Genomic DNA, 144,179 nt, shown 5'->3' on the forward strand with positions numbered 1-144,179 from the left:
ATTATTACCCCATTATTACCCCCCCATCCTTTGTCCAGCCCCATTATTACCCAATTATTACCCCTCCATCCATTGTCCAGCCCCATTATTCCTCCTCCATCCTTTGTCTAGCTCCATTATTACCCCTCCATCCTCTGTCCAGCCCCATTATTACCCCTCCATCCTTTGTCCAGCTCCATTATTACCCCTCCATCCTTTGTCCAGCTCCATTATTACCCCTCCATCCTCTGTCCAGCCCCATTATTACCCCTCCATCCTTTGTCCAGCCCCATTATTACCCCTCCATCCTCTGTCCATCCCCATTATTACCCCTCCATCCTTTGTCCAGCCCCATTATTACCCCTCCATCCTCTGTCCAGCCCCATTATTACCCCTCCATCCTTTGTCCAGCCCCATTATTAACCCTCCTTCCTCTGTCCAGCCCCATTATTACCCCTCCATCCTTTGTCCAGCCCCATTATTACCCCTCCATCCTTTGTCCAGCCCCATTATTACCCCTCCTTCCTCTGTCCAGCCCCATTATTACCCCTCCATCCTCTGTCCAGCTCCATTATTACCCCTCCATCCTTTGTCCAGCTCCATTATTACCCCTCCATCCTTTGTCCAGCCCCATTATTACCCCTCCTTCCTCTGTCCAGACCCATTATTACCCCTCCATCCTCTGTCCAGCCCCATTATTACCCCTCCATCCTTTGTCCAGCTCCATTATTACCCCTCCATCCTTTGTCCAGCCCCATTATTACCCCTCCATCCTCTGTCCAGCCCCATTATTACCCCTCCATCCTTTGTCCAGCCCCATTATTACCCCTCCATCCTTTGTCCAGCCCCATTATTACCCCTCCTTCCTCTGTCCAGCTCCATTATTACCCCTCCATCCTCTGTCCAGCCCCATTATTACCCCTCCATCCTTTGTCCAGCTCCATTATTACCCCTCCATCCTTTGTCCAGCTCCATTATTACCCCTCCATCCTCTGTCCAGCCCCATTATTACCCCTCCATCCTTTGTCCAGCCCCATTATTACCCCTCCATCCTCTGTCCAGCCCCATTATTACCCCTCCATCATTTGTCCAGCCCCATTATTACCCCTCCATCCTCTGTCCAGACCCATTATTACCCCTCCATCCTTTGTCCAGCCCCATTATTAACCCTCCTTCCTCTGTCCAGCCCCATTATTACCCCTCCATCCTTTGTCCAGCCCCATTATTACCCCTCCATCCTTTGTCCAGCCCCATTATTACCCCTCCTTCCTCTGTCCAGCCCCATTATTACCCCTCCATCCTCTGTCCAGACCCATTATTACCCCTCCATCCTCTGTCCAGCCCCATTATTACCCCTCCATCCTTTGTCCAGCCCCATTATTACCCCATTATTACCCCTCCATCCTTTGTCCAGCCCCATTATTATCAAAAACTGCAAAGCTCAAAGGAATGTTTTTCTAGAAATCAAATAGGGCAAGCCAACTAAATGTGTTGCCCATCCACATCTCTCAAGACAACTGGAGCACATGGCCAACCACTCTTAAATAGCAGCTGGGCCAGTACAGGTGAAACACCTTCCCACTAACGAGGTGGCAACTAGCACAGGTGTAACACATCCTGACTAATGAGGTGACACATATCTGTGCACCCTACGTGCTAAAGTGCTATAGGTGCTAAAGTCCAACCTCAAAACATACATGTAAAAATCTAAGTCTGTAACAGCTCCTAGCTGCTGAGTTAAAATGTATTTGTTTTATGTTGTCAGTTGATAAACGACATCAAAACACTAGTTAAATCAGTATTGTGTTCTAGGCTACTTATTTAATCTTCCCATTGTGTTCCGAATGAATGCACTGTAAATGCATAAAGAATGGTCTAGGTAATCCTTGGGTGGACTGATTTAATAATGGTATGGTGTCATGTGACGCCTCTGGAAAAACTATCGCTGCTGAACTTCATGGAATCAATATGGCCGGCGTTAGCTGAATTGCTAAATGTACAATTTATATGAGATGGAGTAGTTTTTTATACAACCAAACACCACATGATATGTATACAGGTCACAAAATATACAGTCAGCTCGACTTCCACTACACTTGTGACAGGGTTCCGTTTGTGTTTCGATAAATCTAAGGAGTAGGCCTGAACAGTGACCAGTCACTCAAGCAAATGTCAGCGTCTGTGACAGGCAGCAGCGAAGTACTGTGACTGTATCCGTCCGGTATAGTGGGAGTGTAGTGCATTAATTCTAAGCCTCTGGTTATAGCCTACTCCCCTGCCTATTCGTCGCTCTTCGTTGACCGTAACACAACACCGTCCGTTTCCCCACCGTTTTATCTCGTTTTAGGGGATGCACCTGATATGCGTTCTGGGCCAAGAAGCGTTGTAATCAATGTGTCCATCAATATGCTACACATCCCATTGAACCTCACTCTATGGAACGGTTCTCAACTGTGCACAAACCACTCCATCACACTTCTCTAATGGAAAGTTGTTAACGGATATGGATGATTAGTAGGCTATGACAATTACAACTATAATGTATAATTAATATTATAAACCGGAGAGTTTGGGTCTTGGATGCTGATTGGCTTTCGGCTGAAAGCCGTGGTATATCAGACAATATACCAGGGGTATGATGCAAACTACTTGTTTACTGTTATAATTATGTCAGTAACTAGATTATAATAGCAATGAGGCACCTCGGGGGTTTGTAGTATATGGCCAATATACCACGGCATAAGAACAGCCCTCAGTAGTGTAATATTGTAATATAGCCTAATTATTTATTGAGGGCACGAACAATAATGGGCAAATAATACTACTAATATTTCTAATTATTATTTTTATTTGGGCGTCTTTTAGTCCGTGTGAAAGGACAATTGTATGTGGCCTGGAAATTTTGGGGCATTAGAATCTTCTTCAGTTGTCTTGAATATAATGTTGTACTACTTCCTTGTCAACAGAAGTCCTATCTATGCGACTTTATAGATAAAAAAATATAGGAAAAACGAGTGAAACAAAACCAAACGGTTGTAATTACATCGGTGTGCCTTGTGCTATTCAGCTGACTCCGATGACTGCTGAGTAGGCTGTCAGCATGCATAAACATGAGTGAGTTTGGTATCAAAACACTGAATACATTTTATAGGTGTAGGTCATGTAACATCTGTATCACAGAATAAAATGAAAGGCTGCACCTTAAAATAACTTCCGTCAAGGTTTCAGTGACGACGGTAAAAATGTTCTAAATTAGTTTACAGGTAATATATTGCCTTTGATCCGTTAATATCTGCATATTATGGAATGTGGCTTTATTGACAGTTTATCGATTAGATCAGGTCCAGCAGCTGATAATTTATACGGTTATTGATTACTGTCAAGGGTACGGTTTTATTGATCACAAATAGTATTACCTTTCATCCACAATAACGTTTAGTCTACTGACGAAACGAAACATTATTTCTTTTTTTATTTTACCTTTATTTAACTAGGCAAGTCAGTTAAGAACAAATTCTTATTTTCAATGACGGCCTAGGAACAGTGGGTTAACTGCCTGTTCAGGGGTAGAACAGCACCAATTACCTTATACAGGCCTAGAAATAAATGTGTCTTTCTCATATCCTTATATCCATGTCCTTTAAAGCTAGATATGGGTATTATGTCAACATGTCCGCAAAGGTTTTAATTTAACATGTTGCTTGGTTAGGAGACTAGCCCAATCATAAAACAATAGCCTACATTCGTGGAATTGTATAATTAAAAATATATATCTAAATGTCTTTTAGAAAACAACAGCATTGAGTATAAAATTTGGTCCTTAGTTTGTTCTTCATAATTTGCTCAAATCTAAATTTAACAGGAAAACATTATCAGATTAAATAACAAAGAATGTAAACCCATGACAAAACAATGAATAAATAACATTATGAGGCGAATTATATTGTCTAGAATTACATTTCAATTTAATACTTAATTTTTTAAGTAATCTTGCATTTAAATACCTATCTGACATATACTATATATAGTAATATTTGACAATTATTTATAGAACAATGCAAATGTAAATCAGTCCTACATATGCGTAATTTGACGCATGGGCATGAACTGAATGAAGATTTATTAGTACAGAATAATCACATATTCCAATGATTTCTAGTTTAAAGGTCAGGCGAAATCCATAGATAAAGTGTAAGGGCCCACACAATATGTTACCTGGTGGATTGTCTAACAACAGGCTACTCCAGTGCTTGGATGAGAGAGGTCTCCATTTGCGTAGTCTCACTTTGTATATACTGTTATACAATATTGTAAACCGGATGCATTGAGAAAAACCGTGCAAAAATATTACATTGCGTAAAGCTTGCATTGGGCTCGGTGAAAGATATGCCCGGAAGTTTTTCAGGCACATCTCAAGTTAAAATTCAGCCTTGAACTGAATAGTCAGTATGACTGCTTAGAGGACTTATTAGTTTATGTATTTGAGGTAAGCTCAAGTGACCTATTCGGCTTTCTGTCTACTGGACACTTGTTTACATGTCGAAAACATTGCACAAGTCCATTGGTATATTGTTCTAAGAATTAAACAGCATGACTATACTTGTACAATTACAAGTACTGCAAGGATGTTATCTGCACCGAAGCCTAAAGTCAGCAGCAATTGTTACAGTCAGTATAATACCACTCATATAACCAAAGAGAAAATTGGATATAACCACAGAAATTACACCTGCAACGTCTTTAGCTCCTTTGTAAAAGTCGATAGGGAAGTGTGAAAGACAGAGAGAGAGAGAGCGAGAGGGAGAGAAAAAGTGGAATGCAGTGCAGAAATCCACTATTGTTTAGTTTGTTTCCATTGCAGTTTGCAGTAATGTTCCCATAAACTGTCTTTCCAGCATTAAATCAACACATTGCATTGTATTTATAACCACATGTTCTGTTTCGCCCAGCTAATGCCGACAGAGATTTGTAACATCTTATGCCCAAAACATTAACAACCTTTCCGCCCCTCTTTAGGCACACATGCTGCACTCATACCAAGCTAGTTAACATTCGGATTTGAGCTGTTGGAGAAAGCGAGAGAAAGTCAAGAGCAAAACCGTGCACTTCCCCGGAATTAAAATATTTGGTTTGTGAGAAACAAAGTATTTGGTGTTACTCCTACCCAAACACAGACGGCATTATGGGGCATGGTTGTTTTGAGTATCCATTAAAATGTTTGCTAATTATAAAGAGAGAGGACTGAATACAATAACTTTTTGGTCCCATGAGCCAACAAGGTGTGATTCTTACCACTCAAGAAAAACCCTTGGTTATACACACATTTTTACGAATGCCTATATAAATGCACACTTTGAATAGCATCTTGCTTATATCTGAATTCACATTTATTTATACCTTTATTTAACTAGGCAAGTCAGTTAAGAACAAATTCTTATTTACAATGACGGTCAAGGAACAAGGTTAACTGCCTTGTTCAGGGGCAGAACGACACAGAACGACACACGACTATGGGTAGCCTAGTGGTTAGAGCATTGGACTAGTAACCGAAAGGTTGCAAGTTCAAAACATCGAGCTGACAAGGTAGAAATCTGTCGTTCTGCCCCTAAACAGGCCCTTATTGAAAATACAAATGTGTTCTTAGCTGACTTGCTTAGTTAAATAAAGTTTTTTTTTTTTTTTTTAATCGGTTACTGTCCCAACGCTCGAACCACTAGCTCTACCTGCGGTCCGACACAGTGTCAAAACAGTTTTTTTATTGTGAATATCACATTCGAAACACGGAATTGGTTCGATGCATCTCACATGTATTATCCCGCAAGGTATCCATATGGCGCATAGAAGGGATCTTATTTGAACAGAGAGATTAAACTATGTAAGGACAAAAAAATGAAGACCGACAATTCCTGAAAAAGGGAATATGTCAATGTTGTTTTTAGACATATTCAACAAGACTTTGAAAGTATAAGAGATTGGTTGATGGGAGGTGGTGGCTTAAAGCTATTCAAACTAAGTGCCATCTTTCAACACGTTTCTAGTTTTGTATTTGTCTCTGTGAACACCACACTTTTGTTCTCATTTGCGGGAGGAAAGATGAAGTGTCATCACTTGAACATCAAGCTCCGTTATGGTCTACGTCATTTTGGTCAGCTTTTTTTGATAATAGTCATGTGTAAAAGAGTAACACGCATGGGCACCGGGGTTGTGAACCTATAAGGAGGCTGCGTTTAGACAGCAGCCCAATTATGTTTGTTTTTCTCTCACTAATTGGTATTTTTAAAAATCAGATCAGATCCGACTGGGGCAGTGGTCTAAGACACTGTGTCTCACTACAGAGGCGTCACTGCAGTACCTGGTTCGAATCCATGCTGCATCATATCCGGCCGTGATTGGGAATCCCATAGAGCGGTGCACAGCGTCGCCCGGGATAGGCCGTAATTGTGAATAGGAATTTGCTCTTAACTGCCTTGCCTAGTTAAATAAAATATGTGATTGGTCAAAAGACCAATTATTGTGAAACATATCAGAATTGGGTTGCCTGTGTACCCAAAATACCCATCTTAAAACACGAACCCAACAACGCAAGCAAAACGTATAAAGTCAAAAATGCTTTTAGGTTTTCAAATACTTTGTAGGCTACTTTGACAATTGTTCTGGTCATATTACATTTCGAGAAATGATATAGACCCAGGTCTTGGCTTATTGCAAGAAAAATAGAAAACAACCAGGTCATATTGCGCTGCCTTTGCATCCGGTTTATAGGGTATAGGTATAGCCTGCTTGATATACTAATCATAACTCAGATGCATAACACGTCTCTTTTCACGCTAGACATTCTGTTGCCTTTCCGAAATAATTAATCAAGGGCTCCTCCTATTCTTGACGCACCTGTTGACATTAAGGTCAACAATAGTTTTAAATGTGAGTTCTAAAGCATTTAACGTCTCAGGTGGTGTTTTCCATCATACGATATATTTCTTAATGGACAACTGTGATATGCAAAAACAGACTCGACAAAAATTAATTGCTATGTTTCAAAGAAAAAGCGGAAATATTTCAAATTAAACAAGTTCTCCTGTTTATTCGTTATAATTGTAAAGTGTATATAAAACTGTAGTGGGATCTATTTGTTTATGTTTAGTTATTAATCGCAGAGTTTACACGCAGTCTCTCTCCAAATGATTTCAAAATACAAATAATAAAATATAATAGTCTGTAATCGTTAACATTCGGCTCTCATGATAGTAAAACACTTAGCGATGATAACCCAAAACAAAAACAAACTGAATGGGGCTCTCTTGGAAAACCTATGTGTAAACGAAAGGACATGGGGCATACCTGACTTGGAGTTTATGCATCTCTTGATATGTATCCCTTAAAATAAGAACGATAATTGTAACACGAATTAAGACATTTTATTGTTATCGTTTTCAACAGTATGACATGTTATTACATTCCGGTAAAATACCATTCAGTCCAGCCTGTTCAGCTAAACGCCTACCATCTCACCTCTCACGGCGTGTGTCACATTTTTCCGACTCTGTTCTTTCCTTTTGCCTCAAGTGCCTGAAGCTTTTCTCAAACATCCATGTGCACTCAGAAAGGTCTTTCCCAACAGGGTCCCATGTTTAAGAGCCGAGTTCGACCAGGTTAGACGACATAGGGTTCAGTATAGTGTCGTGCAAAGAGTGATGATGGTGCACGGAGTCAAGGCTGGACACGAGGATGGCGCTAGGCCCAGGTGGAGGCGCGAGGCCGTGCATCTGCAGCCCGGAGTTTGAAGCGAGGAGCATTGCCGGGCTCGAGGAAATGTGATCCGGAGTCCCTGAGGGCGTTTTGTCGTCGTCTGAGCTCCCCAAAAGTGTTTTATTTCCATTCATGGAAGAAGTCAATGGGTTGTGGCTGTTGGTGTTGGAGTTTTCGTTGTTTTCCCTGTAGAAAGGAAAGATAATAATATAGTAAAGTATAACGTAGCCTACATCATTCCGCATTGTCATGTAGCCATTACAAACATGCATTCGCTTGCAAACGACACATAGGCCTGCCTATAGGCTCATCATAATTATCCTGAGTTGTTAGATTAAACATGTAGTATTAGTACAGTTTTTAATTGACACGTTTCAGGCCTGTAGACTAAAATGAACTGGTAAATGAGAAGTGTAGGTTATGTCGTCGCTGTCATTGGCCTATGCTGTATTTTTATAAGAAGTTGTAGCAGGCTATGTAGCTATTAAAATAACAATGTGTGAAACTCATGAGTCAAAGCCTATTTGAAACTAGGATCAGTGTTCGATTTTCTTGCATCATCTAGTCTCATTATGCAGATCTTGTTTGTAATAAAAACTGGACTATGTAATATTTAATAGACACATATGGCCAACTATATGCACTTGTCACAAGCGCGTTAAGTCCGCATGGCACTTATTTTGGAATTTGTGAATGCAATGGACACACACACACACACACACACACACACACACACACACACACACACACACACACACACACACATACATACATACATACATACATACATACATACATACATACATACATACACACACACACTAGGCAATTTATTTTATATTTATAACTAAACTGTTATTATATAATTATCTAATTAGACTCTGAATTGCATTTTGCCATTTCTAAACATATTTTATCAAACAACACGTACCCTATAATGAGGACGAATAAATAGACACATTTGTCATTACCGTATTCCATCAAGTCAACGTTAGGAAAAAAATGTTGAGCCATTTGAATGATATCTAAACTGGTCTATACGGTTAGTTTGGGCTTATATGGGTATGAAGGCATAAGGTCAAACCTCAACTGTGTATACACAGGCTGGCAGGCGTTAATGACAGACCTAATTATTGCTAAAAGTGTATTAGGCATAGATTCACAGTCACGGCGCAATGACTCATGGTTTTAAAGTGGAAAGGCATGATTTACGCAGTGGTTTCAGCTTGAATTAGTCACCAGCGGGTGAAAGAAGACACCCTCTGAGTGAACACCTGACTAAAGACATTAAAGGTCCTCTTTACAGTAGGCCTATAATTTCGAAACTTTGAAATGTACAAACAGCTCAGTAAGCAATAGCAAAATAACTACCACCTACTAGCAGAATATCAACATCTTGACATTCAAGGAACATTTTTTGTTGTTGTGCGAAATAGTTAAACCAGGCCTAAATGTACATATGTTCAAGTACTCAGGTTTATATCTTCAAGGGTGATTCCTTATGTTTTCTTTAAAATTCATCCAGTGTTCATATTTCTAAGCATGCGTCAATTAGTCACATGGATAGGTTAAATGGTCAAATAATAGCATGCTATTAGTTTGCTTGTGTTTATCAAAGTTATAATTATTATTAATGATCGCTTATAATAAAATATTACATAATTTAGAATACCCTGGTATGAAATGAGAGGATAGTATGTATGAGTCGGTTTCTCCTACCAGATAATCCAGGGTAAAGTCAGCTTCCAGACTTTTACGCACACATAAACATTGAAACAAATGTACCAATAAGACAAAGAGTAAACATTTACTTACTCGTACCTTTCCTTAGCTTCTGCCGCGCGGTCTCTTTGCCGTCTGTTTTTGAACCAGTTACTGACTTGTGTGGTTGTCAACCCTGTGCCCTCGGCGAGCTCCCTCTTCTCCCGCGGGGAAGGGTAGGGGTTATGCGTGTACCATTCTCTGAGTACGTTCCTGCTCTTCTCTTTGAAACAGTAACTTGTCTCCTCGCCGTCCCAGATAGACCGAGGCAGGGGGAACTTTCTGCGGACGCGGTACTTTCCCACAGCCCCGAGAGGGCGGCCTCGGAGCTTCTCCGCCTCGATGTAGTGTGCTTTGAGCCAAAGCTGTTGCAGCTTCGGGTGATTGTGAGGGGAAAATTGGTGGCTCTCAAGGATTTTATAAAGCTCTCTGAAATTGCCTCTGTGAAAGGCGACCACAGCTTTAGCTTTGAGAACACTTTCATTTTTGTGGAGGTGCTCACACGCGGGTAAAGACCACAAAAATCGCCCGAGCCGTTCGATGTTTCCACCCTGTTGGAGGACCTCGCAGACGCACGCAACTTGCTCTTGCGTAAAGCCAAAAGTTGGAAGCATAGACATGGTTGCTAGTTAATAAACACGTATATTTTGCTCTACTTCCACGTCCTCTGTTATGGCTAAGACAGTAATGCAAGTAGCCTACACTGTAAGTCCACGAACAACCATGAAGTTCTCCAAAAGTAGGCTGTATCAAAATATAAAATCCAATCGAAATGTAAAAACTAAAGTCCCGTTCATGAATGGCAATACAAAATGCATAGCATTCCCATCAAGTATACTGAGAGAAAGAGTTTACTCCTTCCACAGTCGTTGTCCACCTTTTCTATTTCGTTTCAACATAACCTATTCCTGAAGACCAGGCTTGCTCACTAGTTTTAATAATATTATTCTAAGATGGAAAGAAAAGCGATTATGTGAACTGTGATTGGTTGGTTATCTGACCCGTGGATGGCGAGGAAAAGACAATAGTTTTAGTCAAATGATTTTGTCATGGTTACGCTGTCATCCAAAGTAACCAGATATGCTTTGAGGTGGCTACCTGGTCCCACTGACTGATTGTCCCCTTCTATCCAAGCTCGCCTACCAATAGAAATATTGCCCAGATTTTTCCAGTAAATATATTTTTTTTCTCCCAATTTTTGACAGACATTTGAGGCAGCCAAAGAGTGCGAAGCTGTGGAGCAGTGATCCCTTTTTTCTGGGGAGGATGGCGCCAAAGCGCGTAGAAAATGTATACACAGTCTCCACCATTCCTGCTCATTAATGATGTGCCATCTAATGTTTACATTGCAATACGACATTTTATGTAGGCCTACAGCACGCATCTGGCACATCATGGTATAGATATCATACTTAAACTATAGGCTCGGCGTAAATAAACATTGCTGGGGGAACAACACAAATTGTTACCTGAAATATGTGGTATAATTTGACCTGTTTCGACACAGTGACAAAAGTCTATAGATACAGTATTTCCCCAAGTTAAAAAACTTAGGCAAACTGGGGCCACTGTTGACGTGTTCCAGGAATGGGAGACAGTTGAATTAAATAGATTTCTACAACAAAAAAAAACGGTCATAGAAAAGTTCCCAGATTTGAAGACAGTTACCTCACCTTCCAATCGTGGTTTAACCCCTGCTAGATCATGTGCCCATTGACAACATCTGGTGTAATTAACCATGCATTATTTAATACACATGAGGATATGACAAAATACCAAGGCAGGCAGGCAGGCAGGCATCCTGTGGGCACACCACCAGGAACTGTACACTGTGGAATACTGTAGCATTAGGGCAAAAGCACAAGGTGTCTGAATAATAAAACAAACGGTTGAAAGAGGTGTTTTCTGCAAAGACTGGTCTGGGAGAGAGGGGAGGGGACAGCTCGCGCTCTCTAAGGCTTTCTGATGGGAAGGAAAGGTTGAGCTTGATGCCGGTAAGACAAATTAACCTCTTGTTTGGAGATAGTATTTAAGAAATATATGTTAATAGTTCATAAATATAGATCTTCTATCTCCCGATAAAAATAATTATTCTGACTGAGAGTGCCTAGGCTACCTGTTGTGGATATGTTATTATCTATTGCCTGGTGGAGTGGAGAATTGACCAGCTCATAGATTTCTATTGCATCACAGGGGGACCTCTTCATAAAGTCAATTTACGCTCACCCGTATCATAACACACTAGGCCAGGTCTCTTTCCATCCACAGATATTAACAGCATCTGAATGATGTGCTTTCTGTAAAATAGAGCGCAAAAAACCTGTTTCAGCTTTCATCCGAAGAGCTTTGTAATTTTGCTGCTAACTTAAGAGCACCTCAGACCACAAGAAAGCTCAGCAAAATTATATTTTGTGTGAAATTATAGAATCACTAACGCGTGTAGTAAAAAAACGAAAGGGTTGTAAAAATAGCAAGACATGAAAACGTGTTCTGCTCTGTGTTGTTTTGCCTTCAATGAAAATTTGCCTTGCCTCTTTCAGGCGAGGGTGTAGCCAGCCCAAGAGTCTCCACAAATCTCAAGCCAAAGTGTAGGCTACTCGTCTAGTCAACACTCAAGGTTAGTACATTTGAATATATAAATATTGCCATTATTGTCAACCATGAATATAGGGCCATTTTCATCGGTTATATTATTTTAAGATTTAAAGATATATTGCCATTCGGCCAGTACTTTGAATTAGGCAAAGCACACATCGCAAATTTGAAAGACACAATTATTAGGCTATACTGGCTCAAAAAGCTCAACAATATTTATGGTCATATTTAGGCTATAGTCCTATGTCTCTATTTCTCTTTAAAATTGTAGTTTAGTTTTACTCTAGCTTAATTCAGACCACTGCGCTCTAAATCAGACCCAGTAAACAAAGCCATTTAATAGCAAGAAAACCAGTCTTTAGTGAAAGGACCGTGGGATGTCTCATATGCACTTGTAGGTTAAAATGCATCCATACTGTAGCCATAAATTACATCATTCATTTTAACATGCTTCTCAGTATTTTATATCATATGATGGCAAATTTCGCCGAATGAAAACACACACTAACTAATTTCCCTTTTATCATCAAGATGAATAATCCTGAAAGAAAACCCTTATCCATGTTATGTTTTCACTCACGGAAGGAGCATACTTTAATAAATTCGCCTGAAGCGAAGTTTGCAAAGTGGTATTTAGGCATTAGCTTGACTGATGCTAATCATCAGGGGACAAGGCTGCTGAAATGGTTATTCTTAGAGGTATACACATTCCCAATGTAATGATATTAGACTGGGCATTAGTTATATACACCTCTGAGTAGTTTGTTCGTCTTCATCCACTTACAGATGTATTATCACATAGGGAAATGTAATAATAATGCTAATACTAATAATACTAATACAACTACTACTTATAATAATAATATTAATAATAATAGTAGGCTACATCTATGCGTAATTAAACAAATATTTGTGGTACTCAATATAAATAGAAGGCCACACGATGCAATTATGTTTAATACATGTTTAATAACATACACAAAATAAACCGTGCATAATAGGCTATAATTTCCAATTGAGTATAATTTCAATCAATGACACGAAATAGTGCTTCAAGTCAAATCTAAAGGAGATGTTGAAGAAACGTTTTCATGGTACAAAAGCAACGAGCACACATGTTTAAAATGAGCACCCAAACATTGTTTGACAGACCGTGCATTGCTTGCTGTTTGGGGTTTTAGGCTGGGTTTCTGTACAGCACTTTGAGATATCAGCTGATGTACGAAGGGCTATATAAATAAATTTGATTTGATTTGACCAGCCACTACCGGCATAAAGCTCCCAGATCGTTTATGATAACTTTTTGGGATGAGCGGGACAACAGTCGTCTGCCCCACTATTTTCCACACCCTTTTTGTTAAATGCTTATGCATAGGATATTTGTCTATTGAGAAAATGTACGAACCTGGCTATAGGCCACATAAACGTTAGGGCTATACAGATCTAGAATAAAATAATATTTAATGAAATTCATTTGAAATTCTGTTCTGAGATGGGCCTTTGTGTATGTCTATGTGAAAAAATAGTTTAAGCTATTAGGAACTGGCATGAACAGAAAACGCTAAGAGCCAACCTGGCGTACATATAAATCAGGCTTACAATTACAGAATAGGCCTATATTGTTCCAACTCCTTGTCAATAGCAATGCAATGCCCTATACAGGTGTAGTGCTCCTTGCGGTTAAAGGTGCGCCTATTCGTTTATTCCTTGCAGGCGGAAAGTGCCCGCTGGGACACTGCGCAGTCACAAGTGCTGATCAAAGCCTCTGCTGCAGGTCGAAGGAACCTGGCAGTGACAGGCCGAATCAAGGTACCGGTCACGCCTTGACAATGTTTGTAAACCTCTTGTTTCCACGGATCAGTTTGATCAGAGCTTGGCTGGACCGGCGTGGCTGGTCTGAGCGGTGATTATTACAATGCTGATGAACCGGGATCGCGTTTCTTCTAATAGTCGCCCCCTATTTTCACAACCTCCCATCGCTAACCCAAAAGCTCTTTGCCACGACCTCCACTAATTGGACTGATTATTGCAATATGTTTTTGGGGAGCGCAGGGTGGAGGCGGGACGTGGCTTTTCCGTTGGCTACCCCGAGACAGGCCCGAAGTGGGTCGATGAGCTGCATTCGTTCAGACATGTCATGTTGAGCAGACAGAGAGAACGAATTAAATCCAGGCGATTGGTGTCTCTACTGTTTAAGGACATAATAATGAGGGACTAGGCAATAATTCAATGTTTATATCTACCTTGTTACCCAATAGGCCTACACAGGAAGGATTATTGGAAGGACTGATGAGATCTTGTCTTAATGTACAGACAGAATAGGCGTTGGCTAAAAAGGTTCACGCAGTGGATGATGGGCTATCACTAACACAGGTCTAGCTGGTTTTTAGTGCTGATTTCAAATTAGACTTATACTAAGGAATACGCCATGTTATCCTGTTCTCATTAAGAAACATATCGAACTATTGATACTATGATAACACTTTACACACTTTACAAGGTTTTCTCTGATTTACAGAATTACCCATGGACTTTCTCTTGGGCATTGGGCATACATCTCAGATCACAGATGAGATGTGCGCCCAAGGCATGAATGAGCGAACACTGGAAGCAACAAGTGTCTTTCTTCAGCCTCTCCACCGGGACTTGAGTGTGGGCCCTGCGCCGCTACTTAGACTAATGAATTCAATCAATCATTTGATTTGATTCCTACCTATTTTCAGTGCTTGCTCGGTTACTTCACCAGTACACTGAGTCTATTATGCATTTCCCCCTCACATGATTAACACGGAACTATACTTTGAAGTGGAGTGCTACTCCAGCTCTCCTGATACTTCACGCTTGGCAACATTTACTGTCCCGGAGACCCAGGCTGCGCGTGACATGTCATGGACCTATCTCTTGTCAGGGCGATATGCGTCGTGTGCAGTTTTGGAAACAAATTTAGCTTGTGACATACAAGGACAAAATATAGCCTATGTTATGGATAATGAAATGTATAATGATGTTTTAGCCTATACCAGAGCCTCTGAAAGTGTGATATTATTATAATTTGTATTATTTTAGGTCAGCGTCTGCGTAAATTGCATATAAAAAAATCAATTTTCACAAACAACCCCAGTCTGAACCGCGTGCGTGACTGTTATGCCAGGAAGATGGCCTTTGAAGAGAGGAGAGCACCCGCGGTCTATATTTTTCCCTACTGACCGGCCTACCTTTCCAAAAACAACAATGCGTTAAGTTGTTTGACAAGGAAACAAACTATTGTCCACATTGATTCTCATAAGGGCTAGGCTAGTCTATAAAGGTAATACTAACAATAAGTACAAATTAGGGTAAACATATAAACAATTAAAAAATAACATTTTAGGGTAGGCCCACTGTAACTTGCTATAGGAACAAAGGGTCAGCTATCAATGAATTACACACATATCTGATTATAAAGATCATGAAGAGGAAGATGAAACACATCCATTATTATTGTTATTTAGATAGATTGTTATGCAACATTACGAATTCATTAGACAGTCCCTAGCAGTAGTACATTCAAATTGCATCCTATTCAAATTGTGTTTTTTTCCTGCAGGTAGGACTATTGCTAATCACGTTCTGATGACACTGTAGAAGGCTCGACTGAGCCAGCATGGCCCATAGAGGGCACATAAAACCTAATGATAACAGGCGCCAACACTGTAAACAATTTCTCAGGTGCCAATGCATCGAGTTCAAAGGCAGATCAGTGAACTACATGGACAAAAAAAACAAACTTAAAATTGACATTTGATTTTGGTCATTCCTTGTGGCACTAGACATTGTGATTTCAATGTCATCTTATTTTGTCTATTGACTTCTCACCCCCTTTATGGCATACTTGTTATTTTAGATGTGAGACTAATACTATATACAGTATAGATTATGATTCCTGACACACATGTTAAATTCCCTGACATATTGGTAAATATACAAATCTTTATATTTCCACCTTCCAAGAAAATAAACCAAACAAATGTACAGTTTTTAGACTGAAAATGTCTGCTCCAGACTGCTCCCACTTCAGACTGCTCCCACTTCAGACTGCTCCCACTCAGACTGCTCCAACTTCAGACTGCTCTCACTCAGACTGCTCCAACTTCAGACTGCTCCCACTCAGACTGCTCCAACTTCAGACTGCTCTCACTCAGACTGCTCCAACTTCAGACTGCTCCCACTCAGACTGCTCCCACTTCAGACTGCTCTCACTCAGACTGCTCCAACTTCAGACTGCTCTCACTCAGACTGCTCCAACTTCAGACTGCTCTCACTCAGACTGCTCCCACTTCAGACTGCTCTCACTCAGACTGCTCCCTCTCAGACTGCTCCCACCCAGACTGTTCTCATTCAGACTGCTCCCACTCAGACTGCTCCTACTTCAGACTGCTCTCACTCAGACTTCTCCTACTTCAGACTGCTCTCACTCAGACTGCTCCTACTTCAGACTGCTCTCACTCGGACTGCTCCTACTTCCGACTGCTCCCACTCAGACTGCTCTTACTTCAGACTGCTCTCACTCAGACTGCTCCTACTTCAGACTGCTCTCACTCAGACTGCTCCTACTTCAGACTGCTCCCACTCAGACTTCTCCTACTTCAGACTGCTCTCACTCAGACTGCTCCTACTTCAGACTGCTCTCACTCAGACTGCTCCCACTCAGACTGCTCCTACTTCAGACTGCTCTCACTCGGACTGCTCCTACTTCAGACTGCTCCCACTCAGACTGCTCCTACTTCAGACTGCTCTCACTCAGACTGCTCCTACTTCAGACTGCTCTCACTCAGACTGCTCCCACTCAGACTGCCCCTACTTCAGACTGCTCTCACTCGGACTGCTCCTGCTCCATATATTCTAATCAGCATTATCAGCCAACTTTTCTTACAAAGCTGTAAATTAATTTTTTCAGAGTTTCGCCAAAGACTGACTCAATTATTATTGTAGTTATTCTAGCATTATTTTTGAATGATCATTAACAGGAGACACTGTTTGTACTCTAGCTACTTATTTTTGTGCATATTGCAACAAGCAACAGAAATGTATCCATTGTTCTCCTGAGTTGACTTTATTGTTTAATGAGCACTAGACTATACTGAACAAAAATATAAATGCAACTTGCATCAATTTCAAAGACTTTACTGAGGTGCAGTTCATATAAGGAAATCACTCAATTTAAATTAATTCATTAGGCTCTAATCTATGGATTTCACATAACTGGGCAGGGGTGCAGCCATGGGTGGGCCTGGGAGGGCATAAGCCCACCCACTTGAGAGCCAGTTCCACCCACTGGGGAGCCAGGCCCAGCCCATCATAATTCGTTTTTCTCACACAAGCACATTATAAAATAAATAAATACTGATCAGCACCCCCCCCCCCCCCCCCTGCACATTTTAAAGTGGTCATTTATTGTCCCCAGCACAAGGTGCACCTGTGTAATGATCGTGCTGTTTAATCAGCTTCTTGATATGCCACACCTGTCAAGTGGATGGATTTTCTTGGCAAAGGAGAAATGCTCACTAACAGGGATGTAAAAAAATTGCACAAAATTTGAGAGAGATAAGCTTTTTGTGCTGATGGAACATTTCTGGGATCTTTTATTTCAGCTAATGAAAAATGGAACCAACACTTTACATGTTGCGTTTCTATTTGTGTTCAGTTTAGATTAAATCACTGGGCGATAAGGAAGGGGTTCTTTACAGTGCCTTCATAATATCCTCTTCTTCCGCATATGGGTATCGGTCAAGATGGATAGGTATACCTGCTGAGTGGGACAGAAAAAGGCCTTTTCCTGGGCGTCTAACAAGTATTGTAGTAGGGTCAACTAAGAGGGCTTCTACCCCAGAGCGCTTCTACTCCAGAGAGTTTCTACCCCAGAGGGCTTGTTACAATCTGATGACAGCTTGTTGTGCTCCTTCCTCTCACATATGACTTCCTGTTCCAGTCTGGGAGGGTATTGACTTCCTCTTCCAGTCTGGGAGGGTATATCTTTACAGAAGGCAGGTTGCTCTCTGGTTAAATAAATCTGTGACATCGCTTATTAATGTTTTCCCCTTATGCACGAACTGCTAAAATCTTTGAAGCTGGAGACTCTTACCTTCCTCACTAGCTTTAAGCTCCAGCTGTCAGAGCAGCTCACAGATCACTGCACCTGTACATAGCTCATCTGTAAAAGCCCATCCAATCTATCTCATCCCCATACTGTATTTATTGATTTATTTATCTTGCTCCTTTGCACCCCAGTGTCTCTACTTGCACATTCATCTTCTGCACATCCTACCATTCCAGTGTTTAATTGCTATATTGTAATTACTTTGCCACCATGGCCTATTTATTGCCTTACCTCTCTTATCCTACCTCATTTGCACATGCTGTATATATCCTTTTCTACTGTATTATTGACTGTATGCTTGTTAATTCTATGTGTAACTGTGTTGTTGTATGTGTCAAACTGCTTTGCTTTTTCTTGGCCAGGTCACAGTTGTAAATGAGAATTTGTTCTCAACTAGCCTACCTGGTTAAATCTGCCCGGAAAGATTTTATTAACATTGATCCACAGTAATTAGCTATGTGCCTAATGCTGAATTTGTATCCATTCCTGTCCTTGCAGTTTTACTGTGATTTGGGGTTTCACTTGAAACTAGGAGTTCACGGGGTGTCACAAGCCATATGGCCAATAAATACTTCCATGATACAGTCAGTAAGCCTACACTGGTGCTGCACCATATAAGTACACACTGCAGGACATACTCTACATGTTTTTGTCATGCAGACCAGTAACCAACTGAACTTTACTCATAATCATGCAATGCTTTACTGTACTTTGAAGGACTGTTTATCTGTTTGCGTGCAGCATTAAATCATGTTCGCCTTCTTCCAGTACAGTGAGTTCATGAGTTCAAGACAACAGCAGTTCTTTCCTAGTTTTCTCCATGTATAGCAGAATAGCATACATTAGAACAACTAATACATTATAACTTTAGAGTTTCTTACACCAATCCTTCTATGGCGGATCCCTCCGTCTGACTAATGTGTGTTTTTAGCATCCAAAACAAATCTCTTTGTCTTTTTTTTTCATAATCATAATGAGTTCCTTCTCAAGCTCTCCGATTGTCCATCAAGCATGTCAGTATTTACAGTGGAGTGCCTTTAATAATGTAATATGAAACCACATGTTGTAGAAATTAGGCAAAACATGTGTGCATTGTAAATGTAAGTATGCACACTTTTTTTTATGTGGAGGAGTTGAATTTTATGATTGCTTTTTAATTCTGCCAGTCTGGCAAATTAAACGCCTGCAAAATTCAGGAAGTTAAGAATTACAATCAATTTGAGTGTGCAACCACAGCCATACACCATTTGAGAGTATTGAGGACTTACAGTGCCTTGCAAAAGTACTCAACCCCTTGGTGTTTTTCCTATTCTGTTGCATTACAACTGGTAATTTAAATATATTTTTATTTGGATTTCATGTAATGGACATACACAAAACAGTCCAAACTGGTGAAGTGAAATGAAAAAAATCTATTGTTTAAAAAAATTCTAAAAAATTATATCGGAAAAGTGGTGTGTGCATATGTTTTCACTCCCTTTGCTGTGAAGCCCCTAAATAAATACTGGTGCAACCAATTACCTTCAGAAGTCACATTATTAGTTAAATAAAGTCCACCTGTTGTCCAATCTAAGTGTCACATGATCTGTCACATGATCTCAGTATATATGCACCTGTTCTGAAAGGCCCCAGAGTCTGCAGCACCACTGAGCAAGGGGCACCACCAAAGAATATAGCACCACAACAAACCTGCCAAGAGAGAGCCACCCACCAAAACTCACAGACCAGGCATGGAGGTTGTTAATCAGAGAGAGACCAAAGATAACCCTGAAGTAGATGCAAAGCTCCACAGCAGAGATTGGAGTATCTGTCTGTAGGACCACAGAGCTGGGTTTTACGGAAGTGTGGCCGGAAAAAAAGCCATTGCTTAAAGAACAAAAATAAGCACACACGTTTGATGTTCACCAAAAGGTATTTGAGAGACTCCCCAAACATATGGAAGAAGGCACTCTGGTCAGATGAGACTTAAATTTAGCTTTTTTGCCTTCAAGGAAAACGCTATGTCTGGCGCAAACAAAACACCTATTATCACCCAGAGAACAACATCCCCACAGTGAAGCACGGTGGTGGCAGCATCATGCTGTGGGGATATTTTTCATCACAGGGACTGAGAAACTGGTCAGAATTGAAGGAATGATGGATGGTGCTAAGTACAGGGAAATTCTTTAGGGAAACCTGTTTCAGTCTTCCAGAGATTTGAGACTGGGATGGAGGTTCACCTTCCAGCAGGACAATGACCCTCAGCATACTGCTAAAGCAACACTCGAGTGGTTTAAGGGGAACGATTTAAATGTCTTGGAATGGCCTAGTCAAAGCCCAGATCTCAATCCAATTGAGAATCTGTGGTATGACTTAAAGATTGCTGTACACCAGCGTTACCCATCCAACTTGAAGGAACTAGAGCAGTTTTGCCTTGAAGAATGGGCAAAAATCCCAATGGATAGATGTGCCAAGCTTATAGAGACATACCCCAAGAGACTTGCAGCTGCAATTGCTGCAAAAGGTGGCTCTACAATGTATTGCCTTTGGCTGAGTGAAAAGTTATGCACACTCAAGTTTTCAGTTTTTTTGTCTTATTTCTTGTTTGCTTCACATGAAAAAATATTTTGCATCTTGCATGTTGTATAAATCAAATTATACAATCCCCCCCAAAATCTATTTTAATTTCAGGTTGTAAGGCAACAAAATAGGAAAAATATTAAGGTGGGTGAATACTTTCACAAGCCACTGTACTGTGAGTAAATGCGGCATATGAATCATGGCATATACAGCCAATAGTAGTTCTCCTTTCCTATGCTGATTTTGATAGTGTTAACATGCAAAAAACATAATGTTAACACAACTCATTTCGAAACTCATTCCTGGAACGGATCCTTCATTGTAACAACCTATTGAATTAATCAATATGGAGTTCAACTTTTGTCATAAAAGTTCAAATGTTCTGAGTCAACATGTAAGATTTGTTAATTTAATCATTTTTTATGTTGAACCTTATTTATTCCAAAGTAATAACATGTTTCTCACTTCTGCAGGTCGGTATCACATTCCGTCATCATTGAGGTGCAATAGTGTGTTCGATTGTGAGCTTGATGGTCAGTCTGCCTTTCAATGTGGATAAAAGCCACCTTGTTGGTGTGTGATTATGATATTATTTTTTGATGTTTCGATAATATTGCTATTATATTGTTATTCTTCACATTAGGTTATTTAACCTGTCAATGAGCAGTATGAAACGATAATTAAATGCACATTAGTTCAAGTTAAGTTAATGATACTGATATGTAGGCTATGCTAACTTTTTCACACTGAATTCATTTGGATCATTTGAATTGTTGGTTTGTTAAAGACGCTTTTCATCGTTCAGCATTGCTCATTTGAAACCAGACAAACCTGTTTTTAGCAAACAGATGAATGTCTCAGCAGAAAGCCATCAAGTATTCAAAAATAGGGACATTTTATGAGGCTCAGATGAAACTGATATTGAGCTATGACGAATTCCTGGATGAAAATAACCCCCATACTACTACGTGCAACGCCACCAAACAACACAGACATGTAGAAGGTGTATCTGTTTCAAATGTTTTCATGAGATTGATTCATAGTTACGCAACTGCTTCTGTAACCATTCTCTATCTGTCTATAGTCTACAGCAGAGCCACATATTTCAATATGTCTGTGGTCTACAGTATAGCATATTGGCATGTACATACATATAGTGGGAGAGTATAGGGTTTCTGTAGGATGAGGCCTAGTGAAGATGTGCTTGTCTGCATGCAGAGGAAAAGATGGGCCTTTACGGGGAGAGGGGGATCACTGTCAATTACTCACAAATTGCAGTAATGCCCAGAGCTCGGCCACCCACATGCACGCAGAGAGACAATTGCTACATGTGTCCATTCCACATTGGCAACACGTGGAGCTTACACAGGCAACACTATCTTCATTCTTTCCACTGACACTTAGAAAAAGCATGTGTGAATTACCAAGCCCTCTAAATCCTATTTATTTTTAATTGGGTATTTAAACGTATGAACATAATGAAACATACATTGCTTTCATTGAATTAATTTATTGATAAGAGGATTTTGTGTATGTACAGTATACCATATAATGAGTATTTTTTTAATGAGTATAAATAGCGTCAACAGAGCAAACCAACTGAGTACCATGCATGCAAAGTAACATCCCCACTCCTCTGTTCATTCTTCTCCCTCACAGCTAGCAGATGGCTAATCGAGTAACAGAGTTTAATAAGCACTGCTGAGAATAATAATGAAATAAGGGCCCTTCATATTGTTATCTTCACTGTCAGGACCTGCTTCCATCCAGCAGATAATATTAAACCACCAAGGAGATGGGGAAGAGTTGACTCATTGAAACCACATGTACTTCCTGCTTTGGCTGGTGGAAAGGCACAGTGTTTAAATTGTATTGAACACAAATCTCCCCTCAGTGAAGGAATGGAGTGTGGGTGGACTACAGGTGTGGTATCTGACTCTGACTCACGTGTGTGGCTCTTTAGCTCCAGTAGCGAGGACAGTAGAAGAGTCAACACTCAGGCATTAAAGCTTACTTTAAACCCTTAGGTCAGGGCACATGAAAGACCTAATCACTGGAACTAAGATCAGTCTGTCTGCACACCGTCTGCAGCTGGCACCAGAGGAGAGACAAGATGGCAGGCTTTGTGTGTGTTTGCACACATGTAAATTAGTGCGTGTGTGTAAGTGCACGCATTGTGTGAGAAAGATATATGGGGATATGATGATGCAAAACAGGTGTACTCATCTCAACGAGGTATCTAAGTCATATTCTTCTAAATCAAGGGGTGTATTTCATTAGTTGAAATTGGTGGATAACTAACAGAGTGGCTTTATTAACATCAAAAGTAGAACACTAACATGACATCGTAGTGATGTTCATCTCTGTCCCTGCTAGACGTTGTTACTTGGCTTCCAGCAGCAGGCTATCTGTATGACCTCATTACATGACCTCATCAGCCAGAGATAACACTCCACCAGAGCTGGAGCAACATGAAGAGCATGTATCACTGTGTCTCTATCTGAACACAGCACTGGTACCGTAACTCTGAAACAGATAATTTAAAAACCGATCAAGGAAGTAAACACAAGGAAACATGAGCATAAATATTCAGGGGCGCAACTTTGGTTTTAGAAGTGGGGGTTATAATCTGGTGGGGGGTCTCAGGGTCCTTGCTCAGAATGTTTTGGGCATTTAAAGCTAATTTCCAGAATCTCTACACAACCTAATATGACCTTTGGCCATTCTAGTCATCTATATTTAGAACAACAAAAAGTTGTTCTAGATCAAATATCATTTTATAATCAATAGTGTGTTGCACCTTTATCCAATAACCGAACAAAGTAACAACTTAAAGTATGAGGACCTAACTTTTGATATTCTTTAAGACAACGTCTACTGTATGTATCATTTTAGCCAGACCCCCACCTGTCTAGTCAATAACTCAACTCTCTTCCCAACAATTTCCTTCCCATCTTTTTTTAATGTCTCAAGGGAAAGGTTTGGAAAACAAAAGTTGAATAAAAACACACATCCACCTACACATATACATTAACACTCAGAAACAGGACATCCTCCTTATACAGTGCCCTCAGTAATTCCCGGGACAGTGAAGCCTTTTTCTTCCTATCGCTCTATACTTGACAACTTTGGATTTGAAATCAAACTATGACTATGAGGTTAAGGTGCAGACTGTCAGCTTGAATGAGAAAGTTATAGAAGCACAAATATCATACCCCACCAAAAAAATGCTAACCTCCACTGTCATTGTAATGGTGAGAGGATAGCATGTCCTCTCACTCATCATTATTCACGATTCATTTAGGATTGTCCGTAGTCATGGTAGCATCCACATTAATGTACAAGTTTTTAGAAACACATGCTATTCTTATTTAAAATAAAAGTGACTCCATAATGTCACAATGCATTATTTACCAGTCATTTCTATTGGGCACAAAATAATCTGAAACACAACCAAAACAAACAGCAAATGCATCCAACAAGTTTGTGAAGTCACACGCTTGATGTAATCATGTAGGGTCAAATACTACACATTTTTTACTACTTTAATAAACATACAAATATTTTTTGGGGGATGGTATGTACAAACAGTGCTGTAATTTCTAAACGTTTCACCATTAAAATACCCTCAAATTGAAGATCACAGTCTGCACATTAGCCGCATAGTCATTGTTTGATTTCAAATCCAAACGTTTGGAATGTAGAGCCAAAATAAGTAACAATTCTGCACTGTCCCAGTAATTACAGAGTGCACTGTAATTCATATCATAGGTCTAATAGTACTGTAGAGCTCTTTTTACTTGCACACAATATAGCTGAATCACCACATCCTGTCTCTAGGGGTCCACTGCCCTGCAGCACCACACCACAACCCAACACACCCCACTCATCTTTAGGATCTTAATAGAATATTCATTATTGGTTTCTGATATGTTAGGCTAAGGCCAGAGTGACAACCAACAATATGGCTGACTCCCAGTGCCAGGACTGAGCAGCCCAGCAGCTAGGGATTGCCTAAATAGGTATCTCCCCTGAAGTGGGCATGTTTTCAATACAGACTCCTTTTGTCGTACACTATTCCATATAAGGCATCCAGACCTTATGAAAGTTGCACAGTATACCCTTAATCTTGTAATAAATCAAATCTAGTGATAGCTAGAAACTTGACATTTCTTTCATCCATTGTGGCATTGCAGGACAACCAACCTTCACTGGCATATACAGTTGTGGCCAAACGTTTTGAGAATGACAAATATTAATTTTCACAAAGTTTGCTGCATCAGTGTCTTTAGATATTTTTGTCAGATGTTGCTATGGAATACTGAAGTATAATTACAAGCATTTCATAAGTGTCAAAGGCTTTTATTGACAATTACATGAAGTTGATGCAAAGAGTCAATATTTGCAGTGTTGACCATTCTTTTTCAAGACCTCTGCAATCCACCCTGGCATGCTGTCAATTAACTTCTGGGCCACATCCTGACTGATGGCAGCCCATTCTTGCATAATCAATGCTTGGAGTTTGTCAGAAATTGTGGGTTTTGTTTGTCCACCCGCCTCTTGAAGATTGACTACACGTTCTCAATGGGATTAAGGTCTGGGGAGTTTCCTGGCCATGGACCCAAAATATAGATGTTTTGTTCCCCAAGCCAATTAGTTATCACTTTTGCCTTATGGCAAGGTGCTCCATCATGCTGGGAAAGGCATTCTTCGTCACCAAACTGTTCCTGGATGGTTGGGAGAAGTTGCTCTCGGAGGATGTGTTGGTACCATTCTTTATTCATGGCTGTGTTCTTAGGCAAAATTGTGAGTGAGCCTACTCCCTTGGCTGAGAAGCAACCCCACACATGAACGGTCTCAGGATGCTTTACTGTTGGCATGACACAGGACTGATGGTAGCACTCACCTTGTCTTCTCCGGACAAGCTTTTTTACGGATGCCCCAAACAATCAGAAAGGGGATTCATCAGAGAAAATGACTTTACCCCAATCCTCAGCAGTTCAATCCATGTTCCTTTTGCAGAATACCAGTCTGTCCCTGATGTTTTTCCTGGAGAGAAGTGGCTTCTTTGCTGCCCTTCTTGACACCAGGTCATCCTCCAAAAGTCTTCGCCTCACTTTGCGTGCAGATGCACTCACACCTGCCTGCTGCTATTCCTGAGCAAGCTCTGTACTGGTGGTGCCTGATCCCGCAGCTGAATCAACTTTAGGAGACAGTCTTGGCACTTGATGAACTTTCTTGGGCGCCCTGAATTCTTCTTCACAACAATTGAACCGCTCTCCTTGAAGTTGTTGATGATCCGATAAATGGTTGATTGAGGTGAAATCTTACTGGAAGCAATATCCTTGCCTGTGAAGCCCTTTTTGTGCAAAGCAATGATGATGGCACGTCGTGTTTCCTTGCAGGTAACCACGGTTGACAGAGGAAGAACAATGATTCCAAGCACCACCCTCCTTTTGAAGATTCCAGTCTGATATTCGAACTCAATCAGCATAACAGAGTAATCTCCAGCCTTGTCCTCGTCAACACTCATACCTGTGTTAACGAGAGAATCACTGACATGATATCAGCTGGTCCTTTTGTGGCAGGACTGCATTTTTTTGGGGGGGGATTCAGTTCATTTGCATGGCAAAGAGTGACTTTGCAATTAATTGCAATTCATCTGATCACTCTTCATAACTTTCTGGAGTATATGCAAATTGCCATCATACAAACTGAGGAGGCAGACTTTGTGAAAATTCATATTTGTGTCATTCTCAAAACTTCTAGTTTCGACTGTAGTATGTTCTATGGATGGTCTTAAACTGCAGTTGAACTGCGGGTTGAATTATGATTTTCAAGTGTATGTTTGATGGGGTGCTGTCCTCAGATAATCGCATGGTTTGCTTTCGCTGTAAAGCCTTTTTGAAATCTGACACTGTGGCTGGATTAACAAGAAGTTAATATTTAAAGCCATGTATAACACTTGTATGACTTATGAATTATTATTATGAGTATTTCTGTTATTGAATTTGGCGCGCTGCTATTTCACTGGGTGTTGTCAAATCAATCCGGCGCGCGAAGGGATCTATTAGAAGTTTTAATGAGTGCTTATTTGTGGACGTCTTGTGAAGGACCTCATCTAGAACACACACCCTCACATAAAAACCAGACCTCACCTAGAACACACACTTTCACATTAAAACCAGACCTCACCTAGAACACACACCCTCACATAAAAACCAGACCTCACCTAGAACACACACCTTCACATAAAAACCAGACCTCACCTAGAACACACACTTTCACATAAAAACCAGACCTCACCTAGAACGCACACCCTCACATAAAAACCAGACCTCAACTAGAACACACACCTTCACATAAAAACCAAACCTCACCTAGAACACACACCTTCACATAAAAAGCAGACCTCACTTAGAACACACACACCCTCACATAAAAACCAGACCTCACCTAGAACACACACTTTCACATTAAAACCAGACCTCACCTAGAACACACACCCTCACATAAAAACCAGACCTCACCTAGAACACACACCTTCACATAAAAACCAGACCTCACCTAGAACGCACACCCTCACATAAAAACCAGACCTCACCTAAAACTCATACCTTCACATAAAAACACACTGAATTCTGAACATCGACTTTGAAGTTCTGTCTGACCTCTCCTTTATAGGCACGGATAGTGAGGATATAAATGATGGTCCCTGTTCAGGTGTAACTTTACATCCCAAGGTGTCATTGTTGCAGCGTCTCATCGTCTCACTGCACACTAACACATTGGTAATTAGAGGGCCACTTCTCCAGCCAGTGCTTTTTCTCTCTGGGTCACTGATATCAAAAGGCTCTTAAACTTTATATTCCCTGATGGAGTGGAAAAGCTAGTGCGACATTACAGTTGAATGTTTTGGTAAAATCTCATTACGGACCCTTTCTTTTTTAGGACGTAGTGTTTACCTGGAGTGGAAAGGGTAATTGCAAGATCCAGGGTGTCGTTTCCATGCCCAAACCAGGTTTGAAGAGCTCATAAATGCTAACAGATACAGTAAACCCAATTTAGACTACACTGTTAAAGGATGAAAGGAAAATGTTTGTTGTATTTCCCAGACTGTTTTTATACTAGTTGACAGCAGGCCATTTTCCCTTGTTTATTCAGATAAATACGGTGACTGGATAAATAAAACACACATTTAGATAAATATACAGTCTGTTAGTCTGTTCACCTCTATGAAAACCACCCCAGTGTTCCAACATTTATAGAATGCATTTTCATATGATTGTATTTTTTATCATATTTATTAAAGTGATAGATGTTTATCATAAGCATGATTATTGTTATTGTTCAAATTATTAGTTGTGGTGCTTGTAGTTGAATTTGAATGAGTCAATCTTTTTTTGTATAATAGCTAGTAAAGCTACTGTGTACATCTTCAGTGAATCTCCTGTAATAGTTTTCTTCCAAGCTATTTCCTTAGTTAGTGGGAAGGGATAAATGTGGCACTTAGTTATACAGGCTCCACCAAGTAAAAACTGTCTATGAGCGGTAATTTCTGTGCAGAAATGCTCGCTCTGTGGACTAACAGATAGGCAACTTTGAAAGCTTATCTTGTGCATCTCAGCATATTTGAATACTTTTTTCATATGTAATCTTGTAGATAATTTAATACATTTGACCAGCCCAGTGCGGGATTAAAAGACGTTGACTCAGTCGGCGAAGGCTTTTATGGAATGACATTCAAGCCAGAGTCAATGCTAATTTAATGAGCCAAGGATTTTACCTGTGTCTCACCTTTCACTTTTGTTGCCACACTCGAAACTGCACTTATGAAAGGCCCCATCCGGTTTGGTTTTCACAATCAATCTATTTTTTCCCTCGAAAATAAAATATTCTGTGTTCGGAGAAGCCGTTTCTTGCACTTCTATTTGGGAAAGAGGGTTAATCTTTCAACAGACAGAGCAAGAAAAAGCTTTTGAAAGAAGGATCCAAGAAGAATAGAAAACCCTCCCTTGTGGCTCTGTGGTCAAACATGAGTGTAGACGACAGGCTGGCACTTGGCCCAGAGAGTGTGAGCACCCCTGCCATATCCAAGACTAAACCGTGCCAGCAGCCACACTGAACAAGTTGGCACAGATTAAATCAAATCAAATCAAATAACATTTTATTAGTCACATGCTCCGAATACAACAGGTGTAGACCTTAGAGTGAAATGCAGTTTAAAAAATTGAGAAAAATAAGAAATAAACGCAACAAGTAATTAAAGAGCAGCAGTAAAATAACATAAGCGAGACTATATACAGCGTCAATGTGTGGGGGCACCGGGTAGTTGAGGTAATATGTACATGTAGGTAGAGTTATTAAAGTGACTATGCATAGATGATATCAACAGAGAGTAGCAGCGGTGTAAAAGAAGGGCGGGGGTCAATGCAAATAGTCTGGGTAGCCATTTGATTAGATGTTCAGGAGTCTTATGGCTTGGGGTAGAAGCTGTTTAGAAGCCTCTTGGACCTAGACTTGGTGCTCCGGTACCATTTGCCGTGCGGTAGCAAAGAGAACAGTCTGTGACTAAGGTGGCTGGAGTCCTTGACAATTTCTAGGGCCTTCCTCTGACACCGCCTGGTGTAGAGGTCCTGGATGGCAGGAAGCTTGGCCCCAGTGATGTAATGGGCCATTCGCACTACCCTCTGTAGTGTCTTGCAATTGGAGGCTGAGCAGTTGCCACACCAGCCAGTGATGCAACAAGTTAGGATGCTCTCGATGGTGCAGCTGTAGAACCTTTTGAGGATCTGAGGACCCATGCCAAATCTTTTCAGTCTCCTGAGGGGGAATAGATTTTGTCGTGCCCTCTTCATGACTGTCTTGGTGTGATTGGACCATGTTAGTTTATTGGTGATGTGTACACCAAGGAACTTGAAGATCTCAACCTGCTCCAATGCAGCCCGGTCGATGAGAATGGGGGCGTGCTCTGTCCTCTCTTTCCTGTAGTCTACAATCATCTCCTTTCTCTTGATCACGTTTAGGGAGAGGTTGTTTTCCTGGCACAACACGGCCAGGTCTCTGACCTCCTCCCTATAGGATGTCTTGTTGCTGTCGGTGATCAGGCCTACCTCTGTTGTGTCATCGGCAAACTTAATGATGGTGCTGGAGTCGTGCCTGGCCGTGCAGTCATGAGTAAACAGGGAGAAAAGGGGGGGACTGAGCATGCACCACCGAGAGGCCCTTGTGTTGAAGATCCGCATGGCAGAGGTGTTGTTACCTACCTTTAACACCTGGGGGCGGTCCATCAGGAAGTCCAGGATCCAGTTGCAGAGGGAGGTGTTTAGTCCCAGGGTCCTTAGCTTATTGATGAGCTTTGAGGACTCTATGGTGTTGAACACTGAGCCGTAGTCAATGAATAGCATTCTCACATACGTAGGTGTTCCTTTTGTCCAGGTGGGAAAGACCCGTGTGGAGTGGAATAGAGATTGCATCATCTGTGGATATGTTGGGGTGGTATGCAAATTGTAGTGGGTCTAGGGTTTCTGGGATAATGTTGTTGATGTGAGCCATGACCAGCCGTTCGAAGCACTTCATGGCTGCAGATAGGAGTGCTACGGATCGGTAGTCGTTTAGGCAGGTTATCTTAGTGTTCTTGGGCACAGACACTATGGTGGTCTGCAGCAAGCCCTGCTAAATCCTACGATCATCAGAGCCGGTGTAGTACGATTCTACCTTAGTCCTGTGTTGACGCATTGCCTGTTTGATGGTTCGTCGGAAGGCATATCTGGATTTCTTATAAGCTTCCGGTTTAGAAAGCTCCTTGAAAGAGGCAGCTCTTGCCTTTAGCTCAGTGCCCATGTTGCCTATAACCCATGGCTTCTGGTTGGGGTATGTACGTACGGTCACTGTGGGGATGACGACATCTATGCAATTATTGATAAAGCCAGTAACTGATGTGGTGTACTCCTCAATGCCATCAGAGGAATCCCGGAACATATTCCAATCTGTGCAAGCAAAACAGTCCTGTAGCTTAGCATCTGCTTCATCTGACCATTTTTTTATTGATCTTGTCCCTGGTGCTTCCTGCTTTAGTTTTTGCTTGTAAGCAGGAATCAAGAGGACAGAATTATTGTCAGATGTGCCAAATGGAACTTGTGGGACGAGCTTTGTATGCGTCTCTGTGTGTGGAGTAAAGGTGGTCCAGAGTTTTTTTTCCTCTGGTTGCACAATTAACATGCTGATAGAAATTTGGTCAAACGGATTAAAGTTTCCATGCATTAAAGTCCCCGCCTACTAGGAGCGCCGCCTCTGGCTGAATGTTTTCTTGTTTGATTATGGCGGAATACAGCTCATTCAATACTGTCTATGTGCCAGCTTTTGACTGTGGTGGTATGTAAAACGCAACGAAAAATACAGATGAAAACTCTCTAGGTAGGTAGTGTGGTCTACAGTTCATCACGAGATACTCTACCTCATGCGAGAAGTAGCTCGAGACCTCCTTAGGTATCGTGCACCAGTTCATATTTACAAAATACATAGTCCGCCACCCCTTGTCTTACCAGACGCCGCTATTCTATCCTACCGGTGCAGCTTATAACCAGCCAGCTGTATGTTGCTAATGTCGGGGTTCAGCAACGTCTATGTGAAGCATAAGATATTACAGTTTTGAATGTCCCGTTGGTAGTTTAATATTCTGCGTAGGTCATCTATTTTATTGTCCAAAGATTGCACGTTTGCGTGCAAAATGGAAGGAAGTGGGGGATTATTCGATCGCCTATGAATTCTCAGAAGGCAGCCCGTCCTCCGGACCCTTTTTCTAAACCTCTTCTTAACGCAAATCACAGGGATCTGGGCCTGTTTCCATAGAAAGCAGTATATCGTTTGCATCGGCCTCGTTAGACTCGTTAAAGGACAAAAGGATTCTGCCAGTCAATGGTGAGTAATCGCAGTCCTGATGTCCAGAAGTAATTTTCGGCCATAAGAGACGGTAGCAGCAACATTATGTGGGGGCATGTAAAATGTCTGCCTTCTTCACCGGCGCCATCTTACAGAGGCACAGGAGGAGAGAGAGACACAGGATGAGAGAGAGACAGAGAGACAGACAGACAGTGAGAGGGGGAACGGAGAAGCTCCGGAAGCTCAGTGAGTGGGGAAACGGAGAAGCTCCGGGAAGATCAGCAAACAAGGTCAGAAAGACAAGGAATGGTGGAACAGGAAATGACACGGGATACTCTTATTCTCCTCTTTTTCTGCTGTGATGCAAGCCAGCCTGCTCTGAGTGAGAGCAGTGTGGAGGGAAGCTGACATTGTTGAGGTATGAACTTCACTGTTTGTGTTATGGACAAAAACAGTGAGTCAGATCAGGCCCTCTCGATTGGGGATAGGGGCCTGACCTCCGGTCGACCTGCCGGTGGATACTGTTTTTTTTATTGGCCAGTCAAGTTAATTTTATAAATTCAGAGCATCTCTGAGTTCATACCGCGTTAGATTGCACTATACTTTCTATTATCTCTGGCTCTTTTCATTTCAGTTTCTTCCTAAATAGTAACAGCAAATAATCTGCAATCTGGAGTTAAATGTCTAGCTACACATAAATTGAATAAATTCCAAACAAATACAGCTGTGTAGGGACACACACACACACACACACACACACACACACACACACACACACACACACACACACACACGCACACGCACACACACACACAGGTCGCCTGTCTAGTCTTGAACCAGGTACCAAAGGACCTTCTCCCAAACACTCCACAAGGGAAGCGTTTTGAGGTATTGTGACAATACTTGCGATTGATAGCTAAAACAAGACTCCTGTAATAAAAGGAAACTCTAAAAATCATCCATTAATATCCACCTAGGTATGAGTAAGACAAAAGGAAGGAAAGTTATAAAGTATTCATGTGGTGAACAGACCAGACTAGTGCATCATCTGGTGAACAGACCAGACTAGTGCATCATCTGGTGAATGGACCAGGCTAGTACATCATCTGGTGAATGGACCAGGCTAGTGCATCATCTGGTGAATGGACCAGGTTAGTACATCATCTGGTGAATGGACCAGGCTAGTGCATCATCTGGTGAATGGACCAGGTTAGTACATCATCTGGTGAATGGACCAGGCTAGTGCATCATCTGGTGAATGGACCAGGCTAGTACATCATCTGGTGAATGGACCAGGCTAGTGCATCATCTGGTGAATGGACCAGGTTAGTACATCATCTGGTGAATCGACCAGGTTAGTACATCATCTGGTGAATGGACCAGGCTAGTGCATCATCTGGTGAATGGAATAGGCTAGTATAACATCTTGTGAATGGACCAGGCTTGTACATCATCTGGTGAATGAACCAGGCTAGTACATCATCTGGTGAATGGACCAGGCTATTGCATTATCTGGTGAATGGACCAGGCTAGTACATCATCTTGTGAATGGAGCAGGCTTGTACATCATCTGGTGAATGGAGCAGGTTTGTACATCATCTGGTGAATGAACCAGGCTAGTGCATTATCTGGTGAATGGACCAGGCTAGTACATCATCTTGTGAATGGAGCAGGCTAGTACATCATCTGGTGAATGGAACAAGTTTGTATATCATCTGGTGAATGGACCAGGCTAGTGCATCATCTTGTGAATGGACCAGGCTAGTACATCATCTGGTGAATGGAACAGGTTTGTATATCATCTGGTGAATGGACCAGGCTAGTACATCATCTGGTGAATGGACCAGGCTAGTGCATCATCTGGTGAATCGACCAGGTTAGTACATCATCTGGTGAATCGACCAGGTTAGTACATCATCTGGTGAATGGACCAGGCTAGTGCATAATCTGGTGAATGGAATAGGCTAGTATAACATATTGTGAATGGACCAAGCTTGTACATCATCTGGTGAATGAACCAGGCTAGTACATCATCTGGTGAATGGACCAGGCTAGTGCATCATCTGGTGAATGGACCAGGTTAGTACATCATCTGGTGAATCGACCAGGTTAGTACATCATCTGGTGAATGGACCAGGCTAGTGCATCATCTGGTGAATGGAATAGGCTAGTATAACGTCTTGTGAATGGACCAGGCTTGTACATCATCTGGTGAATGAACCAGGCTAGTGCATCATCTTGTGAATGGACCAGGCTAGTACATCATCTGGTGAATGGAACAGGTTTGTATATCATCTGGTGAATGGACCAGGCTAGTACATCATCTGGTGAATGGACCAGGCTAGTGCATCATCTGGTGAACAGACCAGGCTATTGCATCACCTGGTGAATGGACCAGTCTAGTGCAGTATTATTAATTAGACAGATTGCTTTTCTGTAAAACCATTCTATAATCAGTCTGCCATGATCCCCAATAAGCCACCCCATGCTACTTTACAGCCTCCCAAGTTTATGCCTTCTGTTGTTTTATCAGTTGTTGATGATAATGTTTTCTCTACCTGCTCACAAGCTCTTTACCAGAGAACTGAAACGTTATAGTCGTTCGTAATAAATAGTGAAAGGGATGTAGCTTTCTGCCACTAACTCGGCCCTCAGCTCCTCTCTGTCCTCTGGGACCTGGGATGACATGCAGCAGCCTAGGACACATCAAACTTCCATACACTTCTTCTCTTTCTCCCTCTCTGACTCTCTCTCTCTCTCACTCTCCCTCTCTCTCCCTCTCTCTGTCTCTCTCTCTCCCTGTCTGTCTCGCTCTCTGTCTCTCCCTCTGTCTGTCTGTCTGTCTGTCTGTCTGTCTGTCTGTCTGTCTGTCTGTCTGTCTGTCTGTCTGTCTCTCTCTCTCTCTCTCTCTCTCTCTCTCTCTCTCTCTCTCTCTCTCTCTCTCTCTCCCTTTCTCTCCCTCTCTCTCCCTCTCTCTGTCTCTCTCTCTCTGTCTCTCTCTCCCTGTCTGTCTCGCTCTCTGTCTCTCTCTCTCTCTGTCTCTCTCTCTCCCTCTCTCTCTCTCTCTCTCTGTCACTCTCTCTCTGTCTCTGTCTCTCTCTCTCTCTCTCTCTCTCTCTCTCTCTGTCACTCTATCTGGGATGACATGCAGCAGCCTAGGACACATCAAACTTCCATGCACTTCTTCTCTTTCTCCCTCTCTCTCTCTCTCTCCCTCTCTCTGTCTTTCTCTGTCTCTCTCTCTCTGTCTCTCTCTCTCTGTTTCTCTCTCTCTCTGTTTCTCTCTCTCTCTCTCTCTCTCCCCCTCTCTCGCCCTCTCTCTGTCTCTCTCTCTCTCTCTCTGTTTCTCTCTTTGTCTCTTTCTCTCTCTGTCTCTCTCTCTCTGTCACTCTATCTCTCTCTCTCCCTGTTTCTGTCTCTGTTTCTCTCTCTGTTTCTCTCTATCTCCCCCTCTCTCTGTCTCTTTCTCACTCTCTGTCTCTCTCTCTGTTTCTCTCTCTCCCTCTCTCTCTCTCTCTCTCTCGCTCCCTCTCTCTCTGTGTCTTTCTACCTCTGTCTCTCTCTCTCCCTTTTTATCCCTCTCTCTCTGTCTCTGTCTCTGTCTCTGTCTCTCTCTCTCTCTCTCTCTCTCTCTTTCTCCCTCTCTGTCTCTCTCTCTCCATTTTTACCCCTCTCTCTCTGTCTCGCTCTCTCTCTGTCTCTCTCTCTCTCTCTCCCTCTGTCTCTCTCGCTCTCAGATGACAGCCTGTTGAATCATGTCTCAGTTCAGTAGTTGAACAAGTGCAACAACAATGACATTGGTCCAGAATCTATCCAGCAGCGGTCTTTGGAAGTAAAAGGCTGGACTGATAGAGCGAACAGACTCCCGGCTGGCTTCAGGTTTTGACTGCAGCTCCTTTAAAAGACAGATGCCTCATTGTTCCTCAGTGATTTGGTCGGTGTGCTTAATTAAAGCTAAATTGCAAAGGAATGACCCAGTAGCTTTAGACCACAGGCCCCATGCAGGTATATAGCCTACACACACACGGACGGACGGACAGACAGACAGACAGACAGACAGACAGACAGACAGACAGACAGACAGACAGACAGACAGACAGACAGACAGACAGACAGACAGACAGACAGACAGAGTAGAAGTCCTGCTCTGTAGTTGGTGCACTACAGAACTCTGGGACATGAGGGACACACACACACACACACACACACACACACACACACACACACACACACACACACACTGAAACCCCAGAGACAACAAAGCCTGGATGCAATACCCATCAGTTGAAGCACTATTACTGAGAGGCAACGCTTAGAGCAAAGGAATTTGCAGCTTGCAGCATCAATGCAGTGGCAGGGGCAGCCGCCATCAGAATTTTAATTGTCTGAGACAAAGGAGGTTTTTACATTTTTGCTCTGGTCCTTTCCCCCGTCATCCATGGAACAATAAATGTGTCCGGACCTGTTATGGAGATCGTTTGAAGTTCTGGAGGAGACCGTACATTTTTCAGGCACCTTTGGGAGCCGGTGCAGTGGTGCAGAATACCTCTATTTCATAGTCACTGTGATCTATGAAGTGGTCGGCCTACCTCTATTTCAGAGTAATGATGATCTGTGGTCCTCTGCATCTCGGTTTCCGAGGCACTGTAAATCTCAGGGGCCTGGACGGCCATCATTATGGCTCGGGAGGTTGGTGGAGGGAGGTCCACTTCTGTTCTCATGGGCTAACACATTTGGTCATTTTACTGCACAGGGAAGCTACAGTATTGCCCAACCCCCCCCCCCCCCCCCCCCCCTAGTCTGGATGACCCCCCCCAGACTATCCCATTCCCCACACTATCCTGTCCCTTACACCTACACTATCCCATTCCCCAGACTATCCCATTCCCCACAATATCCTGTCCCTTACACCTACACTATCCCATTCCCCAGACTATCCCATTCCCCATACTATCCTGTCCCCAAAACCTAGACTATCCCATTCCCCAGACTATCCCATTCCCCAGACTATCCCGTCCCCAAAACCCAGAATATCCCATTGCCTAGACTATCCCATCCCCCAGACTATCCTGTCCCCACCCCCCAGACTATCCTGTCCCCACCCCACAGACTATCCCACCCCCACCCCCCCAGACTATCCCGACCCCACCCCCCCAGACTATCCCAACCCCACCCCCCCAGACTATCCTGTCCCCACCCCCCAGACTATCCTGTCCCCACCCCACAGACTATCCCACCCCCACCCCCCCAGACTATCCTGTCCCCACCCCACAGACTATCCTGTCCCCACGCCCCAGACTATCCTGTCCCCACCCCCCAGACTATCCTGTCCCCACCCCACAGACTATCCCACCCCCACCCCCCAGACTATCCTGTCCCCACTCCCCAGACTATCCTGTCCCCACCCCACAGACTATCCCACCCCCACCCCCCAGACTATCCTGTCCCCACCCCACAGACTATCCTGTCCCCACCCCACAGACTATCCCAACCCCACCCCCCCCAGACTATCCTGTCACCACCCCATAGACTATCCTGTCCCCACCCCACAGACTATCCCAACCCCCACCCCCCCGACTATCCTGTCCCCACCCCACAGACTATCCCGACCCCACCCCCCCACCCCCCCAGACTATCCCAACCCCACCCCCCAGACTATCCTGTCCCCCCACCCCCCCAGACTATCCTGTCCCCACCCCCCAGACTATCCCAACCCCACCCCACAGACTATCCCAACCCCCCCAGACTATCCCACCCCCATCCCCCCAGACTATCCTGTCCCCACCCCACAGACAATCCCAACCCCACCCCCCCAGACTATCCTGTCCCCACCCCACAGACTATCCCACCCCCACCCCCCCAGACTATCCTGTCCCCACCCCACAGACTACCCTGTCCCCACCCCCCAGACTATCCTGTCCCCACCCCACAGACTATCCCACCCCCACCCCCCCAGACTATCCCACCCCCACCCCCCAGACTATCCTGTCCCCACCCCACAGACTATCCCAACCCCACCCCCCCAGACTATCCCACCCCCCAGACTATCCTGTCCCCCCCACCCCCCCAGACTATCCTGTCCCCACCCCCCAGACTATCCCAACCCCACCCCACAGACTATCCCAACCCCCCCAGACTATCCCACCCCCATCCCCCCAGACTATCCTGTCCCCACCCCACAGACAATCCCAACCCCACCCCCCCAGACTATCCTGTCCCCACCCCACAGACTATCCCAACCCCACCCCCCCAGACTATCCTGTCCCCACCCCACAGACTATCCCAACCCCACCCCCCCCAGACTATCCTTTCCCCACCCCCCAGACTATCCCAACCCCACACCCCCAGACTATCCCAACCCCACCCCCCCCAGACTATCCTGTCACCACCCCACAGACTATCTGTCCCCACCCCCCAGACTATCCTTTCCCCACCCCCCAGACTATCCTTTCCCCACCCCCCAGACTATCCCAACTCCACCCCCCCAGACTATTCCACCCCTTGCCCGGTCCGCTAGCTAGCCGTTGTCAGACAGATTTTCTACGCGCTGTCCATCTGTGTCTCTGCTGGGTCTTCAGCTATTCACCTCGTGCCGACCTGGTTGTCCTACATGCTCGTAAAAGACCATATTCCTATTAAGTTCTAAAGGTTTTTATAACAAATGCACCGTTTCATGGGCTTGAAAGAGTGGGAAATGTCAGAGGACAGATAAAGCTGAGTTACTGTTTCCAGTTTCACAAATCACAGCAACAAGTTAGCAATGAAAAGGAAAGAGGAAAGAAAGAGAGAAAGACAGGAGAAAGAGAGAGAAAATGAGATAGAGAGAAAGAGATGGAATGCAATGAAAAAGAGAGAAAGAAAGACAGAGAAGGAAAGAAAGAAAGAAAGCAGAGAGAAAGACAGAAAGAAAGAAAGAAAGAAAGAGAGAAAGAAAGAAAGAGAGAGAGAGAGAGAGAGAGAGAGAGAGAGAGAGAAAGAAAGAAAGAAAGAGAGAGAGAGAGAAAGAAAGAAAGGGAAAAGGAGAGAATCCAGATCTCCTATTCTCTCTCTCTCTCTCTCTCTCTCTCTCTCTCTCTCTCTCTCTCTATCTCTGTCTCTCTCTCTCTCTCTCGCTCTCTCTCTCTCTCTCTCTCTCTGTCTCTCTGTCTCTGTCTCTGTCTCTCTCTCTCTCTCTCTCTCTCTCTCTCTCCGTCTCTCTCTCTCTCTCTCTCTCTCTCCGTCTCTCTCTCTCTATCTCTCTCTCTCTCTCTCTGTCTCTCTCGCTCTGTCTCTCTCTCTCTCTCTCTCTCTCTCTCTCTCTGTCTCTCTCCCTCTCTTCCGTAGACACCTGTGAGAGTCTAATGTTTCAGTGGGTCCCTGAAAAATAAACGCATTGCTCCAATCTCTTAATCAGAGTGGCTCCGTAGAGTATGGTCACATGATATGGTCTGGGGGCGGCTGATGATGCCTGAGCGTCGGTGGAGGAGGGTGGGTGGGGCAGCTTAATCTTTTTTAATTCAAATCAAGGAGGTCCCTGGTGGGGCGCTCAGATGATACCCTATCCGGCGCAATCAGGCTGACCTCCACTCTGAGCAGCGCTCTAAATGATTAATGGAGCTGCCTCCCTGCTCTGTCCCCATGGCAACGGGAAACTCGATAACCCTCAGGAATTCGCTGCTCGACCCAAAGTGTGTGTGTGTGTGTGTTGGTGTGTGTGTGTTTTGCCAGGATATAGCTGGGTGGGTGGGTGTAGTGGAGAGAGGGTGCTTCATGGAGGGTTGGCACGGAGAGAGTGTAACTATTGGGAATCATTCACCCCAGACCACTAACTAGTCGGGGTAAGGAGGTAGACCAGCAGCCAGCAGGATTTCGAGGGAACATTTCTAGTGAAATTAAGGTAGTGCTGGTGTGTTCAGGGAGAAGTAGCATTTCTGGTGAGGTAATGGAAGGATGGTACAGAGAGTTACATAGGCTACTGATACTCTGATGCCTTCATAGGGAAGTGAATGGTCAGGCATGCAGACAAACAGAAAGAACACCACACAGGGCTACAGTTTTTACAGTCGGACTGCATGTTATTGGCAATGGGTGGACAACTGGAAAGTGTATCTCACAGAGAAGCAAATATGTAATGCAGAGAATATGTAAATCTATCACAATCTCCAATAAAAGTCAACTTCCATAGCTACTGTAGTTGATACATACAGAAGCTACAGCTATTACAGCCAATGTTACTCCTCTGTTTGAGTGCACTCCGACCTGCAGTCCAGTGTGGAATTCCCTGATTGGGGGACTGGCCCATCCAGTGTGGAGGTCCCTGATTGGAGGCCTGGTCCATCCAGTGTGGAGGTCCCTGATTGGCATCCTGGTCATAGCTGGTCAGTCAGCCCTTTTGTCCATTGGTCCAGAGAGCCACTGATATGGAAATCTATGTTATTAACAAGTTGGGGTCTCTTGTGCTCAAGTGCCCCTGTGTCTGTTTTGAGGAAAGGTGGGGTTGCTACTTACAACCCACATTGATCTGATTGTCTGGGGTATTGGAGTGAGGCCTGAATCTATTGGCAGGGGTAAGGAAACTACAAACCCAGAGTCAGTAGAGGCCCTATTCAGGACTGTGAATGGTGGCCTGCAAAGTAGAGGTCGACCGATTATGATTTTTTTAACGCCGATACTGATACCGATTATTGGAGGACCCAAAAAAAGGCTGATACCGATTAATCTGCCAATTTTTTAAATGTATTTATTTGTAATATTGACAATTACAACAATACTGAATGAACACTTTTAATTTAAAATAAATAAATAATGAAACATGTTCAATTTGGTTTAAATAATGCAAAAACAAAGTGTTGGAGAAGAAAGTAAAAGTGAGTATGTGCCATGTAAAAAAGCTAACGTTTAAGTTCCTTGCTCAGAACATGAGAACATGAAAGCTGGTGGTTCCTTTTAACATGAGTCTTCAATTTTCCCAGGAAAAAAGTTTTAGGTTGTAGTTATTATAGGAATTATAGCACTATTTCTCTCTATGCCATTTGTATTTCATATACTTTTGACTATTGGATGTTCTTATAGGCACTTTAGTATTGCCAGTGTAACAGTATAGCTTCCGTCCCTCTCCTTGCCCTCAACCTGGGCTCGAACCAGGAACACATCGACAACAGCCACCCTCGAAGCATCGTTAACCATCGCTCCACAAAAGCTGCCGCCCTTGCAGAGCAAGGGGAACAACTACTTCAAGGTCTCAGAGCAAGTTACGTCACCAATTGAAACGCTATTAGCACGCACCCCGCTAACTAGCTAGCCATTTCACATCGGTTACACCAGCCTAATCTTGGGAGTTGATAGGCTTGAAGTCATTAACCGCTCAATGTTTGAAGCACAGCAAAGAGCTGCTGGCAAATGCACAAAAGTGCTGTTTGAATGAATGTTTCCCTAGTTTAATATTGCCTGCTAACCTGGATTTCTTTTAACTAAATATGCAGGTTTAAAAAAATATACTGTGTATTGATTTTAAGAAAGGCATTGATGTTTATGGTTAGGTACATTCATGCAACAATTGTGATTTTTTTTCAAATGCTCTTTTGTTATGTCATCCCCCGTTTGGCGAAATTGGTCTTCACACAGTTCGCAACGAACCAGGTGGCCCAAACTGCTGCATATAGCCTGACTCTCTTGCACAGAACTTGACAGAATTTCCCTAGTTAAAAGAAATTCATGTTAGCAGGCAATATTAACTAAATATGCAGGTTTAAAAATATATACTTGTGTATTGATTTAAGAAAGGCATTGATGTTTATGGTTAGGTAGACATTGGTGCAACGACAGTGCTTTTTCACGAATGCACTTGTAAAATAACCGTTTGGCAAAGTAGGCTATGATTTAATGATAAAGTAACATGCACCGCATCGATTATATGCAACTCAGGACAAGCTAGATAAACTAGTAATATCATCAACCATGTGTGGTTAACTAGTGATTATGTTAAGATTGATTGTTTTTTACAAGATACGTTTAATGCTAGATAGCACCTTACCTTGGCTCCTTGTTGCACTCCCATAACAGGTAGTCAGCCTGCCACGCAGTCTCCTCGTGGAGTGCAATGTAATCGGCCATGATCGGTGTCCAAAAATGCAGATTACAGATTGTTATGAAAACTTGAAATCCCCTTAATTAATCGGCCATTCCGATTAATCGGTCGACCTCTACAGCAAAGACATCAACTCTACAGTTAAATTCAATACTTGCAGCCGGCATAGTCTTCTGTGGGCACCAATGGGCAGCAGCTAGTGCTCATCTAGCAGCTAGACTCCCACACTTGGGTGAAGTCAGGCTGGCCACATGGAGAGAGCCCTTTCCTGTGTTGGCTCATATTCTGCACATATTGGGATGATTGCACACCTAAGTCATGCAAAAAAGGTGTTTGTGTTTGTGAGTGAGTGAGTGAGTGAGTGAGTGAGTGAGTGAGTGATTGATTGAGTGAGTGAGTGAGTGAGTGAGTGTGTTGGTAATCAAGCCCATTTTGGCAGTTGAAGGATGAATCAACCACTTGGCTTCGACAAGAATCCACACAGACAGCTCACAGAAAATGCCATACTGTCCAGGCTGTGTACTGAAATACCATCCTGTGTGTGTGTGTGTGCGTGTGTGTGTGTGTGTGTGTGTGTGTGTGTGTGGGAGAGTGTGTGTGTCTCTCTCTCTCTCTCTCTCTCTCTCTCTCTCTCTCTCTCTCTCTCTCTCTCTCTCTCTGTGTGTGTGTGTGCTGTTGCATGGAAATACCATTTGTTCGTTGCTCATGATATCCCCTTTAGGTAATTGTATATTAGCTCCACACATAACATCATGTCAACTCAGAATACTTCCTCCACACAACATCATGTAAACCCACAACACTTCCTCCACACAACATCATGTAAACCGACAGCACTTCCTCCTTACAACATCATGTAAACCCACAACACTTCCTCCTTACAACATCATGTAAACCCACAACACTTCCTCCTTACAACATCATGGAAACCCAAAACACTTCTTAAATACAACATAATGTAAACCCACAACACTTCCTCCACAAAACATCATGTAAACCCACAGCACTTCCTCCTTACAACATCATGTATACCCACAACACTTCCTCCATACAACATCATGTAAACCCACAACACTTCCTCCACACAACATCATGTAAACCCATAATCCTTCCTCCATACAACACCATGGAAACCCACAACACTTCCTCCACACAACATCATGTAAACCCACAACACTTCCTCCATACAACATCATGTAAACCCACAGCACTTCCTCCTTACAACATCATGTATACCCACAACACTTCCTCCATACAACATCATGTAAACCCACAACACTTCCTCCACACAACATCATGGTAACCCATAATCCTTCCTCCATACAACACCATGGAAACCTACAACACTTCTTAAATACAACATAATGTAAACCCACAACACTTCCTCCACAAAACATCATGTAAACCCACAACACTTCCTCCTTACAACATCATGTAAACCCACAACACTTCCTCCACACAACATCATGTAAACCCATAATACTTCCTCCATACAACACCATGGAAACCCACAACACTTCTTAAATACAACATCATGGAAACCCACAACACTTCCTCCGTACAACATCATATAAACCCACAACACTTCCGCCACACAACATCATGTAAACCCATAATACTACTTCCATACAACATCATGGAAACCCACAACACTTCTTAAATACAACATAATGTAAACCCACAACACTTCCTCCACACAACATAATGGAAACCCCAAACACTTCTTCCATGCACCATAATGTAAACCCACAACACTTCCTCCACACAACATAATGTAAACCCATAATACTTCCTCCACACGACATCATGTAAACCCACAACAATTCTTCCACACAACATACTATAAACCCACAACACTTCCTTCACACAACATCATGTAAACCCATAATACTTCCTCCATACAACATCATGGAAACCCACAACACTTCTTCCATACACCATAATGAAAACCCACAACACTTCCTCTACACAACATAATGTAAACCCATAATACTGCCTCCACACAACATCATGTAAACCCACAACAATTCTTCCACACAACATCATGTAAACCCATAATACTTCCTCCACACAACATAATATAAACCCACAACACTTCTTCCATACATCATAATGAAAACCCACAACACTTCCTCTACACAACATAATGTAAACCCATAATACTACCTCCACACAACATCATGTGAATCCATAATACTTCCTCCATACAGCCTCATGTAAACCCATAATACTTCCACAACTCTGCTTTTGTTAGCCATGATTCATAAGCACACTGAGGGAAAATAAACTCAACTCAACATTTTTCTCCTGTTCTCATGGGAAATGCTATCCTTTGGTGCTGCTCCAACGTGTGTAAAGGAGCACTCTGAATACATCTAACCTGTTAACACACAATCAGCACTGTGTAGTATCCCTGGTGGAGAGATGGTAAAGAGACCATGTTAGGAGGAGCAAATAATTAATATGCAATGACTGGAATGAGTTAAAGACCACATTACATCAGGGAATCATCAAAAGAGATAAGGGTGAAATGGAAAGAAAAATGGGCCAACTGATCTTGAAGGTGTGTGTATGTTTGTGTGGTGAGTGACATATGCCACGGGGATATTGGTGACAAGCTGACAGGCTTATATACCCAGACTGACCTGTTCTACTCTGGCACCCTCGATCCTTCACCCTCCAGACTCTGGTTCCTGGGTCCTACACCCTCCAGTTCCTGGTAACTTTGGCCCCTGGGTCCTAAACCTTCCAGACTCTTGTTTATCTACTTCCTATTTTTTATTTTCCTTTATTTTACTAGGCAAGTCAGTTAAGAACAAATTCTTATTTTCATTGGCGGCCTAAGAACAGTGGGTAAACTGCCTGTTCAGGGGCAGAACGACAGATTTTGTACCTTGTTAGCTCAGGGATTTGAACTTGCAACCTTTCGGTTACTAGTCCAATGCTCTAACCACTAGGCTACCCTGCCACCCATTCTGACACCAGCAATAAGGAACCTGGGCAAAACCATGCCGAACAAACCGGCAAGCATGTGACATATCCCTCATACTGTTGTCATGGGCACCTTAGTTATTTCACACTGAGTCCAATACTGTCCCATTATTGTCCAATACTGAGTCCAATGCTGACTCAATTAGCTTTACCACACTGAGGCCAGTCCTGTCTCCTGACTAACTGACTCACTGACTCACTTACAGTGCCTTGCGAAAGTATTCGGCCCCCTTGAACTTTGCGACCTTTTGCCACATTTCAGGCTTCAAACATAAAGATATAAAACTGTATTTTTTTGTGAAGAATCAACAACAAGTGGGACACAATCACGAAGTGGAACGACCTTTATTGGATATTTCAAACTTTTTTAACAAATCAAAAACTGAAAAATTGGGCGTGCAAGATTATTCAGCCCCTTTACTTTCAGTGCAGCAAACTCTCTCCAGAAGTTCAGTGAGGATCTCTGAATGATCCAATGTTGACCTAAATGACTAATGATGATAAATACAATCCACCTGTGTGAAATCAAGTCTCCGTATAAATGCATTTCTTAAAGATATCCATAAAAAGTGTTGTTTAAAGTTTGCCACAAGCCACCTGGGAGACACACCAAACATGTGGAAGAAGGTGCTCTGGTCAGATGAATCCAAAATTGAACTTTTTGGCAACAATGCAAAACGTTATGTTTGGCGTAAAAGCAACACAGCTGAACACACCATCCCCACTGTCAAACATGGTGGTGGCAGCATCATGGTTTGGGCCAGCTTTTCTTCCGCAGGGACAGGGAAGATGGTTAAAATTGATGGGAAGATGGATGGAGCCAAATACAGGACCATTCTGGAAGAAAACCTAATGGAGTCTGCAAAAGACCTGAGACTGGGACGGAGATTTGTCTTCCAACAAGACAATGATCCAAAACATAAAGCAAAATCTACAATGGAATGGTTCAAAAATAAACATATCCAGGTGTTAGAATGGCCAAGTCAAAGTCCAGACCTGAATCCAATTGAGAATCTGTGGAAATAACTGAAAACTGCTGTTCACAAATGCTCTCCATCCAACCTCACTGAGCTCGAGCTGTTTTGCAAGGAGGAATGGTAAACAATGTCAGTCTCTCGATGTGCAAAACTGATAGAGACATACCCCAAGCGACTTACAGCTGTAATCGCAGCAAAAGGTGGCGCTACAAAGTATTAACTTAAGGGGCTGAATAATTTTGCACGCCCAATTTTTCAGTTTTTGATTTGTTAAAAAAGTTTGAAATATCTACACCACACTGAGGCCAGTCCTGTCTCCTGACTCACTGACTCACTTAGCCATACCACACTGAGGCCAGTCCTGTCTCCTGACTCACTGACTCACTGACTCACTTAGCTACACCACACTGAGACCAATCCTGTCTCCTGACTCACTGACTCACTGACTCACTTAGCTATACCTAACTGAGGCCAGTCCTGTCTCCTGACTCACTGACTCATTAACTTTACCACACTGAGGCCAGTCCTGTCTCCTGACTCCCTGACTCACTGAATCACTTATCTACACCACACTGAGGACAGTTCTGTCCCCTGACTCACTGACCCAATTAGGCGTACACTGGACTCACAGAACACACAGTCAACCAGTAAGTATCTGAAGGTCAGCTCAGTTGGACCCATTCAAAGTGTTCTACTCTCAGATCAGTCACTAGTGTACTGTCTGTCTGTGACCTAGCTTGCGTTGCACTGAGATCTAATTAGACAAGAAGACCAGGCCTTTTCCATGTTCCCAGGTCGCTGTGTTTACTTTCATAAACAAACTAACCAACAGGCGAAATGAAGACAAATGACCAGTGAACACCACCACTGTAGCAGCAGTAGAAATATTGAGTCATATTGGAACTGAGGAAAAATATATAGAGCAGAAAAATAACAGAGACCTGATGGGCAGAGAGGGTCGGGGCAATGAGGGGCGGGGCGGAGAGTGGCAACAAGGGGCGGAGCGGGGCAGGTAGAGGCAGGGTGGGGCGGAGAGGGGTGGGCTGGGTGGGCTTGAATGTTGAGCACTAAGCTAATTAGTCATAGAGGGCAAAGTGGAGAAATTTATTAGAGGTTAACACAGAAAGGGGAATGTTTACAGAGAGATACCTCATGGGAGATAGACTTGGAGGGGCTCCAAGCGATATCGCCGTATACCGTTGGTACTAACCACAAGACAGCCACTGCACACATCATGCACAGCCCGTCAACACCATGTCACAGTGGTAGGCAATGTCACTAGCCTGTCTGTCCATCTGTGGTCATGGTGGTCACCCAAGCTTTATCTCTGCAAACAACCCTCAACAAATTAGCTCCTAAGCAGAACCCAAAGCACTGCATTCTCATAATCCTTGTCATACAGGGATACAACTGCCTGCGCAATATTTCCTCGAAACGATGAAAAAAAGGGATCATACAGCTGCAACCATTCGCGGCCGCCACGACTTCAGAGGCAGGCTGTCCTCCAGAGTATAGTCTCCGGTGCAGGAGAAAGAGAGATGTCTGACAGACCAAATGAAACGCAGAGGCAGAGAGGGCTGGCGTAATCGGGTTACATGATTGATGAGAGGGGGAAATGGGATCATGTTGTATTAAGAAAATGTGTGTTTGAACCCAAAACCGGCGCGTATCAGCAGACTAATGCATCAGCTATGGACACCTGAGAGCTAGATGCTGTTAGCTCGGTCCCAATGGTGAGCAGGACCATCGATCCTACGCAACCTCTCTCTCTCTCTCTCTCTCTCTCTCTCTCTCTCTCTCTCTCTCTCTCTCCACTCTCTCTCTCTCTCTCTCTCTCCACTCTCTCTCTCTCTCTCTCTTTCACCACTGCTGTAAACTCAACATAGCACAATAGCGTCTGTGTATCTGTGTCTGTTTTTGCCAAAGTGTCCAATGTAAACTTTTGGCACAAGCAGGATGCCAACACTTAATCCCTGTGCCTTGTTAGGAAGGCGTACTGCAGAATTTAGGAGGGCGTACTGCAGGGGTTTGTCTCGCTACAGGCCAGCCAGTGTGCTAGAGTGATGACTTAGTGGCTAAATTGATTCTGCAATAAATAATATTCTACAAATATAAAATACATTGATGTACAGTGCATTCGGAGAGTACTCAGACCCTTTGACTTTTTCCACTTTTTAAATTACGTTACAGCCTTATTCCAAAATTGATTAAATAAAAAATATATATTTAGATAAGTATTCACACCCTTTGCTAAGAGACTTGAATTTGAGCTCTGGTGCATCCTGTTTCCATTGATCATCCTTCAGATGTTTCTACAACATGATTTGAAAAGGCACACACCTATCTATATAAGGTCCCACAGTTGACAGTGCGTGTCAGAGCAAAAACCAAGCCATGACATGGAAGGAATTGTCTGTAGAATAAATAAAAAAATGTTAGTCCCTTTTTCTCCCCAATTTCAATCTTTTGTAATCGCTGCCACTCCCCAATGGGCTTGGGAGGCGAAAGGCGAATCATGCGACCTCAGAAACATGACCTGCCAAACCACGCTTCTTAACACCCACCTGCTTAACCTGGGGAGCCAGCCGGACCAATGTGTTGGAGGAAACACTGTTCAACTGACAACCGCGGTCAGCTTGCAGGCACTCGGCCCCCCACAAGGAGTCGCTAGAGCGTGATGAGCCAAGTAAAGCCACCCCGACCAAACCTGTTCAACGCTGGGCCAATTGTGCGCCGCCCTATGGGACTTCAGATCACGACCGGTTGCGATACAGACCGGGATCAAAACCGGGTCTGTAGTGGCACCTCTAGCACTGCGATGTAGTGCCGTAGACCGCTGAGCCACCCGGGAGGCGCAGGCTTCCATCATTCTTAAATGGAAGAAGTTTGGAACCACCAAGACTCTTCCCAGAGCTGGCCGCCCAGCCAAACTGAGCAATCGGGGGAGAGGGGCCTTGATGAGGGAGGTGACCAAGAGCCCGATGGTCACTCTGACAGAGCTCCAGTGTGACTCTGTGGGGATCGGAGAATCTTCCAGAAGGATAACCATCTCTGCAGCCCTCCACAATCACACCTTTATGTGCCTAAAAGGCACGTGACAGCCCGCTTGGAGTTTGCCAAAAGGCCCCTAAAGACTTTCAGACCATGAGAAACAAAATTCTCTGGTATGATGAAACTAGGATTGAACTCTTTGACCTGAAAGCCAAGCGTCACGTCTGGAAGAAACATGGCACCCTCCCTACGGTGAAGCATGGTGATGGCAGCATCATGCTGTGGAGTTGTTTTTCAGCGGCAGGGACTGGGATTCTAGTCAGGATCGAGGGAAAGATGAACGGAGTAAAGTACAGAGAGATTATTGATGAAAACATGCTCCAGAGCGCTCAGGATCTCAGACTGGGGCGAAGATTCACCTTCTAACAGGACAATGACCTTAAGCACACGGCCAAGACAATGCAGGACTGGCTTCGGGACAAGTCTCTGAATGTCCTTGAGTGGCACAGGCAGAGCCTGGAATCTACCATATCTGGAGAGACCTGAAAATATTTGTGTGGCGACGCTCCCCATCCAACATGGTAAAGCTTGAGAGGATCTACAGAGAAGAATTGGAATAACTCCCCAAAGACAGGTGTGCCAAGCTTGTAGCGTCATACCCACATAGACTCAATGCTGTAATTTCTGCCAAAGGTGCTTCAACAAAGTACTGAGTTTCTGAAAACGTATGACATTTTTTATTTTCATTTAAATGTATTTTATACATTTGTAAAAAAAAATCGAAAACATGTTCTTTGTCAATATGGGGAATTGTGTGTAGATTGATGTGGAAAAAAACGATTTAATCAATTTTACAATAAGGCGTCTGAATACTTTCCGAATGCACTGTAACTACCAAAACGCATACAATATAGCTCAGAATTTGAATTATTTATTTATGCAGTCATTATTATAATATATTACATTTATATATTATAATATATTACATTTATAATGGGTTTTGTATGTTGTAACCATGTTTCAACTAAGAAAATGGTCTCCTTGTGTACAAGCATGCACGTGTATGTGTCCTAGGGCAAAGGTTACTGTGATATCTGCATTTCTGGATGATCCGTCTGTTTTGGGTTTTGCTCAACTGAACCATCATTTTGAAATGTTTGGTTCTAAAACAAATCAGTGGACAATCCCTCAACAAACAGTCACTGCGGTGGAAACCATCGTCATAAAGAGGAATGAATGAAGAAATGGAGTCAAAGTCACACAACAGCGGAGAATGGAAGCAAAATCAGCCAAAACAAGCACTAAAGAAACTAAACCTGCAATATATATAATGAGAGTGTCATACCGTATTCTTGATTTTATTTAATCTTATCATGCACCAAACATTTGCTCATGTCATAACTTTTCAGAGAGGAAAATAGTTCAGAAATGTTATGCAACTATAACAGGTAATATTTCAATTTTTCCACAACTGTTATATTTTTCCACAGTCAAACAAATCAAAAAGCTGAAACCAACTTTGTATTACATTTTTTATTTAACCTTTATTTAACCAGGTAGGCTAGTTGAGAACAAGTTCTCATTTACAACTGCGACCTGGCCAAGATAAAGCAAAGCAGTTCGACACATACAACAACACAGAGTTACACATGAAATAAACAAACATATAATCAATAATACAGTAGAAAAGTCTATATACAGCATGTGCAAATGAGGTAGGATAAGGGAGGTAAGGCAATAAATAGGCCATAGTGGCGAAATAATTACCATATAGCAAATAAACACAGCAATGGTAGGGTGTGCTGAAGATGAATATGCAAGTAGAGATACTGTGGTGCAAAGGAGCAAGATAAATAAATAAATCCAGTATGGGGATGAGGTAGTTGGATGGGCTATTTACAGATGGGCTATGTACAGGTGCAGTGATCTGTGAGCTGCTCAGTCAGCTGGTGCTTAAAGCTAGTGAGCGAGGTAAGAGTCTCCAGCTTCAGTGATTTTTGCAGTTCGTTCCAGTCATTGGCAGCAGAGAACTGAAGGAGAGGCGGCCAAAGGAAGAATTGGCATTGGGGGTGACCAGTGAGATATACCTGCTGGAGCAAGTGCTACGGGTGGGTGCTGCTATGGTGACGATTGAGCTGAGATAAGGCAGGGCTTTACCTAGCAGAGACTTGTAGATGACCTGGAGCCAGTGGGTTTGGTGACGAGTATGAAGCGAGGGCCAACCAACGAGAGCATGCAGGTCGTAATGGTGGGTAATATATGGGGCTTTGGTGACAAAACGTATGGCACTGTGATAGACTGCATCCAATTTGTTGAGTAGAGTTTTGGAGGCTATTTTGTAAATGACATCGCCGAAGTCGAGGATCTGTAGGATGGTCAGTTTTACGAGGGTTTGATTGGCAGCATTAGTGAAGGATGCTTTGTTGTGAAATAGGAAGCCAATTCTTGATTTAATTTTGGATTGGAGATGAATAATGTGAGTCTGGAAGGAGAGTTTACAGTCTGACCAGACACCTAGGTATTTTCAGTTGTCCACATATTCTAAGTCAGAACCGTCCAGAGTAGTGATGCTGGAAGGGCGGGCAGGTGCTGGCAGCGATTGGTTGAAGAGCATGCATTTAGTTTTTCTTGCATTTAAGAGCATTTGGAGGCCACCCAAGGAGAGATGTATGGCATTGATGCTCATCTGGAGGTTAGTTAACACAGAGTCCAAAGAAGGGCCAGAGGTATACAGAATGGTGTCGTCTGCGTAGAGGTGGATCAAAGAATCACCAGCAGCAAGAGCGGCATCATTGATGCATACAGAGAAGAGAGTCGGCCCGAGAATTGAACCCTGCGGCACCCCCATAGAGACTGCCGGAGGTCCGGACAACAGGCTCTTCGATTTGACACACTGAACTCTATCAGAGAAGTAGTTGGTGAACCAGGCGAGGCAATCATAGCTAATTGAGCCTGCAGGAGAGGCTCAGCTTTTCCAGAGAAAGTTTGACAAACAGGCTTTATGTAGGAGAGATGGCCATTGTTTGTGTGACTCTGTCCTGCTGGCCACAGAGCGACAGAGATGTTTTAAATTCTTTCGGGATCAGTGTCCCTTCCATGGGACGGTTGAGCTAACATAGGCTATTCCCAGGAAATAGACATATCTGATATATTCTTGTTTATCTAACCGCACTGTCCAATTTACAATAGCTATTACAGTGAAGTAATACCATGCTATTGTTTGAGGAGAGTGCCCAAAATTTTTAACAGAAATGCAATAGTTCATTGTATCAGTCTAAAACTGTGCACATACACTATACATTACACCTGGGCTGGAATAATACATTATGGCCTTTCTCTTGCATTTCAAAGACGATGGTACAAAAAATACAAAAGAACAGATGTTTTTTTCTTTGTATTACCTTTTACCAGATATATTGTGTTATTTTCCCCTATATTCCTTTCACGTTTCCACAAACTTTAAAGTGTTTCCTTTCAAATGGTGTTTCCTTTCAAATAATACCATAGTACCCTCCAAACTCGTCATCAAGCTCGAGACCCTGGGTCTCGACCCCGCCCTGTGCAACTGGGTACCTGACTTCCTGACGGGCCGCCTCCAGGTGGTGAGGGTAGGTAACAACATCTCCACCCCGCTGATCCTCAACACTGGGGCCCCACAAGGGTGCGTCTGAGCCCTCTCCTGTATTCCCTGTTCACCCACGACTGCGTGGCCATGCACGCCTCCAACTCAATCATCAAGTTTGCGGACAACACTTCAGTGGTAGGCTTGATTACCATCAACGACGAGACGGCCTACAGGGAGGAGGTGAGGGCCCTCGGAGTGTGGTGTCAGGAAAATAACCTCACACTCAACGTCAACAAAACAAAGGAGATGATTGTGGACTTCAGGAAACAGCAGAGGGAGCACCACCCTATCCACATCGATGGGACAGTAGTGGAGAGGGTAGTAAGTTTTAAGTTCCTCGGCGTACACATCACGGACAAACTGAATTGGTCCACCCACACAGACAGCGTTGGGAAGAAGGCGCAGCAGGAGGCTGAAGAAGCAGGCTGAAGAAATTTGGCTTATCACCAAATGCACTCACAAACTTCTACAGATGCACAATCGAGAGCATCCTGTCGGGCTGTATCATCGCCTGGTACGGCAACTGCTCCGCCCACAACCGTAAGGCTCTCCAGAGGGTAGTGAGGTCTGCACAACGCATCACCGGGGGTAATCTACCTGCCCTCCAGGACACCTACACCACCCGATGTCACAGGAAGGCCATAAAGATCATCAAGGACAACAACCACCAGCCACTGCCTGTTCACCCCGCTATCATCCAGAAGGCGAGGTCAGTACAGGTGCATCAAAGCAGGGACCGAGAGACTGAAAAACAGCTTCTATCTCAAGGCCATCAGACTGTTAAACAGCCACCATTAACATTGAGTGGCTTCTGCCAACATACTGACTCAACTCGAGCCACTTAAATAATGGGAATTCATGTAAAAAATGTATCACTAGCCACTTTAAACAATGCCACTTGATATAATGTTTACATACCCTACATTACTCATCTCATATGTATATGTACTGTATATACTGTACTCTATATCATCTACTGCATTTTGCCATCTTTATGTAATACATGTACCACTAGCCACTTCAAACTCTGCCACTTTTATGTTTACATACCCTACATTACTCATCTCATAAGTATATACTGTACTCGATACCATCTATTGCATCTTGCCTATGCCGTTCTGTATCATCACACATTCATATATCTTTATGTACATATTCTTTATCCCTTTACACTTGTGTGTATAAGGTAGTAGTTGTGGAATTGTTAGGTTAGATTACTTGTTGGTTATTACTGCATTGTCGGAACTAGAAAGACAAGCATTTTGGTAAATATTGCAACTGTTACGTTCTGACCTTAGTTCTGTTATTATATCTTTGTTTTAGTATGGTCAGAGTGTGAGTTGGGTGGGCAGTCTGTTTGTTTTTCTATGCTGGTTTTTGAGTTCGGCCTAGTATGGTTCTCAATCAGAGGCAGCTGTCAATTGTTGTCCCTGATTGAGAATCATACTTAGGTAGCCTGGGTTTCACTGTTGGGTTGTGGGTGTTTGTTTCCGTGTGAGTGTTTGGGCCACACGGTACTGTTTCTTTTGGTTCACATCGTTTATTGTTTTGTTCCAGTGTTCAGTTTGTTTATTAAAAAGACATGAACACTTACCACGCTGCGTTTTGGTCCTCCGATCCTTCTCGCTTCTCCTCCTCAGAAGAGGAGGACTAGATCCCTTACAGCAACATAGAAACTGTGTATGCTATAACCTGTTTGTGATAGTAGAATCGTGATCTGAAAGTTAACGTAATGGGTCAGACAACAGAGCCATAGCACACATGACTATACTGACACCTAACTAAATAGCCTATTTCTTATTTCCTGGATTTTGTTCTCTTATAGTCTTGTGTTTTATCATTACTGTTATATACTGTATGATAGAGTTCAGAGTTAAAAGTGTGCTGCCTCATACGGTTTATAAGTCTCTCACTGAACTCTCTGAAATTTGAGTGAAATATCCCATTGATTTTCTCAAAGCCTTTTTGCTCCGGTCCAAAAGGAAGTGATTGTATGGTTGTTCCCCTCCATTAAAAGCCTAGATTACTGCACATTAGCTATGGGCCTAGATTAAAAATAAACGGCATTGAAACTTCCTTCAATATCACAATGACCGCGGAAATGTTTTGTTACACACTGGGAACAGGAGGAGCATTTGTTTGCACCGAGCGATTCCTTTCAAGGTCTTGAATGTTCTGAACTGATCAAATAAACAGCTACATATGAGAACAAGTTTCAAAGCAAATGTTACAATTTCAATAACTACAGAGATGTAAATGCACTATTCCACTGTTTATGATATATCTACAAAAACTCAAATGTTTTACATTAAAAAAGTGAACTCTTTAAAAATGTTTGATTTACTTTCAAGGTCTTTGCAATATTGTCCATACATTTGAACCTAATCAAACTGACGTCAGTATGAACAGTTTAAAACTCATGCAATTTGAGACTGCTAATCATGTGGTCAAACAGCAGTAGGCATTTCATGACTGCACTAGATGATTCTCAAATGGGATATTTGGCTTGTGTTTTTAGTCAATGTAAATATACCATTATACATGTATGTGTATTGTTACTGCAAATTAGTGTGAAATGCAATAAAAAATGTGATGTATAATTCCAAAATAGAATGTTATTTATACTTTACAAAGGGTTCTAATTGATCTTAATAGAAACATAATACATGCATGCTCTATTATCTATGTACTGTATGTAGTTTGACTGACGAAAGATTAATTGTATCTTATTTGATCAAATAATAATATTTGATCAAATCTCTTTCCTCTTGTCTTGGACGTGTGTTGGGGTTTACTGTAACCCCCAGAGATATTCCATAGACTGTTAGAGTGTATCAGATAATGTGAAGATTAACAGCGGACCACCCCACACGCAAACAGGATGTAATGGCTGTCTGCATTTTTTCCTCTGTCATCAGTCATTTGGGTCAAAGGTTGCACGATTAATCAAAACTGTTTCTGCGGTGTGAGATACACAAATGAGCCTCTTAGGATTACCCACGGCTGAAGATGGCCCCGTCTGTTTATATCTTCCAGGCTGCAGGGTTACATTAAACTCCCCATTTCCAGTCTGGTGTGAACTAATCAGCCATTCCATTTGAGTGACTTTACTCTGTCCTCCATTTCCTATTCTGCTGTCATGATGAGCTTTGTATAGGACTCGTATGAGGTCCTGCCGGTTACATTAGCTGGTGTTTGGACATCTTTGGGGCTTGGCTCAATGAGGAGGCCTGTCAACGTGGCTTTTGTAAATCGAGAGATAGTCCAAACACTCGGACACGCTGTAATAAAAACAAGCCCCTGTTCCCTGCATTAGGTCTGCGTTAGAGGAGAGGGATGGGTCTGAGTGATGCATCATGCATTTCTGTTACAGCTAAAGGGGAATTTCACCCTGGGGGAATCTGGGCTTGTTTTCATGATGTCTGAGGCATTTCCAGGACAGTGAGATGTTATACTGATCACACTATGTTATACTGATTGCACTGTACGTTTTTGTGGGTGTAGATATGATTGTCCTTGTTTGACAGAGCCATTGCCCATATTTCAGCAATGTTCCTATCAGCGGATTCATAGCTACATATACAAGCAGACACATTTTTTCCAGTCTCTGAAAGACTACAACTTGTTTTGGGCGGTGCTTTATGCTCTGGCATCCGTCCCTCCCCCAAAAGCGGGATCTTTTGAAAAGGAGGCGGACACTAACAACAATCCTTAAGGCAAAACTGAAAGAACTGACCAGAAGAAATAGGTTCTGGACTACTCTCATCAACACGAATTAGACGATAGAGCATCTATTAGCTACATGGTGACATTCAACTATACATGTTTCCACCGGAATATAGAGAAGAGGATTAGAAACAAAGAGTTTGCTAACTTTAGAAGTTCAGCTCCAGCTCATGCCAGTAGAGGAAGGACAGATGACAAAAACAGTGCCCAGCTAAGTAAGTCATTTTTCCTGCAAGCCACCTAGCTAGCTAGCTAACTTCAGTTTATCTACTGAAACCCATATTGTGTATTGCTGGCGAACATACTACTTTGTTACAATGGGGGGGAAATCAAATAATTTTTATGTTTGCTAAGAGAGCTAGCTACTGCGCATTTGGAAAGTTTTCAGACCCCTTGACTTGTTCCACATTTTATTACAGCGCAGGTTTATTCTAAAATTGATTAAATTGTTTTTTTCCTCATCAATCTACACACAATACCCCATAAAAACAAAAGAAAAATAGGTCTTTAGATTTTTTTGAAAATGTATTAAATATAAATAACTGAAACATCACATTTACATAAGTGGTCATTACCTTTACACAGTACTTGTTGAAGCATCTTTGGAAGCAATTACAGTCTCAAGTCTTCTTGGGTATGAAGCTACAAGCTTGGCACACCTGTATTTTGGGATTGTCTCCCATTATTCTCTGCTGATCCTCTTAAGCTCTGTCACATTGGATGGGGAGCGTTGCTGCACAGCTATTTTCAGATCTCTCCAAAGATGTTCAATCCGGTTCAAGTCCAGGCTCTGGCTGGGCCACTCAAGGACATGCAGAGACTTGTCCCGAAGCCACTCCTGTCTTGTGTTGGCTGTGTGCTTAGGGTCGTTGTCCTGTTGGAAGGTGAACCTTCGCGGCCAAAATCTCATGGCTTGTTTTTTGCTCTGACATGCACTGTCAACTGTAGGACCTTATATAGACAGGATGTGTCTTTCCAAATCATGTCCAATCAATTGAATTTATGACAGATGGATTCCAATCAATCTCAAAGCAAACGGTCTGAATACTTCTGTAAATAAGGTTTTTCTGTTTTTTATTTTTTATACATTTTAGAGACCTGTCTTCGCTTTATCATTATGGGGTATTGTGTGTAAATTAATTCAGATGTTTTTTTATACATTTTTGAATAAGGCTGTGACATAACAAAATGTGAAAAAATTCAGGTGGTTTGAATACTTTCCGAATGCACTGTATATACTGTACCAAAAGATAGTTATATCATATAACTGATGCCTTTCAGAGTTCAATACAGAACTTTGACATTAGCTAGCTAGCTAAATTAACCAGCTAGGCAAGCAAGCTTATTGAATGTCTTCCATTTTGTTGTGAAGGAAAAACATGTATGGTATCTCATCACTTCTCAGCTCTCGTCAAAATGGATACCCCATCAGTTCAGTTTGAAAATCTTTCTGGTAATCTTTGGTCACCGCATCATTCTTGATAGCCGCAAGCCACCGGCAGAATCGGAGTGAATGTCTGGTTGTCACGTTCTGACCTGTATTTCCTTTGTTTTGTATTTATTTAGTATGGTCAGGGCGAGAGTTGGGTGGGCAGTCTATGTTTGATTTTCTATGATTTGGGGATTTGTATGTTTCGGCCTAGTATGGTTCTCAATCAGAGGCAGGTGTCATTAGTTGTCTCTGATTGAGAATCATACTTAGGTAGCCTGGGTTGCACTGTTTGTTTGTGGGTGATTGTCTATGTTAGTGGCTTGTGTCAGCACAGGTCTCATTTGTAGCTTCACGGTCATATTTGGTTTATTGTTTTTGTTACTCTTTTGTATAGTGTTCAGTCTTTCTTTATTAAAATTCACTATGAACACATACCACGCCGCATATTGGTCCTCTTATCCTTCTCGCCTCTCCTCTTCAGATGAAGAGGAGGAAGACCGTGACACTGGTAGGTAGAATGGTGAAAGATAATTCATTTTTTTGTGAGTGTTTGTAATTAGCACAGCCAGGCACCATACAGGCATGATGAAAAACAAACACTTAAAAAAAATTCTTGCCTAGGGAAATTCAGAGATTACTGTGTGTTGGTTGTTCGAAGTAAACAATACCATTATTCAAGTTTATTGGCACACCCACTCTGCCTCGGTATCAGTATTCACTTTGAATGCTAATGCTAAGGACTGTGTGGTTCACTATGAGTACACTAATACACAAGGAGTGGAAACTTCCTGATTATACCAGTGAAATGAAAATGTACGCGTTCTAGCTTCTGGTTCAGATAATTGTGATGGTTATGATCATTTTCAAACAATTGTTTACAGACAGATCATTTCACTCAATCACTGTATCACAATTCCAGGGGGTCAGAAGTTTACATACACTATGTTGACTGTGCATTTAAACAGCTTGGAAAATTCAAAAAGAATTATGTTATGGCTATAGAAGCTTCTTATAGGCTAATTGACATAATTTGAGTCAATTGGACCTGTGGATGTATTTCAAAGCCTACCTCAATCTCAATGCCTCTTTGCTTGACATCATAGGATAATCAAAAGAAATCAGCCAAGACCTCAGAAAAACAACTGTAGACCTCCACAAGTCTGGTTTGTCGTTGGGAGCAATTTCCAAACACCTGAAGGTACCATGTTCATCTGTACAAACAATAGTACGCAAGTATAAACTTCATGGGACCACGCAGCCGTCATACTGCTCAGGAACCGCTCCTAGAGATGAACTTACTTTGGTGCGAAAAGTGCAAATCAATCCCAGAACAACCACAAATGACCTTGTGAAGATGCTGGAGGAAACAGGTACAAAAGTATCTATATCCACAGTAAATCGAGTCCTATATTGACATAACCTGAAAGGCCACTCAGCAAGGAAGAAGCCACTGCTCCAAAACCGCAATAAAATAGCCAGACTATGGTTTGCAACTGCACATGGGAACAAAGATCTTACTTTTTGGAGAAATGTCCTCTGGTCTGATGAAGCAAAAATAGAACTCTTTGGCCACAATGACTGTCGTTATGTTTAGAGGAAAAATGGGGAGCTTGCAAGCCGAAGAACACCATCCCAACCGTGAAGCATGGGGGTGGCAGTATCATTTTGCGGGGGTGGTTTGCTGTAGGAGGTACTGGTGCACTTCACAAAAAAGATTGCATCAAGAGAAGTAAAATTACATGGGTATATTGAAGCAACATCTCAAGACATCAGTTAAAGCTTGGTCACAAATGGGTCTTCCAAATGGGCAATGACCCCAAGCATACTTCCAAAGTTGTGGCAAAACGGCGTAAGAACACCAAAGTCAAGGTTTTGGAGTTGCCATCACTAGCCCTGACCCCTATCCTATAGAAAATGTGTGGGCAGAACTGAAAATGCCTGTGCGAGCAAGGAGGCCTACAAACCTGACTCAGTTAGGTTCAGACTTCAACTGTATAATATAATAATATTATAACTGGTATATATAATAATATTATAACTGGTATATATTATAACTGGTATATATAATATAACAACATTATTACTGGTATAAACAATATTATAATATTATGACTGGTATATGTAATATATTAACATTATACCTGGAATATATAACATAATATTTTAACTGGTGTATATATCATTTAATAATATCATCACTGGTATACATAATATAATAACATTATAACTGGTATACATAATATAAAAACGGTATAACTGGTTTGTATGAATTAATAACATTATAACTTGTATACATAATATAACAATATCAATACTGGTGTAAATAATACGACAACATAATAACTGGTGTATATAAAAAATATTAATATTATAACTGCTGTACATAATATAATAATATTATAAATGGAATAAATAATATGATAATTTTATAACAGGTGTAGATAATAATATAATACTATAACTTGTATAAATAATATGATAACATTATAACTAGTATATTTAAAATAATAGTATTATAAATGACATATTATAACTGGTATAAATAATATAACAACATTATAGTTGGTATTCATAATATTATGATTTTATATTTTGCATATATAACATAATATTAAATGTGGTATAAATAATATTAACATTATAACTGGTATATATAATAATATTACAACTGGTATATATAATATAGAAACGTTATAACTGGTATGTATCGAATAATAACATTCTAATTGGTTTACATAATAAGATAACATTTAAACGGTATATCTATTATAATAATATTATTACTGGTATATATAATTATATTATAACTGGTATATATAATATAATAATATTTAATACTGGTATTTATAATACAATTGTATACCTTGTGTGCAAAATATTATATTATTTTAACTGGTATATATATAATAACATTACAACTGGTATTTATAATACAATAATATTATAAATGGTAAATATAATATAACATTTTTATGACTGGTATGTATAGAATAATAACATTATAACTGGTTTACATAATATGGTAATATTAAAACTGGAATATATATTGTAATAATATTGTAACTGGTATATATAATAATTTTATAACCGGTATATATAATAATATTTAATACTGTATATATAATAAAATGTAATAACTTTTATACAAAATATTATATTCTATTATTATAACTGGTATGTATAATATAATAATTTTATAACAGGTGTACAGAATATAATAACATTAAAACTGGTATGTTTAAAATAACAACATTATAACTGTTATATATAACATAATAACATTTTAACTGGTATAAATAATATGATAATATTACAACTGGCATATATAATGTAATAATATTATCATAAGCGGTATAGATAATATGATAACATTATAACTTGCATATGTAATGTAATAATATTTTAACTGGTATATATGATATAGTAATTTTATAACTGGCATATACAGTATAATAGGGTTATGACTGGTAATATGTAATATGATAACATTATAACTTGTATATATAATATAATAATATTTTAACTGGTAAATATAATATAGTAATTTTATAACTGGTCTATATAATACAATACTATTATAACTGATATATATATAATATAATTATATTGTAACTGGTATATATAATATATTAACATTGTAACTGGTATATATAATAATATTGTAACTAGTATGTACAATTTAAGAATCTCATAATAGGAATATATAATATACTAACATTTTAACTGGCATATACAGTATAATAGTATATTATAGTATAGTATAATACATAATATATATGTAATATAATAACATTATAACTGGTATATATAATATAATAACAATATTACTGGTATAAGTAATATGACAACTTTATAACTGGTGTATATAATATGATAACATTATAACTAGAATATATAACATAATACTATTATAACTGGCATATATAATATATAACTATTATAGCTGGTATACATAATATAATAACGTTATAACTGGTATTTCAAATAATAACATTATAACATTATAACATTATAACATTATAATAAATTATAATTATAGCTATGTTTAAAATAATAACATTCTACATTTTAAATATAATACAGTTGAAGTCGGAAGTTCACATACACCTGGGTTGGAGTCATTAAATCTCGTTTTTCAACCACTTCACAAATTTCTTGGCATGACACAAGTAATTTTTCCAACAATTGTTTATGTAACATAATTCACTGTATCACAATTCCAGTGGGTCAGAAGTTGCATACACTAAGTTGACTGTGCCTTTAAACAGCTTGGAAAATTCCAGAAAATTATTTTATGGCTTTAGAAGCTTCTGATCGGCTAATTGACATAATTTGAGTCAATTGGAGGTGTACCTGTGGATGTATTTGAAGGCCTACTTTCAAACTCAGTGCCTCTTTACTTGACATCATGGTAAAATCAACAGAAATCAGCCAAGACCTCAGAGAAAAAAATTGTAGACCTCCACAAGTCTGGTTCATCCTTGGGAGCAATTTCCGCACGCCTGAAGGTACCGAGTTCATCTGTACAAACAATAGTACGCAAGTATAAACACAATGGGACCACGCAGCCATCATACCGCTCACGAAGGAGACGCCTTCTGTCTCCTAGAGATGAACGTACTTTGGTGCGAAAAGTGCAACTCAATCCCAGAACAACAGCAATGTAGCCAAGTAGGCTCATGTTAACTAGCTAACTGATTTAGATATATTGCATTGTTGATTTGATGATGATGTTTAAATGTATAAGTTGAAATGGTGTTGGAATAGCGGAGGCAGTGCTCCTGTTGTATGTTCTGCCTTGCGGTAACTCCATGGTTCTAAATCAGTAGTTGTTTAGGAAACTGAAACTCAGGCAGCTCTCTGTCGGCGATGCTGATGTTAAATCACAGTTCAGAAAACGCCAAATAATATGGGAGACAAACAACTCTGTACCTTCAACATGCACAAACACACACACACGCACAGTCTTGAACAGCTAACCTTGTGGGGGACACACAACTTCTGGTCCCCACAAGAATAGTTAAACACGTACACACACACACACACACCTATTTATCAGCAGAGCAGCTGTTTATTTTAGGAACAGAGAGCTTTAGTGAAGCACAGCTCATCCTCGTCTCAGCTAGATTCAGTGTCTTCACAGTCTTCACAGGCTCTGTCTATTAAGTTGTTTTTCAAGACCTATAATCCCTGCAAAAAGCTTTCTGTCTGTAGCCTATTCCTCAACTCAAAAGGAGACAGAGATGAGATGGTGAGTAATGAAATACTGAAAGACAAAAATAAGGGAATTCACTTCATAAATGTCAACTTCTCACAAAAAAATCCCCCGTATGGAGAGAGGAAAGACAACAACATTATTTATTTGTCTCCATATGCATACTGTAATCTAATGTGGTAGTCGGCTAAAAAGGGCATCAGATGGACGAAAACTGTGAAACTATTTAGCAAATGCTTCTGGAATAATGTGCTGCAGTATTGTCTTAGCCAGCAGATCCGAGCCTCTTGCTTACAGCTGCACTAGGGTCAGACAGCATTCCTCTGTATATTTCCGAGATATGGCTCGGAAAACAGACCTCAATCCAGGCATGAGAAATGTTTTGTACTCCTAATTTTCCTATTATCCCAACTGTTACACCAAGAAGATTGAACTACTGCTAGTTTCTCCGGAAAACTGTCCTTTTCATCCTCATACTAGGTAGCAGAAGCCACAACAGCCATTTCTGAATGGCAGTGACAGCTAATCAGCTCCTTTGTTGTTCAATGCAATGTGCCATTCCAAAATATGATATCTGAGTGAGAGTGACTAATAAAATCAATGGGGGACCCCTTGGAGGCCAGGGCCACTGGGCACGTGCCCTGTGTGCTCGGTATTCGGCCATGATTTCTACATGTTTAGTTAGCTGGCGAGACTAAATCACCAATCTAAAAAATTGTTAGCTGACATGGCCAATTGAGTGACTGTCAGTGACTAACATAAGAAGAGAAACTGTTGCACAGTCAAATTTCTAAATGGTACCTTGTGTATTCTATTATTCTAACTCAGTTAGAAAGGTAACAGTAAATTGAGACCCAGACGGAGTTCCTAGCGGCAGGGGGCCCTAAGCGACCCTTTTGCCTGGAACCGGCCCTGCCTGCATGTAGACTTATTGGCAACAAAGCCCAATGATGATGATGCCATCGGTTTATAGATAGGCATAGGTTACTATAAACCCATACCATTTGCTATGATGATTACTGAACAGTGTTTTGTAACATTAAAAATCCTAAATCACCAATATCATGAAAAAAATTTACAAAGAGGGGCAGACGGGGCAAACTCTATATTTTAATGTAAGACGACACCAAAGATTGTGGATGATTTAAGATGTCTTACTCAGGCCATTTACCATTCGAAGAAATGGTCACAGCTCCGGTGTGCATTAAGGGGGTAGCTCTCCCATAGGCACCAATGCGATTGCAACTGGGTCTGGTCTGCTTAGTTCATTGACTGTGTATGAATCAGAAAATAAGATTGGGATGTCTCGCTTTCTCTTCCGTCTCTGACACCCACTTGACTTCCTCTGTTGTTTCCATGACAGCTGGCAGCAGAGAGAGGACATAGGGGCCTAAGAAGGGAGGCCTACTCTTAACATCACCCATCCAGCAGGATACTTACTGTAAACAATGGCTAACCCCACCCCCAATCTCCAGCTTCAGCCAGGTATTTATTGTTCTCTGCACTAATCCAGCTTCTTCCTGAGTCCTGTCTCTCTTCCTCCACTGTGTTAGTCGTGTCTCGGGAAGATATTTTTTAAAGGTTTTTAATAGGGTAGACTACTCTTCCTGAACTGCACTGTTGGTTAAGGGCTTGTAAGGAAGCATTTCACGATAAGGTCGACCGACACTTGTTGTATTCGGCACGTGACACATAAAGTTTGCTTTGATTTGATAATGTATATTTACTACAAAATAGAAAACAGTGAAGTAAAGAATAGGAAAAAAATATTTTTATACCCTGTTGATGATCAGTCTTGATTGTCAGGGTATCGTGTGTCTCTATATAAAATACATGGATTTTAACCCAAGTAAACATTGCATACATTTTTGAACCTGACCTTGACCTTGATCTTTACCGTTTGCCCAAAGCAGGAATAGAAGTATGAGGTCGTATCTGATTACATTTGGAGTTAGTAACAGTAAATCATGGTTTGAGGGCAAATCTGTTCCGCAATATACAAACGTTCTAGGCTATTTAGGTTATATTACAGGGAATAATTTCCCTTCCTTAGAGAAGCTGAAGTTTACAGAGACAGTTGAATATGAAAATGCAATGACTGTACTGTACTCTGCGTGGTAAGCGAAAACCTCAACAGAATAGTTGTCAGTTCGTTACCTTGACTAGATGGCTTAGTGGGATGGTATCTGATTGTTTTACTTGGAGGTGATAGATTTGAAGTCTGTGGCTATTCGAGCAATAACTTAGAACATCTTAGAAATATTATCTAGTTGTTTCATGAGTGCGACGTTCGCTTCTAATGCTTGACTGAAATAATTGACAAATAACGAGTGATTTTTTTAAAAGTAAAATTGCCTCATGATTGTCCAGACAGAGACCATATGTGTCACACTACCTCGCCTACACACTGTATGAGAAGACTGTTTTGAATTATCTTCACATTTCACAGAAATAGATCTATCACAGTGTATCTGGATAGAAAAGGCACCGATGCAGCAGGTTTCTTGGCAAGGACAAGACCTAGCGAGCATGTTGCCTATCCATGTTTGGGGGCGATCAGAACCAGATGGGTCAGGTTGTACCTTCCCGCCAGGCTAGGGCATTGGAGCGACTGTCACTCAGACCACGGGTGTGTATGGTGGAGGGGGAGGGGGGTGGGGGCATGTTATGGTGCTGAGGTGTAAGTCTAAAAAGAGTCTCCAGGATATATAACTGACACTCTGCAACCGTCTGTTTCAGTGGAAGACCTGACGTCCTCCATTTAACACAGAATCAAAGAGAAATGTAGCAACAGCCAGCTAGAGAGGATGAGAAACATGCTGTAGACAGGAAAGGAATGCAGAGGTGAAAAATACTGTTTTTGGAAAAGTTTCAGCCAGGGGAGTCAGGTGACAGGAGGAAGTTTCAGCCAGGGGAGTCAGGTGACAGGAAGATGTTTCAGCCAGGGAAGGTCAGGTGACAGGAGGAAGTTTCAGCCAGGGGAGTCAGGTGACAGGAGGAAGTTTCCGCCAGGGGAGTCAGGTGACAGGAAGATGTTTCAGCCAGGGGAGTCAGGTGACAGGAGGAAGGGAGATACCCATATAGAAAAGGCTTTATAGAGATTATCATGAAACACAGACATATTCTAGCTCTGTCTGCACATGATGAGGTTGGAGGGTGCACTGGTGAGTGACTTTACCCTTCTCTTCTCCTTCCTCTCATTCTTTAATTCTGTCACTCTCTTACGATCAGGTTTCTCCCAGTCCTTCAGCTGAGCGGTCTGGTGGGGCTTGATCAATGGCAGGAAACCAGCAGATCAAATGGTGATTCATCTGAAAGCGATAGGCTATAATCTACACAACCATACCTCTGAGACCTCTGTGACTTTACCTCCATGTGATGTTGGGGTTGTGTGTAATCTTCTCCCCTTAGGAACACAGTAACCCTGAGGGTAGATGAATACAGTACACAGTCCTACGGGGTTGTTTAATATGCTCAATATGCTTATTACTCACTCAGTCTCCGCCAGCTGTATGCAAATATAAAACATATTGCCTTGGGTCTCTGTGGAGAACCTCACTACTCGCTCAGACTCACCATAGGCCTTTATCTGTAATTAAACACACTAACTTCGTCTCTGGGGTTATTGATATTGATATTTTTTATCATTAATAAACAACTTGCTGTAAGGGATTGCACTGCTGTTTCCTTTTGGCGCCTGTTTGTCTGTAATTCTGAAATTGTTTAAATAACTTGATTATATTATGTATCTTCAATAAATGTTATGAGCTGATATTGGATTAATTGTCCACATTCTCAGAATGCTGTATACTATTATATATTAAGGTACTTCAATACGATACCTCATGAATCATGGATTTGCTCATGTATCATGTATTGCAGCAGACATAGGCCCCCCTTCTTGTCAATTAGAATTACCCCAAGGGCAAAACTCCAACGGTACTACAATGCTGTCCAAGACAATACCATCATTTCTACTGCATATCTGGAAAACCTTAATTCAACGTTTAACAACACAATTCATTGATCATTGTCATGTTCTGTTAAATGACTGATTGAAAGACTGAATGATGGCGGGTTGTTCTGAAAAAATCTTTACTAATCCACTAACTGAGCTGGGAGATTGTGCTTTCCTGAGGAGGGGAGTGTTCCTAATCTGGACCCATTAGAGTATAATGGGGTGTTCCTAATCTGGACCCATTAGAGTATAATGGGGTGTTCCTAATCTGGACCCCTTACATATATTATGGGGTGTTCCTAATCTGGACCCCTTACTGTGTGATGGTGTGTTCCTAATCTAAATCCCTTACAGTTTGATGGGGTGTTCCTAATCTGGGTCCTTTACAGTTTGATGGGATGTTCCTAATCTGGGTCCCTTACAGTGTGATGGGGCTTTCCTAATCTGGATCCCTTACATAGTGATGGGGTGTTCCTAATCTGGATCCTTTACATGTTGGATGGTGAGTTTCTAATCTGGATCCCTTAGAGAGTGATGGGGTGTTCCTAATCTGGACCCTTTACATGTGTGATGGGCTCTCCTGCCACTCCTGGTAACTCTTTGCTTCTGTCAAAACAGACTTTCTGTTCCCCTCATGCAGCCGCCTCAGACTACTTAAACCGATGTGGCCTTGTCTTTGCTGGATTAAACCTAACGAGGGTCCACTGACTCCAACAACATGTGCTGCATGATGATGATGATGAGAGAGAGAGAGAGAGAGGCAGCCTTTAAACCTAATACACTTAATTCCCTACAGATGATACAGAGAAGGAGAAACAGACTATTTATGTTGATAGGTTAAATCACTAGGGTGTGTTCTAAAAACTGTTAGTGAACTCATCTAAATGCAGCGTTATTGTGGAGAGTCATCTCCTTAGCTTTTTATGAATCCATTTGATGCCATTAGACAGATAGATAAATGCCAGTTTTCTGTTTCTGTCTGTCTGTCTCTCTGTCTCTCTCTCTCTCTAGGTGTGTGTGCGTGTGTGTCAGGCGCAGAGCAACATTTCATTATTCGGTTTTGATAATGCGTAAATAACAAAATGCAATGCTAAAAACAGTTGTCTAAGTGTGAGGTTCATGTATCATAATGGTTGACAACTGTTCTGGAGAGTGTCTGCATGGTGAGTATAATGTGTAAAAGGGTTTGGTTGTCTCTAGCTGAAGTCATGGTGTTTGAGAATCATAAAGGTTGTAAAGTTATTTAAGGTTGTTTCCTTCTAGTATCTGCAGATAATTATTAGAACATGAAATAGTCTATTTTGATGAAAACAACATGTCATTACTAAAAATCAATATGGCCTACTCTTATAATGCTATCGGTAATACGTTTTTTTTCGAATATATGTGATAAGAAATGTCATTTAATAAAAATAAAAAATGGACAACAGAAACACAATAATTAGGCCATTGCAGTCGGTATACTGTCGGTATACAGTCGTTCTTTCATGGGTCTACTTGAGTTTCCCATGTCACTCATAGCCAATCTCTGGCTGTCACAGATAAACCACTTCGTGAATGAAGTGTTCGAGTCCAGATAGTACACACATAAGGGCCGTTGATGTCTGGGACATCGCCTTTGCGGTGACTATTGAGCGGAGCTGAGGCCACAGCGGTGTAATTCCACTCTGGCTTTTTGTCCGATGAAGATCTTGCCATAGCAACCTGTCCAACTCGCACTGTTGCACTGTGGTTTCCTTTGCTTTTTAACCTAAATCCTTTAAGCACTGCTAACGGACAGATTTCAGATCACCGTGTCATGAAATCTCAGTGTTTTTGCTATATTGGCTAACACTGGATGCATTCTATTTGAAAAGACATTGAATAACCATAGCAGTTTAGGTAAGGCAATCTAGTGAATAATATCTGCATTCATTTTAAATTAGGTTATTTTCACTCAGAATAATTACTTTAAAAAATGTATTATAAAAAACGTCAGTAATACATTCGGGAATAATGGATTAACAAATTAAAAATCTGTTTTATTTTGCTAAATGTTTAGACTAACATTTGAAATGTGAAATAATTGCGACCTAAATATATTGACCTAGGTATTTTATTACAACAATAAAATTAACAGTTTAAATTAGTTACAAATGTCAAGTGAATTTCTCCCCAAGCTTAAACGTCTGAATATGACAGAAACAATTACACAACCGTTTCTGCAAGATATGTTATGGCAATATAATTATTTTAAATAATTATAATTACAGTACAATGACAATTCAAATATTATTATTATAAATATTATTATTATCTTAATTATTATTACTATTGTCATTATTATTATTATTTTTATCATAATTACTTGTATTGAAAGAGAGAGGAATTACCAGGCCAGGTATACTGATCTTTAAAGTGGTTGTGAGTAAACCATTTTACTCTGTTGGTTTATATGTGTCACCAGTAATACTGAACAACGATGCAACTCTTTCTAATGGTGAACATATGTATGTATAGCAGTCAATGTTCCTGACTGTTTAGTGTTGGTCATTAGGTTTGATTGGCGCGCCCTGCCTCTCATGGTTACTTCAGAGGAGCAGCATCATTGTTTGTTGTGATATTGTAATGAAGCCCTCTTTAAAGTAATTACCCACTTTGCCTACCTCTCTGCTTTGGGTAACCAGGCTTCCTGCTCAGTTCTTACTCAAGTCATCATAAAATACACACTAAGCCTTCCTCTCTCATGTATCCATTCTATCCCAGTGTCAGTTGGCAGCTGGCTGGGCTGTAGGGGCTTCTGCCAGCATTGGCCAGCAGTAAACACATTCCCATGTGTTACTGTAAAGAAGCATCTCCAGGGTCAAGCTGTGCTCCTCTGCCACATGCCTGGTTGGCCTTCTCTCCCACCTTGTGGCACCAGGATTTTACCAATTTGTCAGTATTCTACCACTCTCATTATTTTGCACTCAATGATGCCAATGCTAAACTGTAACGAACCAAACAAATCAATCGATATTTTGGGTTGGTGACTCCTGATACATATACACTTATTAGATATTCCAAATAGGTTGTTTTAACTTGAGTCAATAATCTTGTGTACATTTTATTCCTTTACTAACTTGAACAAGCAGCCTAAAAAATTTTTGTTGATGTAAACATTTCCATGTGATTTTAACTCGTTACTAATTTGAACAATTAGCCTGAGAAAATGGTTTGTTTCATTAGTTGTTTGCTTCTTTATACCTACTAAAATGTAAATAATTCTTAATGCTATGTTATGAATGAATGAATTACTTTCAGGTGATATTTAATGCTATGTTATGAATTAATTAATTGCTTTCAGTTGATGAGTAATGCTATGTTATGAAATCATTAATTACTTTCAGGTGATGAGTAATCTTGCCTAAGAGCAAACATTGTGTAAGCTCTTAAAGATATCAAGGTTTTAGCTCAGTGTGCCAAGACAGTCTTGAGTAACTATGACAACCTTGATTTGATACCAGGTTGTTCACACAGGCCCTGGAGCAGCCAGTTTGGTCGACACTCGGTCCAGAAGGGGGGCTGCAAGGCTGAGTCCTGGGGCCAGTCCAGATAGGTCCTGGTCTTGACCAGTCTTGCCAGACGGCTTGACCAGTCTTGCCAGTGGCTGAAGGGGATGTCCTCAAGGAAGACCAGGATGAGGATGTTCCTGTGCTCCACCAGCAGACGGAGGGTGGCCAGGCGTAGCTTTAAAGAGCACCAGTTACTGCACAGGTTGTGACGACTCATGGAGTAGCAGCTGCCATAGAGGCTGTCTGTGATGTTGTCATGATGTCCTTCCCCAGCAGGAAGTCCCTGCTGTGCAAGCTGAGACACAGGAATGGGGGCCTCCTCTGCTCCATGCCTGGCAGTAGCTTCTCCACCACCCAGCGTTTGTCGCTCCTGCTGAACGACTCAAAGGCCTCTAGAGACATGACCTCCTCCAGACAGCTGCGGGAGATGTGTCCGAGGGACAGCAGGTAGTCCCCGGACAGCTAATGGAGCAGCACCACCAGCATGAAGAGGAGAAGGCCCATGGAGTTGCAGATGAACAAGACAAAACCCACGTCTAGGGAACAGTTGGCCTTTGAGTCCCTATTACAATTGTGGATAGCATTTTCATTCTTGCATGTTAGTCCCCAAGGTGATACATGATGACCTGAGCATGTCTCTGTTTTATTTTATTTTTATTTCACCTTTATTTAACCAGGTAGGCTAGTTGAGAAAAAGTTCTCATTTACAACTGTGACCTGGCCAAGATAAAGAAAGGAGTTCGACACATAGAACAACACAGAGTAATACAAGGAATAAACAAACAAACATACAATCAATAATTCAGTAGAAAAATCTATATACAGCATGTGCAAATGAGGTAGGATAAGGGAGGTAAGACAATACATAGGCCATGGTGGTAAAGTAATTACAATATAGCAATTAAACACTGGAATGGTAGGTGTGCAAAAGATTAATGTGCAAGTGGAGATACTGGGGTGCAAAGGAGCAAGATAAATAAATAAATACAGTATGGGGATGAGGTAGATTGGAAAGGCTATTTTCAGATGAGATATGTACATGTGCAGTGATCTGTGAGCTGCTCTGACAGCTGGTGTTTACAGCAAGTGAGGGAGGTAAGAGTCTCCAACTTCAGGGATTTTTGCAGTTCGTTACAGTCACTGGCAGCAGAGAACTGGAAGGAGAGGTGGCCAAAGGAAGAATTAGCTTTGGGGGTGACCTTTGAGATATACCTTCTGGAGTGCGTGCTACGGGTGGGTGCTGCTATGGTGACCAGTGAGCTGAGATAAGGCCAGGCTTTTTCTAGCAGAGACCTGTAGATGTCCTGCAGCCAGTGGGTTTGGCGACGAGTATAAAGTGAAGGCCAGCCAACGAGCGCATACAGGTCGCAGTGGTGGGTAATATATGGGGCTTTGGTGACCAAACGGATGGCACCGTGATAGACTGCATCCAATTTGTTGAGCAGTGTTGGAGGCTATTTTGTAAATGACATTTAGGATCGGTGGGATAGTCAGTTTTACGAGGGTATGTTTGACAGCATGAGTGAAGGATGCTTTGTTGCGAAATAGGAAGCCGATTCTAGATTTAATTTTGGATTGAAGATGTTTAATGTGAGTCTGGGAGGAGAGTTTACAGTCTAACCAGACACCTAGGTAGTTTCCCACATATTCTAATTCAGAACAGTCCAGAGTAGTGATGCTGGACAGACGGCATTGAAGCTCATCTGGAGGTTAGTTAACACAGTGTCCAAAGAAGGGCCAGAGGTATACAGAATGGTGTCGTCTGCGTAGAGATGGATCAGAGAATCACCAGCAGCAAGAGTGACATCATTGATGTATACAGAGAAGAGAGTTGGCCCGAGAATTGAACCCTGTGGCACCCCCATAGAGACTGCCAGAGATCCGGACAACTGGCCCTCCGATTTGACATATTGAACTATATCGGGGAAGTAGTTGGTGAACCAAGCGAGGCAATCATTTGAGAAACTGAGTCTGCCAATAAGAATGTTGTGATTGAGAGAGTCGAAAGCCTTAGCAAGGTCAACGAATACAGCTGCACAGTAATATCTCTTATCGATGGTGGTTATGATATCGTTTAGGACCTTGAGCGTGGCTGAGGTGCACCCATGACCAGTTCTGAAACCAGAGAGCATAGCAGAGAAGGTACGGTTAGATTCGAAGTGGTCGGTAATCTGTTTGTTAACTTGGCTTTCAAAGACCTTAGAAAGGCAGGGTAGAATAGATATAGGTCTGTAGCAGTTTGGGCCCAGAGTGTCTCCCCCTTTGAAGAGGGGGATGACCGCGGCAGCTTTCCAATCTATGTGAATCTCGGAAGATACAAAAAAGGGGTTGTACAGGCTAGTAATAGGGGTTGCAACAATTTCAGCAGATAATTTTAGAAAGAGAGTTTGTACTACAGGATGCACATTTCTGTTTGAAAAAGCTAACCTTAGCTTTCCTAACTGCCTGTGTATATTGGTTCCTAACTTCCCTGAAAAGTTGCATATCACGAGGGCTATTCGATGCTAATGCAGAACGCCACAGGATGTTTTGGGGTCCAGGATCCAGGGGACCAGCCAGTACTTATCACAACTGATGACCTGGACATGTCTCTGTCCTTGGGCCCAGGGGACCAGCCAGGAGTTATCACAGTTGCAATGTATTCGAGGAACATAGAATACCAGGGACCTTAGGCTGGTCAGGGTCTCTGGGAAGCTCTCCATCACACTGAACTCTTCTAGAGATTCCACCATCAACTGCCTGAGGGAGTGGAGGTCTCTGCTCAGCTCTTCCTCCAGAGTGAATTGAATTCAGGCTCTCCAGCCTGGTCAGGTTGTGAAACATGTTGGCCAGCCTCTCCCATCAGGTTCAGAAACCTCAGCTGCACAAGCATGTCCAGGTCAGATAAGTATTCCAGGGAGGTGAGGTACTGTGCGGTGAAGTGATGCCCACATAGAAGTTGATCATTACTGCTGTGAGACTGAAGACAGACTGGAAGATTGGCCTTCAGCAGTTGAGCACGTAGCTGAAGAGTGAGGCCGGGTTTTAGGGTGCTGTTGATGATGGTAAGAGGGTACCAATGGAGGAAATGTTCAAATGAGTCAGGCCTTGAGGGATGGCACCAAATATATGTGTCACGTTCACACTGTTCTCCACCTCAGAGGGAGGAGGGAGAAAGTCCCCTAAATCTATGTTCGTCAGCAAAGTGAGGTGGATGAATGCAGACACGTCGATATATACAAGGGGGTTTTCTCACAGCATGAGGGTATCCAAGCTGTCAAGGCCAAAGAAATTATTATCTGTAATCTGAGAGATCATGTTTAATGTTAGGTCTAAGAATCTCAATTCACCCAGTCCCTGAGATGTTAAGTCTAGAATAATAGTTATGTCATTGAGTCCTGAATCTAGCCACTCCAGATGTCTCAAGCAATTAAAATGCTCTGACGTGATGTGGGATAACTTTCAAAAGAAGACTAACTGCCACATCGGTATGATTCCTCAAACAATGAATCAATCCTAAATTGACACTGTCATTATCTCTAGAAAAGATTACTATTTCTCAGTGCAGACCATGACTAGTTTCCAATTTTATGGATCCTTAAATCAAGTTTTGTGATTGAGAGTTTATGTACTGTCCCACAAACAGACAAAAAATACATGTTTTTATCGTCGAAATCGAAAGAACGCAATCTACTGATACCAGACTGCAGAAGCTGAGTCTGTCCTTCATCAATATCAGGCAAAATCAGAGATGATATGTTTTCGAATCATATTTAATTATGTGACGCACCCCACTGAATGAAAAGTCCACTTCTTGCAGACAATAGAAATAAGGAAGCTCAAGAAAAGCTCTGTTTCTGTCAGAGCAGTTCTGGTGTCTCAAAATGTCTATCTCCTCTGAGTGAAAGAAATACATCCCAGCAAGAGACACTAATGTCACACCCTGACCTGAGATATCTCTGTTTTCTTTATATTTTGGTTAGGTCAGGGTGTGACTAGGATGGGTACGCTAGTTTTTGTATTGTCTAGGGTTTTTGTATGTCTAGGGTTGTTGTAGGTCTAGGGGTTTTTGTATTTCTATGTTGGCCTGATATGGTTCTCAATCAGAGGTAGCTGTTTATCGTTGTCTCTGATTGGGGATCATATTTAGGTAGCCATTTCCCGTTTGTGTTTGGTGGGATCTTATTCTATGTTTAGTTGCCTGTCTGCACTATTCGTTTTAGCGCCACGGTTCGTTTTGTTAGTTTGTTCAGTGTTCTTTCTGTAATAAAAGAAGAATGTACGTATACCACGCTGCACTTTGGTCTCCTTCGTATAACAAACGTGACAACTAAGTTGTTGTAAGATTAATTTTAATAGATACCTAAAACCGGATTGTCTTCTCAGAAAGAACGCATTTGTTACTCAACCGACCCAAGGAAGCAAAAATCCAAACCGCATAAAATCCCAACAGAGGAAAGACCAACCTAATTCTTCTGGTGAAGTAGAGACACCTGCAGATTATGTTGGTGGTTTTGTTTGTCCAGGGGAATTGATTTCAGTTTCTTGTTCAGTTTAATTCAGTGAAGGTCAGTTTATCCAATGTCTGGAATAGATGACTGAGCAGCAGATTTCGGCTTTAATAAATGGCATGAGACCTTTTTGGGTTTACATGTCGATGTATTTCACCTGTGTTCTAGCTCCTTTTGTCTGTCACCCATGTTCTCTCATCTGTCTGTTACCTGTGTTCTTGCTCGTCTGTCTGTTACTTGTGTTCTATATCCTCTGTGTATTTTACCTGTGTTCTTTCTCCTCTGTGTTTTACCTGAGTTCTTTCTCCTGTGTGTCTGTTACCTGTTCTTTCTCCTGTATTTTACTTATGTATATTTGACTTGTTGTATCTCCTGTCTTTTACCTGTGTATATTTGACTTGTGTTATATCTCCTGTCTGTTACCTGTTTTCTATCTCATCTGTGTCTGTTACCTGTTTTCTATCTCATCTGTGTCTGTTACCTGTGTTCTTGCTCGTCTGTCTGTTACCTATTCTATATCCTCTGTGTTCAGTCTCTTTCTGGTCTATTTTTCTATTGTTTGGACAGAGAGAGAGGCTTTGAGGCACAATTACTGTTACTGATTACCACTGTCTACCACTGTCTACCTTCCCTTTCCACATGCGCCGAATACAACAGGTTTAGTGTCATGTACTGTCATGTTGTCTTGTCTCTGTCCTTTCCCTTCACCCTGTCTCCCTCTGCTGGTCGTGTTAGGTTACCTTTTCTCCCCCGCTTTCCCCCAGCTGTCCCTTGTCTCCTCTAACTACCCATTCACCCCGTTCCCCACCTGTTCCCTTTTTTCCCTCTGATTAGGTCCCTATATCTCTCTCTGTTTCTGCTCCTGTCCTTGTCGGATTCTTGTTTGTTTGTGTCATTCATGCCTGAACCAGACTGTCGTCATGTTTGCTGTAACCTTGTCCTGTCCTGTCGGAATCTGCCGGTCCATCTGAGCCTACCTATGTTTGGTAATTAAAGAAGCTCTGTTTAAGTTGATTCGCTTTTGGGTCCTCATTCACGCACCGTAACAGAAGAATCCGACCAAGAATGGACCCAGCGACTTCGGATCCTCTCCACTCAGCCGTCGAGATCCAGGGAGCGATGCTAGGCAGACACAAGCAGGAATTGTCTGCTGCTCGACATGCCGTTGAGACCCTGGCCACCCAAGTCTCCAACCTCACAGAACAGGTTCACCATCTCCGCCTCGATCCACCGGCCACTTCCAGGGCTTTCGAATCTCCGGAGCCCAGAATCAATAACCCGCCGTGTTACTCTGGGGAGCCCACTGAATGCCGCTCGTTCCTCACCCAGTGTGATATTGTGTTTTCTCTCCAGCCCAACACTTACTCCAGGAGCACTGCTCGTGTCGCCTACGTCATATCTCTCCTTATTGGACGGGCTCGTGAGTGGGGCACGGCAATCTGGGAGGCAAGGGCTGAGTGTACTAACCAGTATCAAGACTTTAAGGAGGAGATGATACGGGTTTTTGATCGATCTGTTTTTGGGGAGGAGGCTTCCAGGGCCCTGTCTTCCCTATGTCAAGGCAATCGATCCATAACAGACTACTCTATTGAGTTTCGCACTCTTGCTGTCTCCAGTGGCTGGAACGAGCCGGCCTTGCTCGCTCGTCTTCTGGAGGGTTTCCGCGCAGAGGTAAAGGATGAGATTCTCTCCCGGGAGGTTCCTTCCAGCGTGGATTCCTTGATTGAACTCGCTATTCGCATTGAGCGACGGGTTGATCTTCGTCACCGAGCTCGTGGAAAGGAGCTCGCGCTCTCCGTCGCCTCCCTCTCCGCATCACTACCATCTTCCTCTGCCGGCTCGGGTGCTGAGCCCATGCAGCTGGGAGGTATCCGCATCTCGACTGAGGAGAGGGAACGGAGAATCACCAACCGCCTCTGTCTCTATTGCGGTTCCGCTGGTCATTTTGTCACTTCATGTCCAGTAAAAGGCCAGAGCTCGTCAGTAAGCGGAGGGCTACTGGTGAGCGCTACTACTCCTGTCTCTCCTTCAAGATCCTGCACTACCTTGTCGGTCCATCTACGCTGGACCGGTTCGTCAGCTTCCTGCAGTGCCTTAATAGACTCTGGGGCGGAGGGCTGTTTTATGGACGAGACCTGGGCTCGGGAACATGACATTCCTCTCAGACAGTTAAAGGAGCCCACGGCCTTGTTCGCCCTGGATGGTAGTCCTCTCCCCAGGATTCAGCGTGAGACGCTACCTTTAACCCTCACTGTTTCTGGTAATCATAGTGAAACCATTTCTTTTTTAATTTTTCGTTCACCTTTTACACCTGTTGTTTTGGGCCATCCCTGGCTAGTTTGTCATAATCCTTCCATTAATTGGTCTAGTAATTCTATCCTCTCCTGGAACGTCTCTTGTCATGTGAAATGTTTAATGTCTGCTATCCCTCCTGTTTCCTCTGTCTCTTCTTCACAGGAGGAGCCTGGTGATTTGACAGGGGTGCCGGAGGAATATCACGATCTGCGCACGGTGTTCAGTCGGTCCAGGGCCACCTCTCTTCCTCCACACCGGTCGTATGATTGTAGTATTGATCTCCTTCCGGGAACCACCCCCCCCCGGGGTAGACTATACTCTCTGTCGGCTCCCGAACGTAAGGCTCTCGAAGATTATTTGTCTGTAGCTCTTGACGCCGGTACCATAGTCCCCTCCTCCTCTCCCGCCGGAGCGGGGTTTTTTTTTTGTCAAGAAGAAGGACGGGTCTCTGCGCCCCTGCATAGATTATCGAGGGCTGAATGACATAACAGTGAAGAATCGTTATCCGCTTCCTCTTATGTCTTCAGCCTTCGAGATCCTGCAGGGAGCCAGGTTTTTCACTAAGTTGGACCTTCGTAACGCTTACCATCTCGTGCGCATCAGGGAGGGGGACGAGTGGAAGACGGCGTTTAACACTCCGTTAGGGCACTTTGAATACCGGGTTCTTCCTTTCGGCCTCGCTAACGCTCCAGCTGTCTTTCAGGCATTAGTCAATGATGTCCTGAGAGACATGCTGAACATCTTTGTTTTCGTTTACCTTGACGATATCCTGATTTTTTCACCGTCACTCCAGATTCATGTTCAGCACGTTCGACGTGTCCTCCAGCGCCTTTTAGAGAATTGTCTTTTTGTGAAGGCTGAGAAGTGCACTTTTCATGCCTCCTCCGTCACATTTCTCGGTTCTGTTATTTCCGCTGAAGGCATTAAGATGGATCCCGCTAAGGTCCAAGCTGTCATTGATTGGCCCGTCCCTAAGTCACGCGTCGAGCTGCAGCGCTTTCTCGGCTTCGCGAACTTCTATCGTCGTTTCATCCGTAATTTCGGTCAGGTGGCAGCTCCTCTCACAGCCCTTACTTCTGTCAAGACGTGCTTTAAGTGGTCCGTTTCCGCCCAGGGAGCTTTTGATCTCCTCAAGAATCGTTTTACATCCGCTCCTATCCTTGTTACACCTGACGTCTCTAGACAGTTCGTTGTCGAGGTTGACGCGTCAGAGGTGGGAGTGGGAGCCATCCTTTCTCAGCGCTCCCTCTCTGACGACAAGGTCCACCCATGCGCGTATTTTTCTCATCGCCTGTCGCCGTCGGAACGTAACTATGATGTGGGTAACCGCGAACTGCTCGCCATCCGGTTAGCCCTAGGCGAATGGCGACAGTGGTTGGAGGGGGCGACCGTTCCTTTTGTCGTTTGGACTGACCATAGGAACCTTGAGTACATCCGTTCTGCCAAACGACTTAATGCGCGTCAGGCGCGTTGGGCGCTGTTTTTCGCTCGTTTCGAGTTCGTGATTTCTTATCGTCCGGGCTCTAAGAACACCAAGCCTGATGCTTTGTCTCGTCTCTTCAGTTCTTCAGTAGCCTCCACTGACCCCGAGGGGATTCTCCCTGAGGGGCGTGTTGTCGGGTTGACTGTCTGGGGAATTGAGAGGCAGGTAAAGCAAGCACTCACTCAAACTCCGTCGCCACGCGCTTGTCCTAGGAACCTTCTTTTCGTTCCCGTTCCTACTCGTCTGGCCGTTCTTCAGTGGGCTCACTCTGCCAAGTTAGCCGGCCACCCTGGCGTTCGGGGTACGCTTGCTTCCATTCGCCAGCGTTTCTGGTGGCCCACCCGGGAGCATGACACGCGTCGTTTCGTGGCTGCTTGTTCGGTCTGCGCGCAGACTAAGTCCGGTAACTCTCCTCCTGCTGGCCGTCTCAGGCCGCTTCCTATTCCCTCTCGACCGTGGTCTCACATCGCCTTAGATTTTGTCACCGGACTGCCTTCGTCAGCGGGGAAGACTGTTATTCTTACGGTTGTCGATAGGTTCTCTAAGGCGGCTCATTTCATTCCCCTTGCTAAGCTTCCTTCTGCTAAAGAGACGGCACAAATCATCATCGAGAATGTTTTCAGAATTCATGGCCTTCCGTCAGACGTCGTTTCGGACAGAGGTCCGCAATTCACGTCTCAATTTTGGAGGGAGTTTTGCCGTTTGATTGGGGCTTCCGTCAGTCTCTCTTCCGGCTTTCACCCCCAGTCTAACGGTCAAGCAGAACGGGCCAATCAGACTATTGGTCGCATCTTACGCAGTCTTTCTTTTCGCAACCCTGCGTCTTGGTCAGAACAGCTCCCCTGGGCAGAATACGCCCACAACTCGCTTCCTTCGTCTGCGACCGGGCTATCTCCTTTTCAGAGTAGCCTCGGGTACCAGCCTCCGTTGTTCTCATCTCAGTTCGCCGAGTCCAGCGTCCCCTCCGCTCAGGCTTTTGTCCAACGTTGCGAGCGCACCTGGAAGAGGGTCAGGTCTGCACTTTGCCGTTATAGGGCGCAGACTGTGAGAGCTGCTAATAAGCGTAGAACTAAGAGCCCTAGATATTGTCGCGGTCAGAGAGTTTGGCTCTCCACTCAGAACCTTCCCCTTAAGACGGCTTCTCGCAAGTTGACCCCGCGGTTCATTGGTCCATTCCGTATCTCTCAGGTCATTAATCCTGTCGCAGTGCGACTTCTTCTTCCGCGATATCTTCGTCGCGTCCACCCGGTCTTCCATGTCTCCTGTGTTAAGCCCGTTCTTCGCGCCCCCGCTCGTCTTCCCCCCCCCCCCCCCCCCCCATCCTTGTCGAGGGCGCACCTATCTACAGGGTCCGTAAAATCTTGGACATGCGTCCTCGGGGCCGTGGTCATCAGTACCTAGTTGACTGGGAGGGGTACGGTCCTGAGGAGAGGAGTTGGGTTCCCTCTCGGGACGTGCTGGACCGTGCGCTGATTGATGATTTCCTCCGTTGCCGCCAGGTTTCCTCCTCGAGTGCGCCAGGAGGCGCTCGGTGAGTGGGGAGGTACTGTCATGTACTGTCATGTTGTCTTGTCTCTGTCCTTTCCCTTCACCCTGTCTCCCTCTGCTGGTCGTGTTAGGTTACCTTTTCTCCCCCGCTTTCCCCCAGCTGTCCCTTGTCTCCTCTAACTACCCATTCACCCCGTTCCCCACCTGTTCCCTTTTTTCCCTCTGATTAGGTCCCTATATCTCTCTCTGTTTCTGCTCCTGTCCTTGTCGGATTCTTGTTTGTTTGTGTCATTCATGCCTGAACCAGACTGTCGTCATGTTTGCTGTAACCTTGTCCTGTCCTGTCGGAATCTGCCGGTCCATCTGAGCCTACCTATGTTTGGTAATTAAAGAAGCTCTGTTTAAGTTGATTCGCTTTTGGGTCCTCATTCACGCACCGTAACATTTAGACCTACTGTGAACTGCTTACTTACAAGCCCTTAACCAACAATGCAGTTCAAGAAATAGAGTCAAGAAAAACAATTACCGAATAAAAGAGAAAAAATATCAACACAATAAATGTACATAACAATAACGAGGCTATATACAGGGGGAACCTGTACTGATCCTTATAAAAAGGTAATGAGTTGTATGTGTTGGTATATTTGACATGCAACAGTCTGGGGTCGCTCTCAACTAACTTTGGTAGGCCCAGATCTATATGCAACGTGGTACCTTTCTCAGTAAAGGCACACGTGTTTTTTTTTAAACCATTGTCAGTTGCATCTTAATTTTCCCATTCACTCCATATCCAAATGTCAAAGTAGACCTTTTGCAATTACATCACATAGTGTGATTGCCTGCATATTTGGTGAGCTTCTCTCTTTAAGAAAAATTGAATGTAAATAAATTAAACCAACATGGTGTAAACTATGGTTGGATGTGGATCACCCATGTGTGTTTCGTGTGTCTATGACAATGGAGACTGATGATTATGATTGGTTAATTGCAGGCAGGTTATATAATAGCTTGCGCTATGGGAGGGTTCATATTTCACAGATTGGAGGAGAAAGGACAAGGGTGCTGGCGATCGGCATGTAATATGTTTTACTACGGGAGTGTTTTGAGAATTGGAAATTGCTTACATCCCTCTCTGTCCACGGGGACACTGTCCAGATCTCAAGGTACACACACACACACACACACACACACGTTTCCTTATGTAGCGTGTTTCAGGGCCTTCATGGCATAGTGCCAACGCGTCACTGCAATTTCAAGGCATTGTCTGAGTGGCAAAAACAGTAGAAGGGCAAGTAAGAAAGGTTTTTCTGTTGCAGAGATCTATGCAGAGATAAATGTGAGACAGTCAGACATAACCACAATACTACTTTTTGAATATGAGGAACTTTTCACATGTAATATTTACTCTGTTTTCATGACGTGGCAACACAGAACTGTGAACCTCTCTCCGACGTGACAGGCTTCATGTCATTTAAGAACAGACTGGATAATGTTTCTTTGACCTTTTTAACTTTGCATAAATAAGACACCCTTTCAGGCCTTTCTATGAGAGCCTTCTGTGTGCCATAGGTTTACGCTCACTTCATAGTCTATCTTTATTTGTTTGAAGGAAATGGACACAAAAACATACAGAATTATGTGTAATTACATGTGAAGCTTTATTTAATTTTGAAGGAACTATGAAAGGAAAACAAACTAGACAAGGGTCTATAGTGTTCACCAGAAGGGAGTGCCTGATGTTGTCTGGGCCAAACTGGCTGAATGGTTTGAATTTACTGCTCCACCACAGTAAAATTGTCCTAATCACAAGGTAAACATATACTTCCCCTCCTATCAGAGCGCTCGGCAAATGGGGGGTTAACTTTCACTGTTGTTTTCCTACTTATTCGGATTTAAAAACACCAGCATAATTATTTGTAAGTACCACTTTGATTTTGTGAATTTGTTTGAAAGGGGCTGAAGGTGTTTTACTGAATTATTCACTTAAGTTTGGTGGTGGAGTTTCCTTGCAGCATTTCAAGTCAAATTAGAAGCTGGGTAGTGTTACATATCTTTAGGCTTTTTTTCCATTTCCTGATTTTAATCTGACTCCACCTCCTGAAGACGTTGCCCAATTATTTTTATTTTATTTTACCCATACATAAATGTATAACTAAGAATTTTTTACCTTTATTTAACTAGGCAAGTCAGTTAAGAACAAATTCTTATTTTCAATGACAGCCTAGGAACAGTGGGTTCAGGGGCCTGTTCAGGGGCAGAACAACAGATTTGTACCTTGTCAGCTCGGGGGTTTGAACTTGCAACCTTCAGGTTACTAGTCCAACGCTCTAACCACTAGGCTACCGTGCCGACCCGAATGCCACACTCACTCAATGAAATAAACAAGAATGCCACACTCAGTCAATGAAATAAACAATAAACCAATTTATTAATTCATTCTACATTTAATCACGGTGTGTAATCATTTCATATTGTATATGAAATATTTCATTTGTAAAAACAAAAAATGAAAAAAATCAATAACGTTCATTGAGATATGTTCAGCAACCATAACGTTCATTGAGATATGTTCTGCAACCATAACGTTCATTGAGATATGTTCTGCAACCATAACGTTCATTGAGATATGTTCAGGAACAATAACATGAATTTGAGCAAGCTGAGGAAGAGTAAAACAGACAAGGGATAGATGAGGCTGAAGAGAAGGAAGCAACATGACTGACTCATGTACAGCGCATTCGGGAAGTATTCAGATCACTTGACTTTTTCACATTTTGGGACATTACAGCCTTATTCTAAAATGTATTAAAAAACATTTTTCCCTCATCAATCTACACACAATACCCCATAAGGACGAAGCAAAAACAGCTTTTTAGACATTTTTGCAAATGTATTAAAAATAAAAAAACTGAAATATACCATTTACAGTGCCTTGCGAAAGTATTCGGCCCCCTTGAACTTTGCGACCTTTTGCCACATTTCAGGCTTCAAACATTAAGATATAAAACTGTATTTTTTTGTGAAGAATCAACAACAAGTGGGACACAATCATGAGGTGGAACGACATTTATTGGATATTTCAAACTTTTTTAACAAATCAAAAACTGAAAAATTGGGCGTGCAAAATTATTCAGCCCCCTTAAGTTAATACTTTGTAGCGCCATCTTTTGCTGCGATTACAGCTGTAAGTCGCTTGGGGTATGTCTCTCAGTTTTGCACATCGAGAGACTGAATTTTTTTCCCATTCCTCCTTGCAAAACAGCTCGAGCTCAGTGAGGTTGGATGGAGAGCATTTGTGAACAGCAGTTTTCAGTTCTTTCCACAGATTCTCGATTGGATTCAGGTCTGGACTTTGACTTGGCCATTCTAACACCTGGATATGTTTATTTTTGAACCATTCCATTGTAGATTTTGCTTTATGTTTTGGATCATTGTCTTGTTGGAAGACAAATCTCTGTCCCAGTCTCAGGTCTTTTGCAGACTCCATCAGGTTTTCTTCCAGAATGGTCCTGTATTTGGCTCCATCCATCTTCCCATCAATTTTAACCATCTTCCCTGTCCCTGCTGAAGAAAAGCAGGCCCAATCCATGATGCTGCCACCACCATGTTTGACAGTGGGGATGGTGTGTTCAGCTGTGTTGCTTTTACGCCAAACATAACGTTTTGCATTGTTGCCAAAAAGTTCAATTTTGGTTTCATCTGACCAGAGCACCTTCTTCCACATGTTTGGTGTGTCTCCCAGGTGGCTTGTGGCAAACTTTAAACAACACTTTTTATGGATATCTTTAAGAAATGGCTTTCTTCTTGCCACTCTTCCATAAAGGTCAGATTTGTGCAATATACGACTGATTGTTGTCCTATGGACAGAGTCTCCCACCTCAGCTGTAGATCTCTGCAGTTCATCCAGAGTGATCATGGGCCTCTTGTCTTCTCCTTGTATGAGCTGAAAGTTTAGAGGGACGGCCAGGTCTTGGTAGATTTGCAGTGGTCTGATACTCCTTCCATTTCAATATTATCGCTTGCACAATGCTCCTTGGGATGTTTAAAGCTTGGGAAATATTTTTGTATCCAAATCCGGCTTTAAACTACTTCACAACAGTATCTCGGACCTGCCTGGTGTGTTCCTTGTTCTTCATGATGCTCTCTGCGCTTTTAACGGACCTCTGAGACTATCACAGTGCAGGTGCATTTATACGGAGACTTGATTACACACAGGTGGATTGTATTTATCATCATTAGTCATTTAGGTCAACATTGGATCATTCAGAGATCCTAATTGAACTTCTGGAGAGAGTTTGCTGCACTGAAAGTAAAGAGGCTGAATAATTTTGCACGCCCAATTTTTCAGTTTTTGATTTGTTAAAAAAGTTTGAAATATCCAATAAATGTCGTTCCACTTCATGATTGTGTCCCACTTGTTGTTGATTCTTCACAAAAAAATACAGTTTTATATCTTTATGTTTGAAGCCTGAAATGTGGCAAAAGGTCGCAAAGTTCAAGGGGGCCGAATACTTTCGCAAGGCACTGTACATACTCAGTATTTTGGTGAAGCCTCTTTGGCAGCGATTACAGCCTTGAGTCTACGAGCTTGGAACACCTGTATTTGGGGAGTTTCTCCCATTCTTTGTAGATCCTCTCAAAATCTATCAGGTTGGATGGGAGCATCGCTGCACAGATATTTTCAGGTCTCTAATCAGCTCTAGGAAGACTCTTGGTGGCTCCAAACTTCTTCCATCTAAGAATGATTGAGGCCCCTGTTTTCTTTGGGACTTTCAATGCTGCAGAAATGTTTTGGTACCCTTCCCCAGATCTGTGCCTCGACACAATCCTGTCTCTACGGAAAATTCCTTCGACCTCATGGCTTGGTTTTTGCTCTGACATGCACTGTCAACTGTGGAACCTTACATAGACTGGTGTGTGCCTTTCCAATTCATATACAATCAATTGAATTTACCACAGATGGACTCCAATCAAGTTGTAAAAACATTTCAAGGATGATCAATGGAAACAGGATGCACCTAAACAGGATGCACCTAAACTCAATTTCGTTAATTACACTGGAAACAGGAAGACAGCCACACTCACTAATTACATTGGAAACAGGAAGACAATCACACTCATTAATTACACTGAAACCATGAAGACAGCCACACTCATTAATTACACTGAAACCATGAAGACAGCCACACTCATTAATTACACTGAAACCATGAAGACAGCCACACTCATTAATTACACTGAAACCATGAAGAAAGCCCCACTCATTAATTACACAGGAAACAGGAAGACAGCCCCACACATTAATTACACTGGAAACAGGAAGACAGCCACACTTATCAATCACACTGGAAACAGGAAGACAGCCCCACATGTTAATTACACTGGAAACACTCAAACGGCATACCATTGCATTTCTCCATCTCTGGCCCGTGCATGTTAACATTCCCACACATACTGAGAGTTATTACAAATGGTGCAGTTAATACAAAAACAGGTGCAGTTAATACAAGTAATGAGTGGAGAACAGGAGGGCTTCTTGAAGAAAAACTAAGAATTCTGGCTCTCACAGACCTCTTAGTTTTTCTTCAAGAAGCCCTCCTGTTCTCCACTCATTACTTGTATTAACTGCACCTGTTTGAACTCGTTATCTGTATAAAAGACACCTGTCCACACACAATCAAACAGACTCCAACCTCTCCACAATGGCCAATACCATAGAGCTGTGTAAGGACATCAGGGATAAAATTGTAGACCTGCACAAGGCTGGGATGGGCTACAGGACAATAGGCAAGCAGCTTGGTGAGAAGGCAACAACTGTTGGCGCAATTATTAGAAAATGGAAGAAGTTCAAGATGACGGTCAATCACCCTCGGTCTGGGGCTCCATGCAAGATCTCACCTCGTGGGGCATCAATGATCATGAGGACGGTGAGGGATCAGCCCAGAACTACACGGCAGGACCTGGTCAATGACCTAAAGAGAGCTGGGACCACAGTCTCAAAGAAAACTATTAGTAACACACTACGCCGTCATGGATTAAAATCCTGCAGCGCACGCAAGGTCCCCCTGCTCAAGCCAGGGCATGTCCAGGCCCGTCTGAAATTTGGATGATCCAGAGGAGGAATGGGAGAAGGTCATGTGGTCTGATGAGACAAATATAGCTTTTTGGTCTAAACTCCACTCGCTGTGTTCGGAGGAAGAAGGATGAGTACAACCCCAAGAACACCATCCCAACTGTGAAACATGGAGGTGGAAACATCATTCTTTGGGGATGCTTTTTTGCAAAGGGGAAAGGACGACTGCACCGTATTGAGGGGAGGATGGATGGGGCCATGTATCGCGAGATCTTGGCCAACAACCTCCTTCCCTCAGTAAGAGCATTGAAGATTGGTCGTGGCTGGGTCTTCCAGCATGACAACGACCCGAAACACACAGCCAGGGCAACTAAGGAGTGGCTCCGTAAGAAGCATCTCAAGGTCCTGGAGTGGCCTAGCCAGTCTCCAGACCTGAACCCAATAGAAAATCTTTGGAGGGAGCTGAAAGTCTGTATTGCCCAGCGACAGCCCCAAAACCTGAAGGATCTGGAGAAGGTCTGTATGGAGGAGTGGGCCAAAATCCCTGCTGCAGTGTGTGCAACCCTGGTCAAAAACAACAGGAAACGTATGATCTCTGTAATTGCAAACAAAGGTTTCTGTACCAAATATTAAGTTCTGCTTTTCTGATGTATCAAATATTTATGTCATGCAATAAAATGCAAATTCATGACTTAAAAATCATACAATGTGATTTTCTGGATTTTGGTTTTAGATTCTGTCTCGCACAGTTGAAGTGTATCTATGATAAAAATTTGGTAGGAAAACCTGCAATATCGGCAGTGTTTCAAATACTTGTTCTCGCCACTGTATGTATAAGGCTATGTGTATGTATGTATGTATGTATGTATGTATGTATGTATGTATACGAGTCTATGTATTTACCCAAAAAATAGATGGGGAAATTACGCAGACAATTACATTGATGGAAGCAACAATCTATCCTCAATATTAAAGCAACAATCTATCCACAATATTAAAGCTGATCCACCCCATAAGAAAAAATAAAATAAAAAAAAGACAGGTGAAACAGATCAGGGTGTGACACTACCTCTACCTACCTCTAGATATACTGTACCTCTACCTACCTCTAGATATACTGTACCTCTACCTACCTCTAGATATACTGTACCTCTACCTACCTCTAGATATACTGTACCTCTACCTACCTCTAGATATACTGTACCTCTACCCTCCTCTAGATAGAATGTACCTCTACCCACCTCTAGATATACTGTACCTCTACCTACCTCTAGATATACTGTAACTCTACCCTCCTCTAGATATACTGTAAGTCTCCCTACCTCTAGATATACTGTAAGTCTACCTACCACTAGATATACTGTAACTCTATCTACCTATAGGTATACTGTAACTCTCCCTACCTCTAGATATACTGTAACTCTACCTACCTCTAGTGATATTTGTTTATAACATCAGAAACAGATCTCAATTCAGAATTGATAATCACAGATGACACAGTAGGTACTCCATACTCATTTCTCACATTGAATTTAGGGAAATATATTCAGTGTCTGTCATCAGTCTAAAGCATGATGCAGCTTGTCTCAGTGTCAGTATTTGCCCAGTAGTGTGTCTTAGTACTTGCCCACATATTACAAAACTAGTGGTTTAGTATAGTTGTACAGTGAGCTTCTCTCTAAAACCCAGTTCTGGAGTATTACGTTTCTCCTGTGTGTATTACAGTGTGTCTTATTGAATGACCCGGTGTTGCATCTTATGTTGTGCACAGGGATCAAATGCTAGATTATACAGAGGTGTGATAGTCTGCTTTCAAAATATAATAATGTAATTAGGGCTTTGATTTAAGATAGGTAGGCCTAGTTCACTCCAAATATCATAGTTTGAGGGTTCATGTTATTACCATGCTGCTGTCTAATCACCCTGGGCAAAAACAGATTGAATCCACTTAATTTCTACCCCAAAATTTAATGTGATGACGTTGAATCAAGATAGAAAACCGTTTGGATTGGCAAAAAGTCATCAGCGTAAGGGTATTTTTGTATTTTTTGTTCACCCAACTTTTATCCTAAATCATTGGATTTAGCCTCCCGGGTGGCGCAGCGGTCTAGGGCACTGCATCGCAGTGCTTGAGGCCTCATTACCGATCCAGAGTTGATCTCGGGATTTCCTTTTCCCCATCGCACTCTAGCAACTCCTTGTAGCGTGCCGGGTGCCTCCAAGCTGACTTCGGTCGCCAGCTGGACGTGGTTTCCTCCGACACATTGGTGTGGCTGGCTCCCGGGTTAAGCGAGCGATGTGTCAAGAAGCAGTTTGGCTTGGCAGGGTTGTGTTTCGGAGGATGCATGGCTCTTGATCTTCACCTCTCCCGATTCCGTAGGGGAGTTGCAGCGATGGGACCAGACTGTAACTACCAATTGGGGAGAAAAAAGGGTCAGAAAGTACAAAACAAAAATAAGAAACAAAAGGTTGAGTGGAAAAAAATCGACAATTTCCTTAATGATTTATTAGGTTCAAAGTTTGGTGAATAAATAATTAAAAAAAATATTTACTTTGATGACCTTTTGCCAAGCCAGTCAGATTTCCAAATCGAATCAACATCATCACATTTACATTTTGGTTGATTTCACATTGAATTCACTTTAGTTGACACCTCAACCAAATGTAAATCAAAACTAGACTTTGATCCGACATTTGTGCCCAGTGGGATGTGTATATCTTGTGGTGGTACTGGACAGCTCAGTGCATCATAGGTGTCTGCATGTGGTTAACTGGGACATTCCTGTTATTAATAAGTAGGGATAGACTTTTAGAGTGTGTTTGTGTGTTTATTGGTTCATTAGGGTTTGAGTTACACTATAATTAGCTCCGGTGTTCCCACATCATACCAGGATCACATTTCAACTGATATGCATAATTAGGAAAATAAACAAGTACCACTTGTTGGCTGTAATATATCAATTCAATTACATTTCAATTTAAGGGCTTATTTGGCGTTGGAAACATATATTTACATTGCCACTTCATATCTCTCACCACATTTCACTTTTTCTTTGTCATCTTCTCTGGCTCTATCTATTTCTCTCTCTCTCTCATTCTCTCTCTCATTCTCTCTCTCTTTCTCTCATTCACGTTCATTCTCTCTCCCATTCTGTCTCTCTCTCTCATTCTCTCTATTTCTCTCATGCACATACATTCTCTCTCTCTCTCTCTCTCTCTCTCTCTCTCTCTCTCTCTCTCTCTCGCTCTCTTCTCTCGTAAAATGGTGGTAGCCTGATATAAATATAAATGCAAAGGCCATGTAACTGAATTCTCTCCATCAAAAGAATAGAATTTGAGATAGACTCTGTTTGAGAAGAGCAGAAAAACTCAGCGGCATGATAAGGAGTTAAAAGTTTTTTAAAAAGCGTCCATAAAAGGCAATCAAGATGGAGGACACAGTGTCTATAAAGCACTAATGGAGGTTCAATGAAGAAGCCTGAACTGCAAAGAGAGACATTTACGATGCCGATGCTGGTGGAGACTCAACCTGTCATCTCTGAAAACTCAAGATTGGAACAAAAACACAGAGAAGATATATCATTATCTCTGTATATCCTTCAGTCCATACCACATGATGTTGTGTAAAAGGGGCAAAGGTCACCATATTTACTGAGCTCACTAATGAGAGGTTGTAAGGTACAGAGCACAGCCACCATATTTACTGAGCTCACTAATGTGAAGTTGTAAGGTACAGAGCACAGCCACCAAATAAACTGAGCTCACTAATGTGAAGTTGTAAGGTACAGAGCACAGCCACCATATTTACTGAGCTCACTATTGAGAGGTTGTAAGGTACAGAGCACAGCCACCATATTTACTGAGCTAACTATTGAGAGGTTGTAAGGTACAGAGCACAGCCACCATATTTACTGAGCTCACTAATGTGAAGTTGTAAGGTACAGAGCACAGCCACCATATTTACTGAGCTCACTAATGTGAAGTTGTAAGGTACAGAGCACAGCCACCAAATAAACTGAGCTCACTAATGTGAAGTTGTAAGGTACAGAGCACAGCCACCATATTTACTGAGCTCACTATTGAGAGGTTGTAAGGTACAGAGCACAGCCACCATATTTACTGAGCTCACTATTGAGAGGTTGTAAGGTACAGAGCACAGCCACCATGTTTACTGAGCTCACTAATGTGAAGTTGTAAGGTACAGAGCACAGCCACCATATTTACTGAGCTCACTATTGAGAGGTTGTAAGGTACAGAGCACAGCCACCATATTTACTGAGCTCACTATTGAGAGGTTGTAAGGTACAGAGCACAGCCACCATATTTACTGAGCTCACTATTGAGAGGTTGTAAGGTACAGAGCACAGCCACCATATTTACTGAGCTCACTATTGAGAGGTTGTAAGGTACAGAGCACAGCCACCATATTTACTGAGCTCACTAATGTGAAGTTGTAAGGTACAGAGCACAGCCACCATATTTACTGAGCTCACTATTGAGAGGTTGTAAGGTACAGAGCACAGCCAGCATATTTACCGAGCTCACTATTGAGAGGTTGTAAGGTACAGAGCACAGCCACCATATTTACTGAGCTCACTATTGAGAGGTTGTAAGGTACAGAGCACAGCCACCATATTTACTGAGCTCACTAATGTGAAGTTGTAAGGTACAGAGCACAGCCACCATATTTACTGAGCTCACCAATGAGAGGTTGTAAGGTACAGAGCACAGCCACCATATTTACTGAGCTCACTAGTGAGAGGTTGTAAGGTACAGAGCACAGCCACCATATTTACTGAGCTCACTAATGTGAAGTTGTAAGGTACAGAGCACAGCCACCATATTTACTGAGCTCACTATTGAGAGGTTGTAAGGTACAGAGCACAGCCACCATATTTACTGAGCTCACTATTGAGAGGTTGTAAGGTACAGAGCACAGCCACCATATTTACTGAGCTCACTATTGAGAGGTTGTAAGGTACATAGCACAGCCACCATATTTACTGAGCTCACTATTGAGAGGTTGTAAGGTACAGAGCACAGCCACCATATTTACTGAGCTCACTATTGAGAGGTTGTAAGGTACAGAGCACAGCCACCATATTTACTGAGCTCACTATTGAGAGGTTGTAAGGTACAGAGCACAGCCACCATATTTACTGAGCTCACTATTGAGAGGTTGTAAGGTACAGAGCACAGCCACCATATTTACTGAGCTCACATTTGTGAAGTTGTAAGGTACAGAGCACAGCCACAATATTTACTGAGCTCACTAATGAGAGGTTGTAAGGTACAGAGCACAGCCACCATATTTACTGAGCTCACATTTGTGAAGTTGTAAGGTACAGAGCACAGCCACCATATTTTCTGAGCTCACTAATGAGAGGTTGTAAGGTACAGAGCACAGCCACCATGTTTACTGAGCTCACTAATGTGAAGTTGTAAGGTACAGAGCAGAGCCACCATATTTACTGAGCTCACTAATGTGAGGTTGTAAGGTACAGAGCACAGCCACCAAATTTACTGAGCTCACTATTGAGAGGTTGTAAGGTACAGAGCACAGCCACCATATTTACTGAGCTCATTAATGAGAGGTTGTAAGGTACAGAGCACAGCCACCAAATAAACTGAGCTCACTATTGAGAGGTTGTAAGGTACAGAGCACAGCCACCAAATTTACTGAGCTCACTATTGAGAGGTTGTAAGGTACAGAGCACAGCCACCATATTTACTGAGCTCATTAATGAGAGGTTGTAAGGTACAGAGCACAGCCACCATATTTACTGAGCTCACTAATGAGAGGTTGTAAGGTACAGAGCACAGCCACCAAATAAACTGAGCTCACTATTGAGAGGTTGTAAGGTACAGAGCACAGCCACCATATTTACTGAGCTCACTATTGAGAGGTTGTAAGGTACAGAGCACAGCCACCATATTTACTGAGCTCACTATTGAGAGGTTGTAAGGTACAGAGCACAGCCACCAAATGTACTGAGCTCACTATTGAGAGGTTGTAAGGTACAGAGCACAGCCACCATATTTACTGAGCTCACTAATGAGAGGTTGTAAGGTACAGACCACAGCCACCATATTTACTGAGCTCACTAATGTGAAGTTGTAAGGTACAGAGCACAAATCAAATCAAATCAAATCACATTTATTTATATAGCCCTTCGTACATTTGCTGATATCTCAAAGTGCTGTACAGAAACCCAGCCTAAAACCCCAAACAGCAAGCAATGCAGGTGTAGAAGCACGGTGGCTAGGAAAAACTCCCTAGAAAGGCCAAAACCTAGGAAGAAACCTAGAGAGGAACCAGGCTATGTGGGGTGGCCAGTCCTCTTCTGGCTGTGCCAGGTGGAGATTATAACAAAACATGTTCAAGATGTTCAAATGTTCATAAATGACCAGCATGGTCGAATAATAATAAGGCAGAATAGTTGAAACTGGAGCAGCAGCACAGTCAGGTGGACTGGGGACAGCAAGGAGTCATCATGTCAGGTATTCCTGGGGCATGGTCCTAGGGCTCAGGTCCTCCGAGAGAGAGAAAGAAAGAGAGAATTAGAGAGAGCATATGTGGGATGGCCAGTCCTCTTCTGGCTGTGCCGGGTGGAGATTATAACAGAACATGGCCAAGATGTTCAAATGTTCATAAATGACCAGCATAGTCGAATAATAATAAGGCAGAACAGTTGAAACTGGAGCAGCAGCACAGCCAGGTGGACTGGGGACAGCAAGGAGTCATCATGTCAGGTAGTCCTGGGGCATGGTCCTAGGGCTCAGGTCCTCCGAGAGAGAGAAAGAGAGAAGGAGAGAATTAGAGAACGCACACTTAGATTCACACAGGACACCGAATAGGACAGGAGAAGTACTCCAGATATAACAAACTGACCCTAGCCCCCCGACACATAAACTACTGCAGCATAAATACTGGAGGCTGAGACAGGAGGGGTCAGGAGACACTGTGGCCCACTCCGAGGACACCCACGGACAGGGCCAAACAGGAAGGATATAACCCCAACAAGCACAGCCCCCACACCACTAGAGGGATATCTTCAACCACCAACTTACCATCCTGAGACAAGGCTGAGTTTAGGCCACAAAGACCTCCGCCACGGCACAACCCAAGGGGGGGGGGGGGGGGGCGCCAACCCAGACAGGATGACCACATCAGTGACTCAACCCACTCAGGTGACGCACCCCCTCCAGGGACGGCATGAGAGAGCCCCAGTAAGGCCAGTGACTCAGCCCCTGTAATAGGGTTAGAGGCAGAGAATCCCAGTGGAAAGAGGGGAACCGGCCAGGCAGAGACAGCAAGGGTGGTTCGTTGCTCCAGAGCCTTTCCGTTCACCCTCCCACTCCTGGGCCAGACTACACTCAATCATATGACCCACTGAAGAGATGAGTCTTCAGTAGAGACTTAAAGGTTGAGACCGAGTTTGCGTCTCTGACATAGGTAGGCAGACCGTTCCATAAAAATGGAGCTCTATAGGAGAAAGCCCTGCCTCCAGCTGTTTGCTTAAAAATTCTAGAGACAATTAGGAGGCCTGCGTCTTGTGACCGTAGCGTACGTGTAGGTATGTACGGCAGGACCAAATCAGAGAGATAGGTAGGAGCAAGCCCATGTAATGCTTTGTAGGTTAGCAGTAAAACCTTGAAATCAGCCCTTGCTTTGACAGGAAGCCAGTGTAGAGAGGCTAGTACTGGAGTAATATGATCAATTTTTTTGGGTCTAGTCAGGATTCTAGCAGCCGTATTTAGCACTAACTGAAGTTTATTTAGTGCTTTATCCGGGTAGCCGGAAAGTAGAGCATTGCAGTAGTCTAACCTGGAAGTGACAAAAGCATGGATTAATTTTTCTGCATCATTTTTGGACAGAAAGTTTCTGATTTTTGCAATGTTACGTAGATGGAAAAAAGCTGTCCTTGAAATGGTCTTGATATGTTCTTCAAAAGAGAGATCAGGGTCCAGAGTAACGCCGAGGTCCTTCACAGTTTTATTTGAGACGACTGTACAACCATTAAGATTAATTGTCAGATTCAACAGAAGATCTCTTTGTTTCTTGGGACCTAGAACAAGCATCTCTGTTTTGTCAGAGTTTAAAAGTAGAAAGTTTGCAGCCATCCACTTCCTTATGTCTGAAACACACTCTTCTAGCAAGGGCAATTTTGGGGCTTCACCATGTTTAATTGAAATGTACAGCTGTGTGTCATCCGCATAGCAGTGAAAGTTAACATTATGTTTTCGAATAACATCCCCAAGAGGTAAAATATATAGTGAAAACAATAGTGGTCCTAAAACGGAACCTTGAGGAACACCGAAATTTACAGTTGATTTGTCAGAGGACAAACCATTCACAGAGACAAACTGATATCTTTCCGACAGATAAGATCTAAACCAGGCCAGAACTTGTCCGTGTAGACCAATTTGGGTTTCCAATCTCTCCAAAAGAATGTGGTGATCGATGGTATCAAAAGCAGCACTAAGGTCTAGGAGCACGAGGACAGATGCAGAGCCTCGGTCCGATGCCATTAAAATGTCATTTACCACCTTCACAAGTGCCGTCTCAGTGCTATGATGGGGTCTAAAACCAGACTGAAGCATTTCGTACACATTGTTTGTCTTCAGGAAGGCAGTGAGTTGTTGCGCAACAGCCTTTTCTAAAATTTTTGAGAGGAATGGAAGATTCGATATAGGCCGATAGTTTTTTATATTTTCTGGGTCAAGGTTTGGCTTTTTCAAGAGAGGCTTTATTACTGCCACTTTTAGTGAGTTTGGTACACATCCGGTGGATAGAGAGCCGTTTATTATGTTCAACATAGGAGGGCCAAGCACAGGAAGCAACTCTTTCAGTAGTTTAGTTGGAATAGGGTCCAGTATGCAGCTTGAAGGTTTAGAGGCCATGATTATTTTCATCATTGTGTCAAGAGATATAGTACTAAAACACTTGAGCGTCTCTCTTGATCCAAGGTCCTGGCAGAGTTGTGCAGACTCAGGACAACTGAGCTTTGAAGGAATACGCAGATTTAAGGAGGAGTCCGTAATTTGCTTTCTAATAATCATAATCTTTTCCTCAAAGAAGTTCATGAATTTATCACTGCTAAAGTGAAAGTCATCCTCTCTTGGGGAATGCTGCTTTTTAGTTAGCTTTGCGACAGTATCAAAAAGGAATTTCGGATTGTTCTTATTTTCCTCAATTAAGTTAGAAAAATAGGATGATCGAGCAGCAGTAAGGGCTCTTCGGTACTGCACAGTACTGTCTTTCCAAGCTAGTCGGAAGACTTCCAGTTTGGTGTGGCGCCATTTCCGTTCCAATTTTCTGGAAGCTTGCTTCAGAGCTCGGGTATTTTCTGTGTACCAGGGAGCTAGTTTCTTATGAGAAATGTTTTTAGTTTTTAGGGGTGCAACTGCATCTAGGGTATTGCGCAAGGTTAAGTTGAGTTCCTCAGTTAGGTGGTTAACTGATTTTTGTCCTCTGGCGTCCTTGGGTAGACAGAGGGAATCTGGAAGGACATCAAGGAATCTTTGTGTTGTCTGTGAATTTATAGCACGACTTTTGATGATCCTTGGTTGGGGTCTGAGCAGATTATTTGTTGCAATTGCAAACGTAATAAAATGGTGGTCCGATAGTCCAGGATTATGAGGAAAAACATTAAGATCCACAACATTTATTCCATGGGACAAAACTAGGTCCAGCGTATGACTGTGACAGTGAGTGGGTCCAGAGACATGTTGGACAAAACCCACTGAGTCGATGATGGCTCCGAAAGCCTTTTGGAGTGGGTCTGTGGACTTTTCCATGTGAATATTAAAGTCACCAAAGATTAGAATATTATCCGCTATGACTACAAGGTCCGATAGGAATTCAGGGAACTCAGTGAGGAACGCTGTATATGGCCCAGGAGGCCTGTAAACAGTAGCTATAAAAAGTGATTGAGTAGGCTGCATAGATTTCATGACTAGAAGCTCAAAAGACGAAAACGTCATTTTTTTTTTTTTGTAAATTGAAATTTGCTATCGTAAATGTTAGCAACACCTCCGCCTTTGCGGGATGCACGGGGGATATGGTCACTAGTGTAGCCAGGAGGTGAGGCCTCATTTAACACAGTAAATTCATCAGGCTTAAGCCATGTTTCAGTCAGGCCAATCACATCAAGATTATGATCAGTGATTAGTTCATTGACTATAATTGCCTTTGAAGTAAGGGATAGTAAGTAGCCCTATTTTGAGATGTGAGGTATCATGATCTCTTTCAATAATGACAGGAATGGAGGTGGACTTTATCCTATTGAGATTGATAAGGCGAACACCGCCATGTTTAGTTTTGCCCAACCTAGGTCGAGGCACAGACACGGTCTCAATGGTGATAGCTGAGCTGACTACACTGACTGTGCTAGTGGCAGACTCTACTATGCTGGCAGGCTGGCTAACAGCCTGCTGCCTGGCCTGCACCCTATTTCATTGTGGAGCTAGAGGAGTTAGAGCCCTGTCTATGTTGGTAGATAAAATGAGAGCACCCCTCCAGCTAGGATGGAGTCCGTCACTCCTCAGCAGGTCAGGCTTGGTCCTGTTTGTGGGTGAGTCCCAGAAAGAGGGCCAATTATCTACAAATTCTATATTTTGGGAGGGGCAGAAAACAGTTTTCAACCAGCGATTGAGTTGTGAGACTCTGCTGTAGAGCTCATCACTCCCCCTAACTGGGAGGGGGCCAGAGACAATTACTCGATGCCGACACATCTTTCTAGCTGATTTACACGCAGAAGCTATGTTGCGCTTGGTGATCTCTGACTGTTTCATCCTAACATCGTTGGTGCCGACGTGGATAACAATATCTCTATACTCTCTACACTCGCCAGTTTTAGCTTTAGCCAGCACCATCTTCAGATTAGCCTTAACGTCGGTAGCCCTGCCCCCCGGTAAACAGTGTATGATCGCTGGATGATTCGTTTTAAGTCTAATACTGCGGGTAATGGAGTCGCCAATGACTAGAGTTTTCAATTTGTCAGAGCTAATGGTGGGAAGCTTCGGCGTCTCAGACCCCGTAACGGGAGGAGTAGAGACCAGAGAAGACTCGGCCTCTGACTCCGACCCGCTGCTTAATGGGGAAAACCGGTTGAAAGTTTCTGTCGGCTGAATGAGCGACACCGGTTGAGCGTTCCTACAGCATTTCCTTCCAGAAACCGTGAGAAAGTTGTCCGGCTGCGGGGACTGTGCCAGGGGATTTATACTACTATCTGTACTTACTGGTGGCACAGACGCTGTTTCATCCTTTCCTACACTGAAATTACCCTTGCCTAGCGATTGCGTCTGAAGCTGGGCTTGTAGCACAGCTATCCTCGCCGTAAGGCGAGTACAGCGACTGCAATTAGAAGGCATCATGTTAATGTTACTACTTAGCTTCGGCTGTTGGAGGTCCTGACGAACCGTGTCCAGATAAAGCGTCCGGAGTGAAAAAGTTGAGTAGGAAAAAACAAAAATATAAACGGTAATTAAAAAGTAAAAACCGTAAATTTGTCAGGTAGCAAAACAGGTTGGCAACAAAACGCACAGCAACTCAAAAACAAGTCTGCAAGTCGTGACCGGAAATGACGTCCAAAAGCACAGCCACCATATTTACTGAGCTCACTAATGTGAAGTTGTAAGGTACAGAGCACAGCCACCATATTTACTGAGCTCACTAATGAGAGGTTGTAAGGTACAGAGCACAGCCACCAAATAAACTGAGCTCACTATTGAGAGGTTGTAAGGTACAGAGCACAGCCACCATATTTACTGAGCTCACTATTGAGAGGTTGTAAGGTACAGAGCACAGCCACCATATTTACTGAGCTCACTAATGAGAGGTTGTAAGGTACAGAGCACAGCCACCAAATAAACTGAGCTCACTATTGAGAGGTTGTAAGGTACAGAGCACAGCCACCATATTTAACGAGCTCACTATTGAGAGGTTGTAAGGTACAGAGCACAGCCACCATATTTACTGAGCTCACTATTGAGAGGTTGTAAGGTACAGAGCACAGCCACCATATTTACTGAGCTCACTATTGAGAGGTTGTAAGGTACAGAGCACAGCCACCATATTTACTGAGCTCACTAATGAGAGGTTGTAAGGTACAGACCACAGCCACCATATTTACTGAGCTCACTAATGAGAGGTTGTAAGGTACAGAGCACAGCCACCATATTTACTGAGCTCACTATTGAGAGGTTGTAAGGTACAGAGCACAGCCACCATATTTACTGAGCTCACATTTGTGAAGTTGTAAGGTACAGAGCACAGCCACCATATTTACTGAGCTCACTAATGAGAGGTTGTAAGGTACAGAGCACAGCCACCATATTTACTGAGCTCACATTTGTGAAGTTGTAAGGTACAGAGCACAGCCACCATATTTACTGAGCTCACTAATGAGAGGTTGTAAGGTACAGAGCACAGCCACCATATTTACTGAGCTCACTAATGAGAGGTTGTAAGGTACAGAGCACAGCCACCATATTTACTGAGCTCACTAGTGCGAGGTTATTGAGGTGCCGACCACAGCCACCATATTTACTGAGCTCACTAATGTGAAGTTGTAAGGTACAGAGCACAGCCACCATATTTACTGAGCTCACTAGTGAGAGGTTATTGAGGTGCCGACCACAGCCACCATATTTACTGAGCTCACTAGTGAGAGGTTATTGAGGTGCCGACCACAGCCACCATATTTACTGAGCTCACTAGTGAGAGGTTATTGAGGTGCCGACCACAGCCACCATATTTACTGAGCTCACTAGTGAGAGGTTATTGAGGTGCCGACCACAGCCACCATATTTACTGAGCTCATTAATGAGAAGTGATTAAAGGTGCAAGGCCTACATTTTCTTTTCCATGCCCCATTCACTTTTGCAGGTACACATTTATATTTGATCTGGACATGGTATGACAAACTAAATGATGATTACATGACAACCCATCCGTCAAACGGAGTCTTTTTTCTGGTGTTTAAAAAAGGCATTTCTAAACTTCTCCTGACCAAGAGTGTTTATCTGCTAAGTTTACATTGTGAACATTTCAGATGTTATCAAAACCACCTTGCTGGAGGGTTCTAAATTGATTTCATTAGGCTTTTCGTGGAGCCGGTGGCTGCTGCCATGAGAACGGTATGTGGGGGGAAGGGGAGAGAGGCTGGAAAATCATCGTAGAAGAAGGAAAGTGTGGTCTTTTAGACGCCCTGGTGATGAGAGCCAATCAGAGAGGAGCAATACTGGAGAATAGTATTCCAGGCCTCAATCAGCCACCCATCCTCTGGGCAGGGTGGAATGTGTCAATCAAATGACCTGCGGGTTGAGGGACGAATTGACTTCCCACTACAGTTTCACCTAAAGTCATTCTGGAGAGGGCAGAGTGCACACTAGGGCAAGGAAGAGCAGAGGAGATAGAAGGGATTTAACGTAGACCCATGTAGAGTTAGTCACATCATTACATATTGTTGTAAACCCTTACAGTTGGAGAGGAGGAAGCTGTATATAGTGTATGTTTGTTGGGGCGCCCTAAATGGGGGTTAGTGCGTGACTGGTTATGTATTCATACCCCTTGACTTTTTCCACATTTTGTTATGCTACAGCCTTATTCTAAAATTAATTAAATTGTTTTTTTCTCCTCATCAATCTATACACAATACAGCATAATGACAAAGCATTCAAGTTTTTGACATTTTTGCTAATTATTAAACATAAAAACTGAAATATCACAGTTACTTAAGTATTCAGACCCTTCACTCAGTACTTTGTTGAAGCACTTTTAGCAGCGATAACAGCATTGAGTCTTCTTGGGTATGACGCTACAAGCTTTGCACAACTGTAATTGGGGAGTTTCTCCCATACGTCTCTGCAGATTGCTCTCAGAATGCTATTTTCAAGTCTCCAGAAATGGTAGATCAGGTTAAATTCCGGGCTCTGACTGGGCCACTCAGGGACATTCCAAGACTTGTCCCAAAGCCACTTCTGCATTGTCTTGGATGTGTGCTTAAGGTCATTGTCCTGTTGGAAGGTGAACCTTCGACCCAGTCTGGTTCAGAGCGCTCTGGAGCAGGTTTTCATCAAGGATCCCTCTCTATACTTTGCTCCGATCATCTTTCCCTTGATCCTGACTAGTCTTCCAGTCCCTGCCGCTGAAAAACATCCGCTCAGCATGATGCTGCACCACCGTGCTTCACCGTAGGGATGGTACCAGGTTTCCACAAAACATGATAATTGGCATTCAGGCCAAATAGTTCAATCTTAGTTTCATCAGACCAGATAATCTTGTTTCTCATGGTCTGAGAGTCTTTATGTGCCTTTTGGCAAACTCCAAGTGGGCTGTTATGTGTCTTTTACTGAGGAGTGGCTTCCCACTCTACCATAAAGGCCGGGTTGGTGGAGTGCTGCAGAAATGGTTGTCTTTCTGTAAATTTCTCCCATCTCCACAGAGGAACTCTAGAGATCTGTCAGAGTGACCATCAGGTTCTTGTTCACCTCCCTGAACATGGCCCTTCTCCCCCGATATCCTTCCCCAGATCTGTACCTCGACACAATCCTGTCTTGTAGTGAACTCCAATCAAGTTGTAGAAACATCTCAAGTATGATCAGTGAAAACAGGATGCTCCTGAGCTCCATTTCGATTCTCATAGCAAAGGGTATGAATACTTATGTAAACGAGGTATTTATTTTTAATATGTAAAACAATTGCAAAAAAAATGTAAAACCTGTTTTAATCTCAGGATGGGATTGTAGGACTGGGCCTGGGTGTAGAAATGAGGCCTTGACACTTTCAGGAAGGACAGCAAGCAGATGTTGGGAACATGCTAAATTAATGACTTGTTGATAATCAACCTGCTATTAGAGATTAGTGTTGCAGTAGTCCTGCAGGCTTGGAGAGGATTATTAGTCAAAGCCCTGCAGTGGACATGACAAATAACTTCACTAGCACATGTCCACTTGTATCCTCACCTGTGCCTCTGCGGAGTGCAGACAGAGTGAATTCTGGGTATAAATATGTGTGCTTTTGGCAGTTCAGGAGGTCCTGTAAAAACAACTTAATTTATTTGATTACCACCAAATCAGGGAGTGTCAAAATATACTAACCTAACAAATCTCCACAACGAACACATCTCCTAACCAAACACATCTCCTTGGTGGTGGCAGGTAGCCTAGTGGTTAGAGCGTTGGACTGGTAACCCGAAAGGTTGCAAGATAAAATCCCCAAGCTGACAAGGTAAAAATCTGTCGTTCTGCACCTGAACAAGGCAGTTAATCTCTAGGGTACGTGAGACGGTAGCGTCCCAATTCTTCAACAGCCAGTGAAACTGCAGGGCTCCAAAATCAAAACAAGAGAAATCCCATAATTAAAGTTCCTCAAACATACAAGTATTTTACACAATTTTAAAGATACCAGCAACAGTGCGATTTAAATCCAGCCACAGTGTCCGATTTCAAAAAGGCTTTACGACGAAAGTAAACCAAACGATTATGTCAGGCGAGTGCCTACTCGCAGAATAACACAGCCATTTTTTTCAGCCAAAGAGAGGATTCACAAAAGCAGAAATATAGATCAAATTAATCACTAACCTTTGATCTTCATCAGTTGACACTCATAGGACTTCATGTTACACAATACATGTATGTATTGTTCGGTAAAGTTCATATTTATATCCAAAGTTTACATTGGCACATTACATTCAGAAGTTCCAAAACACCCACACATCAATTTACAGGAATACTCATAATAAACATTGCTAAAAGATACAACTGTTATGCATGAAATTTTAGATGCACTTCTCCTTAAAGCAACCGTTGTGTCAGATTTCAAAAAAGCTTTACGGAAAAGCAAACCATGCAATAATCTGAGTCGGCGCTCAGAGCCCAATCAAGACACAAATATATCCGCCATATTATGCAGTCAACAAAAGTCATAAGTAGCATTATAAATCTTCACTTACCTTTGCTGATCTTCATTGGAATGCACTCCCAGGCCTCCCACTTCCACAAGAAATGTTTGTTTTGTTCGGTAATGTCCATCATTTATGTCCAAATAGTTACTTTTGTTAGCGCGTTTGGTAAACAAATCCAAAGTCACGAAGCGCGTTCACTAAAAGCAGACAAAATGTAGGAAGTGCAACATTACCAATATCCCACTGTAGTTTCAATAGGAGCTGAGTTGAAAAATGACCAACCTCAGATTTCCCACTTCCTGGTTGAATTTTATCTCAGGTTTATGCCTGCCATATGAGTTATGTTATACTCACAGACATCATTCTAACAGTTTTAGAAACTTCAGAGTGTCTTCTATCGAAATATATTAATAATATGCATATTCTAGCTTTTATGGCTTTGTAGCAGGCCGTTTAATCTGGGCATGCTTTTCATCCGGATGTGAAAATATTGCCCCCTACCCCAAAGAAGTTCACCCACTGTTCATAGACCGTCATTGAAAATAAAACTCCAAAAAGTGTTGGGACACTGTAAAGTCCACGGAGAACAAGAACACCTCCTCTCAGCTGCCCACTGCACTGAGGCTAGGCAACACGGTCACCACTGATAAATCCATGATAATCAAAAATGTCAATAAGCATTTCTATACGGCTGGCCGTGCTTTCGTCCTGGCTACCCCAACCCCGGGCCAACAGCTCCACACCCCTCGCAGCTACTTGCCCGAGCCTCCCTAGCTTCTCCTTCACCCAAATCCAGATCGCAGATGTTCTGAAAGTGAAGCAAAAACTGGACCCGTACAAATCAGCTGGGCAAGACAACCTGGACCCTCTCTTTCTAAAATATCCGCCTCCATTGTTGCAACCCCTATTACCAGTCTGTCGAACCCCTCTTTTGTTTCGTCCAAGATCCCTAAAGATTGGAAAGCTGCCGCGGTCATCCCACTCTTCAAAGGGAGTGACACTTGAGACCCAAACTGGTACAGACCTATATCCATCCTGCCCTGCCTTTCAAAAGTCTTTGAAATCCAAGTTAATAAACAGATCACAGACAATTTAGAATCCCACCGTACCTTCTCCACTGTGCAATCCGGTTTCCGAGCTGGTCACGAGTGCACTTCAGCCACGCTCAAGGTACTAAACGACATCATAACTGCCATGGATAAAAGACAGCACTGTGCAGCCGTCTTCATCGACCTGGCCAAGGCTTTTGACTCTGTCAATCATCGTATTATTATCGGCAGACTCAATATCCTTGGTTTCTCAAATGACTGCCTCGCCTGGTTCACCAACAACTTCTCTGACAGAGTTCAGTGTGTCAAATTGGAGCGCCTGTTGTCCGGACCTCTGCAGTCTCTTTGGGGTTACCACAGGGTTCACTTCTCGGGCCGACTCTTTTATCTGTGTATATCAACGATGTCGCTCTTGCTGCGGGTGATTCGCTGATCCACCTCTACGCAGACGACACTGTATACATCTGGCTCTTCTTTGGACACTGTGTTACCTAACCTCCAAATGAGCTTCAATGCCATACAACACTCCTTCTGTGGCATCCAACTGCTCTTAAATGCTAGTAAAACCAAATGCATGCTTTTCAACCTTTCGCTGCCCACACCCACCCGCCTGACTAGCATCACTACTCTGGACGGTTTTGACCCTAGAATACATGGGCAACTACAAATACATAGGTGTCTGGCTAGACTATAAACTCTCCTTTCAGACTCATATCAAACATTTCACATCCAAAATCAAATCTAGAATAGGCTTCCTATTTCACAACAAACCCTCCTTCACTCACGCCGCCAAACTTACCCTAGTAAAACTGACTATCCTACCGATCCTCGACTTCGACGATGTCATCTACAAAATAGCTTCCAATACTCTACTCAGCAAATTGGATGCAGTCTATCACAGTGCATCTGTTTTGTTACCAAATTGCCTTATACCAACCACCACTGTGACCTGTATGCTCTAGTCGGCTGGTCCTTGCTACATATTAATCGCCAGACCCACTGGCTACAGGTCATCTATTAGTCTATGCTAGGTAAAGCTTCGCCTTATCTCAGCTCACTGGTGTTGTTGTATGTGTCGAACTGCTTTGCTTTATCTTGGCCAGGTCGCAGTTGTAAATGAGAACTTGTTCTCAACTTGCCTACCTGGTTAAATAAAGGTGAAATAAAATAAAAATAAATAATTCCCATCCTTAGCCTACTCCATCTGCCTTATTTTAAAATATATTTTAAGAATATATCATTTTCAGCCACCTCATTTATAGCATTTATAGCCACCTATAAAATAACTGAAATAATTTAAAAATAAATAAGAATGTGTTCTTAACTGACTAGTTAAATAAAGGTTAAAAAATCTCCTAACCTAACACATCTCCTAACTCAACACATGGAAATGAAGATCTGGGGAAAAGGTAATAGTATTTTTTTTACATTTGAGTCATTTAGCAGACGTAATAGCCACTCTCAACTTTCAAAAGCAGAGAAAGTGGGTGATCGAGAGAGAGAGAAAGAAAGAGGGAGGGTGGGATCCGGAAAGGGAGAGGGAGGGAAGGAGAGAGAAAGAGGGGGAAGGAAGGATAGAGAAAGAAACAAAGGGATATAAAGAGGGTGGGGCGGAGCGAGAGAGCGAGAGAGCGAGAGAGCGAGAGAGAGAAGGAAAAAAATAATCCCGGTTCTGCCTAAATTTGAAGCCAAGGTCTGAGACTCCCAGTTGTAGCCAGGCTCAAGTGAGACAGCTGCAACTTTTCATGGCTCCAACTCAGCAAATTTCCATCAGCCGCCACTGCCAGAGACCACAAAACGCTTTCAAACAACGCCTCACTTGTGGTTTGGGGTGTGGGGGAGTACCAAGGTGAAGATGGCGTGTTTCGTCTCAAACTCCTCTCCCTCTCTCCCCCCTACATTAGCGCTTGTCAGGGATGGCCATTATGCTCAAAGCCGGTGAAGAAATGTAATTACCAAACCATTTATTTAATTGAAAGAAAAATAAATCCCCAGCACCTCGGAATGCATCAGGGTAGGGAGCTGATGTTTTCTGGAGAGGTTGATAACACCAAGGACCCCGAAACGACACAAGCCTAGCGGCTGAAAATAATTTTGCTTTTTCTTGAGGCAAGGAGCTTTCTCTCCATTAGAATCAGCTGCCCCACATAAGTCATTCTTGATTTAAGCTCAATTAAAATAACCATTAATTTCATGAAGAAGGCTATTTATTTCTGCTTGTTACTCATTCGTAACCATCCATTGATGAAGAGGGGGTGGGAGGAGAAAGAGTGGGGAGGCTGTCTCAATAAACCAGTGGGTTTATAAAGCATGCTTGTAAAACAACTGGGTCCAATCGAATCGTGACCTGGAGTTACGACAACAGACAACCTTTGTCATGTGCAGCCAGATATTGGTCATGGAACAGAGAAATAGGAGGGAAAACACAAATTGACAGCTCTCTTTAATGAATGGGCACCAGTCCAGTTTGAAAGGAAGTAGTTAGCTGAACTGGACTGGAGAGAGAGAAAGAAGGTATCTGATCTGGACTGGAGAGAGAGGAAGTAGGTGGCTTATTTGGAATGGAGATGGAGGAGGTTGTAAGTAGCTGATTTTTGACTGGAGAGAGAGGAAGTAGGAAGCTGATTGGGACTGGAGAGAGAGGAAGTAGGTATATGATTTGGACTGGAGACAGAGAAGGATGTAGGTAGATGATATAGACTGGAGAGAGAGGAAGAAAGGTAGCTGATTTGGACTGGCGGGAGAAGATGTAGGTAGGTGATTTGGACTGGAGATACAAGATGTAGGTAGCTGATTTAGACTGAAGAAAGAGGTTGTATGTAGCTGATCTGTGCTGCGGAGAGACATTTTATAGGTAGCTCATTTGGGCTGGAGAGAGATTTTGTAGGTAGCTGATTTGGCCTGGAGAGAGAGGAAGAAGTAAGACGATTTGGACTGGGGTGAGAGGAGGTTATATGTAGCTGATATGTGCTGGAGAGAGAAAGTTTGTAGGTTGCTGATTTAGAATGGAGAGAGAGGTTGAAGGTAGCTAATAAGGAGAGAGGAAGTAGGTAGTTGATTAGGACAGGAGCGAGAGGAGGTTGTAGGTCGATGATATGGACTGGAGAGATAGGAATTAGGTAGCTGATATAGAATGGAGAGAGAGGAAGTATGTAGCTGATTTGGACTGTAGAGAGAGGAAGTAGGTAGCTGATTTGGACAGGCGGGAGAAGATGTAGGTAGCTGATTTAGACTGAAGAAAGAGGTTGTATGTAGCTGATTTGGACTGGAGAGGTTGTAGGTAGCTGATTTGGACTGGAGAGAGTGGAGGTTGTATTTGCTGATGTGTGCTGGAGAGAGAACGTTTTTAGGTAGCTGATTTGGACTGGAGAGAAAGGAGTTTGTAAGTAGCTGATTTTTATACTGGAGAGAGAGGAAGTAGGTAGCTGATTGGGACTGGAGAGAGAGGAAGTAGGTATATGTTTTGGAATTGAGAAAGAGGAGGTTCTAGGTAGCTGATTTGGACTAGAGAGAGAGGAAGTAGATAATTGATTTGGACTTGAGAAAGAGAATGTTGTAGGTTGCTGATTTGGACTAGAGAGATAGGAAGTCGGTAGATTATATGGCATGGAGAGAGAGGAAGTAGGTAGCTGATTTGGACTGGACTGAGATGAGATTGTAGGTAGCTGATTTGGACTGGAGAGAGGAAGCAGGTAGCTGATATGAAATGGGTAGAGAGGATGTAGGTAGCTGATATGAAATGGAGAGAGAGGAAGTAGATAGCTCATTTGAACTGGAGAGAGTGGAAGAAAGACTAATTATGACTTGAGAAAGAGGAAGTAGTTCATTTATTTTGGAATTAAAAAATAGGTTGTAGGTAGCTGATTTGGACTGGACTGAGATGAGATTGTAGGTAGCTGATTTGGACGGGAGAGAGGAAGTAGGTAGCTGATTTGGACTGGAGAGAGAGGAAGCAGGTAGCTGATATGAAATGGAGAGTGAGGAAGCAGGTAGCTGATATGAAATGGAGAGAGAGGAATTAGGTAGCTGATTTGGACTGGAGAGAGAGGACTTAGGTAGCTGATTTGGAATAGAGATAGAGGAAGTAGGTAGCTGATTTGTACTGGAGAGAGGGGAAGTAAGAAAATAATTATGAGTTGAGAAAGGAAGTAGTTTATATATTCTGGACTTAAGAATGAGGAGGATGTACAGTTCCTTGCGAAAGTATTCGGCCCCCTTGAACTTTGCGACCTTTTGCCACATTTCAGGCTTCAAACATAAAGATATAAAACTGTATTTTTTTGTGAAGAATCAACAACAAGTGGGACACAATCATGAAGTGGAACGACATTTATTGGATATTTCAAACTTTCTTAACATATCAAAAACTGAAAAATTGGGTGTGCAAAATTATTCAGCCCCCTTAAGTTAATACATTGTAGCGCCACCTTTTGCTGCGATTACAGCTGTAAGTCGCTTGGGTATGTCTCTATCAGTTTTGCACATCGAGAGACTGACATTTTTTCCCATTCCTCCTTGCAAAACAGCTCGAGCTTAGTGAGGTTGGATGGAGAGCATTTGTGAACAGCAGTTTTCAGTTCTTTCCACAGATTCTCGATTGGATTCAGGTCTGGACATTGACTTGGCAATTCTAACACCTGGATATGTTTATTTTTGAACCATTCCATTGTAGATTTTGCTTTGTTTTGGATCATTGTCTTGTTGGAAGACAAATCTCCTTCCCAGTCTCAGGTCTTTTGCAGACTCCATCAGGTTTTCTTCCAGAATGGTCCTGTATTTGGCTCCATCCATCTTCCCATCAATTTTAACCATCTTCCCTGTCCCTGCTGAAGAAAAGCAGGCCCAAACCATGATGCTGCCACCACCATGTTTGACAGTGGGGATGGTGTGTTCAGCTGTGTTGCTTTTACGCCAAACATAACGTTTTGCATTGTTGCCAAAAAGTTCAATTTTGGTTTCATCTGACCAGAGCACCTTCTTCCACATGTTTGGTGTGTCTCCCAGGTGGCTTGTGGCAAACTTTAAACAACACTTTTTATGGATATCTTTAAGAAATGGCTTTCTTCTTGCCACTTCCATAAAGGCCAGATTTGTGCAATATACGACTGACTGATTGTTGTCCTATGGACAGAGTCTCCCACCTCAGCTGTAGATCTCTGCAGTTCATCCAGAGTGATCATGGGCCTCTTGGCTGCATCTCTGATCAGTCTTCTCCTTGTATGAGCTGAAAGTTTAGAGGGACGGCCAGGTCTTGGTAGATTTGCAGTGGTCTGATACTCCTTCCATTTCAATATTATCGCTTGCACAGTGCTCCTTGGGATGTTTAAAGCTTGGGAAATATTTTTGTATCCAAATCCGGATTTAAACTTTTTCACAACAGTATCTCGGACCTGCCTGGTGTGTTCCTTGTTCTTCATGATGCTCTCTGCGCTTTTAACGGACCTCTGAGACTATCACAGTGCAGGTGCATTTATACGGAGACTTGATTACACACAGGTGGATTGTATTTATCATCATTAGTCATTTAGGTCAACATTGGATCATTCAGAGATCCTCACTGAACTTCTGGAGAGTTTGCTGCACTGAAAGTAAAGGGGCTGAATAATTTTGCACGCCCAATTTTTCAGTTTTTGATTTGTTAAAAAAGTTTGAAATATCCAATAAATGTCGTTCCACTTCATGATTGTGTCCCACTTGTTGTTGATTCTTCACAAAAAAATACAGTTTTATATCTTTATGTTTGAAGCCTGAAATGTGGCAAAAGGTCGCAAAGTTCAAGGGGGCCGAATACTTTCGCAAGGCACTGTAGGTAGCTGATTTTGGACTGGAGAGAGAGAGGAGGTTGTAAGTAGCTGATTTGAGACTGGAGAGAGAGGCATTGGGAAGCTGATATGAACTGGAGAGAGAGGAAGTAGCTAGCTTATTTGACCTGGAGAGAGTGGAAGTATGTAGTTAATTTGGACTGGAGGAAGAGGAAGTAGGTCATTGATTTTTGACTTGAAAAAGAGGAGGTTGTAGGTAGCTGATTTTGACTGGAGAGAGGAGGTAGGTAGCTGATTTGAGACTGGAGAGATGGACATTAGGTAGCTGATTTGAGCTGGAGAGAGAGGAAGTATGTAGCTGATTTGGACTGGAGAGAGAGGAAGCAGGTAGCTGCTATGAAATGGAGAGAGAGGAAGCAGGTAGCTGATATGAAATGGAGAGAGAGGAATTAGGTAGCTGATTTGGACTGGAGAGAGGATTTAGGTAGCTGATTTGGACTGGACTGAGATGAGTTTGTAGGTAGCTGATTTGGACTGGATAGAAGTTCTAGGTAGCTGATTTGGACTGGACTGAGATGAGTTTGTAGGTAGCTGATTTGGACTGAATAGAAGTTCTAGGTAGCTGATTTGGACTGGAGAGAAAGGAAGTAGGTAGCAGGTGTGGAGTGGAGAGAGGGGAATTAGTTAGCTGATTTGGACTGGACTGAGATGAGGTTGTAGGTTGCTGATTTGGACTAGAGAGATAGGAAGTAGGTAGCTGATTTGGACTGGAGAGAGTGGAGGTTGTAAGTAGGCGGGGTGACTGGACAGAGAGGAAGTAGTTAGCTGATATGGACTGGAGAGAGGGGACGTTGTTTGTAGGTAAGTTGGACTGAGAGAGAGGTTGCAGGTAGTTCATGTTGACTGGCGAGAGAAGATGATTTGGACTGAGAGAGAGGAATTAGGTCACTGATTTGGACTGGAGAGAGGATTTAGGTAGCTGATTTGGACTGGACTGAGATGAGTTTGTAGGTAGCTGATTTGGACTGGATAGAAGTTCTAGGTAAATTATTTGGACTGGAGAGAAAGGAAGTAGGTAGCAGGTGTGGAGTGGAGAGAGAGGAAGTAGGTAGCTGATTTGAAATGGAGAGAGGAAGTAGGTAGCTGATTTGGACTGGAGAGAGAGGAAGTAGGTAGCTGAGTTGGACTGGAGAGAGTGGAAGTAAGAAAATAATTATGAGTTGAGAAAGAGGAAGTAGTTAATATATTTTGGACTTAAGAATGAGGAGGACGTAGGTAGCTGATTTTGGACTGGAGAGAGAGAGGAGGTTGTAAGTAGCTGATTTGAGACTGGAGAGAGAGGCATTGGGAAGCTGATATGAACTGGAGAGAGAGGAAGTAGCTAGCTTATTTGACCTGGAGAGAGTGGAAGTATGTAGTTAATTTGTACTGGAGAAAGAGGAAGTAGGTCATTGATTTTTGACTTGAGAAAGAGGAGGTTGTAGGTAGCTGATTTTGACTGGAGAGAGATGAAGTATGTAGCTTATTTGAACTGGAGAGAGAGGAAGTAGGTAATTGATTTGGACTTGAAAAAGAGAAGGTTGTAGGTTGCTGATTTGGACTAGAGAGATAGGAAGTAGGTAGCTGATTTGGACTGGAGAGAGGGGACGTTGTTTGTAGCTAAGTTGGACTGGAGAGAGAGGTTGCGGGTAGTTCATGTTGACTGGAGAGAGAAGATGATTTGGACTGGAGAGAGAGGAAGTAGCTGGCTTATTTGACCTGGAGAGAGAGGACGTATATAGTTCATTTGGACTGGAGAAAGAGGAAGTAGGTCATTGATTTTTGACTTGAGAAAAAGGAGGTTGCTGATTTTGACTGGAGAGAGAGGAGGTAGGTAGCTGATTTTAGACTGGAGAGAGGCATTAGGTAGCTGATTTGATCTGGAGAGAGAGAAAGTATGTAGCTTATTAGAACTGGAGAGAGAGGAAGTAGGTAATTGATTTGGACTGGAGAAAAGGGAAGTAGGTAATTGATTTGGACTGGTGAGAGAGTAGATTGTAAGTAGCTGATTTTGACTTGAGAGAGAGGAATTAGGTAGCTGATTTGGACTGGAGAGAGAGTAGATTGTAAGTAGCTGATTTTGACTTGAGAGAGAGGAATTAGGTAGCTGATTTGGACTGGAGAGAGAGTAGATTGTAAGTAGCTGATTTTGACTTGAGAGAGAGGAATTAGGTAGCTGATTTGGACTGGAGAGAGAGTAGATTGTAAGTAGCTGATTTTGACTTGAGAGAGAGGAATTAGGTAGCTGATTTGGACTGGAGAGAGAGTAGATTGTAAGTAGCTGATTTTGACTTGAGAGAGAGGAATTAGGTAGCTGATTTGGAATGGAGAGAGAGAAAGTATGTAGCTTATTAGAACTGGAGAGAGAGGAAGTAGGTAATTGATTTGGACTGGGGAAAAGGGAAGTAGGTAATTGATTTGGACTGGAGAGAGAGTAGATTGTAAGTAGCTGATTTTGACTTGAGAGAGAGGAATTAGGTAGCTGATTTGGACTGGAGAGAGAGTAGATTGTAAGTAGCTGATTTTAACTTGAGAGAGAGGAATTAGGTAGCTGATTTGGAATGGAGAGAGCGGAAGTAGGTATCTTATTTGGACTTGAGAAATTTGGAAGTATTTGGATTGGATAGAGAAAGAGTTTAGGTAGCTGATTTTGGACTGGAGAGAGAGTAGATTGTAAGTCGTTTATTTTGACTGGAGAAAGAGGAATTAGGTAGATGATTTAGGACATGAGAGAGAAGAAGTAGGTAGTTGATTTGGACTGGAGATTGAGTTTGTAGGTAATTAATTTGGACATGAGAAAGACCAGGTTGTAGTTAGCTGATTTTAGACTGGCAAGAGAGGAGGTTGTAAGTAGCTGATTTTGACTGTGGAGAGAGGAAGTGGGTATCTGATTTGGGCTGGAGAGATAGGAAGTAGGAAGCTGATTTGGACTGGAGAGAGAGGAAGTAGGTAGTTGATGTGTGCTGGAGAGATAAGAAGTAAGTAGCTGATTTGGACTGGAGAGAGAGGAAGCAGGTAGCTGATTTGGACTGGAGAGAGAAGTAGGTTATTGATTTGGACTGAAACAATGGGAAGTAGGTAGCTGATTTGGACTGGAGAGAGAGGAATTAGGTAGCTGTTTTCGATAGTAGAGTGAGGAGGTTTTAAGTAGCTGATTTGAGACTGGATAGAGGGGAAGTAAGTAGTTGATTTGGACTTGAGAGAGAGGACATAGGTACTTTTTTGAACTTAAGAAAGGAGGTTTTAGGTGGCTTGTTTTGACTTGAGAGAGAGGAATTAGGTAGCTGATTTGGAATGGAGAGAGGAAGTTTTTAGCTGATTTGGACTGGAGAAAGAGGAAGTAGGTAGCTGATTTGGACAGTAGAGTGAGGAGGTTTTAAGTAGCTGATTTGAGACTGGATAGAGGGGAAGTAAGTAGTTGATTTGGACTTGAGAGAGAGGACATAGGTACTTTTTTGAACTTAAGAAAGGAGGTTTTAGGTGGCTTGTTTTGACTTGAGAGAGAGGAATTAGGTAGCTGATTTGGAATGGAGAGAGAGTAGATTGTAAGTAGTTGATTTTGACTGGAGAGAGGAATTAAGTAGATGATTTGGACTGGATATTGAGATAGTACCTAATTAATTTGGACTTGAGAAAGAGCAGGTTGTAGGTAGCTGATTTTAGACTGGCGAGAGAGGAGGTTGTAAGTAGCTGATTTTGACTGTGGAGAGAGGATGTAGGTTGCTGATTTGAACTGGAGAGATAGGAGGTTGTAAGTAGCTGATTTGGATCGGAGAGAGAAGATGTAGTTAGCTGATTTGGAATGGAGAGAGAGGGTGTAGATATCTGATATGGAATGGAGAGAGAGGAAGTAGGAAGCTGATTTAGACTGGAGAGGGAGGAAGTAGTTAGCTGATATGGACTGGAGAGAGAGGAGGTTGTATGTGCTCTATTGGACTGAGCAATCATGGAATCAGATGGAGCACCATTCCATCTAATTGCAATGAACACTGAAATATATACTCATTGCAAAATTACTTAGAAAATCACCATGTCCTCTCTCAATTCATTTCAATTGGCATGTAAAACATATGTTAACATGGCCGAAGCAAGTGAAGTAGATAAAATACAAAAGTGAAATAAATAATAAAAATGCACAATAAATTCCAAAATAATAATGATATTACAAATGTTATATTATGTATGTACATAGTGTTGTAACGATGTACAAATGGTTAATGAGCAAAAGGGAAACTAAATAAACATAAATATGGGTTGCATTTACAATGACGTTTGTTCTTCACTGATTTCCCTTTTCATAGGGCAACAGGTCACACATCTTGCTGCTGTGATGGAACACTGTGGTATTTCACCCAGCAGATATGGGATTTTATCAAATCGGGTTTGTTTTCAAAAACTTTGTGGATCTGTGTAATCTGAGAGAAATATGTGTCTCCAATATGGTCATACAGTTTAGGAAGTGCAGCTCAGTTTCCACCTCATTTTGTGGGCCGTGTGCACACAGCCTGTCTTCTCTTGAGAGCCAGGTCTGCCTACAGCGGCCTTTCTCATTAGTAAGGCTCTGCTCAACTGAGTCTGTACATTGTCAAAGCATTCCTTAAGTTTGGGTCAGTCACAGTGGTCAGGAATTCTGCCACTGTGTACTCTCTGTTTAGGGCCAAATAGCATTCTAGTTTGCTCCGTTTTTTTGTTAACTCTTTCGATTGTGTCAAGTAATTATCTTTTTGTTTTCTCGTGATTTGGTTGGGTCAAATTGTGTTGCTGTCCTGGGGCTCTGTGGGGTCTGTTTGTGTTTGTGAACAGAGCCCCAGGACCAGCTTGCTTAGGGGACTCTTCTCCATGTACATACTGTATCTCTGTGGGTGATGGCTTTGTTATGGAATGTCTGGGAATCAATTCCTTTTAGGTGGTTGTAGAATTTAACAGTTATTTTGTGGATTTTGATATTTAGCGGGTATCGGCCTAATTCTGCTCTTCATTATTTGGTGTTTTACATTGTACACTGAGGATATTATTTGCAAAACTCTACATGCAGAGTCTCAATTTGGTGTTTGTCCCATTTTGTGAATTCTTGGTTGGTGAGTGGACCCCAGAACTCACAACCATAAAGAGCAATGGGTTCTACAACTGATTCAAGTATTTTTAGCCAGATCCTAATTCGTATGTCTAATTTTATGTTCCTTTTGATGGCATAGAATGTCCTTCTTGCCTTGTCTCTCAGATTGTTCACAGCTTTGTGGAAGTTACCTGTGGCGCTGATGTTTAGGGCAAGGTATGTATCGTTTTCAGTGTGCTCTATTTATTTTTTTATTTATTTTTTATTTCACCTTTATTTAACCAGGTAGGCTAGTTGAGAACAAGTTCTCATTTGCAACTGCGACCTGGCCAAGATAAAGCGTAGCAATTCGACACATACAACAACACAGAGTTACACATGGAACAAACAAAACATGCATTCAATAATACAGTAGAAAAAAAGAAAACAAAAAGTCTATATATAGTGAGTGCAAATAAGGTAAGTTAAGGAAATAAATAGGCCATGGTGGCGAAGTAATTACAATATGGCAATTAAACACTGGAATGGTAGATCGGCAGAAGATGAATGTGCAGGTAGAGATACTGGGGTGCAAAGGAGCAAAATAAAGAAATACTAGTATTGGGATGAGGTAGGTAGATACAGTAGATGGGCTGTTTACATATGGGCTATGTACAGGTGCAGTGATCTGTACGCTGCTCTGACAGCTGGTGCTTAAAGCTAGTGAGGGAGATGTGAGTCTCCAGCTTCAGAGATTTTTGCAATTCGTTCCAGTCATGGGCAGCAGAGAACTGGAAGGAAAGATGACCAAAGGAGGAATTGGCTTTGGGGGTGACCAGTGAGATATACCTGCTGGAGCGCGTGCTACGAGTGGGTGCTGCTATGGTGACCAGTGAGATATACCTGCTGGAGCGCGTGCTACGAGTGGGTGCTGCTATGGTGACCAGTGAGCTGAGATAATGCGGGTGGGTTTGGCAGTGGGTTTGGCGACGAGTATGAAGCGAGGGCCAACCAACGAGCGCGTACAGGTCGCAATGGTGGGTAGTGTATGGGGCTTTGGTGACAAAACGGATGGCACCGTGATAGACTGCATCCAGTTTGTTGAGTAGAGTGTTGGAGGCTATTTTATAGATGACATCACCAACGTTGAGGATCGGTAGGATGGTCAGTTTTACGAGGGTATGTTTGGCAGCATGAGTGAAGGATGCTTTGTTGCAATATAGGAAGCCGATTCTAGATTTAATTTTGGATTGGAGATGCTTAATGTGAGTCTGGAAGGAGAGTTTACAGTCTAACCAGACACCCAGGTATTTGTAGTTGTCCACGTATTCTAAGTCAGAGCCTTCCAGAGTAGTGATGCTGGACGGGCGAGCAGGTGCGGGCAGTGATCGATTGAAAAGCATGCATTTAGTTTTACTTGCGTTTAAGAGCAGTTCGACAAAAAGGAAGGAGAGTTGTATGGCATTGAAGCTCGTCTGGAGGTTAGTTAACACAGTGTCCAAGGAGGGGCCATAAATATACAGAATGGTGTCGTCTGCGTAGAGGTGGATCAGAGAATCACCAGCAGCAAGAGCAACACCATTGATGTATACAGAAAAGAGAGTCGGCCCAAGATTGAACCCTGTGGCACACCCATAGAGACTGTCAGAGGTCCGGACAACAGGCCCTCCGATTTGAAGCACTGAACTCTATCAGAGAAGTAGTTGGTAAACCAGGCGAGGCAATCATTTGAGAAACCAAGGCTGTCGAGTCTGCCAATAAGAATGTTGTGATTGACAGAGTCGAAAGCCTTGGCCAGGTCGATGAATACGGCTGCACAGTAATGTCTCTTATCGATGGCGGTTATGCTGTCGTTTAGAACCTTGAGCGTGGCTGAGGTGCACCCATGACCAGCTCTAAAACCAGATTGCATAGCGGAGAAGGTATGGTGGGATTCAAAATTGTCAGTAATCTGTTTCTTAACTTGTCTTTCGAAGACCTTAGAAAGACATGGTAGGATAGATATAGGTCTGCAGCAGTTTGTGTCTAGAGTGTCACCATCTTTGAAGAGGGGGATGACCGCGGCAACTTTCCAATCTTTGGGAATCTCAGACGATACGAAAGAGAGGTTGAACAGGCTAGTAATAGGGGTTGCAACAATTTCAGCAGATCATTTTAGAAAGAGAGGGTCCAGATTGTCTAGCCCGACTGATTTGTAGGGGTCCAGATTTTGCAGCTCTTTCAGAACATCAGCTATCTGGATTTGGGTAAATGAGAAATGGTGGGGGCTTTGGCGGGTTGCTGTGGAGGGTGCCGGGCAGTTGACCGGGGTAGGGGTAGCCATGTGGAAAGCTTGGCCAGCCGTAGAGAAATGCTTATTGAAATTCTCAATTATAGTGGATTTATTGGTGGTGACAATGTTTCCTTGCCTCAGAGCAGTGGGCATCTGAGAGGAGGTGCTCTTATTCTCCATGGACTTTACAGTGTCCCGGAACTTTTTTGAGTTAGTACTACAGGATGCACATTTCTGTTTGAAAAAGCTTGCCTTAGCTTTTCTAACTGCCTGTGTATATTTGTTCTTAACTTCCCTGAAAAGTTGCAAATCACGGGGGCTATTCGATGTTAATGCAGAACGCCACAGGATGTTTTTGAGAGGGGCATGCTTATTTAAGATGGTGAGGAAGACACTTTTAAAGAATAGTCAGGCATCATCTACTGACGGAATAACGTCAATGTCATTCCAGGATACCCCGGCCAGGTCGTTTAGAAAGGCCTGCTCGCAGAAGTGTTTCAGGGAGCGTTTGACAGTGATAAGGAGTGGTCGTTTGGCCGCAGACCCATTACGGATGCAGGCAATGAGGCAGTGCTCACTGAGATCTTGATTGAAAACATCAGAGGTGTATTTGGAGGGCGAATTAGTTAGGATGACATCTATGAGGGTGCCCGTGTTTACTGATTTGGGGTTGTACCTGTTAGGTTCATTGATAATTTGCGTGAGATTGAGGGCATCAACCTTAGTTTGTAGGATGGCCGGGGTGTAAGCATGTCCCAGTTTAGGTCACCTAGTAGCACGAGCTCAGAAGATAGATGGGGGGCAATCAGTTCACATATGGTATCGAGGGCACAGCTGGGGGCAGAGGGAGGTCTATAGCAAGCGGCAACAGTGAGAGACTTGTTTCTGGAAAGCTGAATTTTTAGAAGTAGACGCTCAAATTGTTTGGGTACAGACTTAGATAGCCTGCAGACTTCTGTATTATTATCTTAGCAGTAGATTGCAGCACCGCCCTTTGGCAGTTCAATCTTGGCGGAAAACGTTATAGTTAGCAATGGAGATTTCAGGGTTTTTGGTGGTTTTCCTAAGCCAGGATTCAGACACGGCTAAGACATCTGGGTTGGCAGAGTGTGCTAAAGCAGTGAGTAAAACAAACTTAGCGAGTAGGCTTCTAATGTTAACATGCATGAAACCAAGGCTTTTACGTTTACAGAAGTCAACAAATGAGAGCACCTAGGGGTGGGAGTGGAGCTAGGCACTGCAGGACCTGGATTAACCTCCACATCACCAGAGGAACAAAGGAGAAGTAGGATAAGGGTACGGCTAAAGACTATACGAACTGGCCGTCTAGCACGTTCAGAACAGAGAGTAAAAGGAGCAGGTTTCTGGGCACGATAGCATAGGTTCAAGGCATAGTGTACAGACAAAGGTAAGGTAGGATGTGAGTACAGAGGCACCAGATCATCAGCAAAAGTAGACATTTGACTTAAGATTCTAGTAGGTTGAGGCCGGGTGCTACAGACTGTTCTTGTGCCTTCACCAACATTGTAGATATATATATTTTGAAGAGGGTGGGGCTTAAGCTGCATCCCTGTCTCACCCCACAGCCCTGTGGGAAGAAATGTGTGTTTTTTGCCAATTTTAACCGCACACTTGTTGTTTGTGTACATCGTTTTAATAATGTTGTATGTTTATCCCCCAACCACTTTCCATCAATTTGTATAATAGACCCTCATGCCAAATTATGTCAAAGGCTTTTCTGAAAATAAACAAAGCATGAGAAGTCTTTGCCTTTGTTTTGGTTTGTTTGTTTGTCAATTAGGGTATGCAGGGTGAATACGTTGTCTGTCGAACGATAATTTGGTAAAAAGCCAATTTGACATTTGCTCATTACATTGTTTCAATTATGAAATGTACAAGTCTGCTATTACTGATAATGCAAAGGATTTTCCCAAGGTTGCTGTTGACACATATCCCAGAGTAGTTATTGGGGTCAAATTTGTCTCCACTTTGTGGATTTTGTCTCTCTCGCTCGCTCTCTCTCTTATAAAACAGGTCTGTCGAGCCAGAGAGGTTTGTTTGAAGTCTGGGATGTAGAAAGGCTGCAGCAGTAAAGGGACTCTGCCTGCCTTCCTCTGACCGTATAAATGACAGCCAGTGAAACTGGATCTGCTTCCCCTCCGTAAAATTGCCCCGATATCTGCACCGCCCTCTCTGTTAATCAAATGAGCTGTAATTGTCATCTGCAGATTTTTAAAGGCACGGAGGGGACATACTAACTTAACCTGTGACCCGTGCCCTTGGGTCGTTTGAGAGTTGTATATAGTCATGCTCCGAGGTGCATTAATGTCTGCAAAGCCTTTGGGTTTCAGGGAGGGAGTCTGTGTCCACCCTCTCACACTCTCACACTCTCTCTCTCTCTCTCTCCCCCTCTTTCTCTCTCCCCAACAACCATTTAATCTCTCTCTCTCTCTCTCTCTCTCTCTCTCTCTCTCTCTCTCTCTCTCTCTCTCTCTCTCTCTCTCTCTCTCCAACAACCATTTATCCCTCTGATCTTCAAAGCTGGAGTGGGGCATAAGTCACCCAGAGACCAGAATATGAGCCAATATAAAATCTGGAAAGAGGACACTTCAACACACTTTGTGCTCCACTCAACTACTTAACTGTCTTCCCTCTCACCACACAACCGTTGTATAACTAGAACACTGGGCCTCTGTGTCAATCACTGGCACCATGACAATTCTCTACTCACTAGGCTCTGGTTGTGCAAGTGACCGCTCAGCCCCTCTAAAACTCTACCCACCCCTACCAGCCATCAAACACCAGTCTAACCCACCCATACCAGCCAGCCCACACCAGTCTTACCCACCCCTACCAACCAGCCCACACCAGTCTATACACCCCTGCCAGTCTACCCACCCCCAACAACCAGCCCACACCAGTCAACCCACCCACCCCTACCAGCAAGCCCATCCCAGTCAACCCACCCCTACCAACCAGCACACATCAGTCTACCCATCCCTACCAAACAGCCCACACCAGTCTACCCACCACAACCAGCCAGACAACACCAGTCTACGAACAAGTACCTGTCAGCCCCTCTACCAGTCTAACCACCCCTACCAGCAAGCCCATACCAGTCTATCTACCCTTACAGGTCTACCGACCTCTACCAACCAGCCCATACCAGTCTACCCACCCCTACCAACCAGCCCACACCAGTCTATCCACCCCTACCAGCAAGCCCATACCAGTCTATCTACCCTTACCAGTGTACCCACCTCTGCCAACAAGCCCACACCAGTCTACCCACGCCTACGAACCAGCCTACAACAGTCTACCCACCCCTACCAACCAGCCCACACCAGTCTTCCCACCCCTACCAGCCAGCCCACACCAGTCTACCTACCCCTACCAACCAGCCCACACCAGTCTAACCACCCTTACCAGCCAGCCCCTCTACCAGTCTAACCACCCCTACCAGCCAGACAACACCGGTTGACCACCCCTACCAGCCAGAAAACACCAGTCTACCCACCCCTACCAGCCAGACAACACCAGTCTACAAACCAGTACCAGTCAGCACCTCTACCAGTCTATCCACCCCTACCAGCCAGCTAACACCAGTCTATAAACCAGTACCAGTCAGCCCCTCTACCAGTCTAACCACCCCTACCAGCCAGACAACACCGGTTGACCACCCTTACCAGCCAGACAACACCAGTCTAACCACCCCTACCAGCCAGACAACACCGGTCTAACCACCTCTACCAGCCAGGCAACAGCATTCTAACCACCACTACCAGCCAGACAGCACCGGTCTAACCACCCCTACCAGCCAGCCCACACCAGTCTATCCATCCCTTCCAGCCAGCCCCTCTACCAGTCTACCCACCCCTACAAGCCAGCCCCTCTACCAGTCTATCCACCCTACCAGTCTTCCCACCCCCACCAGCCAGCCCACATCAGTCTACCCACCCCTACCAGCCAGCCGACACCAGTCTATCCACCCCTACCAGTCTACCCACCCCTTCCAGCCAGAAACCACCAGGCTACCAGCCCCTACCAGCCAGACTACATCAGTCTACCCACCCTTAACTGCCAGCCAACACCAGTCTACCCACCCTTAACTGCCAGCCAACACCAGTCTACCCACCCCTACCAGCCAGCCGACACCAGTCTATCCACCCCTACCAGTCTACCCACCCCATCCAGCCAGAAACCACCAGGCTACCAGCCCCTACCAGCCAGACTACATCAGTCTACCCACCCCTACCAGCCAGCTCCTCTACCAGTCTACCCACCCCTACCAGCCAGCCCACACTAGTCTAACCACGCCTACCAGCCAACACCAGTCTATCCACCACTACCAGTCAGCCCCCTCTATCAGTCTACACACCCCTAACAGCCAGCCAACACCAGTCTACAAACCAGTAACAGTCAGCCTCTCTATCAGTCTAACCACCCCTACCAGCTAGACAACACCAGTCTACAAACCAGTACCAGTCAGCACCCTCTACCAGTCTAACCACCCCTACCAGCCAGACAACACCAGTCTACAAACCAGTACCAGTCAGCCCCTCTACTAGTTTAACCACCCCTACCAACCAGCCCACACTCGTCTAACCACGCCTACCAGTCAACACCAGTCTACCCACCAATACCAGTCAGCCACTCTACCAGTCTAAACACCCCTACCAGCCAGACAACACCAGTCTACAAATCAGTACCAGTCAGCCCCTATACCAGTCTAACCACCCCTACCAGCCAGACAACACCAGTCTACCCATCCACCCCTACCAGTCAGCCCCTCTACCAGTCTAACCACCCCTATCAGCCAAACAACACCAGTCTACCCATCCACCCCTACCAGTCAGCCACTCTACCAGTCTAACCACCCCTATCAGCCAAGCAACACCAGTCTACCTACCCCTACCAACCAGCCCACACCAGTCTAACCACCCTTACCAGCCAGCCAACACCAGTCTACAAACCAGTACCAGTCAGCCCCTCTACCAGTCTAACCACCCCTACCAGCCAGACAACACCGGTTGACCACCACTACCAGCCAGACAACACCAGTCTACCCACCCCTACCAGCCAGACAACACCAGTCTACAAACCAGTACCAGTCAGCACCTCTACCAGTCTATCCACCCCTACCAGCCAGCTAACACCAGTCTATAAACCAGTACCAGTCAGCCCCTCTACCAGTCTAACCACCCCTACCAGCCAGACAACACCTGTTGACCACCCCTACCAGCCAGACAACACCAGTCTAACCACCCCTACCAGCCAGACAACACCGGTCTAACCACCTCTACCAGCCAGGCAACAGCATTCTAACCACCCCTACCAGCCAGACAACACAAGTCTAACCACCCCTACCAGCCAGACAACACCGGTCTAACCACCCCTACCAGCCAGCCCACACCAGTCTATCCATCCCTTCCAGCCAGCCCCTCTACCAGTCTACCCACCCCTACAAGCCAGCCCCTCTACCAATCTATCCACCCCTACCAGTCTTCCCACCCCCACCAGCCAGCCCACATCAGTCTACCCACCCCTACCAGCCAGCCGACACCAGTCTATCCACCCCTACCAGTCTACCCACCCCTTCCAGCCAGAAACCACCAGGCTACCAGCCCCTACCAGCCAGACTACATCAGTCTACCCACCCTTAACTGCCAGCCAACACCAGTCTACCCACCCTTAACTGCCAGCCAACACCAGTCTACCCACCCCTACCAGCCAGCCGACACCAGTCTATCCACCCCTACCAGTCTACCCACCCCTTCCAGCCAGAAACCACCAGGCTACCAGCCCCTACCAGCCAGACTACATCAGTCTACCCACCCCTAACAGCCAGCCCCTCTACCAGTCTACCCACCCCTACCAGCCAGCCCACACTAGTCTAACCACGCCTACCAGCCAACACCAGTCTACCCACCACTACCAGTCAGCCCCCTCTATCAGTCTACACACCCCTAACAGCCAGCCAACACCAGTCTACAAACCAGTAACAGTCAGCCTCTCTATCAGTCTAACCACCCCTACCAGCTAGACAACACCAGTCTACAAACCAGTACCAGTCAGCACCCTCTACCAGTCTAACCACCCCTACCAGCCAGACAACACCAGTCTACAAACCAGTACCAGTCAGCCCCTCTACTAGTTTAACCACCCCTACCAACCAGCCCACACTCGTCTAACCACGCCTACCAGCCAACACCAGTCTACCCACCAATACCAGTCAGCCACTCTACCAGTCTAACCACCCCTACCAGCCAGACAACACCAGTCTACAAATCAGTACCAGTCAGCCCCTATACCAGTCTAACCACCCCTACCAGCCAGACAACACCAGTCTACCCATCCACCCCTACCAGTCAGCCCCTCTACCAGTCTAACCACCCCTATCAGCCAAACAACACCAGTCTACCCATCCACCCCTACCAATCAGCCCCTCTACCAGTCTAACCACCACTACCAGCCAGACAACACCAGTCTAACCACCACTACCAGCCAGACAACACTAGTCTAACCACCACTACCAGCCAGACAGCACCAGTCTAACCACCACTACCAGCCAGACAACACCAGTCTAACCACCACTACCAGCCAGACAACACCAGTCAAATCACCACTACCAGCCAGACAACACTAGTCTAACCACCACTACCAGCCAGAAAACACCAGTGTAACCACCACTACCAGCCAGGAAACACCGATCTAACTGCCCTTACCAGCATGCCAACACCAGTCTACAAACCAGTACCAGTCAGCCCCTCTACCAGTCTAACCACCCCTACCAGCCAGACAACACCAGTTGACCACCCATAACAGCCAGCTAACACCAGTCTATAAACCAGTACCAGTCAGCCCCTCTACCAGTTTAATCACCCCTACCAGCCAGACAACACCGGTCTAACCACCTCTACCAGCCAGGCAACAGCATTCTAACCACCAATACCAGCCAGACAACACCGTTCTAACCACCCCTACCAGCCAGACAACACCAGTCTAACCACCACTACCAGCCGGACAGCGCCAGTCTAGCCACCCCTACCAGTCAGCCCCTCTACCAGTCTAACTACCCCTACCAGTCAGCCCCCTCTACCAGTGTAACCACCCCTAACAGCCAGACAACACCATTCTACCCACCCCTACCAGCCAGCCCCTCTACCAGTCTATCCACCCCTACCAGTCTACCCACCCCCACCAGCCAGCCCCTCTACGAGTCTATCCACCCCTACCAGTCTACCCACCCCCACCAGCTAGCCCACATCAGTCTACCCACCTTTACCAGTCAGCCCCTCTACCAGTCTACCCATCCCTACCAGCCAGCCCCTCTACCAGTCTACCCACCCCTACCAGCCAGCCCCTCTACCAGTCTATCCACCCCTACCAGTCTACCCACCCCCACCAGCCAGCCCACATCAGTCTACCCACCCTTAACTTGTAAAAATGTAATATTGTGTTTTAGGTCCACTTTTTCCCCCCTATTCCACATGAATTGATATTTGTTGATATTTGTTTAGCCTGTGGTGTTATGGGTAATTGATTCGATGGAGACGCAGTGTGAAGCTGTCGAGGGTAAATAAACAAGTCCTTCATCTAATACAGTGCATTTGGAAAGTATTCAGACCCCTTGACATTTTTCACTGTTTTTATTTTTTAATAAATTTGATAACATTTTTAAATACCTGTTTTGACTTTGTGATTATGTGGTATTGTTTGTAGATTGACGAGGAAAATTCTTTATTTAATCCATATTAGAATAAGGCTGTAATATAACAAATGGTGGAAAAAGTGAAGTGGTCTGAATACTTTCAGAATCCACTGTATAGTGATACAGACCTTCCATCCTATTCACAGCTGAAAAACAGCAGAACTGACTGAGCTTTCAATTAAACAGACATACAGATACAGACCTTCCATCCTATTCACAGCTGAAAAACAGCAGAACTGACTGAGCTTTCAATTAAACAGACATACAGATACAGACCTTTCATCCTATTCACAGCTGAAAAGCAGCAGAACTGACCTCAAGCTTTAATTTAATCAGACACAAAGGAGAAGTGCAGAGAGGACCAATGGTGTCTGGCCATGAGAATGTCTCTCCCTCTTTTAATATGTCTGCTGACAGTAACTCTGGCAGTGTTTTCAATTTCTCTCCCTACTTGGAAGAGGACAGTGTCATCGCTGCTCCGGGTCCAGTCCGACATGTGGCACCTCCATTGTGTTCTGAGTAGCTCTTTATTGGGACAAGAGTTTCATGGGGAAATTGACCATATTACCGCACTGAGCAAGTATGCACTTTATCGCCTGAACGAACACGTTTGATTTGGGTTCCAGTCCATTTGAATTGACATAAACTAGGCTTGATTTCTACCCAAGAGATTACATTGAGACGGACAGAACCCTGAACATGTGAACATTACAGCAGGACTGTGTGTGTGTGTGTGTGTGTGTGTGTGTGTGTGTGTGTGTGTGTGTGTGTGTGTATGTGTGTGTGTGTGTGCGCGTGCGTGTACATGCCTACATGTGTGTGTGTGTGTGTGTGTGTGTGTGTATAGTCCAGTGCATGCATATGTGTGTACTCAACACACAATTGTGTACGGTGCATTCAGGTAGTATTCAGACCCCTTGACTTTTTCCACATTTTGTTAAACAGTTTTTTTCTGCTCATTAATCTACACACAATACCCCATAATAACAAAGCAAAAAACAGCTGTTTTTTTGTGCAAATGTATTACATTTAAAAAAACTGAAATATCACGTTTACATAAGAATTCAGACCCCTTATTCTGTACTTTGTTGAAGCACCTTTGGCAGCGATTACAGCCTCGAGACTTCTTGGGTATGATGCTACAAGCTTGGAACACCTGTATTTGGGGAGTTTCATTCTTCTCTGCAGATCCTCTCAAGCTCTGTTAGGTTAGATGGGGAGCGTCATTGCACAGCTATTTTCAGGTCTCTCCAGAGATGTTTCGATCGGGTTCAAGTCCGGGCTCTGACTGGGCCACTCAAGGACATTCAGAGACTTGCCCTGAGGCCACTCTTGCGTTGTCTTGGCTGTGTGCTTAGGGTCGTTGTCCTGATTGAAGGTAAACCTTCGCCCCAGTATGAGTTCAAGGATCACTCTGTACTTTGTTCATCTTTCCCTTGATCCTGACTAGTTTCCCAGTCCCTGCCGCTGAAAAACATCCCCACAGCATGATGCTGCCACAACCATTCTTCACTGTAGGGGTGGTGCCAAGGTTCCTCCAGATGTGATGCTTGGCATTCAGGTCAAAGAGCTCAATCTTGGTTTCATCAGACCAGAGAATCTTGTTTCTCATGGTCTGAGAGGCCTTTGGGTGCCTGTTGGCAAACTCCAAGCGGGCTGTCATGTGCCTTTTACTGAGGAGTGTCTTCCGTCTGACCAGTCTACCAAAAAGGCCGGGTTGGTGGAGTGAGGCACAGATGGTTGTCTTTCTGGAAATTTCTCCCATCTCCACAGATGAACTCTGGAGCTCTGTCAGAGTGACCATCCTGGTGATGTGCGCCTCCCAGATCAAGGCCCTTCTTCCCCGATTGATCAGTTTGGCCGGGCAACCAGCTCTAGGAAGAGTCTTGGTGGATCCAAACGTCTTCCATTTAAGAATGATGGAGGCTAAAGTGTTCTTGGGGACCTTCAATGACGCATAAATTTTTTGGTATCCTTCCCCAGATTTGTGCCCCGACACAGTCCTGTCTCGGAGTCCTACAGACAATTCATTCAACCTCATGGTTTGGTTTTTGCTCTGACATGCACTGTCAACTATGGCACCTTATATAGAGAGGTGTGTGCCTATCCAAATTATGCCCAAGCATTTGAATTTACCACAGGTGGACTCCAATGAAGTTGTAGAAACATCTCAGGGATGATCAATGAAAACAGGATGCTCCTGAGCTCAATATTGAATCTCATAGCAAAGGTTCTGAATAGTTATGTAAATAAGGTATTTCTGTTTTTATATTTTAAAACTTCTTGAGGGCCGGGGGCAGTACTCGGAAATTCGGATGTCTGACGTGCCCAAAGTAAACTGCCTGTTACTCAGGCCCAGAAGCTAGGATACACATATAGTTGGTATTATTGGATAGAAAACACTCTGCAGTTTCTACAACTGTTAAAATCATGTCTGTGGCATGCAAAAACAAGAGGAGAATCAATACAGAAATCTTTTTTTTTAGGTGTCTGACCATTCAAAACCTTGTTATTGTGAAAATCAAAGGAATACCTTGCTGATTGCAGTTACTAGGGCTTCCACTAGATGTCAACAGTCTTTAGAAAGAGTTTCAGGCTTTTTAAAATTTAAAATTAGCTAGAATTTGTTGTTTTTCTAGGTGGCTCCCTTTTTGACTAGTATTGTGGCGCGCGTGGATGAGGGCGCGCACTTCGTTATTTTTCTCCGATAATGAACATACTATTCTCCGTCTTAAATGTGATCGTTTATTTACATATCAGGGTACCTGAGGATTGATTAGAAGCATTGTTTGACTTGTTTGGACGAAGTTTATTGGTAACTTTTGGGATTCGTTTGTATGCATTTTGAACGAGGGAAACAGGTGGATTACTGAATCAAGCTTGCAAACTAAACTGACTTTTTTGGAATACAAAGAAAGACTTTATCTACCAAAATGACCATTTGATGTGTAGCTGGGAACCTTGGGATTTCAAACAGAGGAAGAACTTCAAAGGTAAGTGATTTATTTTATCGTTATTTCTGACTTTCGTTACGCCTCTGTTGGTTTGGAAAATGTTCGTAATGCTTTTGCATGGTATGCTTTCGCCGTAAAGCCTTTTTGAAACCCTGACAAAGCGGCTGGATCAACAAGAAGTTAAGCTTTTAAATGACGTAAGACACTTGTATTTTTATGAATGTTTAATATTGCGATTTTGTATTTTGAATTTGGCGCGCTCCGATTTCACCGGATGATGTCGAATTTGATCCTGTTAACGTGATTTCTGCACCAAGAGGTTTTAATACATTTGAAAACATTTCTAAAAACCTGTTTTCACTTTGTAATTGTGGGGTATTGTGTGTAGTTTGATGAGGGAAAATAATTATTCATTCAATTTTAGAATTAGGTTGTAATGTAACAAAATGTGGAAAAAGAAAAGAGGTCTGAATACTTTCCGAATGCACTGTATGTGTTAATGTGCATGTGCTCTGCCCACATGTTTAACAAGCAGGCTTTTTTTTGTGATACAGGGGGCTGAAGTGTTCACTCAGTACTCTGACCTTCTCTCTGTGACACTTATAAATACCAACGCCTCTCTAAATCACCCAGCAGCCACAAAGGCAACACAATCCTAATGCTCCACAGGCACTCCTATTGGTCAAGCTTACGCACATGGGCCCAATTTGTACCAATAGGATTTCAGAACGTAGATGGCCGAGGGATATTTTTATACAGTGCTTGTTGTTGAGAAGCCATCTGTTAAATTTGTGTTAGGATGACTGGGTGTTGAGTTTCACGTTGAAACCAGATCGCACTAATATGTCCAAATGTACGCTAACTACAGGGTGATAATGCACAGTGATCACATTCCCTGATGCCATTGAAAGGGAAGCCCCTGCTGTTCCTGGAGCTGCAGAAATGTCTTATAATGTCTATGGAGCTTTTGCCAGGTCGGGTGATGCAAGGCTAATACCAGGCACTCATACCAGGTGGTCACATATCACATGGGCAAAGCATAGCGACCCCCAGCCTGATGGGCAGAGATGGCTGGACAGGGTGTGCTGCTGTTCCCTCAGGACCTTCAATGCTGCAGTTATGTTTTGGTATTTTCCCCCAGATCTGTGCCTCGAAAGATTCCTGTGTCGGAGCTCTACGGACAATTCCTTCAACCTCATGGCTTGGTTTATGCTCTGACATGCACTGTCAACTCTCGGACCTAATATACACGGGTGTGTATCTTTCCAAATCATGTCCAATCAATTGAATTTACCACAGGTGGATTCCAATCAAGTTGTAGAAACATCTCAAGGATGATCAATGGAAACAGGATGCACCTGCACTCCATTTCGCGTGAGCTCAATAGCAAAGGGTCTGAATACTTATGTAAATAAGCTATTCTGTTTTGTTATATTTTATACATTTGCATACATTTCCATGTTTTCGCTTTGTCATAATGGGGTATTGTGTGTAGGTGGCTGAAAATGATATATTCTTAAAATATATTTTAAAATAAGGCAGATGGAGTTGGCTAAGGATGGGAATTATTTATTTTTATTTTATTTCACCTTTATTTAACCAGGTAGGCAAGTTGAGAACAAGTTCTCATTTACAATTGCGACCTGGCCAAGATAAAGCAAAGCAGTTCGACACATACAACGACACAGAGTTACACATGGAGTAAAACAAACATACAGTCAATAATACAGTATAAACAAGTCTATATACGATGTGAGCAAATGAGGTGAGATAAGGGTACATGGTGGCAAAGTAGATACAATATAGCAAGTAAAACACTGGAATGGTAGATTTGCAATGGGAGAATGTGCAAAGTAGAAATAAAAATAATGGGGGTGCAAAGGAGCAAAATAAATAAATAAATAAAATACAGTAGGGAAAGAGGTAGTTGTTTGGGCTAAATTATAGGTGTACAGGTGCAGTAATCTGTGAGCTGCTCTGACAGTTGGTGCTTAAAGCTAGTGAGGGAGATAAGTGTTTCCAGTTTCAGAGATGTTTGTAGTTCGTTCCAGTCATTGGCAGCAGATAACTGGAAGGAGAGGCAGCCAAAGAAAGAATTGGTTTTGGGGGTGACTAGAGAGATATACCTGCTGGAGCGTGTGCTACAGGTGGGAGATGCAATGGTGACCAGCGAGCTGAGATAAGGGGGGACTTTACCTAGCAGGGTCTTGTAGATGACATGGAGCCAGTGGGTTTGGCGACGAGTATGAAGCGAGGGCCAGCCAACGAGAGCGTACAGGTCGCAATGGTGGGTAGTATATGGGGCTTTGGTGACAAAACGGATTGCACTGTGATAGACTGCATCCAATTTGTTGAGTAGGGTATTGGAGGCTATTTTGTAAATGACATCGCCAAAGTCGAGGATTGGTAGGATGGTCAGTTTTACAAGGGTATGTTTGGCAGCATGAGTGAAGGATGCTTTGTTGCGAAATAGGAAGCCAATTCTAGATTTAACTTTGGATTGGAGATGTTTGATATGGGTCTGGAAGGAGAGTTTACAATCTAACCAGACACCTAAGTATTTGTAGTTGTCCACGTATTCTAAGTCGGAGCCGTCCAGAGTAGTAATGTTGGACAGGCGGGTAGGTACAGGTAGCGATCGGTTGAAGAGCATGCATTTAGTTTTACTTGTATTTAAGAGCAATTGGAGGCCACGGAAGGAGAGTTGTATGGCATTGAAGCTTGCCTGAAGGGTTGTTAACACAGTATCCAAAGAAGGGCCAGAAGGGCTGCTCACCAGCAGCAAGAGCGACCTCATTGATGTATACAGAGAAGAGAGTCGGTCCAAGAATTGAACCCTGTGGCACCCCCATAGAGACTGCCAGAGGTCCGGACAGCAGACCCTCCGATTTGACACACTGAACTCTATCTGAACTCTATCTATCTGTCTCTCTTTCCAGTTCTCTGCTGCCAATGACTGGAACGAACTACAAAAATCTCTGAAACTGGAAACACTTATCTCCCTCACTAGCTTTAAGCACCAACTGTCAGAGCAGCTCACAGATTACTGCACCTGTACATAGCCCACATATAATTTAGCCCTATCAACTACCTCTTTCCCAACTGTATTTAATTTATTTATTTATTTTGCTCCTTTGCACCCCATTATTTTTATTTCTACTTTGCACATTCTTCCATTGCAAAACTACCATTCCAGTGTTTTACTTGCTATATTGTATTTACCTTGCCACCAAGGCCTTTTTTTGCCTTTACCTCCCTTCTCACCTCATTTGCTCACATTGTATATAGACTTGTTTATACTTTATTATTGACTGTATGTTTGTTTTACTCCATGTGTAACTCTGTGTTGTTGTATCTGTCGAACTGCTTTGCTTTATCTTGGCCAGGTCGCAATTGTAAATGAGAACTTGTTCTCAACTTGCCTACCTGGTTAAATAAAGGTAAAATAAATAAAATAAATAAATAAATCAGAGAAGTAGTTGGTGAACCAGGCGAGGCAATCATTTGAGAAACCAAGGCTGTCGAGTCTGCCGATGAGGATGTGGTGATTGACAGAGTCGAAAGCCTTGGCCAGATCAGATCGATGGCGGTTAAGATATCATTTAGGACCTTGAGCGTGGCTGAGGTGCACCCATGACCAGCTCTGAAACCAGATTGCATAGCAGAGAAGGTATGGTGAGATTTGAAATGGTCGGTAATCTGTTTGTTGACTTGGCTTTCGAAGACCTTAGAAAGGCATGGTAGGATAGATATAGGTCTGTAGCAGTTTGGGTCAAGAGTGTCACCCCCTTTGAAGAGGGGGATGACCGCAGCTGCCTTCCAATCTTTGGGAATCTCAGTCGACACGAAAGAGAGGTTGAACAGGCTAGTAATAGGGGTGACAACAATTTTGGCAGATAATTTTAGAAAGAAAAGGTCCAGATTGTCTAGCCCGGCTGATTTGTAGGGGTCCAGATTTTGCAGCTCATTCAGAACATCAGCTGAGCAGATTTGGGAGAAGGAGAAATGGGGAAGGCTTGGGCGAGTTGTTGTGGGGGGTGCAGTGCTGTTGACCGGGGTAGGAGTAGCCAGGTGGAAAGCATGGCCAGCCGTAGAAAAATGCTTATTGAAATTCTCAATTATGGTGAATTTATCAGTGGTGACAGTGTTTCCTATCTTCAGTGCAGTGGGCAGCTGGGAGGAGGGGTTCTTATTCTCCATGGACTTTACAGTGTCCCAGAACTTTTTTGAGTTAGTGTTGCAGGAAGCAAATTTCTGCTTGAAAAAGCTAGCCTTGGCTTTTCTAACTGCCTGTGTATAATGGTTTCTAGCTTCCCTGAACAGCTGCATATCACGGGGCTGTTCGATGCTAATGCAGAACGCCATAGGATGTTTTTTTGTTGGTTAAGTGCAGTCAGGTCTGGGGAGAACCAAGGGCTATATCTATTCCTGGTTCTAAATGTCTTGAATGGGGCATGTTTATTTAAGATGGTTAGGAAGGCATTTAAAAAAAATATCCAGGCATCCTCTACTGACGGGATGAGATCAATATCCTTCCAGGATACCCCGGCCAGGTCGATTAGAAAGGCCTGCTCGCTGAAGTGTTTCAGGGAGCGTTTTACAGTGATGAGTGGAGGTCGTTTGACCGCTGACACATTACGGATGCAGGCAATGAGGCAGTGATCGCTGAGATCTTGGTTGAAAACAGCAGAGGTGTATTTAGAGGGCAAGTTGGTTAGGATGATATCTATGAGGGTGCCCGTGTTTAAGGCTTTGGGGAGGTACCTGGTAGGTTCATTGATAATTTGTGTGAGGTTGAGGGAATCAAGTTTAGATTGTAGGATGGCTGGGGTGTTAAGCATGTTCCAATTTAGGTCGCCTAGCAGCACAAGCTCTGAAGATAGATGGGGGGCAATCAGTTCACATATGGTGTCCAGAGCACAGCTGGGGGCAGAGGGTGGTCTATAGCAGGCGGCAACGGTGAGAGACTTGTTTTTAGAGAGGTGGATTTTTAAAAGTAGAAGTTCAAATTGTTTGGGTACAGACCTGGATAGTAGGACAGAACTCTGCAGGCTATCTTTGCAGTAGATTGCAACACCGCCCCCTTTGGCAGTTCTATCTTGTCTGAAAATGTTGTAGTTTGGAATTAAAATGTCTGAATTTTTGGTGGTCTTCCTAAGCCAGGATTCAGACACAGCTAGAACATCCGGGTTGGCAGAGTGTGCTAAAGCAGTGAATAGAACAAACTTAGGGAGGAGGCTTCTAATGTTAACATGCATGAAACCAAGGCTATTACGGTTACAGAAGTCGTCAAAAGAGAGCGCCTGGGGAATAGGATTGGAGCTAGGCACTGCAGGGCCTGGATTCACCTCAACATCACCAGATGAACAGAGTAGTAGTAGAATAAGGGTGCGGCTAAAAGCAATAAGAATTGGTCGTTTAGAACGTCTGGAACAGAGAGTAAAAGGAGGTTTCTGGGGGCGATAAAATAGCATCAAGGTATAATGTACAGACAAAGGTAAGGTAGGATGTGAATACAGTGGAGGTAAACCTAGGTATTGAGTGATGAAGAGAGAGATATTGTCTCTAGAAACATCATTGAAACCAGGAGATGTCATTGCATGTGTGGGTGGTGGAACTAATAGGTTGAATAAGGTATAATGAGCAGGACTAGAGGCTCTACAGTGAAATAAGCCAATAAACACTAACCAGAACAGCAATGGACAAGGCATATTGACATGAAGGAGAGGCATGCTCAGTCGAGTGATCAAAAGGGTCCAGTGAGTGGAGAGGTTGGTTGGGGGTCACGGCGATTTAGACAGCTAAATCGGTAGCAAGGTAGCATAGGAGCAAGCTAGCATAAGATGGAGGTCTGTTATTAGCCAACTCTTGCGTTCCGTCAGTAGATTAGTGGGTTTCCGTGTGGTAGAGGGGATGAATCCAAATCACACAACAACAACAAAAATAAAACAATAGATATAGTTATAGAGGCCCAAGAAGAAAAATAAATCAATAAATAAAAATAAATAAAATAAAATTTGTCCGATTGTCTATTCAGATAGCAGCCGATAAGATAGCCAACGGCTAGCAGGCCGCAGATGAGCGCCCAGGCAACGTTGCACCGGAGGAGCCAGCCGGACAGTTCCCTCGGGTAGACAACGTCGGCAGTCTAGCCGTGAAGGCCCGGTGGGGCTCCGCGTAGGCAGCAAAACGGGTCCGGATAGGTGACTGCAGCCCAGGAGTGATTGATGGAACTCTTCAGCTGGCTAGCTCCGGAACAATTGATGTTAGCTCCGGAATCGACGAAAGCCGATAGTCACATGGATAGCAGCTAGCTAGCTGCGAGATCCAGGCATGGACGTCCAGAGCCAGCGGCCGAAATCCAGGGACATGGAGAGAAAAATTGGTCCGATATGTTCCGCTCCGAGCCGCGCTGCGCTGCACCGCGCCGTACAAAACTGGCGATATATTCTCGAGCCAAAGGACAGCCGATGACCACAAACCGTGGTCAGCTGAGTACCAACGATTAGCCAGTATATAAGCTAACTAGCTTCTGAACTAGCCCCTGAACCAGCTTCAGAGTAGCTTCTGGACCAGCTTCTGGCTAGCTCCCGGCTAGCTTCTGGCTAATTTCTGGCTAGCCTCTCGGAGGATCACAGATCTGAGGTAAATAATACTTTTTTATATAAATATAAATTGGTGAAAAGGATTGCAGGAGAGTTTTCTGAGGATGAGTTTTTGGAAAATTAAAAATGTATGTGAAAAAAAAGTTGTAAATATATATATATACGGGACACGACAGGACGAGGACAAAAATACGTCTGAACTGCTATGCCATCTTGGGAGAGGGGCTGAGATAATGAATGTCAGTACAATAAAATTAGCCAGGACCATGACGACAAGTCAGTGGTAACGTGGCTAATAGTCTTGAGTGGCTTTTTATGTGAATTTATGAACAGACAATCTGACAACGTTCTGATTATATAAACACCAAGAGCTCACTTTGACGCACTGATGGCAATTTACCAACACACACTTAGTTGTCAATCAAATGTATTTAGCATCACTCAAATGGGCGGGTAGGCATGTTGCCATTCAGTTGTCAAAACGTGTGTTGGGACAAGCATGCATTGGCCGGCAAGCTGCAGGATTAGAGCCGGATATTATTCCCCTTCTTTTATCAGCACAATTGTAACTGCCAATGGGTGGTAAGTCTGCGTACGAGTTCGGCCAGAGACAGCCTAGCCCTGCCGAGCTGCATCGGCTTGGGACGAGGTACATCGGCAGTCTTCGGAGGCTGTTGGCTGAACTGGGGTAAGCTTGAATCCTCTCGGGGACGTACACACCGGGGACTTCCGGAATCCATCAGATGCAAGGTGTGATTTTGAGTAAACGATTGGCACTGCAATCAGACCTCTTCTCCCTCCTACGTTCCTGTAGCCGTCCATCGATCAGGATGGTCAAAGCGATGAGTCAGTCGAGATCCGTTGGTAGTTCCCTGGCTGCAAGCTCGTCCTTACTTCCTCCAATACTTTGTGCAGGAATGTGTCGAACATCGGTTCCGGGTTCCAGGCACCCTCCGCTGCTAGTGTTTCGGAAATCCACCGCATAGTCTGCCACACTGAGGGAGTCCTGCCAAAGCTGGAGTAACCTCCGGGCAGCCTCTCTCCAGGACACTAGAGCCTCGAACACCTTTCTCAACTCTGCCACGAATACCTGAGGCATATGGCGGATTGTTGCTCCCACACCGCCGTGGCCCAGTTGAGTGCCCTCCCAGACATCAGCGTAATGATGTAGGCTTTCCTCGAGCCGTCAAAAGGGAATGAAGAAGAAGGCTGCAACTCGAAAATGAGGGAGCACTGGGAGAGAAAGGCCCGGCAGGTTATGGAATCTCCATCGTAGCGCTCCGGGGGAGGTAAGCGGGGTTCCCGAGAAACCGGAGTAACGGGGCTGCTACCAGCCGGGTTACTGAGGGGCTGGGAGGTTACCGTTATGGTAGGCTGCCTAGTAGGCAACACACGGAATTGCTCCCGCAATGTGTCCAAAGCTTGGTCGTGACATTCGGCCAAGGCCTGGAACCCTTCCATCAGATTACGAAGCAACTCCTCATGCCTACCAATGGTTTCTTGGGAGGAGATTGTCCAAGTCTGCTGGGGCAGTCATGGCCAGTTCATACTATCACGTTTCAGGTAAGACCCAAATGCAGACTATGTTGAAGTAACAATGTTTATTACAGCAACAGGGTCAGGAAAACCACAGGTCAAGTTAGGCCGGGGTAGATAATCCAGAGCGGTGGGGCAAAGGCACAGGATGGCAAGCAGGCAGGCTCAGGGTCAGGTCAGGCAGAGGTAGGTAATCAAGAGTATGGGCAAAGGTACAGGGGCCAGGCAGGCTCATGGGCAGGCAGAGTGGTCAGGCAGCCCGGCTCAGAGTCCGGACAGGCAAGGGTCAAAACCAGAATAGCAAGAAAAAGAGAGACTGGGGAAAAGCAGGAGCCTAGAAAAATGCTGGTTGACTTGACAATCAAGACGAACTGGCAACAGACAAAAGACAAACAGAGAACACAGGTATAAGTACCCAGGGGATAATGGGGAAGATGGGTGACACCTGGAGGGTGTCAAGTACAAAGACAGGTGAAACAGATCAGGAGTGACATTTATATACAGTACCAGTCAAAAGTTTGGACACACCTACTTATTCAAGGGTTTTTCGTTATTTGTACTATTTTCTACATTGCATAATAATAGTGAAGACATTAAAACTATTAAAAAACACATGGAATCATGTAGTAACCAAAGAAATACAAAAATATATATTTTAGATGGTTCAAAGTAGCCACCCTTTCCCTTGATGACAGCTTTCCACAGTCTTGGCATTCTCTCAGCCAGCATTACCTGGAATGCTTATCCAACAGTCTTGAAGGAGTTCCAAAATATGCTGAGTACTTGTTGGCTGCTTTTCCTTCACTCTCGGGTGGCAGGTAGCCTAGTAGTTAGAGCATTGGACTTGTAACTGAAAGGTTGCAAGATCAAATCCCTGAACTGACAGGGTAAATATCTGTCATTCTGCCCCTGAACAAGGCAGTTAACCCACTGTTCCTAGGCTGTCATTGAAAGTAAGAATATGTTCTTAACTGACTTGCTTAGTTAAATAATGGTAAAACAAATTAAAACTCCCCTGTCCAACTCATCCCAAATCATCTCAATTGGGTTGAGGTTGGGTAATTGTGGAGGCCAGGTCATCTGATCCAGCACTCCATCACTCTTTTTCTTGGTCAAATAGCCCTCACACAGCATGGAGGTGTGTTGAGTTATTGTCCTGTTAAAAAACAAATGATAGTCCCACTAAGCACAAACCAAATGGGATGGCGTATCACCGCAAAATGCTGTGGTAGCCACGCTGGATAAGTCTGCCTTGAATTCTAAATAAATCAATAACAGTGTCACCAGCAAAGCACCACCACACCATCACACCTCCTCCTCCATGCTTCACAATGGGAACCACACATGCGGAGATCATCCGTTCACTTATTCTGCATCTCACAAAGACACAGAGGTTGGAACCAAACATCTCAAATTTGGACTCAGACCAAAGGACAGAGTTCCACTGGTCTAATGTTCATTACTCTTGTTTCTTTGCCCAAGCAAGTCTCTTCTGATTATTGTTGTCCTTTAGTAGTGGTTTCTTTATAGCAATTCGACCATGAAGTCCTGATTCATGCAGTCTCCTCTGTCTGTTACTTGAACTCTGTGAAGTATTTATTTGGGCTGCAATTTCTGCGGCTGGTAAGTCTAATGAACTTATCCTCTGCAGCAGAGGTAACTCTGTGTCTTCCTTTCCTGTGGCGGGCCTCATGAGAGCCAGTTTCATAATAGCTCTTGATGGTTTTTGCAATTGCACTTGAAGAAACTTTCAAAGTTCTTTGAAGTTTCTTAAAGATAAAATATATTTTGAATTGTTTAACACTTTTTTGGTTACTACATGATTCCATATGTGTTATTTCATAGTTTTGATGTCTTCACTGTTATTATACAACGTAGAAAATAGTGAAAATAAAGAAAAACCCTTGAATGAGTAGATGTCCCCAAACTTTTGACTGGTACTGTATATGGTATACAGATACAGTAGAAAAACATTACAGACCTGGGATCTATTTCACCTCTGGAATTAGATGGATCAAACGTCTCCACCTCTCCCATCCCTCAGCCCTGGAAGCCCAGCCCGGTGGATGTAAGAAGACACCACACCCTGCAGGCTGCAGACAGTCTCCAGGGCCATACCATGGCTCTCCCACATTGCCGGCCAGCAAGCCACAGGATCCCGCCCCAGACTACAGACCTAGGAGCCAGGGCCCAGAGTCCCAGCCCAGGAGCAGATGGAGGAGGCCTGGTTTTCCTGGCCCCATCTTGGGTGGGCATCGTGGCCACAGACTCAGACTCCCCAGGGGGAGAGGGGCAGGCGGGCCCTGCTTCAGCTGCCTCCAAAATTCAATCACGCACATTAACCACAGCCATTCATCCCCACTCAGACTCCATACAAAATGATTGCTTTGTACCAATAATGGTGATGGCTACATTTAAAACAGGAAGAGAGAGTGTGAAAAGCTGACTAAACTGGTATTTGTCAGTTTGCTATTTCTTTATATTGAACGTTGTTTGCTGTACCAGCCCAAGTATTACCTTAGTATGGCAAAATGAAAGTTAGTTTCTATCAACAAAAAAACATTAGTGCTTCTTTAGCGATATACTTGACATGCACAGACAGCACTTCTAATAATTCACTGCCGGCTGATAGATTTTCTGCATTTAGTCCAATGGTTTTCTCTGGAACACAATCTGCACATTGTTTATAGCTGGGCTTCAAAATAAAAGTCTCAGGCTTCGTTGAACACGACTGTTTGCAACCCAACACCCATCTTGAATTGCAATGAGAAAGAAGAGGAGGTTGTGATGGCTAAGGTTAGTGAGGTGGGGGTGAATGGAGAGAAGGAAAGGAAAGGACAGGAAAAGAAAAGAGATTTCACAACAGATTGTGTCAGTCATGACAGACTGGACCGTCCCTGTGTGTCTGTGGTACAGTACATAAAGACCTGAGATTATCCCAGAGTGGTGTCTGTGGTGCAGTACATGTAGACTGGAGTCTGCCCCAGGGTGGTGTCTGTGGTGCAGTACTGTAGACTGGAGTCTGTCCCAGGGTGGTGTCTGTGGTGCAGTACCTGTAGACTGGAGTCCGTCCCAGGGTGGTGTCTGGGGTGATGTACCTGTAGACTGGAGTCCGTCCCAGGGTAGTGTCTGGGGTGATGTACCTGTAGACTGGAGTCTGTCCCATGGTGGTGTCTGGGGTGAAGTACCTGTAGACTGGAGTCTGTCCCAGGGTGGTGTCTGGGGTGATGTACCTGTAGACTGGAGTCCGTCCCAGGGTGGTGTCTGGAGTGATGTACCTGTAGACTGGAGTACGTCCCAGGGTGGTGTCTGGGGTGATGTACCTGTAGACTGGAGTCCGTCCCAGGGTGGTGTCTGGGGTGAAGTACCTGTAGACTGTAGTCCATCCCAGGGTGGTGTCTGGGTGCTGTACCTGTAGACTGGAGTTTGTCCCAGGGTGGTGTCTGGGGTACTGTATCTGTAGACTGGAGTCTGTCCCAGGGTGGTGTCTGGGGTGCTGAACCTGTAGACCGGAGTCCGTCCCAGGGGATATTCCTCATCCAATACTAACCACACTTAAAGGAAACCATATGAGAACTATGAGCTATGATGGGGATTTGTAATTGAGCTCACTATTAAATAATGTCTGATGACTACACTGAGTTGTAAAAGTAGGCTAATGGGATACGGTAACTGAGATGAAATCCTGTGCAAGAAAGAACTATGACTGAATAGAAAAACATGTGACTGTGCAGCGGTTTCTGACTGTGTACTTTTCAGCACTGTCGTTATACTGTTCGGCAGGACAGGCTTTCAAAAGTATTGGACACCTCTGCAGTAATCTCTGGACATTGGATTGATATATTTCAAAGACCAAGACTGAGAATGACTTAACAAAATGTCACCCACTCTAGATAGAGAGTCTCCAGATAGAGTTTACTCTGTGTGATGGTTTAGAAAGGTTGTCTCCAAAACATAACCTTGTCTCTAATCTACTTTGGCCTGTGAGTAGAGTGGGCTTGAGGTCAAGGTGGTCTTTCATGAGCAGATACAGGTCACACCTTGATTGGTTTCAACGTCTCTGAATTGACCATGACCGTGTAATAGAGGAGACCTACTTCCCGGTCCATGTGTTTTCATCTCTTGAATTCTCATAGGAGTCAGGAGAGATGATCATCAGAGTTTAGCAGCAGTGTGATCTACAGTGGAGCATTCGAGTCATGAACTCTCTGAACACTCTGCAGTCTGTGCTAGCAGCACTGACATTCCGGCATTGTTCTCCAGGAAAAAAAAGGAGATAGATCATCTTACCTTTTCAAGAAGATAGAAAAAAAACACTACAACCTAAAACTCTCTGGAACACAGGGGGAAAGGGGGGAGCATTTTAGTGTGAGAGAGAAAGAAATAGAGTGTGGCGTTAGACAGCGAGAGAGGGGGTGGAGATAGAGAGAGGGGATAGAGATATACAGGTTAGAGAAAGAGAGAGAGAGAGAGAAATAAGAGAGAAATAAGACAGGGTGGAGGGAGAAAGCGAGCCAGGGGGTGGAGATAGAGAGATCGGATAGAGGGAAAGAGACATAGAGAGAGAGAGAGCGAGAGAGAGTGAGAGAGAGAGAGATACCATGGCGTGCAAATCAGGGCCTTATATATATCTTCCAATCTGTCAGCTGGAGTCCCTTCCGGTCCTCCTGATTGTGAGACTGTCTGTCTGTCTTTCGGCTGGAGGCCATTCTATTCCTGTTTTTTTTAGACTAATGTCTGAAGAATTACTGCACGTCCCGTTCTAATCCTGATCGTGTGTGTGTGTGTGTGTGTGTGTGTGTGTGTGTGTGTGTGTGTGTGTGTGTGTGTGTGTGTGTGTGTGTGTGTGTGTGTGTGTGTGTGTGTGTGTGTGTGCGTGCGTGCGTGCGTGTGTGTGTGAGTGGCTGTGACCTGTCTTCATTATGTCCACTCCAAACTCAGTCATCAGACTACTGTCCAGGGACCACAGGTCCCCACAGAGTGTAACCTGCTGTAACTCAACATATACTGTACATAATACACATGATCTTCTGCTACAACTACTACAACTACTACTACTACTATTACATCTACCACTACTATTGCTGCTGCTACTACTACCTCTACTACTACTACCTCTACTACTACTGCCACTACTACTACTACTACTACTACTACTGCTGCTGCTGCTGATACCACTACCTCTACTGCTACTACTACTACCGTTGCGAAATTAGCTAGTTTCCAAGGCTGAGTCTTTTTTTTACACCATTAATTTTACTTCTACTTGAGAAGGATATTTCAATACTCTTTCCACCGCTAATGCACGTTCACATGGATGCACATGCTTGGCACAACAGCAACAATTCCCATCCATACCTGTGTGGTAAGAGTACCTCAATCACTCATATTCTCACAACAATGCCCTGAGTGATTCATAACAGAAAGGATTACAATTGGTGCTAAATGCTATTAATAATCTTATAATGACCAGCATCACTGTCATTGTCACCGGTGCCATTGTGAGGCCTGTCCCTCTGCCTCCTGGCTGTTTCTTGGGGATTTTTTGGTAAGCTGAGATCTTTCAGACAGAAACATGATCTTATCACTCATCCCCATACTGTATTTATTTATTTATTTTTGCTGCTTTGCACCCCAGTATATCTACTTGCACATTCATCTTTTGCACACCTATCATTCCAGTGTTTAATTGCTATATCGTAACTACCTCGCCACCATGGCCTATATAATGCCTTACCTCTCTTATCTTACCTAATTTGCACACACTGTATATACACTTTTTTGTCTACTGTATTATTGACTGTATGTTTGTTTATTCCATGTGTAACTCTGTGTTGTTTGTGCCAGACTGCTTTGCTTTATCTTGGCCAGGTCGAAGTTGTAAATGAGAACTTGTTCTCAACTAGCCTACCTGGTTAAATAAAGGTGAAATATATATATATTTTTAAATTAGACAGGTATGTATGGGAAAAAGCTACTTCTCCCCTAGATACAAGGTTCCAGTTTGAGCTGCAGAGCTCCTGTTACCAATACTGATCTTTATCCTGGTACCAATACTGATCTGTATTTTTAATTATTATTTAACTAGGCAAGTCAGTTAAGAACAAATTCTTATTTTCAATGACAGCTTAGGAACAGTGGGTTAACTGCCTGTTCAGGGGCAGAACTACAGATTTTTACATTGTCAGCTCGGGGATTTGAACTTGCAACCTTCCAGTTACTAGTCCAACGCTCTAACCAATAGGCTACCCTGCCACCCTACTGTATTCTGGTACTAATACTGATCTGTATTCTGGTACAGACACTGATCTGTATACTGGTACTAATCCTGATCTGTATCCTGGTACTAATACTGATCTGTATCCTGGTACTAATTCCGACTTGTATTCTGTTACTAATACTGATCCGTATCCTGGTACTAATACTGATCTGTATCATGTTACTAATACTGATCTGTATTCTGGTACTAATACTGATATGTATTCTGGTACAGATACTGATCTGTATCCTGGTACAATTACTGATCTATATCCTGGTAATAATACTGATCTGTATCATGTTACTAATACTGATCTGTATTATGGTACTAATACTGATCTGTATTCTGGTACCGATACTGATCTGTATTATTGTACTAATACTGATCTGTATTCTGGTACTAATACAGATCTGTATCATGTTACTAATACTGATCTGTATCCTGGTACTAATACAGATCGGTATTATGTTATTAACACTGATCTGTATCCGGGAACTAATCCTGATCTGTATCCTGGTACTGGTACTGATCGGTATCCTGGTACTAATACTGATCTGTATCCTGGGACTAATACTCATCTGTATCCTGGTACTAATAAAGATCAGTATCGTGTTAAAAATACTGATCTGTATCCTGGTACTAATATTCATCTGTATCCTGGTACTAATACTGATCTGTATCCTGGTACTAATACTGATCTGTTTCCTAGTACTAATACAGACCTACATTCTGTTACTAATACTGATATGTATCCTGGTACTAATATTGATCAGTATCCTGGTACTAGTACTGATCTGTATCCTGGTACTAATGCTGATCTGTATCCTGGTACTAATGCTGATCTGTATCCTGGTACTAATACTGATCGGTTTCCTGGTACTAATACTGATCTGTATCCTGGAACTAATACTGATCTGTATCATGTTACTAATACTGATCTGTATCGTGTTACTAATAGTGATCTGTATTCTGGTACTAATATTGATCTGTATTCTGTAACTAATACTGATCTGTAATCTGGTACATATTCTGATCTGTATCCTGGTACAAATACTGATCTGTATCTTGGTACTAATACTGATCTGTATCCTGGTACCAATACCAATCTGTATCCTGGTACTAATACTGATCTGTATTATGTTACTAACACTGATCTGTATCCTGGTACTTATAATGATCTGTATCCTGGCACTTATAATGATCTGTATCATGATACTAATACCTATCTGTATCCTGGTACTAATACTGATCTATATCATGTTACTAATACTGATCTGTATCCTGGTACTAATACTGATCTGTATCCTGGTACTAATACTGATCCGTATTATGTTACTAATACTTATCTGTATCCTGGTACTAATACTGGTCTGTATTCTGGTACTAATACTGATCTGTATTATGGTACTAATACTGATCTCTATCCTGGTACCAATACCGATCTGTATCCTGGTACTAATACTGATCTGTATTCTGTTACTAATACTTATCTGTATCCTGGTACTAATACTGGTCTGTATTCTGGTACTAATACTGATCTGTATCCTGGTACTAATACTGATCTATATCATGTTACTAATACTGATCTGTATCCTGGTACTAATACTGATCTGTATCCTGGTACTAATACTGATCCGTATTATGTTACTAATACTTATCTGTATCCTGGTACTAATACTGGTCTGTATTCTGGTACTAATACTGATCTGTATTATGGTACTAATACTGATCTTTATCCTGGTACTAATATTGATCTGTATCCTGGTACTAATACAGACCTGTATCCTGGTACTAATATGTATCTGTTTCCTGGTACTAATCCTGATCTGTATCCTAGTACTAATACTGATCTGTATTATGTTACTAATAATGACCTTTATCCTGGTACCAATCCTGATCTGTATCATTTTATTAATACTGATCTGTATTCTGTTAATACTACTGATATGTATCCTGGTACTAAAACCGATCTATACCCTGTTACTAATACTGATCTGTATCCTGGTACTAATACTGATCTGTATCCTTGTACTAATACTGATCTGTATCCTGGTACTAATACTGACCTGTATCCTGGTACTAATACTGACCTGTATCCTGGTACTAATACTTATCTGTATCCTGGTACTAATACTGATCTGTATCCTGGTACTAATACTGACCTGTATCCTGGTACTAATACCTATCTGTATCGTGGTACTAAGCCTGATCTGTATCCTTGTACTAATACTGATCTTTATTATGTTACTAATACTGATCTGTATCCTTGTACTAATACTGATCTGTATCCTGGTACTAATACTAACCTGTATCCTGTTGCTAATACTGATCTGTTTTTCTTGCTTTGCCCCAAGGACCAGGAACATCAACTTCCACCCTCGCCCCCCGTTCCTCTTACACCCTAGTCTACTAGCTCCACCCAGCCCAGTCTCACACACACACACACACACACACACAGACACAGACACAGACACAGACACACACAGACAGACACAGACAGACAGACAGACAGACAGACAGACAGACAGACAGACAGACAGACAGACAGACAGACAGACAGACAGACAGACAGGCACACACACACACACACACACACACACACACACACACACACACACACACATACACACACACACACACACACACACACACACACACAGACACACACACACACACACACACACACATACATACAGCACCTCAAACGTCTTTACAATCCCACACATATTTCATGGAGAAGAAAGAAAAAACAACATTGGAGCCCTAAGTACCACACATATCAAATCAAATGTTATTGGTTACGTACACACGGTTAGAAGATGTTAATGTGAGTGTAGCAAAAGGCTTCTGCTTATAGATCTGACAGTGAAGTAATATCTAACAAGTGATCTAGCAGGTAGCCTAGTGGTTAGAGCATTGTGCCGGTAACCAAAAGGTTGCAGGATCGAATTGCTGTGCTGACAAGGTAAAAATGTGTCATTCTGAAAAAGGCAGTTAACCCACTTTTCCCCGGTAAGCCAATGTCATAAGATTTTGTTCTTAACTG

At 43.1% G+C, this 144,179-nt stretch overlaps 1 protein-coding gene, 1 long non-coding RNA gene and 1 pseudogene across 3 annotated transcripts; 1 reads left to right on the forward strand and 2 right to left on the reverse strand.

The window, feature by feature from the left end:
* Positions 1-7,033: 7,033 nt before the first annotated feature.
* On the reverse strand, positions 7,034-10,619 carry LOC110502998 (homeobox protein SIX2). 2 transcript variants are annotated; one of them, XM_021581361.2, is made up of 2 exons: positions 9,547-10,619; positions 7,034-7,911 (listed from the first exon to the last, which is right to left on the reverse strand). In XM_021581361.2, the coding sequence occupies exons 1-2, from the start codon at positions 10,104-10,106 to the stop codon at positions 7,608-7,610; spliced, it is 864 nt and encodes a 287-aa protein (XP_021437036.1). In that variant the 5' UTR covers positions 10,107-10,619; the 3' UTR covers positions 7,034-7,607. The 2 variants fall into 2 exon arrangements, with proteins under 2 accessions (XP_021437036.1, XP_021437035.1); XM_021581360.2 differs by having other exon boundaries at positions 9,541-10,619.
* A 690-nt stretch (positions 10,620-11,309) lies between these two features.
* LOC110502999 lies at positions 11,310-67,121 on the forward strand. Its single transcript, XR_002470412.2, has 4 exons — positions 11,310-11,480; positions 12,027-12,103; positions 64,044-64,165; positions 65,912-67,121. It is a non-coding gene; the product is annotated as an uncharacterized LOC110502999 (long non-coding RNA).
* A 2,976-nt stretch (positions 67,122-70,097) lies between these two features.
* LOC110503038 lies at positions 70,098-85,362 on the reverse strand (annotated as a pseudogene).
* Between the last annotated feature and the right edge of the window lie 58,817 nt (positions 85,363-144,179).

Source organism: Oncorhynchus mykiss, chromosome 23 (assembly GCF_013265735.2).
Source record: "Oncorhynchus mykiss isolate Arlee chromosome 23, USDA_OmykA_1.1, whole genome shotgun sequence".
Taxonomy (NCBI): Eukaryota; Metazoa; Chordata; class Actinopteri; order Salmoniformes; family Salmonidae; genus Oncorhynchus; species Oncorhynchus mykiss.

Coding starts and splice junctions, on each gene's coding strand:
- LOC110502998 (XM_021581360.2), bottom strand. CDS start 10,106: ATGTCTATGCTTCCAACTTTTGGCTTTACGCAAGAGCAAGTTGCGTGC. Junction 7,912..9,540: donor GAAGCTAAGGAAAGGTACGA/GTAAGTAAATGT, acceptor TCCTTTCTACAG/GGAAAACAACGAAAACTCCA.